At 38.4% G+C, this 135,747-nt stretch overlaps 3 protein-coding genes across 5 annotated transcripts; 2 read left to right on the top strand and 1 right to left on the bottom strand.

The window, feature by feature from the left end:
• Nucleotides 1-6,515: 6,515 nt before the first annotated feature.
• LOC134661726 (probable cytochrome P450 303a1) lies at nt 6,516-12,193 on the bottom strand. Its single transcript, XM_063517905.1, has 4 exons — nt 11,309-12,193; nt 10,180-10,357; nt 8,037-8,154; nt 6,516-6,863 (listed from the first exon to the last, which is right to left on the bottom strand). Exons 1-4 carry the CDS (start codon nt 12,189-12,191, stop codon nt 6,516-6,518), a joined length of 1,527 nt encoding a protein of 508 aa, XP_063373975.1. The 5' UTR covers nt 12,192-12,193.
• A 27,496-nt stretch (nt 12,194-39,689) lies between these two features.
• LOC134660916 (Krueppel-like factor luna) lies at nt 39,690-130,798 on the top strand. 3 transcript variants are annotated; one of them, XM_063516795.1, is made up of 8 exons: nt 39,690-39,838; nt 118,136-118,292; nt 119,274-119,387; nt 121,016-121,126; nt 122,439-122,561; nt 122,912-123,031; nt 129,275-129,418; nt 130,392-130,798. In XM_063516795.1, the coding sequence occupies exons 1-8, from the start codon at nt 39,737-39,739 to the stop codon at nt 130,565-130,567; spliced, it is 1,047 nt and encodes a 348-aa protein (XP_063372865.1). In that variant the 5' UTR covers nt 39,690-39,736; the 3' UTR covers nt 130,568-130,798. The 3 variants fall into 3 exon arrangements, with proteins under 3 accessions (XP_063372865.1, XP_063372866.1, XP_063372867.1); XM_063516796.1 differs by lacking the exon at nt 119,274-119,387; XM_063516797.1 differs by lacking the exon at nt 122,912-123,031.
• On the top strand, nt 48,391-49,183 carry LOC134661565 (uncharacterized). The gene is made up of 2 exons (XM_063517693.1): nt 48,391-48,493; nt 48,773-49,183. The coding sequence occupies exon 2, from the start codon at nt 48,782-48,784 to the stop codon at nt 49,178-49,180; it is 399 nt and encodes a 132-aa protein (XP_063373763.1). The 5' UTR covers nt 48,391-48,493; nt 48,773-48,781; the 3' UTR covers nt 49,181-49,183.
• Nucleotides 130,799-135,747: the final 4,949 nt, after the last annotated feature.

Below are 135,747 nucleotides of genomic sequence, written 5' to 3'. Positions count from 1 at the left end.
ACACGTATGGGTTTGATGAAATAAAAATTTTTGAGTTTCAGTTCGAAGTATGGGGAACCCCAAAAAATTATTGTTTTTTTTTCTATTTTTGTGTGAAAATCTTAATGCGGTTCACAGAATACATCTACTTACCAAGTTTCAACAGTATAGTTCTTATAGTATCGGAGAAAAGTGGCTGTGACATACGGACGGACAGACAGACGGACAGACAGACAGACATGACGAATCTATAAGGGTTCCGTTTTTTGCCATTTGGCTACGGAACCCTAAAAATACAGCCAATTTAAGTTTTTCACACAGAAATAGTTTTTACTCTATTTCGTTTGTTTTATAAACTGGAGCTATATAAACGAATTATAGACCTAGATATACCTTATGTCATTATAATGTGCAAAGTTTCATTACAATCCAACACGTAGTTTTAAAATGAGAACGAAACTCCGTTTGTATGGGAAGGTGAAATTCGGCCGAACTTGCTGCGGACTCTTGAAATTTTTAGGACAAATTAAAAATTATGTAAGTATGGTTTACTATGCTGCCAAAAGTGGTTACCTATATAGTTCGCTTGTTATTAACATATATTTTTACTGAATATCTTATACCTACCTTTAAACGAGCAATTCTTATATAAATATATTTTTCATGGATCTAGGAAACTGCTGTATAGATTTCGATGAAATTTGCTATATGGGGGTTTTCGGGGGCGATAAATTGATCTAGAGAAAACTATAACTAGACATCTCTGATAAATCGCGATTTTTTATGTTTTCCGAGCAAAGCTCAGTCTCCCAGATATTGCTTTTGAAGTATTTTTGTATTGCACCTGTTGGCGAAGCTATTAAATATGGGTCTGTGTGCATGTGAAAAGATTATCGTTATAAAATCGTATCGATAATAAAGTTTGCTTATTGTCCTTAATTGTATCACAAAAAACGGGTTACAAAACTTACACGATATGGCCCCGTCCCATGAGTCACTGGCGCTGTCAAAACGGACATATACATTCTCGGTGGCGTTTATGTCAGTGCCAAACTGGTGGTAGCAACACAGATGTTTGTGATGTTTTCGGGTTACAAAACTTACATGATATGATGTTAAGTCTCTCCCATCACACGCCACAGCAGACGGTGTTGTGTGTAAATCGCCTTAAAAGTCACTCCACTAGCGTCTTCCGAGCGTCCGTGTCTAGTCAACTCTATGGCTGCTGCGCGACGCAACATTGGCGCAACTGCGCAGCGACGCATTTTCCATAGCTGACTACATGGCGACGCTCAAAAGACGCTAGTGTGGGATGGCCATTAATATTTTGTAGTTTTATCTCATTTTGTATTTCCAAATATTAGATATTAAGTGAAAGAACAAAATACGTCACCAAAGCAAATCTCAATTAATTTTGTTTATTTATTATTTATTACTTTTATTTGTGAATATTTAAGTTTAAGTTTAATAAAATAACTAAGGCCAACGTGGCTAATTCCGTCATAGGGCCTATTCCGTCCACGAGCTTATACTTCTTTGATTAATCGTAGGAAAAAACCCATCCTCTTTTGATTGCTGAAACTATAAGCAATCGCTGCTTTGTCGATAACTTATCAAATTTGATTGTTGTTTGAAAAAAACGCTGGTGGACGGAATAGTCCCTATGACGGAATTAGCCACATTGACCTTATTGTTGACAACAGTGTAAATAAGCTGTAGGTATGAAAATTGGAGTCAATTGGTGCTGAAACTAGATTTAAGAAAGCACAAAGTTTTAAAATCCATAAAAAGTTTTTACATTGAGAGATTTTTACAAAGATGTTATCGGTTTACGTGCCATTCATTAAAAACATTATTTATTGTATTGAGTGTTTTTTATTGCCGAAATTGTTTTTTAAATTATTTTTATTTGTAAAAATCTCTTGAAATAAATGGAGCAGGCTATATGTAAAAGCGAAAGGTGTTCATTGGCATACTATTTGTTTGTCGCTCGACGCAACGTTGGCGCCACTGGGGCGGCCATTTTCCAGAGCGCTGTCTAGACGCCGACGCTCAGAAGACGTCAAACATGTCGCATAGCGTGAACCACTTCATTCGTTCCTTCGTATATTTCCCTCTCTATCGCTCGAATATACTAGGGATAGAGAGGCGTATAACAAAGTTTCGCGATACGCAAATTAAACTCGTAAACATACAATAATCAAGAATTGTCTGTATTTAATTAAATTTAGCAAAATGCCTTGTGTCAATAAAGAAAGTCGCTAAGCACGAAGAATTTTGTACACTCACCCGCCTGTTCCTATCTCTATCGCACGCGCGTAATTAGGTATATTGCTGTCCTGCTCATGTTTTTGGCGGTCAATGCCACTCAGCAAGCGGGATAGCAATCTAATTATACGCGTGCGATAGAGACAGGCGTGTCACTGTACGAAATTCTACGTGCTTACCATCCTTACTTTAACGTATAGTACTTAAGTTTTGTAAGTGTTGTTAATTATTGTAAAATATTTATATTAGACACAGGGTGATGTTTAAAGAGTATGACAATTGAATTGTTATTTGTCTGTCAATAAACCAAAGTTCTTATAGGCATTATGGAATATAAATAGTTATTATTGTAAGTGAATAAGAAAGAGGTATTGTTAAATATTGTTTTCAGTTCATTAAACGAACAAACATATTAATAAACATATAATATAAAAAGCGGCCAAGTGCGAGTCGGACTCGCCCATGAAGGGTTCCGTATTTAGGCGATTTATGACGTATAACAAAAAAACTACTTACTAGATCTCGTTCAAACCAATTTTCGGTGGAAGTTTAAATGGTAATGTACATCATATATTTTTTTTAGTTTTATCATTCTCTTATTTTAGAAGTTACAGGGGGGGGGGACACAAATTTTACCACTTTGGAAGTGTCTCTCGCGCAAACTATTCAGTTTAGAAAAAAATGATATTAGAAACCTCAATATCATTTTTGAAGACCTATCCATAGATACCCCACACGTATGGGTTTGATGAAAAAAAAATTTTTGGGTTTCAGTTCGAAGTATGGGGAACCCCAAAAATTTATTGTTTTTTTCTATTTTTGTGTGAAAATCTTAATGCGGTTCACAGAATACATCTACTTACCAAGTTTCTACAGTATAGTTCTTATAGTTTCGGAGAAAAGTGGCTGTGACATACGGACGGACAGACAGACGGACAGACGGACAGACGGACAGACAGACAGACAGACAGACAGACAGACATGACGAATCTATAAGGGTTCCGTTTTTTGCCATTTGGCTACGGAACCCTAAAAATAAGTAATTTTCCTCGTAAGGTAATTTTGTTTAGGACAAGTTAAAAACGTTAAACGATCTTCTGAATTATTTTTAATCTGTGACCGGATAACATTTATCTATATCTAAGTTGACTACATGTAACCTCGTTTCTATGGTGTTTATATGCTTACAAAGTCTAATGTACTACATGAAGTACCTACATAACAAAAATATCGATATATAAATGTTCTTCCACTATATTAACATATAGACCGCGAGCCACGAACAGGTTTCCATGACCAATCGCCTCCCAGGCGATAACTCCTATAGTGGTTAACGGCTACGTATGATGAATCCTCGTGGACGTCAGCTGCCGCTCCGTTGGTGGGTTGAGGAATGGCAGCAACCGAAACACGTAAAAAAAAAAAATATTTTCAGTCATCGCCTCCCGCTTGATACTTTGTCAGATGATAGTTTAGGTGCTATTGTTAATAAAAAACATCGTCAGCCGGTTGTATCGCGGTGGAATCACCGTCAGCTGGTCACATGAACATGTAAAAAAAAATTTTTTTTTCAGTCATCGCCTCCCGCTTGATACTTTGTCAGATGATAGTTTAGGTGCTATTGTTAATAAAAAAAATCGTCAGCCGGTTGTATCGCGGTGGAATCACCGTCAGCTGGTCACATGAACATGTAAAAAAAATTTTTTTTTTCAGTCATCGCCTCCCGCTTGATACTTTGTCAGATGATAGTTTAGGTGCTATTGTTAATAAAAATAATCGTCAGCCGGTTGTATCGCGGTGGAATCACCGTCAGCTGGTCACATGAACATGTAAAAAAAAAATTTTTTTTCAGTCATCGCCTCCCGCTTGATACTTTGTCAGATGATAGTTTAGGTGCTATTGTTAATAAAAAACATCGTCAGCCGGTTGTATCGCGGTGGAATCACCGTCAGCTGGTCATATGAACATATATTAGATTTTATTTATTTATTTGCTTGATATGTTCATGTGACCAGCTGACGATGATTCCACCGCGATACAACCAGCTGACGATTCTTTTTATTAATAATAGCACCTAAACTATCATCTGACAAAGTATCAAGCGGGAGGCGATGACTGAATTTTTTTTTTTTTTTTACATGTTCATGTGACCAGCTGACGGTGATTCCACCGCGATACAACCGGCTGACGATTTGTTTTATTAACAATAGCACCTAAACTATCATCTGACAAAGTATCAAGCGGGAGGCGATGACTGAAAATTTTTTTTTTTTTTTACATGTTCATGTGACCAGCTGACGGTGATTCCACCGCGATACAACCGGCTGACGATTTGTTTTATTAACAATAGCACCTAAACTATCATCTGACAAAGTATCAAGCGGGAGGCGATGACTGAAAAAAAAAATTTGTTTTACATGTTCATGTGACCAGCTGACGGTGATTCCACCGCGATACAACCGGCTGACGATTCTTTTTATTAATAATAGCACCTAAACTATCATCTGGCAAAGTATCAAACGGGAGGCGATGACTGAAACCAATTATTTTAAATTTTAGATTGTATTTATTTATTTGCTTTATAAATTCATGTGACCAGCTGACGGTGATTCCACCGCGATACAACCGGCTGACGATTTTTTTTATTAACAATATCACCTAAACTATCATCTGACAAAGTATCAAGCGGGAGGCGATGACTGAAAAAATATTTTTTTTTTACATGTTCATGTGACCAGCTGACGGTGATTCCACCGCGATACAACCGGCTGACGATTTGTTTTATTAACAATAGCACCTAAACTATCATCTGATAAAATATCAAGCGGGAGGCGATGACTGAAAAAAAAATTTTTTTTTACATGTTCATGTGACCAGCTGACGGTGATTCCACCGCGATACAACCGGCTGACGAGTTTTTTTATTAACAATAGCACCTAAACTATCATCTGACAAAGTATCAAGCGGGAGGCAATGACTGAAAAAAAAAAATTTTTTTTACATGTTCATGTGTACAGCTGACGGTGATTCCACCGCGATACAACCGGCTGACGATTGTTTTTATTAACAATAGCACCTAAACTTTCATCTGACTAAGTATCAAACGGGAGGCGATGACTGAAAAAAAATTTTTTTTTTACGTGTTTCGGTGGCTTCCATTCCTCAACCCACCAACGTAGCGGCAGCTGACGTCCACGAGGGTTCATCATATATGGCCGTTAACCAGTATACGAGTTTTCACCCGGGAGGCGATGACTGACGAAATTTGCGCCTGGCTCGTGGACCAATAACATTTTCCATAGGTACTTCGGTTATAGTACCAGTCCTTACCATGTTCTAATAATGAATAACAAATTTATTAAACTGTACTTACGTACTTTATGTACTCGTAGGACGTCAGATTTTTTTTAAAGCTGAGTATTTCTGACCTACAGTTAAATTGGTAGGTTTTAACAGTTTTGATGGAATCAAAAGTCACAACATTAGTTTATACCTACATAATTGATTGGTGTTTCATTATGCTTTTTAATAAATCTGTGCATTTATAAATTAGGTTATTTGATTTAACTTTTCTATGAGCGTTCAATAGCGTGGGCGGGTGCACGGAGCGGGCGCACGCACGCGGGTGCCGTTGTAGGTAAAATCCGTCGCACCCGTCCGCGCCATCAGCAACGCTCATACTATACCGCTCAGTGTTCCGTGCACCCGCACCAGCTAGAGGACGCCCTACCAACCTACCAGTTAATTATTTAAGTTACATTCCACAGAAATAAACGTAGGTGTTACAATTTAAATTCTATAATTTATAGGAAATAGAAAAAAAGACAAGTTTATTAACAGCATTTTAATAGCTAATTGGTAAGATCCGTGACTTAAAAATATTCTCTCAATTTACTTATAAGTACCTAGGTACTTATATTCTTTAAGTAACGATAGTCAATAATACTAAAATAACAGTAACAGTATTCGCCCATGTTATCTTAATAATTATTAGAACCAATTATAATATTTATGCTTCTTTAAACGTGAGTAATGCATGGTTATTTACTTTATTTTGGTTCCTCCCGACTACCCATACCAGAGTAGCAGTACTTATATTCTGTGGATTGCGACACCCCTGGTGGTTACAAAGCTTCTATATGGAGGTCGCAGGGCCTTGAAAAATTCAATTATTTATTTTTTTACAAAAGTATCCAAGTACAAACATCTGAGGGCAAACGTTAGCAATTTTTCTTTTGTATTGAATAACTGCTGTATTTAATAATATTTTATTCTTCTCTACACCACTTCTCCACTACGTGTGACCTAGGAACCGCTCTCGCATTATACGGAGCAGCGGCAGGAGTGGCGCCATCTATATGCTCCAGCGGCGGCATCTCGCCCTCTATCGGATGAAACGTGTAATTCTGCAGCAGCGTCGCCGTCAGCACGAAGATCTCGCACTTGGCCAGCACCTCTCCCATGCACCGGTGTTTGGATAAGCCGAACGGGAAATATTGTTCGGGCACGTTAATTTTCCCGTTGGTGATGAAACGGTCGGGGTGGAAGGAGTGGGGGTCGGGGAACAGAGATTCGTCCATTAAGATGTTCGTGAAGTTGCCGACTACCATTGTGTCCTGGAAAAGAATGAATGCGAATATAATTTTAGGTTTTTAAGACGAAAGAGACGACATTAATACTCTTAAACATAGAAACCATCCATAAGTCAGGATCAAATATTTGTGATAAATACACATAAATTCTCTTACCAGGATTCAAACTCGGACTAGGAGGCCGTTATTAACATTAGCATGGTGACACGTAATTACCTATTAAGTATAACAACTTACCCACGGTATGTTAGGTTCTGTACCAACGTACCCCACGTGCGGCTCATGAAATGGCGTACGTCCTCGTAAACTATCGCTTCTTGTACCTAACAAACTTACCCCAGGTATGTTGTAGCCGGCGAGCGCGGTGTCCCACAGCGTACGGTGAGGCACGCTGAACGTGCGACCCATGAAATAGTGTACGCTCTCGTAATCTATCGCTTCTTGTATCCAACAACTTACCCCAGGAATGTTGTAGCCGGCGAGCGCGGTGTCCCACAGCATACGGTGAGGCACGCTGTACGTGCGACCCATGAAATAGTGTACGCTCTCGTAATCTATCGCTTCTTGTATCCAACAACTTACCCCAGGAATGTTGTAGCCGGCGAGCACGGTGTCCCGCAGCGTACGGTGAGGCAAGCTGTACGTGCGACCCATGAAATAGTGTACGCTCTCGTAATCTATCGCTTCTTGTATCCAACAACTTACCCCAGGAATATTGTAGCCGGCGAGCGCGGTGTCCCGCAGCGTACGGTGAGGCACGCTGTACGTGCGACCCATGAAATAGTGTACGCTCTCGTAATCTATCGCTTCTTGTATCCAACAACTTACCCCAGGAATATTGTAGCCGGCGAGCACGGTGTCTCGTAGCGTACGGTGAGGCACTCTGAACGTGCGGCCCATGAAATGGCGTACGCTCTCGTAAACTATCGCTTCTTGTACCCAACAACTTACCCCCGGTATGTTGTAGCCGGCGAGCACGGTGTCTCGTAGCGTACGGTGAGGCACGCTAAACGTGCGGCCCATGAAATGACGTACGCTCTCGTAATCTATCGCTTCATATACCTAACTTATCCCAGGTATGTTGTAGCCGGCAAGCACGGTGTCCCGCAGCGTACGGTGAGGCACGCTGAACGTGCGGCCCATGAAACGGCGTACGCTCTCTGCATAAACTATCGCTTCTTGTACTCAACAACTTACCCCAGGTATGTTGTAGCCGGCGAGCACGGTGTCCCGCAGCGTACGGTGAGGCACGCTGAACGTGCGGCCCATGAAATGGCGTACGCTCTCGTAAACTATCGCTTCGCAGAACGGCATGCTGTAACAAATATTCGTATGTGAAATCTTATACCTTTAACCCTTTGAACGCTTTATGTCACAAACACAAACATCACTCAAACGCCAAGATCCCGGGCGCAAGCGAGCTAATGAAAACTATTGAAAACCCTACTCGTAAGTGTGAAGGTTACTTTGATTGCGTCCGCAATAATACCTATAGTGGTCCTTGGCGTTATAATTTTATCTCTGGGAATCCGCGCAGGACCGAGCAAAATGGCCTGCTCTTGTATTGGAGGCCAAGACTCATTTGGGGTCACAGCGTCAGCCAAGTAAGTAAGTAAGAAGAAAGGGAACGAGCGCTTCTCCATAAAAATGTAGTCGCCATTTTCCTTCCGGGGCATTGCCATTAAAGAAAATATTATTACGTAGGTAATTTGATGTGTATTAACCACAGCTATATTCCCCTTCGTTTTATTCGTTTCAGTTTTTTAAAACCGGCCTGGACAACATGATGATGATTATTAGCACGAGTTATAAAACAACTTTGCCCATATGTAAAACAAATAACTATTGTACTACACTGGCGTCTGTGAGATGTAGACCTGGCGAAGCCCCATAGCTCCGCTACTTTGAAAAGGTAATAAAAACTTGATGGACAAATATATTTATAAATATACAATTATCGAAACTGCTCACCAAATTTCACGAGAATATATGCGATATTTAAAAGAGAACTGCCCGAAATAAGTATTGCACAAGCTGAAACCTTATAACCAGATCCACTCCTTACACGTGCCTGGATGTTGGAAAATTCTATGAAAAAAATCGTCAGATTAGAGGAGATTATATTTGCAAGAGATCTGCCCGAACCAAAAACTTAAAATGTAACAGATGCTGTAACAATGTGTCATGGATTAAAATATTGTATACAAATCTCGGTAGCTTGATGACACACAGCAGCAGAAGTTGCTAAGCGGGCCAGGTGTTCAAAATGATCTTAACGCGACTTTGTTGTTAAGTGAATAAGAGCGTGTCAAGGTAATTTTGAACACCTCGCCCACTTAGCAACTTCTGCTGACTGTACATATAAGGAAGGTAAATGGGGAGAAGACCACAAGCTCACATCGCTTTTCACCCTTGCGTTTGTACACAATTACACACACTTCTACTCCTCTTACTTGTCGGTTAGAGCAGGGGTCCGTTTCTCAAAAGCTTGTACTAGTAATACAAGTGGATGTCAATTTTTGACAGCTTTTGTTAGAAAGGGACTTCCACTTGTATTACAAGTTACAATCTTTTGAGAAACGGGGTTCGTTTTTTTTTTCAGACAGTGTCTGAGCTACGTACGTATACAAATACGAGAGTTTTTGCCCTATGGCGGTCTTCCCAGCAATAAATTTTACTTGCCTGTCTTCTCCATATCACTACATAGTAGTAGTAGTAGTAAACTCTTTATTGTATCAAAAGAAATATTAAAAATAACATACAAGTAGTGAGAAGTACAAAAGCGAACTTATCCCTATGAGGGATCTCTTCCAGTTAACCTTTGAGTAGATGAGAGGAGAAAGTGAAAACAAACACATAACAAAGATATAAACATAGTATAAAACAAAGTCACTTCCCGCTGTCTATCTGTCCCTATGTATGCTTAGATCTTTAAAACAACGCAACTGATTTTGATGCGGTTTTATAATAGATAGAGTGGTTCAAGAGGAAGGTTTATGTATATTTTGTTAACCTGTGCAAAGCCGGGGCGGGTCGAAGGTTAATCTTAAAGTAAATGGACAAACGGCATGGCATACTTATTAGACTACCCGTCTTTTTCTAATAAAAGAGGGACGGGTGGTCTATCTCGCCGTGAGATGCTGTCCCGCCAATCATGTGCTAGCCCGGCTGGGATGTAAAAGCAGAATGTAACAGACTATTACAGTAATGCACATTTGTGCAACAGATTGTATTATGTGAATCGCTTTACAAGTGCCTCTATTTGCACCTCATGTAATTATTGTAAGATAATGTAAATGGAAAAATGTTATTGTAATAAAAAATTAAAAAAAATGCATACTTAGGCCGGTCGTCCAGATGCGGCGGTCGGCTGGTGCCGACGACGCGGTCAATCTCCTCCTGGGCCTTCCTCTGCACCTCCACGTCTCGCACCATGTAGCTGAAGCCGAAGCTCATGCTCTTGCTGGTCGTCTCCGTGCCGGCCATGAACATGTCCATGCAAATGGCCACCAGTTGACCTGAGAACGTCAGACTAAATATTAACCCTTGAATTTACAGAAAATACGGAAGGTAGGGAGTTCATAACTACCTTGGCGCTGAATACCTAGTAGCACAGTACACTAAGAACAGTAGTAAATCTAAGGCCGCTCGGCAAGTTATTTACCTACTCTTGCGTTGGCGCTTAGGGTTGTCACTTTTATTTTAAGTTATATATTATTTGCGTATTATGAGTAGCACTAGGTTTCTATTTATATAATATAATGAAATGTTCTATCAATTCATAAATGAGGTATAAATTAAGGCCGGTAAGAGCAGGCAAATGCGAGCGTACTCGAATGCGCGCGATCACAGTCGCGGTACGGCCCACACTGCCGCCACCGTATTCCCCCGTATACTATACGAATGTGTGTGTGGCAGCGCGTGCGTACACGGCGCACGCACACATTCAAGCCGGCAGCGGCACATTTCTATGAAGATTTACTACTGTTCTTAGTGTACTGTGCTAGTAGCAATGATTATGGTTAAGAAAAAATACAGAAATTTAGGGCTAAAGGTCATGTCCAGTATTATGAACGTTGCCGAATTAAGAGATTGTGTCACAAGGGAGCAAAACGACATATTTACGGCGAGGGAGTAATACCTACATTGAACCCCTCACTACGCTTGGGATTCTATTTTAGAATCACTACTACTACAGTAAAATTTACTCGAGTGGTGTTTATTCCAGGGATCGGAACCGGTTTTTTGTAAAAACTTAGAAATATGTAACCATATTTTTCGAATTATTTTATACCTACTTGAAATGTAGGACTCAGTTGTGTTTTTAGGTTACGACTTCGTATTATTAGATTGCTCAATTAGAAATGAAGTAATTAGCAAAGAACGAAAAAATACCGTTTCCGTTCCCATACAAAAAATACCGGTATCCGATCCCTGGTTTATTCAATACATGTTATAAAACTACTAACCTTCGGAATACGTGTTAGGAACCTCCTTGGACCTCAGAACTCTGATATAAACATCCATAAAGTCCTTATCCGGCTTCTCAGGATCAAAATCCTGCTTATGCCTTTCCAGTTCCTCTCTCAAAAACTTCCAAATCCTCTCGTGAGTTTTCACGAAGTTTTTATAACCAGACATTGAAGGAGCAAACACGCTAAGAATGGGAAAATGGCTGAAAACTGTCCCCACCATGTCGATGGTGCTAAAAAGATCAGATAACAGCTTCTGTAGGACTATCATCTGTGGATCAGTAGGTTCGTATCTCAATCCAGCAAGCATAGACCATAGGGTGTTCAAAATATACACGTTAAAGAAGTTATGCATATGTATAACCCCTCCTTCTTTATTACTTTTAATGAGCGCTCGAACATCCTTAACCATATGCGCTGCTTCGAAGCTGGCTATGTCTGCCATCCCTTTCCGTCCAAAGCCGTACTCTTTCAAATGTTTTAAGAGGAATTTCCTCTGTTCCTTCCAGAGTTCTCCGTCGGACAGAAGAACGCCTCTTCTCAAGCCCCAAGTTCTTGTCGTGTAGAAGATGGTGTTGGGTCTTCCATCGCAGTCTTCGTTGAACATCATTTCCTTGTGAGCATCTAATCCGTTGACCATTATTATTCTATCCACGCCTATTTTAAGTCCAAGCAGAGGACTGTCTTTGCAGTACATTTCAGATATCTGCTTGAATACTTTATAAAGATACCCTGTTCTTTGGCGCATCCGGTATATTTCTAACGCGCTTCCGAAGATCGGGATCCATTTTGGGCCAGGTGGGAAGTTTTTAGGTTTAACCGTATCCAGGTATAGGAACAAGCATATTGCTAATACGACGATTAGCACGGTTAACCACATCTGTAACACAAAAATATGAATATAGTTTAAAACGGTGAAAAAATATGGCTTCGGTTCTGGTGCAAGAAAACGGCCTTGCTTCTAAGGGCCACCCCACACTTAGCATCTCCCGTCTGCGTCGAGTCAACTCTATAGCTGCTGCTCGACGCAACGTTAACGCAACTGCGCAGCGACGCCATTTTCCATGGCGCTAACTAGACGCCGACGCTCAAAAGACGCTAGTCTGGGGTAACCCTAAGCAGGGTACGTCAGGTACGTGGGAGCAGTAAAAGCATCTTTAATTAATCAAAAGGCAAAATCTATATTTACTATTAACATAGAGAAATATAGTAAGACAAGAGTGCTCACTCCATACATCAGTTAGACTATTAATTTCAGCGTCTACATCTAGCATCGAGTAGCGGAACTATCAGTACTGCTACTTGACAATAGATGTAGCAGTACTGATAGTTCCGCTACTCGATGCTAGATGCTAATAGTCTTTTTGGTACTAAAACTGATGTATGGAGTGAGCAATCTATGTATTTTTTTCTCTATGCTATTAAGTACTTATTTACGTAGACTAAAATGAAATAACAACGATTGGAGCCATTGTTGTCTTAAATAAATAAAGATAAACAAATTGCCTCAGGACTTGGATATAAATATCTCGTAGACAGACAAAATAGATATTTATATTTATCCGATAAGTAAGTATCCTCAGAGAAGTATCCCACGCAAGAACCCAACGCACATCATTATTTTAGAGTGCATGGAATACACCCTTAATCCCTTATTTTTATTTGTGCTTTACAAACAGTCGTTGTCTCGGTCAAACTTGTTACGTAGGTATCATAATAACTCTCTCGTGATAATTATAATATTTAACACCTTGAGAGACTCGCTAAGTGGTTGGCTAAAGGGTCAGATTCAGAAGGTTCAGAAGGAAGGGCGGTTCCTCTCTCTGCAGCCCTGGGCTATACTTAACCGCGAAAATCGAATTTCGCTAATTGCGGGCATTTTTCTGTCACTCTAATTACGCCTGCATTGGAGTAAAAGAGAAAGATCCCCGCAATTTGTGAATTTCGGTTTTCGCGGTAGCCCCGCTGGTCCGCTGCCGGTGGTTAGGTTTTTTACAATGTGCTTATATGTACCTATATTTTGTGTTGTTTTTAGCTAACGTAAAGGGGCCCACTGATTAACAGTCCACCGGACGGTATCGGCCTATCAGTAAGAACAAAAACTTGACAGTTCCGAACAACTGACAGGCCGATACTACAGAATAAGTAATAGTATTATCATACAGAACGGACACGCACCGCCTCGCCCCGATTCGGATTTACCTCGCCCGCGACAGGCCGCGACATGAATGTGTGCGTAATAAGTCGCTTTACTGAGATTCCGTCAGGATTCCGTCAGAAACTCATTGACGCGTGTACAGACGTGCCGCGCACACATATAAACGCAAATCATTTTTGATGTTTGGCGTGTCCGCCATGTGCCGATACCGTCCGGCAGACTGTTAATCAGTGGGCCCCGTGGGCCCCTTTAGACGAGAAATAAATAAAGACAAAATAATATAGTAAGTAAGTCCATTTCACCATGCTTCAACCTCGGGCACACGGCACTACCCAAAGGGCACGCTAATATTAACTCAAGATCACTCTATAGGTATATTACTTAATAATCTAGATTTGTACAGAATTTTCTTGTTCATCCTATTGTTTCATACAAATCTTGTACCCAAGTGGTCAGGGCTCATACCAGGCGCCCGCTGGGGCGTGTATACACGTCATGCGGATATTATGCGATAGGTTACGTTACCCGTCGCGCCCCAATACACGCTTATACACGGTTATACTTGACGCGGGTTGGTGGACCTGGGATAGAAGGTATTTTGAACGCATTCACTGCCAGTGACCCGCTAGGCGAGTTCTCTGTTCGTAGGCGCTTTTCGCTACATATGGTTTTTCCCGTGTTATCACCAGCCGACCAATAAATGTGTTAAGAGGAAAGGGGACGACCGATTCTCCATACAAACGTAGTCCCATTTTCCTTTCTGGGTATTGAAATTTTCCATAACGTCCCGATTGGCACGCTGTTCAAAATCCCATACAATTACAAAAAAAATAAAACCGACTTCAAAAAGGATGAAATAAAATATTATCCTTTTTGATGTCTATGCGTTACCAACTGATATGTTTGAAGTCGGTGCCAAGCCACGTAGTAACAATACGAGTCAGAAATGGTATTTATAGCCATAAAGCTGATTATTTTTGACTGGTATTGTTACTACTTGGATTGGCACCGACTTCAAACAAATCAGTTGGTAACGCATAGACTTCAAAAAGGATAATATTTTATTTCATCCTTTTTGAAGTCGGTTTTATTTTTTTTGTAAAAAGTTTTTATTTTTCCATTTTTTTAGTTTCAATCGGTAGTTGAAAAATCAATCATCCCCTATTCTCCTACCCTTAAGGTTGGATTTTTTTTTCCAAATTTATATGGGACCAACTTCGGGGTATACCCTTTCCAATAAAAAAATAATTATCAAAATCGAGCTACTCTGTAAAAAGTTATGCGTCATACATAAAAAAAAATACGCGTCGACTTGAGAACCTCCTCCGTTTTTTTCGTCGGTTAAAAATAGACATAACGCAAACGCGAACGCTCGTCACGCTATCGAATGAAATTTGCAATAGGGGTTCAGAGCTAAATATTTAGCTCACTTTCGTACCTCTTTTTCAAGTTCCATCTTGCTACTGTAACCGGGCTGTGCATTTGTACCTATGTATAGATATACATATAGACGAGTTGTTTAGTATTTTATAATCTAATTGCAACATTCGCATAGTCAGAGTAAATCGCAAAGCATTTTTAAACTATAATAATAATAACGACTAATGGTATTCATAAACGGCTGCCAACTTAATCAGTTGATGATCGTCGTTTGTCCCTATCTGTTGTTATGCCATAGAGAGAGACAAACGACGATCATCACCTGCGGGCTCAGCACGGTTCCATTTTTATCCACTATCACTAAGCCCGTCACTTTCGCACTTACATACTTGTTAGAACGTGACAGGCATGGTGATAAATGATAAAAATGCGACCGTGCTACTAGGGCTGATTAACTTAGCAGACGTTTATAAATAAACGTTTATTTTACAAATTCTATAGAAACAAGCCGTATCAAAAAGAATCACTAGATTGTGTTGCTACAATGTACGATTTAAATGAAATTACTCGATTAACGGTCGTTTGTATAAGTAAATAAAACAACGCCATCTAGTTACTGTTTTACTAATATTTGGAATGACTACTAAGGTATTTTCAAGATACACGAAGAGACAAGTTCCATTAGCGAATATTGGTGACAGTGAACTACATATACCCACCTATACTTAGGCCCACTTGCACCATCCCACTAACCCGGGGTTATCTGGTTAAACCGTCAACCCAGTGTCAAATTGTACTGGTAACCATGGTAACTCCAAGTTTAACCGGTTGACCCCGGGTTAGTGAATGATACAAGTGGCCCTAACACTTAATTTACACTTAATTAGATAGTTCTACTTCTTCACAAAAATATTGGTAAAAAAATGTTTTACCACATCGGCTGGTATTCTATAAAACTGACGAGAAACTTGCACTTTATCCACAAGCGTTTGTTGTTTCCTCATGTTGGCTGATGGAATAGACTTTTAACCTTTTGGACGCCAATGACCGATACATCCGCACCGTAGGTTCAACGCCAAAGACCGATTAATCGGTCACAGACCACAGAGCAACATCGACTTACGCGCGTAGGTCGTGCATAAAGTTCAATTTCAGTTTTGACACTTCAATGATGTGGCGTCTGCGTGACAGCTTTTGTGTTTGACACGGCGTGGAAAAGATTAAGTGGTGAATTTGAAAAATAAATATTAGGTACAGCCACAGACAAGACATCCTCTAGACTGAGCATAGTAACGCTACCCCCTCTGCCACTTATACGGTAGTTTTACTCCATCTTCGAGTCAATCCCGTGCCGTGATTGGTCCGTGTCCAATCACGGCACGGGATTCGCTCACCTCGTCCCTCCGCACCCCCGTATTTTTGGCAGCATCGGTTAAATGAAATAATTGCTCTAAACTCAGTCTAGAGGATTCCTAGTCTATGGGTACAGCGTTCATTTGGATTTGATTAGGTACCTACAGTTAACATTTTCCCCGCGTTGGTGTGGTGTTTCACTTAGTAAACTTTATAGAAGATACCCCACAAAATTCCACTTTTCCAACAATTTTGAGATATTTCACGTGCTCAGGTATCAGTAAGAGCACGGGGCTTGCCTTCTTGTAAAACAAACAACTGAAATAACTATGACCCTGTTGTCATTTAAAACCTTAATATCTGGGAGACCGAGCTTTGCTCGGAAAACATATAAAATCTCAAAAATTAGCGTTTTCCCAAAGATAAGGCCTAGCTAGATCGATTTTTCGCCCCCGAAAACCCCCATATACCAAATTTCATCGAAATCGTTAGAGCCGTTTCCGAGATCATTGAAATACTTATATATATAAATAAATAAATATATAAATTTTTTGCTCGTTTAAAGGTATTAGATAGATTCAAAATGCCATATGTCACTACAATGCATATCTGAACGGAAAAACATTTTGTATAATGTTAATATTTAGAAAGGAAAATTACCACGTGTATCCTAGTCCTGCCCAATGTTCTTAATAAAGAACGCTTTCTGTTTTATATCATGACTGCCCAGTGGCCCATTCGCCAGTGGTGGTGGTGCTGACATGGCTGCCCAGTACATTAGGATGTACATTCAGTTTCGATGGAATATCAACTGTTATTAAAATCAAAGTAGGTAGCATTTCTTTTGACTCGTAAAATTTTCGAACAAATTAAATTCAACCCAATTGAAAATACAATAAGATTCAAACTTCCTTGGCTATAATTGTGTATGGCGAGCGGCACGAGGTTAAAGCATGGTATAATAATATACTCCGCCTGGTACTCTCTTCCGACCACGTGACTGACACAAGCCTACGTCATCATGCGACAGCGCTATACAGGGTGTCTCATTTAAATCGGTCAGTATGGGAAAATCTGAAACTTTATGACATACGACGATCTCTTCTTAGGAACCATATGTCATCGATTTTAGTAATAATATGCAATAGCGCTATATGATGTGGCAATGTTATTGTGACGTAGGCTTGAGTCACTCTGGGAAGAGAAGACCATGTTTTATTAGACTATGGGTTATAGTAAGTTTGCAATTACCTTGCGCGTGCGCCGGCTGGCTTTCACTGCGGGGAGTCCGGAAGCGACCGGGTCTTATGCTAGCCCCCGCCAGTACACAGTGCGCTTGCGCTTATATATATGGACAGAGAATACTATTGTATTGTATTGTATTGTATTGTAGTACGGGCGATTTTCCGCAACTCGACGTCCTGCACCTATTTTGCGTGATAGGGGCTAGTCCTGCCAGCCCAGCTCCTCGAGGAATCCTATCAAACCTTTGATGTTGAGTATAGGGTTGCCAGATCGAAAGGGGCTATTATCGGGAACAAATGAAAAATTTTCGGGATTTTGGGACTTAAGTCGGGAAAAAAACATTCAAATTAAAGTAATTGTTTTAAAAACAACGATATTTTACATTATTGGCACTACGTCAGCTGCTCTGCCCAATCTCGCCACGCACGTGCCGTGCACGCGCTGACGGGCTCAACGCGGGTCGCTCGCTCGCTCGACAACAGTTCGGAACTTGAAATTATTGTTTTATAACGTGAAGCTGTTTTTCGGGACAATTTTCACTCTGTCGGGAATCGGGAACACATGCTAAAAATCGGGAGAATCCCGCCAAATCCCGACCATCTGGCAACCCTAGTTGAGTAGGACCTCGGGGAAATCTCTCGGGGATCCGAGATGTTTTGCCCTGTATGGGGCAGAGAAGAGAATACGATCTTCTAATAGATTTATCTTTAATTAAAGCTTTAATATTGCCTTGGTAATCCGCGATATAATAAAGTGCTAGCCAATTAGTGTTAACCCGTTATAGTTAAATAAAACTATGTACAAACGGATTATATCGAGTATAACGAATTTAGAATACAACCAGACGTTTCGAACCCTTTAACAACGTTCGTGGTCAACGAGAGACTGAACGGTGACCACATAGCTGTGGATGCTTAACCCTTTACCAGGCTGACATTTCAAAAATGACAATCGAATGTCAGTCTTACTGATCGAAAATAGGACACATGTTTGAAGTGCCGTATGTGGGAAATATATCCCTTAGCCTGATATTGGGTTTTAGATAGAATTAGCAATTTTAAATCAATTAGTCATACCTTTAGGAGGTGAAAAGAGGGGTGGAAGTTTGTATGAGGAATCAATAAAAGACAGATTGGATAAAAAACAAGCAACGTACCCAAATTACTAATACCACACAGACGGAGCCGCGGGCAAAAGCTGGTTTTATTATTATAATATAAAACCAGCAATTACAAATGTTCGCAAGCTATTCCAACTTTCCTTCAACATCTCAAAAATGAGGCTGAAAATTAAGCTATTCCGTAATATGCCACGTACCAGCCACAAAGGCCTGTATAGCACGCCCGGTATTCGCGTAGCGGACAACTTTAGCTGGCACGTGCATAGGCACGCAGTGCGAGAGCCCGCCGCGTTTAATCTGTAGTCGTTAACTTGTTAGTACGTCGCAGACAACAAATTAAGCTATTCAGTAATATGCAACGTACCAGCCACAAAGGCCTGGTATACCACGCCCGGTATTCGCGTAGCGGGCAACTTTAGCTGGCACGTGCATAGGCACGCAGTGCGATAGCCCGCCGCGGTTAATCTATACTTGTTAGTACGTCGCAGACAACAAATTAAGCTATTCACTAACATGCTACGTACCAGTCGTAAACGCCTGGTATAGCACGCCCAGTATTCGCGTAGCGGGCAACTTTAGCTGTCACGAGCATAGAGAGATATAAAGTTATAATCGAAATTGAAATTATTTATCACTGGCACCAGTTTCGGCAGCTGGAGCTACCAGCAATCAACATTATTACGAGTAAGATATACATAATATATATAAGCAATAAAATTAGTTAGGAAACAAACTTAAGCAGGAGGCCAATTCGAACTTACATTTTAATGTCAAAATGCTGTCATTTTATTATCCTTCGCCCATGCGTCTCGCTCGCGCCAATAGATGTAGGAAAAAGTACAAGAAAATGCACGCACGAATGATAACAAAATGACATCATTTGGATATCAAAATGGAAGCTTGTATTGGCCTTTAATGAATTTTTACCCCTAACAATACAAAATTAAAATTTCCACTTATTAAAAGCAAACGGCAACTCAATATTAGGGCAGTCGGATCTCGTACTACATTACTGATACGATGAAGCTGGGAGCTCGTCTAACAAACCTGTAATATGTGATTATCATAACAACGGCAAGTGCAATGATAAAGGTGCAGGTGGTATTTCAATACACAAACGGGTCTACCGCGATATAATTTCATTGTTTTTACCTGAGTTTCAGCTGAGTTGCACCAGCTGTGGTCACGGAAAGACTCTTGTTGAAAGTGCAACTCAGCTGAAACGTCAATGAAATTATATAATAGGTACCTACATAATATATATAATATCGCAAAAAAACTGATTTATGGGCCATTGGCGCGCTGTTCAATATCCCATACAAAAATAGACATAACGCAAACGCGAACGCTCGTCACGCTATCGAATGAAATTTACAATAGGGGTTCAGAGTTCATCTAGATATTTGGGCTTTTTCTAAAATAAATATCGAAAACCGGATTCTTTCAAATCTGGACATTCTTGGGCTCATTCTACTCAGAATCGACAGCACTCTCCACCCTTCCATTAAAAAAAGATGTCCCAAAATGTCCATTCCATTACGTCACGTTTTATTATGAGAAATTAAAATTTCCACTTATTAAAAGCAAACGGCAACTCAATATTAGGGCAGTCGGATCTCGTACTACATTACTGATACGATGAAGCTGGGAGCTCGTCTAACAAACCTGTAATATGTGATTATCATAACAACGGCAAGTGCAAAGATAAAGGTGCATAATATAAGAAGGACCAAAAATGAAGTGGATTATGTATTATGTAATTATTTAAACACGTATTATCGTTGTTTCTTATTTATTAATAAAGAATACACGTTTTTGGTGCAAATCTAAATAGAAAAATCACATTCCTTTAATATGTCAATGTTTTAAATGTAGAAAATCAATATAATTAAACGGAGAAGGTTTTAATACCGAACATCTATCTATATATATAAATGCACGTGTCCTGACTGATTGACTGACTGACTGACTGACTGACTGACTCATCAACGCAGAGCCGAAACTACAAACGCTAGAAAGTTGCAATTTGGACACTAGGTTGCATTTATAAAATGTATAAGAGCTAAGAAGCGATTTTGAGAAATTCAACCCCTAAGGGGGTTAAAAAGGGGATGAAAGTTTGTATGGGGTACAAGTTTTATTTTAAGCTAAGAATTTGAAACTTTGTAAAAATGTATTCTATTAAAAAACAAGAAAACTAATTTCAGCGTTTTTGAAAATTCATCCCCCAAGGTGGTGAAAAAGGGGTTCAAAGTTTGTATGGTGATCAAATTTTTTTGTGAGTGTGGGACTTGAAACTTTGCATATGGGGATATTATTATAAGACAGGAAAAGTAATTTCAGCGTTTTTGAAAATTCATCCCCTAACAGGGTTAAAAAGGGGTTGAAAGTTTGAATCCATTACAAATGCTTTGAAACTTCTTAGAAAAGCATAAAAGCCGATTACAAAAAAAAAGTAATTGTAACGTTTTTGGAAATTCAACCCCTAAGGGGGTTAAAAAGGGGATGAAAGTTCGTCTTGGGGTGCAAATTTTATTTTGATCTAGGAACTTGAAACTTTGCAAAAAGGTATTAAATTAAAATACAAGGAAACTGATTTCATCGTTTTTGAAAATTCATCCCCCAAGGTGGTGAAAAAGGGGTTGAAAGTTTGTATGGAGATCAAATATTTTTGTGAGTGTGGGACTTGAAACTTTGTATATGGAGATATTATTATAAGACAGGAAAAGTAATTTCAGCGTTTTTGAAAATTCATCCCCTAACAGGGTTAAAAAGGGGTTGAAAGTTTGAATCCATTACAAATGCTTTGAAACTTCTTAGAATGGCATAATAGCCGAATCCAAAAAAAAGTAATTGCAACGTTTTTGGTAATTCAACCCCTAAGAGGGTTAAAAAGGGGATGAAAGTTCGTCTTGGGGTGCAAATTTTATTTTAATCTAGGAACTTGAAACTTTGCAAAAAGGTATTAAATTAAAATAAAAGAAAACTAATTTCAGCGTTTTTGAAAATTCATCCCTTAAGGTGGTGAAAAAGGGGTTGAAAGTTTGTATGGATATCAAACATTTTTTTCGAGCGCAGGACTTTAATCTTTGTATTAGGGGATATTATTAGAAGACAGGAAAAGCAATTTCAGCGTTTTGTAAAATTCATCCCCTAACAGGGTTAAAAAAGGGTTGAAAATTCGTATAGGGTTCAAATTTTATTTTAAGCTAAGAACTTGAAACTTCGTATAAAGATATATTTTTAAAATACAAGAAAACTAATTTCAGCGTCTTTGAAACTTCATCCCCTAAGGTGGTGAAAAAGGGGTTGAAAGTTTGTATGGATATCAAATATTTTTTCGAGCGCGGGACTTGAGTCTTTGTATTTGGGGATATTATTAGAAGACAGGAAAAGTAATTTCAGCGTTTTGTAAAATTCATCCCCTAACAGGGTTAAAAAAGGGTTGAAAATTCGTATAGGGTTCAAATTTTATTTTAAGCTAAGAACTTGAAACTTCGTAAAAAGATATATTTTTAAAATACAAGAAAACTAATTTCAGCGTTTTTGAAAATTCATCCCCTAAGGTGGTGAAAAAGGGGTTGAAAGTTTGTATGGATATCAAATATTTTTTCGAGCGCGGGACTTGAATCTTTGCATTTGGGGATATTATTAGAAGACAAGAAAAGTAATTTCAGCGTTTTGTAAAATTCATCCCCTAATAAGGTTAAAAAGGGGTTGAAAGTTCGTATAGGGTTCAAATTTTATTTTAAGCTAGGAACATGAAACTTTGTAAAAAGTTATTAAATTAAAATACAAGAAAACTAATTTCAGCGTTTTTGAAAATTCATCCTGTAAGGTGGTGAAAAAGGGGTTGAAAGTTTGTATTGATATCAAACATTTTTTCGGGCGCGGGACTTGAATCTTTGGATTTGGGGATATTATTAGAAGACAGGAAAAGTAATTTTAGCGTTTTGTAAAATTCATCCCCTAACAGGGTTAAAAAGGGGTTGAGAGTTTGTACGGGTTTCAAATTTTGTTTTAAACTAGGAACTTGAAACTTCGTAAAAAGCTATTAATTTAAAACTGCAAAAAACTAATTTCAGCGTTTTTGAAAATTCATATCTCAAGGTGGTGAAAAAGGGGTTGAAAGTTTGTATGGAGATCAGATATTTTTGTGAGAGCGGGGCTTGAATTTTTGTACAGAGGCATTTATTAGAATACAAGAAAAGTAATTTCAGCGTTTTTAAAAGTACATCCCGTAAAAGGGTTAAAAAGGGGTTGAAAGTTTTTATGGGGTTCAAATTTTATTTTAAGCTAGGAACTCGAGACTTCGTAAAAAGGTATTTTATTAAAAGAGAAGAAAACTTATTTCAGCGTTTTTGAAAATTCATCTCTCAAAGTGGTGAAAAAGGGTAAAAAGTTTGTATGGAGATCAAACATTTTTGTGAGTGCGGGGCTTGAATCTTTGTAAAATGGCATTTTATTAAAATACGAGAAAAGTAAATTCAGCGTTTTTAAAATTCATCTCTTAAAGGGTCGAAAGGGGGTTGAAACGTAAAGGGTTCAAATTTTATTTAAAGCTACAAACTTGAAACTTCTTAAAAAGGTATTTCATCAAAAGAGAAGAAAACTAATTTCAGAGTTTTTGATAATTCATCCCCATGGTGGTGAAAAAGGGGTTGAAGATTTGTATGGAGGTCAAACATTCATTTGAGTGCAGGACTTGAATCGTTGTAAACTTTGTATATGGGCATATTATTAAAATACAAGAAAAGTAATTTCAGCGTTTTTAAAAATGCATCCCCTAAAATGGTTAAAAAGGGGTTGAAAGTTTGTATAGGGTTCAAATTTTATTTAAAGCTAGGAACTTCAAACTTCGTAAATAGGTAGTTAAGTAGTAGATTTTATTAAATAGAGGACATGAAAATCCTCTGGTTGAGAGGAATTATATCGAGAACAATTTTATTCAGTTAGGGGCTTGAAGCTTCGTAGGTTGTGAAAGACAAGTATCATGCGTTGTAATATTAATAATTAACAAATGATTAACCGTCCTACTGCGATCTTTTGCTGCATAATGTTCTAAGCTAATGTAGAATATAATATATATAACCACCAATATACAAATCCACGCGTACGAAGTCGCGGGCAACAGCTAGTATTTCAATACACAAACGGGTCTACCGCGATATAATTTCATTGTTTTTACCTGAGTTTCAGCTGAGTTGCACCAGCTGTGGTCACGGAAAGACTCTTGTTGAAAGTGCAATTCAGCTGAAACATCAATGAAATTATATCGCGGTAGACCCGTTTGTGTAAATAAATATGTGTACAAAACGCGCGAGTTTAAAGTGTTATAGGTACCTACATAATATAATATCGCAAAAAACTGATTTATGGGCCATTTTATTTCAAGTTGCCTCCTACACTTTTTTTTTAATTTGGGATTTTTATGTTACTTTTACTCAGAATCACTAGCTCTTTTGATCCTAATAGAAGAAAAAAAGTGTCCCAAAAATTCCATACATTTTCGATCTTTCCATTCCGTGACCGCCATACATAGTCTATGAAAAATGGTAACGCAATAGAAATAAAAACCTTGGGGCACTTTTTTTCTCCTATTAGGATGGAAAGAGCTCGTTATTCTAATAATAAAATGAAATAAAAATAGTTTATTTGCCAATAGAAATACAAATGGTCTACTTAACCTATGACCGCCACACTAGGCTTGGCCTGTTTCGTGGACAGTTTACACAATTCCAATATTCTGAGTAGAAAAACATAGAAATAAAATTCACAAATTTAAAGTAAAGTGTAGGGAACAACTTTAAATAAAATGGCCCTTATAAATAATAAAAAATAAAAAATAAAAATAAATAAAAAAGCCTTTTATTTCTTGCATATTACAATGTCAAACATAAAAAATCTACAATACAATTTATTTAATTTTCTAATAGTCATTTTTTAGTAATGTTTGGTCACTTATGTACATATTGTTGTTTTTTTTTTTTTTTACTAGGTGAATTTAGCAAGAACCCCTTCTCAGGTGAAGGCCTCCTCCAGAGTAAGCCAGTCGGATCTATCCTGTGCTTTTTGTATCCAGTTTGTCCCTGCAACCTTTACCCCTTATATGTGACGTTATCTATGAAAAGGGACCTTATTGTCGATGGCGCTTACGCTATTATTATCGATGCTCCGATATAAATACAATGCCGCGCAATGCTGTGCGGCGTAAGCGCCATCGACAATAAGGTCCCTTTTCATGGATAATGCCCCATATTAAAGTCTGTTTGGCGCTGGCCTAGCCGATACCGCCTACTTCTGTTATCCATGAAGGTTCATTAGACTTTGAACTAGGGCACAACTGTAACTCATAAAAGTCATAATATGCAGAGATGCGATTTATTTGAAATACTTCTATTTAAAATGCAAATACAAAATGCAAAATACCTATTTTGTATTTTGCATTTAAATGCCTTTTAGTAAAAAACATTTTGTATTTTATTTGAAATACTTTTCGAGATGTATTTTGCATTTTTAATATTCATTTCAAAATGCAAAATACTTTGTGATTAAGTTTTGCCAACATTATCACTATTATCAGTCAAACAAAATGAAATGAACGAATGACGCTTGTATTGCCGAATTTGACCGATAGAGGCGCCAGCTAGCGCCTGGCGCCAGCGCCAGGTATTGTTAAAAAGCGGCCAAGTGCGAGTCGGACTCGCCCATGGAGGGTTCCGTATTTAAGGGATTTATGACGTATTAAAAAAAACTACTTACTAGATCTCGTTCAAACCAATTTTCGGTGGAAGTATGCATGGTAATGTACATCATATATTTTTTTAGTTTTATCATTCTCTTATGTTAGAAGTTACAGGGGGGTGCGCCACACATTTTACCACTTTGGAAGCGTCTCTCGCGCAAACTATTCAGTTTAGAAAAAAAAATTTTAGAAACCCCAATATCATTTTTGAAGACCTCCATAGATACCTCACACGTATAGGTTTGATGAAAAAAACATTTTTTGAGTTTCAGTTTTAAGTATGGGGAACCCCCAAAATTTATAGTTTATTTTTTATTTTTGTGTGAAAATCTTAATGTGGTTCACAGAATACATCTACTTACCAAGTTCCAACAGTACCTGTAGTTCTTATAGTTTCGGAAAAAATGGCTGTGACATACGGACGGACAGACAGACAGACAGACATGACGAATCCATAAGGGTTCCTTTTTTTGCCATTTGGCTACGGAACTCTAAAGAGCGTAATAAATAAAGATTGATGTTTATTTTGCTCACTTTTTAACAATACCCGTCCAGTTGTTATTAATAAAAGAAAAGTGTAATAATAATAAAATAAGAACTAGATGCACAATCAACCGAAATAAATGGCCACACAACTCACAAAATGGAGCCATGGCTCTCTTTTCGTTAGTCTAATTTTTTACATTATTTTAAGTTAGTGTTATTATTATTAATAACATAACAGAATTTATTGATACGCGTACTGATAAATATGACCAAAATGTCATGCATAAGGTGCCATGTTATTAGACGTTTTTGTTCGGCTCGGCATTGTGTCTATTTCTCATGACAAATACCTAAAATAAATAAAAATATCTGAGATTTGGTCAAAAGGTATTTTATTTTGAAAAAGTATTTTGAAAATACCTATTTTGCATTTAGCATTTGAAATACAAAACGCAAAACTATTTGGTATTTTGCATTTGAAATAGTAAATCTGAAAAGTATTTTGCATTTTGTATTTAAATGCTTTTTTAAAACCATTTTGTACATCTCTGATAATATGTATCACGCATTAAGAGCCACCCCACATTTGGCGTCTTTCGGGCGTCGGCGTCTGAGGGCCTACCGCGAATCACGTTCGACGTGTTGCCTCTCTGTCGCACTTGTGAATTCGTACGTAAGTGTGACAGGGAGGCAACACGTCGAAAGTGGTTCGCGGTAGGCCCTCTGGTCAGCGCTATGGCCGCTCGACGCAACGTTGACGCAACTGCGCAGCGACGTCATTTTCCATAACGCTGACCCTCCGCTGCTGACCAGACGCCGACGCCCGAAAGACGCCAAATGTGGGGTGGCCCTAAAAAGGCCGTATCTGCATATGCTAATTTTTTTTTCATAAGCCTCTGCTTTCAGAAGGTTTATAAGTACAACTATCTATCTAATCCTCATCTAATCTAATACCTTTAGTCTGTCAGCATCACGGCTCATATATAAGCCAGAACGCTTATGGTGACGTCATATCGTGGGATTCGACAGGTTAAACGAGCAATTCTTGTTTACCTATTTATTTATTTACTAGATGAAAACCCGGCTTCGCTCGGATAAAATAAATAAAAATACTTATTTTGAATAAAGTAATTATTTATTTTTAGACTAAACCGTCATCAAGGCGGCGATTACCAATCTCATCTCCGACAACTTTAAATCCGATTATTAAAACCTCGAAAATCGTTCCCCTTTTTTGGTTGAACTTAATAATTTGCCCGATGTCCCGATGTATCATAGCCAACATGTAAATATTTTCAAGAGGCCGATTTATAGCATGTTTATTTCGCAAATTATTTAAAATGCACCTTTTTGAAATTTCATAATAATGTTTGCCAAACAATGTATGTATTCAATTTCATACAGTTATAACTCTGAAAACTTACTATTCCGAATATTCCGATATATCTGTCACCGTTAAATTGTAAAAAGGGCGAGTGGGGGAGAGGGCTACCCCCCAGTCCAACCCCCATGGCGCGGAACCCCATGGTTATGGAGATATCCATGGTTAAAGTTTGTATGGAATTACTATGAAATAAGGGATTACCGGGATTACAGCAAAATTTGAAGGGGGAGGGGGTGAGGGGTGAGGGGGGGCGCGCTTCGCCCGAAGGCCCGCTTCGTCGCCCCTGAGGTCGCGAGCTGACGAGACGAGACCATAGCTCGCTTGTGGACGTCGCCGGCTCGCTACGCTGAAGCTGTTAAGCTGTTGGATCTGGGGGTAGCTCCGGCGCTGCGGAAGAGCAGCCCTTCCTCCCTCGCGTGACAAAGCACGCTCACTACACTCGGCTCCGCAGCTTCGGCTTACTGGTCGCCTTTGGCGACCAGCCTCAGCCGCTCGCCTCGCTCGTTCCCGCGCTCCGTCACGGCGGGCGAGGGCTGCCCTCCCTCCGCGCCTCCGTTTTTGGAATTTCTCTCTAGGGGTAGGACAGACAAGCCCACGTGGATAGTGGGGTGCTCTGATTCGGTTTTTAGTGACCTTGAGATTCTGGTGAACAAAGATTTTGGCGACCTTGAGATTCTGGGGATAAAAAATTTGGTGACCTTGAGATATTGGTGAACATAAATTTCGTGACCTTGAGATTTTGGTGACCTTGAGGATGGTGGTGTGGTATAAAAGGTAATATAAATTAACACAAAACAGCACCTTTCGACATCTGCTATGGCATTACTCCTTTATTTCATAGTAATTCCATACAAACTTTAACCATGGATATCTCCATAACCATGGGGTTCCGCGCCATGGGGGTTGGACTGGGGGGTAGGCCTTTGCACCCTCTACCCGCCCATATCCAACACTCCCTCCAAATCGACCGTCCATAAAGTAAAGATTAGCCTTGTTTTACTCATCGGCGCCGTGTCCTTTACTGATAAATTGATAATACTCAGAATATTTACGTTATTGGTTTTGTTTTACGCGTTATTATCATTTATATAGCGCAAGCGCAGTGTGTCACACAGACAGTGACAGTGACAGTCATTCTAAAAAAGTTTGTTCGAGACCACTGAGAACACACGATGACGCATGCAACATGCCGGACGTAGCCATGATAATCGGCAGGACAATCCCTAACTCGAACGCACCTGACTGTGAAATGTCAACCAAATCGAATATGGCCGACATTTTGCCATTCTTTGTCGAAATTTTTTCACTTTCAAATGCAAAATACGCGACAATCCGAATTTTGCGGATATAAGTTGTCGATTCAAAAGTGTTTTGTTTTTTTTTTCTTTTTTTTTAGCATAATTTCAATGGCGTTTATCGTCAGGCCGCTCGGAATTATTTATACTAATTTCGGGGATCTCGGAAACTTTAGATGAAATTTATACTATTATGGAGGTTTTCGGGGGTGAAAAATCGATCTAGCTAGGTCTTACCTTATTGCTCCGCGATTTCGTCGCGTCGCTACAAGTACCTACAAGTATATGCGGCCCACACCAATTTTGGTGTATAGCCGTAGTAGTTGCCGCGCACTGCTACGGAAAGGGGACGCCTGCTCGCGCTTGTCATAGCTGTCGTAATACACTCGGTTTAGACTCTCGCGCGAGCCACGAGACGAGCCGCGAGCCGAGCCACGAGACGCGAGTGTAAGCGGTGGGCTCGCGGCTCGTCTCGTGGCTCGCAAGCTCGTCGAGCTAATATAATTTAAACACTAACGGCACGGCATAAGGTTTATAACCGAATGACAAGCCGAACGCGAGTGTAAGCGGTGGACTCGCGTCTCGTGGCGCGGCTCGCGGCTCGTCTCGTGGCTCGCGCGAGAGTCTAATCCGCGCGTTTTGTTAGAGAGTGAATCTTCTGTACCTGGTACTATTATTTATTCTGTGGTTAAAGTGCATTTTTATCAGTTTGTTTCACCTGAATCTTTTTTATGACCAGTTTCAAATGGGTCAATACACTGTGCACTGATAACCTATCAGGTGCCTTAAACGCAAATGTCGTAAGCATGGTCTAAGTGAAAAAGAACATTTAATACCTTCTTACAATGGTGTAAGGTTTAAAATTGAAAATGTAACAGGAGAACCTCGATAACACTAACCTAATGGGAAATACCGAGTAGGTAAGTATGTATGTATATCATGTTTATTTTTGAGTCTTATAAGTGAGTTTTAACGGTCGGTTTATAAATTTAATCACTAAAAAATAACTTAATATAATATCTTTTTTAAAAAAAGGGAACCGCCTTCAAAAAACCAACCCACTGAAAAGTACAAAATAATTTTTATATGGCACCCCTTTACGTGTCCAGTCCCTATCCCGTCGTAAAGCAAAATTTTGTCAAAAAGTAATGAATACCTAATAATAAGAAAATTAATAATCATCCGGGTAATTACTTAGTTTTTGAAGTCGGTGCCAAACCAAAAATTTTGAGAACCGATATTTTAGACAACGAAGGACGCTGCACTTACTTGCATTATAAAGACATACTTAGTTTACTCATTAATTTAGTTCTTGTAGGTACTACGTACTCGTATTTTTTTTTCTGATTGGTAGTAAAGACTGTTTTTGTTGGTTTGGCACCGCCTTCAAAAACGAAGTAATTACCCGGATGATTATTAATTTTCTTATTATTAGGTATTCATTACTTTTTGACAAAATTTTGCTTTACGACGGAATAGGGATTGGACACGTAAAGGGGTGCCATATAAAAATTATTTTGTACTTTTCAGTGGGTTGGTTTTTTAAAGGCGGTTCCCTTTTTTTAAAAAAGATATTATATTAAGTTATTTTATTTTTGGTTATTTTAAATTTTTTAATTATTTTTTATTTATTTTATTTTTTACTTTTTAGTGGTAGGTAGGTACTTCATTTTTTTAGGTTTTGGGCTAAAATACTAGTTAGGCTCTCCATTTAGTTTTGGGCTAGTAACTACCTACTGTTGGTGATGGCCTAACTCGATGATAATCGCGACACAACATAATATGACGTTTTGGTGCTCAACGATATGTATGTATATTGCTCCCACTCCCACTCCCATTCCCAGTCCCAGTCCGAGTCCGACTCCCACTCCCACTATTTTATCTAAATCGGTTTCAGCAACATAAATTTGTTGGTAGGTATACCGATAGCATCGCCACCTACCAGGTCCAATTGGTTTTTCAAACCAGGGATGTTGCGAATATCCGCAACCGCGGAACTTTCGCATTATTTTCAACATCCGCATCCGCATCCGCATAAAATCGATGCGGATTTAATGCGGATGCGGATGTGGAACAGTTCGGTACAGGAACGTCTTAGCATCGGCGTAAGTGCTAGACTGCTAGGTAATTTAGTCATTAGCCAATAAAACCTATTAGAAATTATCAAGCGTGAGTGGGACTTAATGTACGGAACCCTTGGAACGCGAGTCCGACTCGCACTTGGCCGGTTTTTATAAATAAAAATTACTAAAATGTAATGTTTTTACGTTTTTTAAAAATCCGCATCCACATCCCCGGATGTCAAAACATCGGCATCCGCAACATCCCTGTTTCAAACCATCCATGTACTGTACACTAAAACCTTCTCCAGAATGTAACAAACACTTTTCTGAAAACCGCATCAAAATCGGTTCAGCCAAACGCGAGATAATCACGAACAAACATACACACATACATACGTACATACGGGTCAAACTGAGAACGTCCTTTTTTTAAAGGCAGTTAGAAAAAAGTTCATCGACCCACCTAGTGGAACTCTGCAACATAGGCACACGACGACAAGTCGGTTAACCAAAACAAAGTGTGCCTATGTTGCACCAAACCTGAGTTCCACTAGGTACATCCAGGGTTCAGCATCAGCTCTATCTTGGGTACTGCTCTCCCAAGTGCTCATCAAGATGTGATGCAAGACTAAAATAGCGTGGGCCTATGTTGTACCAAACCTGAGTTCCACTAGGTACAGCCAGGGTTCAGCATCAGCTCTATCTTGGGTACTGCTCTCCCAAGTGCTCATCAAGATGTGATGGACGACCAAAATAGCGTGAGCCTATGTTGCACCAAACCTGAGTTCCACTAGGTACATCCCGAGTTCCACTAGGTACATCCAGGGTTCAGCATCTGCTCTATCTTGGGTACTGCTCTCCCAAGTGCTCATCAAGGCGTGTCGGATGACCAAAACAGCGTGAGCCTATGTTGCACCAAACCTGAGTTCCACTAGGTACAGCCAGGGTTCAGCATCAGCTCAGATCTATGTATACTAAAACCTTCTCCGGAATGTAAGAAACACTTTCCTGAAAACCGCATCAAAATCGGTTCAGCCAAACGCGAGATAATCGCGAACAAATATACATACATACATACATACATACATACATACGGGTCAAACTGAGAAACTCCTTTTTTTTTGAAGGCGGTTAAAAACAAAGTCCCCCGCCGCGTCTGTTTGTTTGTGTGTTTGTATGTTCGCGATAAACTCAAAAACGACTGAACGGATTTTCATGGGGTTTCACCTATCGATAGAGTGATTCTTAAGGAAGGTTTGTGTATAATTTGTTAACCCGTGCAAAGCCGGGACGGGTCGCTAGTTCTTTTTATAAAATTACTCTAATACACCTTACCTTACCATAATAAATTAAGTACGTTCCCGTTTTAGGTACGAACATAGCCCAATCCTACGTGCATCGAGTTGAGATGAAATGCATCACTGCAAGTGCATCTCAGCGTAATGATGCATTCAGAAGGATGCACTAGATTCTAGAAAATCTGGAATATCCATTCAGAGTAAAAGATTAGGTACACTGCTGGTAATAACTACGAGTACATACTTTTAAGGAAGACTCACGCTAGACCGGACCGGGCCCGTGCCCAGGCGTACGACATGCCATTTTCTATGACAGCTAATCTGTAACGTGGTGCCAAATATCTCGAAGACTATGAACTTTGAAGTAAATATGGGATACTATATGGCTTATTATTAACCGGGCAACTAAAATATTAAACAGGATCTTTCATTGGGCATATAATAATATAATTTGGCTGTGCATTAATATTTTAGCGCCAAAACAAATATTTTACCCTCAAATATAAGCATCATGTTATTAAAAAAACTGGCAGCAAAATCAAGCCACCTAAAAAAATTATAGGGAACTTAAAGTGATAGGTTGGCGTCTAAAATTATAAATTGGCAACTAATATTGTAAAGCGATCATAAAACTTAGTTGTCATCTAGTTGTTCACACCTAAGTAATCAACTAATCATAACTGAGCATATCGTTTCAGCTAGGTAGTATTTTAACACGAAAGCAGTTAATTTTAATGAATATTGGTCACTTTTTACACAAAACACCTCAAATTAATTTACCAATAGGTACGCAATGGTCAGTATAATTATAGTCGAAATTTGTAATCATGAAACGCCTAATGGCCATTATACCATTCGATCTTTAAATTTTTAATTACTAATTTCAATAGTTACCACTGTGTTCTACTAGAGTCAACAGATAGGTGCGACGACGAGCGAAGCGAGGAGGAGCGTGTTAGGTTGACCGTGTAATGACCAAACAAAATATTTTAAAAGGACTTCATTTTTGAATTAATAGATAGCTGTTTTCTTTTTAAAATGTGCTTCATAAATGGTCTCCAATATATTAATTCAGTTGCCAAATAAATACTTGGTACCTGCTTAAAAATAATCAAAAGCTGTAACGGCATTAAAATACAACTCATATTGATATATTTAAAGGCTCCGTTTTTGTTGCCAAACTATTAATTTTAGTAGCCATTTCTATTTTTTTAAACTACCCAATTTCGATTAATTAGTTGACCGGTTATATATTGCCATACTATATTGCTTAAAGCCGTGGCTGTTAATATAAGCTACAAAAAACATTAGAAAACTAAGGGATTCCGATCGAAGGTCATTGGCGTGGGGGATCCCCTTAATGAGCTATCGATGAAGTCCCGTTGTAGGTACAGTTTAATAATCACTGTACATAGTATTAAAACAAAGTCGCTTCCCGCTGTCTTTCTGTCTATATGTATGCTTAGATCTTTAAAACTACGCAACGTGATAGTGTGATTCAAGAGGAAGGTTTTTGTATAATTTGTTAACCCGTGCGTAGACGGGGCGGGTCGCTAGTTAGTTAGTTAGTAGTATTTTTGACGCATAGTCAGATCCGCTATTTTTTATGCTGAGTGCATATATGTATGCACATGCACATTGCACTTTGCAATCTCTGTACCGACAATAACCTGTACGTAGTACGCAAGCAAGGTATGCGGACCGTTATATTCATCCCTCTCCCTCCAACACCGACCGCCTGAGGGAGATGGGGCTATTGTGTCCTCGCGATGCGCGCACGCACCGTGACTCCATTCATGCTACTAAAGAAACGTAAAAGCGAGTACTAAGTATGCCTCGTTTTTTTAGCATTAGAAAAAGGGTAAACAATCTTGACGTATATTTTCATTGAAAAACACTTTTGAAAAAGAAGTTAGGTACCTACAGCCAGGGATCGGGACCGGTTTTTTGCAAAAACTTCGAAATAATCATATTTTTCGAATTATATAATACTCTAAAAGTAGGACTCAGTTGTGTTTTTAGGTTACGACTTCGTATTATTAGATTGCCCAAATAGAAATGAAATAATTAGCAAAGAACGAAAAAAATACTGTTTTCGTTCCCATACAAAAAATACCGGTATCCGATCCCTGCCTACAGCAAATCTACTCATGGACGAATTTAAAGAAATGCAAAAAAGGTTTGGGTAATTTACACCTAAAGTAATATCTAAAATTCTAAATTAGTAATTAAACTGTTTTTGCGTTCCTCTAAATTTGACCACGTCAATATATATCCAGAGAGGAACATGGAGACTACGTTTGTAAGTAGAAACGGTCACGTGAAATGTCCCCTTATCTCTTAACGTCAAAATAAAGAGCATTACTCTCGATCTAAAACCAATCTTAACATCATCCGCTTAGGGTACAAATTTTAATAAACTTTCATCCACTTAAGTCTCTTTTACCGCCAGCGAGAATCGACCAGCGTAAGCAGAGCTCTGTAAATGTAATGGTTAGGTTAGAATATAGTCCAACGTATGTTGGTTGTTTTCTTTAACTCTGGGAATGGAAATCTGACTCCTTGGAAGGCGCAACTGTTCCTATTACGGTTTCCATTTTTTTCTCACGACTTTTTCTCGTTTAGAAATAAGATAACTACATTATACGATTTTTCCTCGATTTCTGAGTGGGTTTAGGATTAGCTAGGGATCTGTATACTCTGTACAGTCACCTGCAATAATAATATGTTACTCTACGAAGTTACAGTGTGCTGACAGCCTGACAGCCATATTCGAACTTTAAGATACTTAAGTACTTACGTCAAATATTAGATATCGAAACGATATGGATTGGATATGTCAGTGTCAAAAGTGACGTTCTTTTTCAAACAAAAACGTCACTTTTGACACTTGTTTGACACTGACATATCCGATCCATATATCGTTTCGATATCTAATATTTGACGTATCTAAAAGTTCGAATACATACCTATGTCTATGACACGCTCTTATAACGGGTCTGTTTTATTTATATCATAAATATAACTCTACAGATAAGATCGTGTCAGATATTGATATTTTAGCGGCTTTCGTTGTGTAACATTATTATTGCAGGTGACTGTACATGAGTCTTCATAGCAATGAAAACGAGATTACTTTATATCAAAAATGTCAAAGTACTATACAAAATAATACGTTTTCAGTGATCTTTAAGAAAGTATTTTAAGACGAAAGTGTAGGAACCGCACGAAATCGCCTTTTCATACAAACGTATTACTCATTTTCCTCTCTGGATATTACCATAAGTAATTGAAAATTATTTGATACAATTTGTTGTTCATCAACCACAGCTATGCCCCTACGTTTGATTTTTTATCGATTTATAATTATTATAAGAGTTAGGAGCATTTTAAAATTTGTACGCAAACTGTTTTTCGCTCCTAATTTTTACAATAACGAAAAAATTAAAAAAAAGTTAATTGCCGCCGCTTAGCTATGGTCAATGCACATCAAATTATGTAAAAATATATTTAATAGTGTCAATATCCAGTGTATTCCAGAGAGGAGAATATGGACTACGTTTGTATGGAGACGCGGCCGTTCCCTTTCCTCTTAAGACATACATACAGATCTTGGTACAGTACGGATGTCTACCGTCTCCAATTCTCCCTCAATAATTGCTCAAAGGTTAACTGGAAGAGATCCCTTAAAGGGATAAGTTCGCCTTTGTACTAATGACGAATGTTATTTTTCCTGTTTTGTTCTGATTTTTGTACAATAAAGTGTTTTACTACTACTACTACATACTTACTGTACCTATACGGTCCATTTTATTTAAAGTCTTGGAGGATATAATCAAACGGAGACGCCATGTCTGTAATTTTCTGTACAAAACAGTCTGCCGATTTTTGCGGGGGAGGGGAACGTCAAATGTATGCGTAACGTAAAAATAGCCATGTCAGATAAACGTCAGTCCATACATTGTGTATGACCGTTGGCCGCCTATTTTCGACAGAGGGGAAAGCCTGTTAATGGCTACTCCGTTTAGTTGTATCCTCCAAGTTTAAAGTGGTCCCATACTTAAAAAAAAAAATTGTGAATTTGTATGTTATTTCTACTATGAATCACGAGCACTTTCTATACTAATAGGAGAAAAAGTGTCCCAAGGTTACTATTTCCATTCCGTTACCATTTTTAGGGTTCCGTACCCAAAGGGTAAAAACGGGACCCTATTACTAAGACTCCGCTGTCCGTCCGTCCGTCCGTCCGTCCGTCTGTCACCAGGCTGTATCTCACGAACCGTGATAGCTAGACAGTTGAAATTTTCACAGATGATGTATTTCTGTTGCCGCTATAACAACAAATACTAAAAACAGAATAAAATAAAGATTTAAATGGGGCTTCCATACAAAAAACGTGATTTTTGACCGAAGTTAAGCAACGTCGGGCGGGGTCAGTACTTGGATGGGTGACCGCATTTTTGCTTGTTTTGCTCTATTTTTTGTTGATGGTGCGGAACCCTCCGTGCGCGAGTCCGACTCCCACTTGGCCGGTTTTTTTTTATAGACTTTGTACGGCGGTCACGGAATGGAAAGATCAAAAAAAGTATGGACATTTTGGGACACTTTTTTTCCCCTATTAGGATCAAAAGAGCTCGTGATTCTGAGTAGAAATAACATAGAAAATCCCAAATTGGAAAAAGTGTAGGGGACAACTTTATTAGATAAAATGGCCCACTGTATACTGTCCACAGGAGAGACGTCCATTTCCCTAAACCTTTTTGACCTACAATCCCCAAAGCTCACATGTCCTAATGCACTCCAATCTATTCTCGTCAAAATTCGACCTGCGCCGTAAATAGCAACTTTTCTCCCTAGGGGCATAACCTGTTATTTCTGCCCGGCCGCTAAACGCAATGAGCCTGACAACTGACCCCTCATCAGCGACCTGGGATCGCTTGCCACTAGATCTCATAATTCGATGTGACCCATAAAATCTGTCTACTTTGCTCTAAAATTTACTCTAAAATTCGAAATTAAAATTTTGTTTTTAAATTAATATTTTGTGGTAAAATCCAGGAACTTGCTAACTATGTAAACAAACCATATTAAAACTGTCAAAAAATATGAATTTACTAGTGACTTTTGTTTACATAGTTAACAAGTTCCATAGAATGACACTTTACCTATGTTGATTTATGTTATAATCATTCGACGCGAGACGAGAAGTAAAATACTACAATAAATAATATTTATTTCAGATTAATAATCCATATTCTTGTTAGTAATACAGATAAGTCAACAGTGTTGGTTAGTAAACAGTTAAAAAAAAACAGTACCTAAATTAAAATAAATTAAATTAATCTAATAAAATCATAAGCCTTAAAATGAAATGCGACATCTAATAGGTGTAAAAAGAGATTCTATGTTTAAAGCCTAAAATAGATGGTTACATATTGGGAACTAGAGCGTATCCTTATTTCTTATATCTATGAGTTCGACTACATATTATGTTGTAAGTTGTAGCACTGAAATCGGGCTGTGATATAGTTTTCATACAAAAAATTTTGTATATAAAACCGCCCTAGTGCAAGTCGGACTCGTGCACCAAGGGTTCCGTACCATTACGAAAAAAACGGCCACAAATTCACGTTTGCTCTATGTTGTCCCATAAATATTTATTTTTTATTTTACATTTATTTTATTTTATTTTTAGTATTTGTTGTTATAGCTTATAGCAGCAACAGAAATACATTATCTGTGAAAATTTCAACTGCACGGTTCATGAGATACAGCCTGGTGACAGTGGTGACAGACAGACGGACGGGCGGCGGAGTCTTAGTAATAGGGTCCCGTTTTTATTCTTTGGGTACGGAACCCTAAAAAGTTAAATTTCCAAAAAATACGTCGCCTCTGTTCCTAAATCCTAAAGATGGTGTTCCACATTCGAATTCGGGGCGTTCTGTCAAATTGACGTTTGTAAATGTTCAATCATAAATCTTTCTGCCTTTGGATGATCCTTACAAACTTACCTATACCGTCAAGGGTGTCACCACCGTCGCGCTAAGCATGCAACTTAGTATGTGTTATGATTAGTTCAAATTTTGGCCGCTGATTTACACAAGTTTGTCCATTCGTCCTGAGAAGTCCCCTAGAAAAAGGATAAAAAAAAAAGAGAAAGCGATATGTGTTCTCTCTGTTCTTCGTTAACCTATGCTTGAGGATGTTGCGGGTGGTGAGGGGAAACTCGAATCGCTGGGGATGCCAGGTTGAACGGGACGGGGGAAAATGCGGGGATTTTTGGGGGTTTTGATTTGCGGGGATTTGTTTTTATTATCTTAGTATTGTGAACGAATATGTTCTTACATTCTTGCTAAGGTAGTTATGCCGCCGACTGTCCATAATCAAATTATTTATGTTTCCTTTCTGTTTGCTATAACTTTAAATATAACCTTATGAATTAAATTAGTGATTAATAAAACCTAATTTATGTCTACATTATTTGTTGTGTTCACTCTGACTTGTCCGTAAATGTATTAGTGCGAGCGAGACGCCCGCGGGAATGACGGCTAACTGATATGATTCCAATAAGATTCAAATATCGGTATGATATCAGGTGCACGTTCGAATTGGCCTGTAAGTCACTATCATTAAAAATAAATACTGTCCGTTCCAAGTCCCAAGTCTACCTGGGAGCCTGCCCTATGATGGGACCCATTAAAAAGATAACGGAACGGATCGGATTCCTACATTTAAACTAAATTATTTAAACATTTATATATTTCTGTTATATCATATCATATCAAGGACATTTTATTTAAAGTTGTCCCCTACACTTTCTTTTAAATTATAGGTTTCTATGTTATTTCTACTCAGAATAACGAGCTCTTTCTATCCTAATAGGAGAAAAAAAGTGTCCCAAGGTTTTTATTCCCATTCCGTTACCATTTTTCATAGACTTTGTATGGCGGTTACGGAATGGAAAGTTCGAAAAATGTATGTAAATTTTGGGTCACTTTTTTTCTCCTATTAGGATTAAAAGAGCTCGTGATTCTGAGTAGAAATAACATAAAAATCCTATTTGAAAAAAAAAAGTTTAGGGGGCAACTTTAAATAAAATGGCCCATCAATGTAAAAGTATCAGCCACTGTGATCTCTGATGGTGTTGATGATGACTTTGCTTGGAGGATACAACTAAACGGAGTAGCCATTAACAGGCTTTCCCCTCTGTCGAAAATAGGCGGCCAACAGTCATACACAATGTATGGACTGACGTTTATCTGACATGGCTATTTTTACGTTACGCATACATTTGACGTTCCCCTCCCCCGCAAAAATCGGCAGACTGTTTTGTACAGAAAATTACAGACATGGCGTCTCCGTTTGATTATATCCTCCAAGTGACTTTGCCATCGTAGGTGAAAAGAGTAGGTATATTATATATCAACAAAAAAAAAGACAATTTGATGATACCACGCTGGCGCATTCCGCAAATGGTTGGCACTTTTAACCTTATTTAATAAATATAAATGCCAATGCCTGGCCCTTCCAGTCTTCAATTGGGTAGTTAGTTTAACCTACAATCAACGATTTGTAACACAATGCTAAAGACTCAACATTTTAAATTGGTTAGTGTCCTATACATTATACTACTCTTTGGTAGGTAGGTACCTAACCACATCTAGGTATTCGATTATTTATCTTTGTTAAATAATTACTGCTATCCAATTTCCAGTCAAATCCCAATTGCACCCACCGTAATTATTTGTTCAAGGGAATAAATAAATAAAAAAGTTGCGCGGATTTCTGCGCGCTGACGCTGGCAACACCGATATGAGTATACTTTACTATATAGTAGTCAGTCCAGCGCGGGCCGCACTCGCGAACGCACCCGTGTCTCGTTAACCCATGTCATCGCGATGGATGTATTACCTAGTGGGAACCTATTTCGTGAGCTCCAGGATGTCACCGACACAGGCTATTTCGAGTGGAAACTGTCCCTAGAAGACTACTGGCAGCAGGTAAGCGTGCCATGCCGTGCGACCGTGCGTAGAGTTACTACTACACCTATACATACTTATATGTCTGGAGTCAGTACGCCTGCGTGAGAAGGACGGTCGATTTTCAATTTTTTCTCCAGAAAATTGATTTCGACGTTTTAAATGGGTATAAATGCGTTTACAACGTTTCTGAGGCGTTTTTCCGCTGCTAAGCGCAGAGTGTTGTTTACTTTATTGGTTGCGAGAGAACTAAAAATACCGGACGAATGCTGCGAATGTTTACCCGCTGGTCGAGTGAGTCGAGTCCAAGTCGAATTCACCCGATGCGGGTTTTTAAGGGGTCAATTTCGATCGCATTTGGAAATCTGACTCATCCAATTGTCTTCTTATCTTTGTGTTACTGCTGTTGATGCGAAATAATTGTTTTTATTTTTTCCCACGTACCCACAATGATTATTGTTACAAACACACATAAAATGTTACTAAAAGTAGGTAGGTATTTAATATTAACAGTACAATGTTACGATTAAGTAGGTACCTAGGTACCCCTATTTATTGTTTATAGGTAATTATATGATATCTATTCCAGTTACGATCTATCTTTTATAAAAGATCATAGGTTACGATATGTCATTTTGTCCCGATTTGTCAAAAGCGAAGCCTCTTTGACCTAGTTTTTGAATGCGTTACATCCCCGGTTCAATATTTTGATTCGGGTTCAGAAAGACCGAATTTTAAGTTTTTATTATTGCCTGATTTTGTTTCGGAAGAGTTTGTTAAACTTTTTGGTAGTTATTTTGATGTTTCAACTTTCAGCTTCAAATTCATAATTAGATTTCCATTACGTTACCAAAACTTGAGAAAGCTTTCTTACCCGTTTTCGTCTTGGAATACGTTGTTCAATTGTTTTTGTTTTTAACTTTTCTTTTTGATCTGTTATTTGGATTCAATGGACCTCTATTTCACCCAAATGACCAAATTTGGAGTCTATTTTGTAAATGTTACCTGTTTTGGTCTTGAAATAAGTTGTTGTTTTTATACAACTTCCGTTACACGGCTATCGGGGAGATGACTCGTTTCGTGCATGTGTCATGGTAGCTATAGTCATTTGTATGTATATGTACCTGGATACATATAGCTAAACCAATCAAGTCACAATGACAGTATGGCACGGTAGCAATTTTACATTGTTACAAATCAGTCTTTTAAACTGGTTTTTATGCCGGGCGATGTGAAAAACATACTGGTTTTGTTGAAAATACCTACGTATCCGAAGTTTTTGTGTGACAGTCCTTTTTATCAAATTTTTTGGCGCCATACATGATCCAAGGGGCCATTTTATGTCAAATTGTACCTACACTTTTTTATTTGTAGGTATTTGGGACTATTTTTCTTCTATTAGGATCGAAAGAGCTCGTTGATTCTGAGTAGAAATTATCATAAAAATACCCAAATCTAAAAAGGGTCGTCTACAACTTTAAATAGGTATTAAAATGTCCCAAGATGCTTAACAGTAAAATTATATTCGTATTAAGCGCTAGGAGATAATTATCCCATCAAAAACATAAATGAGAGCCAAAAACATAAATGTGAAATGAGAGCCAAGTTCAACTTGTGACTTCGCCGGAAAAATAATTGAGATCTAGATATATATTGGTGCCAAGTTCTAGTTCACTTGGAATGTAATTAAAGATCAGGATTTTACTTGGCTAGTTTTTACGTACGCTACGTATAGGCTATATTATATGTATTTGTCTGTTACTTTTCAAAAATTAAGTTTGTTGGTATAAAAACTTCCATAAAATTATGACAATCATTTTATGTAACAGCTACTCCGTGTAAAAATGAACTGTAAATCTGTAGTTTTCTATGTTATTTCTACTCTGAATCACGAGCTCTTTCTATAGTAATAGGAGAAAAAAAGTGTCCCAAGGTTTTTATTTCCATTCCGTTGCCATTTTTCATAGACTTTGTACGGCGGTCACGGAATGGAAAGATCGAAAAATGTATGGACATTTTGGGACACTTTTTTCTCCTATTAGGATCATAAGAGCTCGTGATTCTGAGTAGAAATAACATAAAAAATTCCAAATTTGAAAAAAACGTGTAGGGGACAACTTTAAATAAAATAGCTCATAGACATACTTAAGCATATTCTCAAATGGTAGACTTAGGTCTCTAGGCAGACATCAAGGTCGGCAGGAGGTCGCATTCCTATACGGCTCCGTTCTAAAGCTGAACTGTAATTCATATCCACACCACTTATTAAGATAGGGACATTATACAGATGAGTTTAAAAATATTGATTGACAAATTGAGCCAAATATGATCACATGATTTCTGGACGACCCCTAAGTTGGGTGGCAATGCAATATTTACTTTTACACCCATCACGTCTTGCTTGAGGTTCTAGTGATAGTACCTACCACCCACGACAAACAATGGACCTATTTAGAGAAATTACTCTATGGTATAAATAAACAGCTATGTATTATAATGCACATTCAAGCAAAATAGGCGCATTTTTTTTAGTACATGGAAAACCAACAGCGCTACATATATCCAGAAATTACAATAGAATCACAGAGCCAATTATAGGTTCTCACTTATAGAAATACAATAAATTATAAAAAGTTTTTGCCCAACTTAGTTACACATACATGCTAGCATAAGAACAGATGATCTATATGTATATGATCTATGTTTACAAAAATAAATGAAGAGAAGAAATAAGAAAAAACCTTTTGTGAGTAATACACATTCAATAATGCACCGAGCCCTGACCTGCGCCAGAATTATTGTCACCCATGAAGTATCTAATTAATATGACGTAGAGTTGCAGAAACCAAGCCCACAAGAACCTATAACCTATATATTAACAATAAATGTATTTATGTAACCAATAATAATACATAGGCAAACCATTAGGTACTATCTTCAGCTGTCTGCGAACTCTCAAAAATACAAAATGTCTGACTCACACTAATTGGTACAAATTAACTTTAACTGGCCTAGTCATTATCTTTACATTGTTTAATCTATGGATAAGCCACGTTTTAAAATGTTTGGACAACTGCGGGCCTAGTTTCGTTCGTACAGATATATCGGAGCGGCCGAGGTGCTCAAAAATGTCTGAACAAGCACTGTAGCGCCTTGAAAATAGCTTGTTCAGATATTTGCGAGCACTTTGGCCGCTCCAATATATCTAGACCTAGATACAATACATTGCGGCCTAGATGGCGGCTAATAAAACTATGGAAACAGAGGGCCTACCGCGAACCACGTTCGACGTGTTACCTCCCTGTCACACTTACGTACGAATTTACAAGTGCGACAGAGAGGCAACACGTCGAACGCTCAGATTATATCGCGTAATCTGTGTAAGAATGTCCTATAATATTTATTTATATTTATTTATTTATAATGAATATAAAATACATCCCGACGTTTCGAGTCCTATATATTCGGGATATATTTACAAGTATAATCTGTTTCCACGGTTTTATTTTATAAGTAACTGCACTAAGACAAAATGATATTCCAATAACTATTATTTTGTCTGAATTGACACAAAACAGGAAAACACAAGTAGGTATCTAATAATATATCGGACAGTTTCCTGTAACTATGACGTGTATAGAGAAAGGAATTGTATGTTCGTCATGATTTTGTAGAACTAAGGCAATATTCAAGAAGTAAATACAATGATTGTTGATGATGATGATGAAGTAACGGCCTCCTAGCCGGTAGTGACCCTGCCTACGAAGCGGGGGTCCCGGATTCGAATCCTGGTAAGGGCATTTATTTATTTGTAAGATAGCCCCATATAAAGTGTATTCATCCTTATAAGTATACAACAACATTTTAAGTGATGAATATTGAGAAAAATGTGATAATGTCTTCGAGCAGTGTTTGTTTACATGATAGGACAAGTAAGGATGAATACACTTTACCTATTTATTTATATTTATTTAATGATAGCTGATGATATTAGCGATATTTTGACATGTTAATATGACGCAAGACCTAGGACAACCGTCGAATTTTGCTAATTAAAACATACTTATGAGATCACAGAAGTTTATATACACGGTCATTTTTGGACCGCTAGCCATATTGTGCGAGATTAGGTAGGTCATACTGAACAACTTTTTCTATGGGACCAACCCAGAAATCCCAAAAAAAAATTTGGCCTTCCCATAGAAAATGTCGACATCCACTCGACCAAAATGTATGAAACGGCCGAAATTTTTTTTGTGCTTTCGGAGTTGGTCCCATAGAAAAAGTTGTTGAGTGTAGCCTACCTAATCACCCCGCACAATATGGCTAACGGTCCAACTAGCCATATTGTGCGAGGTGATTAGGTAGGTCATACTGAACAACATTTTCTATGGGATCAACCCCGAAATCCCAAAAAAAAATTGGCCTTCCCTTAGAAAACGTCGACATCCACTCGACCAAAATGTATGAAACGGCCAAAAAAAATTTTGTGATTTCGGAGTTGGTCCCATAGAAAAAGTTGTTCAGTGTAGCCTACCTAATCACCTCGCACAATATGGCTAACGGTCCAAAAATTACCCTGTATTTTTTAGTCAGAAACTGTAACTGTAACAAAATCGACTAGCATTTGGTCTCAATACGAAGTTGGCTTCACGACCCCTTTTGATTTTGATAGAGGACAAAAAGTGTACCAAAATTATCTGTACACGTTTTATTTCATACCATCCATTCCGTTACCGTCATTACTAGTGTAAAAAAAGGTAACGGAATGGAAAAAAAACTTTATAATATAAGTAAGTGTCGCAAACCATGACTATTTAGTATGTAGCATTCCGGGTGCATATAAAGTCCAATGTAAAGAAAAATTTAAGCCTTATTTAAGTGGCCAATTACTATAGCACTATATAATCCCTATATATTCCTACACCTAGGAAACCTATATAAATTAATCAGGTCACAATGTCTCGCCTGCAAGCTCCGTGTGTACTTAATTATATACTGACGTCCGAATTAAATTACTAGCTAAACGAGGTTAAACTTGCCTACATGTTTGAACACTATTTCTGTACCTAAAACCCAAGTTTCGGAGTCCGCCGAGTTTCTTGCCGGTCCCATATTGGGATACCCTCCTCCAATTTAGGAGGGATTAAAATTTTCTCGGGCAGGTGTAGGGTTAGAGCCGGTGTAGCTATTTGACGTTCATAACGCATTGTAATATGCCTAATAATTGTCAAATAAACGATCATTACTTTAATTGCGTGATAATAATAATAATATTAGTATGATAATTATTAAATAGGAATGTCGACTGTTTTTAAAATAAATTATTCCATACCATGCATGAAATAGGTACATACATATAATTTTTTTTTGACATAATTTTTGTTGAGTAAGTAAATAAATGGCCATAGGCCATAGTTTTATTTTATTGTCGATTTTTTATCACCAGATGTCGATAAAATTTCAATTAAAATAATAAGTTACTTAAAGTAAAATGGGGCCAAGAATTTTATACCTTTTGCCACTAACAATATTCTTTCGACATCACATATTGCTTATCTTGAATGTCATTCGGCGTGCTCACACGATACACTAAAGTTATCAGAATTCAACAAAAACACCTTGTATAATCTTAACAACACATTATTTTACCGTTATCGCTTTCCATAACAAATATATTAATACAGTGGAACCTCGCTAAAGTCAAAGCGACCTAGACAGAAGACCGCGCGACCGTCAGAGTTGACAGAGCGTTTCTGTCTCCTGTTTGTCTCGCTAGCGAACTGTCGCTTATATGTTGCCTACCGTCAAGTGGTCGCGGCCTCCGGTCGTGGTCTTCTGTCTCGGTCGCTTGTCTCTGTCGCGGCACGAACTTCCACCTTAACTCGAACCTCGATGAGCCGAAATCCTCGTAAGCACGAAATAAAATGCTATTCCCTTCCCTTCAAGGCCATATTTAACCTTATTAAGACGAAGTAACCAACGATTGGTTGATGAGTTCGCATCACGGGCGCGATTGGTCGCAACTAGTTGCGTTAGACTGCACGATTGGCTCGAATTCGTGAGTGACACCGCTGAACTAGTACCATTTTTAGTGCCCGTAAGGCCCGTCCTGAGATATATGTCAATGGTTATTTTGTCGTTTTCCTTCAGATTCATGCTATCGAGGTTCCACTGTATTAAACTGTATTGTTTTCAAACAACTAATTCTCCTTAATATGAATCACACTACTAATTATAAATACTTTTAGCTTGCGTTCTAAATGAAACCTTAACACTTCAACTTAAAGTTGATATTGTGTGTTTACTGGGTTTGTTTACTCCGATTAAGACCGTAGGTTATCGGAGTAAGGTCGAAGTTTACTTGACCTAGTCACGGTGAATCACCAAGCAAGACTCATACGACCCAATTCGAACAATGCTTAGAAGATGTCACGACGATACGATACCCATCTGTCAGGGTCCAAAGTGACTTTAACTCTGAGATCGGTATCGTATCGCATAAGCATTGTTCGAATTGGCCCGATAGTTCCTTGTACGCGATTTTACACTGTATAGTTAAAGACGTACGTCCTAAAATGGTATAAAGAGCTATGGATGGAGACGTGTCCTTCTGGAATCGCTTCAATGTTTTATGCAGGAACATAAAATTATAGTAAGTAATTTAGGTTATACAGAATGGCCACTTACGAGTAGGTATAGGTACGGAGCATCAGAGCGTTTCTGGTATTTTTTGCCATTTTTATACATATATTGTGACCTTTTTTGCCACTTTTGTGTTATTTCTAGTCAGGATCGCGAGCCCGTTTCATCCTTAATAGGATAAAAGGTGTCCTATGTACAGTCAGCAGCAATAGTAAGCTAAGCGGGCGAGGTGTTCAAAATTACCTTGACGCGCTCTTATTCTTTTAACAATAAAATCACGTCAAGATCTTTTTGAACACCTCGCCCGCTTAGCAACAATTGCTGCCGACTGTACCTATACTAGGAAACGGATAGGCTGTGTCATACTACATTTACACCAAAGAGAATAGTGTATATTATTATATGGGTAGAGAGTTACTGTCATGGTAAATTATATACCTAGCCACAGTAAATTTACTGCCATCTTACGACAGAAGATTAAAACGTCTAGAACGTTTGACTTTGATCCTTGTTCTTTCACTGATATGTGTTAAATTTGTTAAATGTCAAGCGTTGCCATCAACACGAGCATAGGCCAAAGGTATGGCGCCATCTAAAGATATACGGTATCGTCTTGGGTCGTCCCATTCGTTTTTCGGCAAGTTTTTAAATTAGTCCTACTCTGCTTTCGTCACCCATTCTACATTCGTCACAATCGTCGGTGGCTTTCAATGTAGAATGCGTGACGAAAGCAGAATAGGACTAATTTAAGAACTTGACGAAAAACGAATGGGACGAATATGTCCCTTAGTTCGTAATTCGCTGACATAAGCACGCTGATTTACGAGTATGCACCCATATTTTTACTCCTGACTGTACCTATAATATCTTTATGTTAACTATGAAGTCTATGAAGTCTACATTCCTTCCAGACATACAGACATATTGTTTAATTTAGCTTTAAAATCCTTGATAATAATTCGCGTCTTACATAATAATATAAGATACTTTATCAAAATAATATATTAGGTACATATTTGATACTTAATGTAATATGTACTTAGCATCCAATTGTCCATTACTTGATTGTGAGCTTTATGCATTCATAGATAAAGTCTCAATTCATTTTTCGCACAATAATATAATTATCGCAAACAAATACAATGAGCTGTTATCATTAAGTACCCGTTAGGTATTTTACTACACCGTAAAATGAAATCAGCTGATTTCATAATTTCTTAGTATTAGGTGTGATTCATCGATATGAAATTTATGTTTCCCGTTATATTATACACTAGCGACTCGCCCCGGCTTCGCACGGGTTACACGAAACCTTAACAAATTATTCACCTACACCTTCCTCAAGAATCACTCTATCGATAGGTGAAAACCGCATGAAAATCCGTTCAGTACCTAGTTTTAGAGTTTATCGCGATCATACAGACAGACGCGGCGGGGGGTTTATAAGGTGTAGTGATAGAAACTTTCGATTGAGGTCCATATTTCACGTGCACATACTTTTCAAATATCTACCTAACTAACTTTCTTCTACTTTATAAACTTGAGAATAATTCGTGATCAGATTCTAGTATTCTTTACTATAAACTCGTATTTTTAAAATCCACAAAACTTGGGTCTTACCGATACACATCTTTATTGAAATGAAATCATATCTGTTTTCCACGAAGTCACTCGAAAGCACTCACGATGAATCCCATTATATAACTATAAAAGGCACTTGTGAATATCCAATTATAACAGAAAATCATGATGAACTTATCATTCAAAAATGAGAATGACTCCCAAAAGACATCAGCTCATCACAGCCATTGAGGCGATGATTAAATGACAGTTGTCCTAGACATTGACATTAATGACGCAACCACTGACATATCTGAGTAACTAACAATGCGAAAAGTAATATTGGTAAATTCTCGTATGGAATATTGTAAATATTTGTGAATTATGAAGTTTCAAGCTATTTTAAGGCAAGGATTAAGTTATGTTAACTGATAAAAGTGACGATAAATCTAGATAATTTCGGTCGAAAAGGTAATACATATTTTGACAGCTTTCTAATTTTTGACTGAGGTTTGTGAAAAAAGTTGTAGTCGTAACTAGTGACATGTTTAACCTTCATACTTGAATTAACTTAAACGAATATTGCACGATCAATATTTATTGCGATATTTATTTAAAGAGCAAGTATATACAGATGTAGTTAGTGCATAATCATTTGCCATTGTATTTTCACGGAAACGTACGAATGTGTCTAGTGTAAATATATATATTTGATTAAAGTATGGTCTGACGCTATATCCCTTCTTATAGGAATATAAAATGCGTATCGTCTCAATCCGCGGCGATGGCAACTGTCTCTTCCGCTCGATTGCCTACTGCGTCTACCACAACCAAGAGCGACACAGAGAAGTCCGCATGAAGGTCATAGACACCGTCTGCAAAAACTGGCACAGATACAAAGACTTCATAATAGGAGACCGTTCGTACGGCTGCGGGTTACAGACCGCCGAAGACTACTACCGTCTGATGGCCAGGGACGGCGAGTACGCAGGCCACGTCGAGTTACACTCAGCCAGCGAGATATATAGAGACTACACGTTCAAAGTGCACAGGAACGGGTGCGGCAGGACTATAGATTATGGACACGGCCCTGTTGAGAAGCATTTGCTGTTCTCCGGGTATTTAGACGCGGGGCATTATAGCGTTTTGGAATCTTAGTTGTTTTATGTGACATCGTAAGGTGGCGATGTTAAGTAATAAATCCTCGTGTACGTCAGCTGCCGCTCCGTTGGGTTGACGAACGGCAGCCACCCAAACACGTAACCGATTATCCGAACCCTCAATCTAAACGCTGACTTATAATATTTTATATGAACGTTTTTCTGGTGGTTTATAAGTAGTTTAACATGAACAGCGAGCTGCAAAATTGCATGGACATATTATAATAAATGGAATTCATTTAGAAAGAGGCCATGCATTTGTGTCTACGTAACGTACGTACGTCGAATTTTAATATATACTGTACTTGTTTTCATGACCGTTTTTATGCGAAAAGGTGTTTTGTTTGATTTCTCACAGTATCACAGCTGAGCACAGCCCAATTCGAACACTGACATCAGAATGACAGATAAATTATGTCATTCTAATGACATCATTCCATGAATCTAGTATTTTAACTGGATCAGGCATGAGGGGTGGGGGGCAATGACCGAACGGGATAGTCTTATGTATCTTACAGTAGGAGTAGCAGTGAAAGCGCTATTATTGTTGGTCCTTGTCACAGTCTCACATTTTTTTTAATTCTCCATATGGATTATGGTGGGCAACAAATAAATTCGACCAATCATAGTGTCGCGTTACCTATGTTTTATCCCTCACGGAGGCACGCGTATACCACATCTATTAGGGTCCTACTATCTATGTACAGATATCATTCTGATGACAGGGTACGTTCGAATTGGCCTCGTCAAAAAAATTATCCTGTCTCACTGGTTGAAAACTTCTCGAGATTGACGAAACTTGAACATTACTTTTCCTATGCGTCAACGATTGTCAAGGTTTCAAAACGTGTTTGGGAAATTAACATAAACCTGTTCAATATGTTAAATAAACATAATACTATGATAATCTTTACGTATCTTCTGCTTACTAAATAAGTGAAGTTTTTATTGACTTTAGAAAATAATCGCGTAAAATCGATACAGAAAACGACTGTCGGATTACTTATTTTGGTTAAAAATTGGTTAAAAATGCTAATTAATCAGTATAGAGGGCGCTAAGGGAAAAATAAAGAAAATGTCTTTATTAACACGAAATTCTACACAACTCAAAATCATAAAAAAGCGGCCAAGTGCGAGTCGGACTCGCCCATGAAGGGTTCCGTATTTAGGCGATTTATGACGTATAAAAAAAATCTACTTACTAGATCTCGTTCAAACCAATTTTCGGTGGAAGTTTACATGGTAATGTACATCATATATTTTTTTTAGTTTTATCATTCTCTTATTTTAGAAGTTACAGGGGGGGGGGGGACACACATTTTACCACTTTGGAAGTGTCTCTCGCGCAAACTATTCAGTTTAGAAAAAAATGATATTAGAAACCTCAATATAATTTTTGAATACCTATCCATAGATACCCCACACGTATGGGTTTGATGAAAAAAAAATTTTTGAGTTTCAGTTCGAAGTATGGGGAACCCCAAAAATTTATTGTTTTATTTCTATTTTTGTGTGAATACATCTACTTACCAAGTTTCAACAGTATAGTTCTTATAGTTTCGGAGAAAAGTGGCTGTGACATACGGACGGACAGACAGACGGACAGACAGACGGACAGACAGACGGACAGACAGACGGACAGACAGACGGACAGACAGACAGACATGACGAATCTATAAGGGTTCCGTTTTTTGCCATTTGGCTACGGAACCCTAAAAAGCAGTGTTATAATGATACCACATCGCTAGAATTTTATAGGTGAGTACCTAAATGGTGTATTCCCATTTGTCTCCGGAAAAAAATCGTCTATTCCCAGATGCATTCATATAAATCATTCCCATTTGTCCTCAGGTATGGCGGCGGAAACGTGGGGCGAGGACAAATGGGAATACAGTGCCGCCTTTAAAATTTGTTAGGCCCACTTTTACGTTATTTCAACCCATTTCAAACATCAGATTTGATTAAAATATTCGACCATAGTTCATCCAAGTCTGATAGCACGTCTATATTTACAATACCCGAAATAGATGAAACTACAAATCTGTACCGTCTGTATCTTCTACTGGGATAGACGGGCTACAATTTTAATTAGAGACCCCACGAATGTTCGGCAACTATTCAGTATTCGGCCTATTCCGCCACTTTGCCGAATATTCTATGGAGTTGGTAAGACTTGGTCATTCATGAGAAATCGGGATATCGGGATGGAAATGACAGCTAACTGATATGATTTCAATAGCATAGAAATATCGGTTTGATTTCAGGTACACGTTTGAATGGGGTTGGCAACTGTCAAAGGTTTGCATAGATGGCGCCATCATAGCTTGCCCCTTTTCTATAAGATTGGCTTAAAGGGCTGGCATCCGGGGCATTAAAAAACAAAAAAAATTACACAATTCTAGGGATTGACAGGGCAAGCTATGATGGGCATCTGTTAAATGCTTCGACCGACCAACCCCATTGGCCCGATCATTTAGATACACGGAAGAAAGAAAGAGCGCGCCGTTTAGATATCATTTTGATGTCAAAGTGTACCTACGTTCAAAATTGGTCTCCGTGACTTAAAAATTTGGGCACCTTACCCACTTCCCACGCTATATACGTGGTAGACATTCGAATTTCGAATAATAGTCGTTACGATTTCGTCATAACTCGGCATTGACCGGGTGACCTTGGGCAGGTTTAAGGCCCTGCCGGCCAGACGTTGATATTCGTCTATGAATAAAAAGTTTTTTTTAACGTTTTTTTTTATTTTTAATTCATGAATTTAGTGTTACATTTACGGAACTAATCAGATTATTTTATTAAAACATTTTTGATTTGCGTTTTTAAGCAGTCACACTACTTTAAAAAAAACCGGCCAAGTGCGAATCGGACTCGCGCACGGAAGGTTCCGCACCAGCAACAAAAAATAGAGCAAAACAAGCAAAAAAAACAAGCAAAAAAACGGTCACCCATCCAAGTCCTGACCCCGCCCGACGTTGCTCAACTTCGGTCAAAAATCACGTTTGTTGTATGGGAGCCCCACTTAAATCTTTATTTTATTCTGTTTTTAGTTTTTGTTGTTATAGCGGCAATAGAAATACATCATCTGTGAAAATTTCAACTGTCTAGCTATCACGGTTCGTGAGATACAGCCTGGTGACAGACGGACGGACGGACGGACAGCGGAGTCTTAGTAATAGGGTCCCGTTTTTACCCTTTGGGTACGGAACCCTAAAAAATGACCAAGTCCACCGGTGGCGAAGACCGGAATCGAACCGGCGTCGTCAACTTACGCGGCTAATGTCCCCGACCACTAGATCAACCGGCCACTTTTTAGTCTGAGCGCCAGTTGCACCTTCCCAAAAACCCGGGGTTAACCGGTTAAACCTGGAGTTACCATGGTTACCAGTAACCCCGGGTTAGTGGGATGGTGCAAGTGGGTATTCTTTGTAAAGTATAGTGATACTTTGACTTAACCTAGAACACAAACACGTTAGGTATTTGACGACCGGTCTGCCTACTATGAATGAAGCCGATGGCCTTGGGTTCGAATCCCTGTATGGGCATTTATTTGTGCGATGAGCACAGACATTTTGTTGCTGAGTTATGGGTATTTTGTATTTTTATGTAGGAAAATAGGGGTGATTGATTTTTCACTCACCGATTGTAACGTATGACCACGCATAACTTTTTACAGAGTAGTTCGATTTTTTTCATTCATGTGTCGCGCTCTTAAAAATGCGTTAAAACTAAAAAGCGGCCAAGTGCGAGTCTGACTCGCCCATGAAGGGTTCCGTATTTAGGCGATTTATGACGTATTAAAAAAAAAACTACTTGCTAGATCTCGTTCAAACCAATTTTTGGTGGAAGTTTACATGGTAATGTACATCATATATTTTTTTTAGTTTTATCATTCTCTTATTTTAGAAGTTACAGGGGGGGGGACACACATTTTACCACTTTGGAAGTGTATCTCGCGCAAACTATTCAGTTTAGAAAAAAATGATATTAGAAACCTCAATATCATTTTTGAAGACCTATCCATAGATACCCCACACGTATGGGTTTGATGAAAAAAAAAAATGTTGAGTTTCAGTTCGAAGTATGGGAAACCCCAAAAATTTATTGTTTTTTTTCTATTTTTGTCTGAAAATCTTAATGCGGTTCACAGAATACATCTACTTACCAAGTTTCAACAGTATAGTTCTTATAGTTTCGGAGAAAAGTGGCTGTGACATACGGACGGACAGACAGACGGACAGACGGACAGACGGACAGACGGACAGACGGACAGACAGACAGACAGACAGACAGACATGACGAATCTATAAGGGTTCCGTTTTTTGCCATTTGGCTACGGAACCCTAAAAATGGAAAAATAAAAACATTTTACAAAAAAAAACCGACTTAAAAAAGGATGAAATAAAATATTATCCTTTTTTAAATCTATGCGTTACCAACTGATATGTTTGAAGTCGGTGCCAAGCCAAGTAGTAACAATACCAGTCAAAAATAATCAGCTTTTATGGCTATAAATCCCATTTTTGACTGGTATTGTTACTTCTTGGCTTGGCACCGACTTCAAACATATCAGTTGGTAGCGCATAGACTTCAAAAAGGATAATATTTTATTTCATCCTTTTTGAAGTCGGTTTTTAGGGTTCCGTACCCAAAGGGTAAAAACGGGACCCTATTACTAAGACTCCGCTGTCCGTCCGTCCGTCCGTCTGTCACCAGGCTTTTTGTAAAAAGTTTTTATTTTTCTATGCAGCAGAGTGATGTTCTATTAGTTCGTTTTTTTAGCATTAGAAAAAAAGTAAATAATCTTGACGTGTCTTTTCATTGAAAAACACTTTTGAAAAGTCACGGCAAATATGAAAAATGATTTATTTAGGCATCAAAAATGCAGCTTATTACATAGTGGAAGGGTATTAATCACGTGTCATATGTAAATAAATCACGGCGATTTAGGGCAAATTTTTAGGGTTCCGTAGCCAAATGGCAAAAAACGGAACCCTTATAGATTCGTCATGTCTGTCTGTCTGTCCGTCTGTCTGTCCGTCCGTATGTCACAGCCACTTTTTTCCGAAACTATAAGAACTATACTGTTGAAACTTGGTAAGTAGATGTATTCTGTGAACCGCATTAAGATTTTCACACAAAAATAGAAAAAAAAACAATAAATTTTTGGGGTTCCCCATACTTCGAACTGAAACTCAAAATTTTTTTTTTCATCAAACCCATACGTGTGGGGTATCTATGGATAGGTCTTCAAAAATGATATTGAGGTTTCTAATATCATTTTTTTCTAAACTGAATAGTTTGCGCGAGAGACACTTCCAAAGTGGTAAAATGTGTCCCCCCCCCCCGTAACTTCTAAAATAAGAGAATGATAAAACTAAAAAAAATATATGATGTACATTACCATGTAAACTTCCACCGAAAATTGGTTTGAACGAGATCTAGTAAGTAGTTTTTTTTTTTATACGTCATAAATCGCCTAAATACGGAACCCTTCATGGGCGAGTCCGACTCGCACTTGGCCGCTTTTTTATTTGTAGTTTAAGTTTATTTATAGTTTAGTCATAATCTATTTCGTTGGATAAAATCCTATGTGGAAAATAGGACTCAGGCTGTTGTTTTATCCGGATACACATCACAATACAAACCTATAACCTCCGGAGTACCACAGGGCTCTCATTTGGGCCCATTACTTTTTATGTTATATATAAACGATATCACAGACTATGTAAAATTCTCGAACGTATTACTTTATGCTGATGATACTAAAATATTTAGAATAATCAAAAATACTTCCGACTGTGACCTTTTGCAACAGGATTTACTAAATCTTGAAAGATACTGCTTCGATAATAATATTTTCCTGAATAATGATAAATGTAGTATAATAACTTTCTCAAGAAAAAAGAAAAATATAGATTATTGTTATACACTCTGCGATGAAGTTTTAAACAGAGTAACTGAAATCAGAGACCTTGGTGTAACAATGGATGCTAAATTGTCATTCATCCCTCATATAGAAAACATATTAAAAAAGTCTTTTAAACAGTTAGGGTTTATTTTACGTGTAGGAAAACCATTCAAAAACGCATTAACTTATAAAATACTATACAACAGCTATGTCCGTAGCCGTCTTGAATTTGCATGTGCCGTTTGGAAGCCTTTTCATTCTATAAATATTGATAGAATTGAAAAGCTCCAAAAGAAATTTATAAAGTCACTTGATTTTAGAACCGGTAATAAGTATATTAATTACGCCGACTCTTTACAGCGCCATAAATTCCAGTCACTCAGCAACCGGCGTGATTGTGCAGATACTGTTTTACTATACAAAATACTAAATTCAAAATTAGAAATCCCTTCCTTACTTGAAATGGTTTATCTCAAGGTCCTTCGTGTCCGTATACGTCAGTGTCGCAGAAAGGAATTGTTCTCTATCTGGGGGCACGGTAGTGCCCCCGCCAAGACGAGCAAAGCGAAGCGCAAGGGCACTACCTACCTTTTCTCGAAGCGCTTCGTCGTTTTTTTTGAACCCTCTTAACTTGGGTTTGGATTATACCAGATAAACAAAACTCTCGGGATATGATGTCAATAGTGGACTTATTAAGCATAAAAAATTTCAGTTGCATAGCTCTTATACTTTGGATTTTATTAATGTCTAAAAAACCCCGATTTCGTCACTGACTCATTCACTCACTGTTGATCATCAAAACCTCTAGGGTACTTCCTGAAGTCCTAGGAAGCTGAAATTTGGTATGTGAGATAGTATTAGTCCACAAACAACAAAAAAATTCAAAAACTTGAAATTATTAGCCCCTATGGGGGTGAATAAGGGGGTGGAATTTTGTATGGGAAATCGATAACCGCAGAACCGATTTAGTTGAAATTTGGTATGTAGATAGTTATTGTTATGGAAAAGGATATAAAATAGTTTCAACCCCAAAATCACCCCGTAATGGTGAAAAGGGGTGGAAAAGGCGTTAGGGGAAAAAGGGGGTTGAAGTTTGTATGGGGAATCAGTAAAAAGCAGATTGTATATAAAAGATGCCCCCCAGGTACGTATTTCAGGATTTTTAATAGTAAATCACCCGCAACCCTTTAAATCAGAATATTGTCATAAGCAACTTACAAAAACATGTGAAATCCCACCAAAAACATTTTCATGTAAAATGTTGCCAAGACGAAACCATAAGGCTCGCACTGACAAAAAGTTATCAGATATCTTGTAGAGCCAAGCTTCTAACTCTACAGGCCCTACCTTCACAGACTCTACACCTTAGGCAAAATATGTGGCTTGGCCGTTTCATTATTACAAGAACTATTTTATAATAAAAAATAATGAATAGTGAATACATATTTCACCTTACGCCCATGTGACGAAGCGGTAATACACACAACACACACATACACAATGCACAATGCGGACATAATGTGTAACTTCTCAAATATTTTTTGTTAAAGTTATACTTGTAGTGTAAATGTATGTGCACTTATATTATATAGTACCTATTTAGCACAGTTACAATTTAAGGAAACTGTAGGTCTTGTGGGAGTTAACTATTTATGTACAGATTTTTGTATATGACCGTTTGTTTCTCAATAAATAAAATAAAATAAATAAAGTAAATAATTAATAGTTTAAAATAATTACTGATTTTTAAAAGCGTTTTTCATTTAATAGACACGTCTAGATCGCGTAGTCTTTATCTAATGCTAAAAAAACGAACTATATTCTGTGTTTCTATCTATGTAATATATCATGTTTTACTCAGTCTTAAAATCGATGAGCCCAAGGATCTAAGGATGAATGGAAGTAATAATTTGTGTCCCAGACCTCAGAATATATCCACTTAATTTGACCTCCGGGGTCTATTATGCGTGACATTGGATCTCATCCAGTTAGTTCACATCGGTTATGTAATGATTATATTTATTGTATGAATTGTATCCTTTGAATTCTGTTGTTATCTTACAGGAACTTCAAAAATAGCATTGTACAGTCAGTCGCTAAGCGGGCGAGGTGTTCAAAATTACCTTGCACTCTTATTCTATTACAATAAAGTCGTGTCAAGATCATTTTGAACACCTGGCCCGTTTAGCAACTTCTGCTGCTGATTGTAGGTGAAGTAAATACCTACAATGTGCTTATGTAAGTTTGCTCCCAACTGGGTAATTTTGCTCCAACAGTTTTTGTTTAATGAAAACTATATAACTTCTATAGTTTAACTAAACTATATATGTAACTTCGTCTCCATTAAAATTTACTGACTGGTAGAGAATGCCTACTGGGATTAAGTCCGCCATTTGTACTTTCTTGTACAGTTTATTTAAACGTTATTTATACAATATCTGATATATTACCTAGGTATTGATTTACATTTACTACTAAACTAAATTAACTAATTACTTAGCTCAAATCTAAAATAGGCCCAAGGCATTGTACCAAGAATGCTGGCGGCATTTTCTCGCTGTATCGCAATGCCGTTGTGCGAGGAAGCCGCCAGCTTTTTGTCACCAGTTACGTCAACTAAGCGCTTCGCGATTTCTGCAAAAAACTTGTGCGCGCAACGTTATTTTAAATAAATAAATAAAACGATTCTTACTTTAATTTTTTTTACAGGTAAGGCCCTTGCAGAACAGCGACAGTAGATGTCAATTAGCGGTAATATGCATATGCGAATGTTTTATATGTTTTCTTTCTATTCTAATTTAATAAAAACTACTTTGGCTGTAGCCGCGAGCGTCAGAAGTTTGGCGGTCGAAGGGTTAAACCTTAGAGGATATGACCAAACGGAGACGCCTTGTCTGTAATTTTCTGTACAAAACAGTCTGCCGATTTTTGCGGGGGAGGGGCACGTCAAATGTATGCGTAACGTAAAAATAGCCAAGTCAGTTAAACATCAGTCAGTCCATACATTGTGTATGACCATTGGCCGCCTATTTTCGACAGGGAACGCCTGTTATTGGCTACTCCGTTTGGTTATATCCTCTAAGGGTTAAACGCACGCTTCTAAGGAACTTTAAAAATATCAGTTTGCAAACCTGTCAAACCTGTTCGCGTAAGAGTTATGAAGTCATTTCTATACATCGCGAATAATACCTGTCCGTTGCCGAAAATGGACGGCGCAGGCGCACGTTGTTTTATTTTTAATATTTCTGCCATTGAGACCCTCGTCTGGACGTAGCGTTAGGGGGTGTCCATTAATTACGTTAGTAAGGAATTATTGAGGATTTATCTAGCTAAATCTTAAAATAAAATCGTCAACACACCGTCGAACCGAATGCCGGTGCGGTTCGATAAGAAAAAAACGCTGTTTATTGGTTGTTTAAGGATATTTTTGACCAGTAATTTAAAGCGACTTCAAACTTCATCTACGTGGGATAATGATGACGATTGATAAAAACTATCCTATGCTGTTCCTCGGGCCTCAAACTAATTCCAAAAACCCTCCAAATTCGAGCTATAATTGTCAACATTCTACGTTCCCCCATATGTCACACGTCTAAACATAGTAAACGATCAAAAGAAAAAAAAACTTATCAAAGTTGGGGAAAACATAAAAAATACCATTGGAATTTTTGAGTTAGCCTGTATTAAAACCGCCTTCTTCAATATTATCTCAACAGAAATTGAACTTTATTATTATGTTTTTAAAGTTAGTATTCCATTGATGATGTTGATACTTAGACCATTCTCGTTGTGAGAGCTACTTACACTGAGCCCTTTAGAGGCTTTAGATCGAGACGAGCCAATTTAAATCTTATCTCATATGTAATAAGGTTGGTTTTAGATCGATTCACGCGTGGCTCCTGATATAATTAATTCAGAAAAGTAGAGGGTTAATTTGATTTTATGATCAAGTATTTATAATGGAGAATATTTGATATACGTATCAGTTAAAGGACAAGTGTTTGTTAATCATCTCTATGCGGGTAACCGTGGACCTACGTCACGTCATAAATATCGATACGGACATTACGGACATACCCCTAGTGTAAATTTCATTCGATAGCCTGACGAGCGTTCGCGACTGTTTAAAAAAAAAGTAGGTTCTCAGTTTGAGTCTTATGTTTGTAAGTATGAATGTATGTTAGTCCGCGATTATCTCGCGTTTGGCTGAACCAATTTTGATGCGGTTTTCAAAGAAGTGTTTGTTACATTCTGGGGAAGGTTTTAGTATACATAGAATTGAGGTGATGCTGAACCCTGGCTGTACCTAGTGGAACTCAGATTTGGTGCAACACAGGCACACGCTGGTTTGGTCAACCGACGCGTCTTGATGAGCACTTGGAACTCTTGGAAGAGCAGTACTTACACAATAAATACTGAGTTTTAGTTATTCGATCTGTCAGTATTAAAATACGTTTTTGGTTGAACAAATGTCACTTTTGACACTGACAGATCATGATCATATCGGACACAGATCGAATAACTAAAACTCGAATTGGCCTCTTAACCTTTTGTGACTCAATCCAAACAATTGAAGGGATGTTTACAAAAACAACATAACTGCTTAGAGCGGTTGACACTTTTTTAAGAACATTGTTAATCGTTTCAGGTGTCAACCAGTGTAGTCAGTTATGTTGTTTTTGTAAACATCCCTTCAATTTTATTCTCTATTGCTTTTATCTTACGTTCTAAAATATGAAGCACTTGGGAGTTGAGCTCTTCTGGACCCACTAGAGAGTGCATTCGGTGGAATGCCTCGTATTCATAGCTCTGTATGATTATAGTACGTTAGACTGTTTGAAATAGTATCGGAAATATCGCGGGAATATACATGCAGGTATACGCCTAGTATTTCTGAATCAGTCCATACAGATTAGTACATTGTGTTTTAAGGGCGGTAAACAAGAATTTACGAACGATTTTGGCACACACAGATGTCTTTCATCAGTTCATCAAACTTGAGAGGAAAAAAAAATCGTAATTTTTTTTATGGAGCAAAAGTTGAACTCAGGATTAGAATCCGAATCCTTAAGTTCCTAGAGAAAAGCCTCAAGATTGTTAGGTACATAAATTATTGTAAAGTTTTCAAAAACTCAGTTCTATGAGCCAACTGCACTCAGTGCCAGCGCGAGCCACGCGCTACGAGCGTAGCCGATTAGAACATAGGAAAACCCGTATGTAGCGAAAAGCGCCTACGAACAGAGAACCCGCCTAGCGGGTCGCAGTGAATGAGTTAATAAACACATTTTGCCAGAGCTCGTTTCTAGCGTTTCTAGCACCTCTCTTACGCCAATGTGCTTCAATATTCCCATTTTTACTTGCATTCTTACATTTAGCAGCTCTCATCCATAAACCACCACAAACCTGGGAACGTTATAACCCTTTGCCTTTACCATAAAGTTGCATTTCGCATGTCCAAGCGCATGTGGCTTGTAAATATCACTTTACGCCTCTGAATTTCCACACCGCAGCTATACATCAATCAATTTGACACCCTATTCCCGCCGACATAGTGTTCAATATTCATTATCCGTGGAATCCATTTAGTTTTGTGGACATTAACACTATTATGTATGTATGCAATGCAAAGATAATAAAAACTAACCTAATATGCCGTTCCCCGAGTTTAATTTTTTCCAAGGGGTTTTTTTTAGTTTTCAGTAAAATTAAATACATCAAACATCATACACAATGCGACTGATATATATTATGTATTGATTGATTTGTTTTGATTCTCGGAGACGTTCGTATATTTGTCATGCTACTTCAGTCAACCTCAGTACTTTTTGTACCGAGACTGACTGAAATAGCAAGACACGTTCGTACGTTTCCGCGAAAATACGATGGAAAATAATTATACACTACATCTGTAGGTACTATAACATTTTAGCAGCAAAGTATATCACCGTGCAATTTATAAAAGAACTCAAATGGCAGTGACGTCAGAATCTGCGATAACATTATCTCTGTGATAAGGACACCGAATTTATTACTGCAACAAAGTATTTGTAAACACATTTGTTGGCTTCGTGTTTGGCCTAGTTTTTTAGCCATTTTTAGGGTTCCGTACCCAAAGGGTAAAAACGGGACCCTATTACTAAGACTCCGCTGTCCGTCCGTCCGTCCGTCCGTCCGTCTGTCACCAGGCTGTATCTCACGAACCGTGATAGCTAGACAGTTGAATTTTTCACAGATGATGTATTTCTGTTGCCGCTATGACAACAAATACTAAAAACAGAATAAAATAAAGATATAAGTGGGGCTCCCATACAACAAACGTGATTTTTGACCGAAGTTAAGCAACGTCGGGCGGGGTCAGTACTTGGATGGGTGACCGTTTTTTTGCTTGTTTTGCTCTATTTTTTGTTGATGGTGCGGAACCCTCCGTGCGCGAGTCCGACTCGCACTTGGCCGCTTTTTTTAAATCTCCGGCGCAAAAAGAGGGGTATACGTTTGACATTTGATGGCCCGATTTGATGCGGTTTTTTACGAGAAAGCGAGTTTCCATAGCTAATCTTCTTGCTGCCCTTATCCCTCTTTATCTCTCTTCCATTCTCCTCTATCTTTCGTCACCTCAGCACGAGTTACTCCTTTCATTCTCATATCCTCTTTCATACAATCCATCCATCGTTTTTTGGGTCTACCATCCGTTTTCCGTCCATTAAGATTCATCCTCCTTTGCCTATATGGCATTCATCCCTCATCACATGCCCATGCCATGTTAAGCTAGTAAGCTAGTAAGCGCGGGGTGAATAAATCCTTTGATATACCTATAGAAGTGTCCTTATACGTGGGCGAACTCGTTGCGAATGCGCACGCCGTGGGCCCGCCGCGCCGCGCCGCGCCGCTTCGCTTCGCGTTCGCGAGCTGAGGGCCTACCGCGAACCACGTTCGAGGTGTTGCCTCTCTGTCGCACTTGTAAATTCCTACGTAAGTGTGACAGGGAGGTAACACGTCGAACGTGGTTCGCGGTAGGCCCTCTGTTCGCTAATCGTAAGACGCCGGCGACGCAGCGTTACAGATACAGTAGAATCCGCTTATAATGACATCGAAGGGAAGTGACAAACACGTCATACTAAGCGGATGTCATATAAAGCATAGTGGATTAATTTCTTATTATTGTAAATTTTTCCGAATTAATCTCGAGTTCCTTTGTAAGAAATGAGTTTTAATAACCTGGAACCAATTGTCAACTTGTCATCGAGAGTCTAAACTAAATCAACTTAAACGCCACGCATGCACCAAACGTCCTCGCAGGGAAATATGTGGGGACGGCCACAAAAACCAGCGAACGTGTCATTAATGTCATTATTTACCGGACATAATTTCATGAAAAGAGGATTTTTAAGTCATAGTAAGCGGTTTCATCGGCTATAAGCGAAGTCATCTTATTCGACTTTGTCACTAAGAATTTTATATGAAAACCAAACTTCGCACAGTAATTACGTCAGTAAGTGGTTGGTCAGTATAGGCGGAGTCATAATAAACGGATTCCACTGTAAATGTTTATAAATGCGCTAACTTCTCATTAAATCTACTTCACTACTCGTGGTTAGTTGTTTACATAGAGTGAAGTGTTCCGTGCTTCCTCGAACCTTTCGAGGATTAGGCCTCGTACACACCAGCACATTACAAATGCTCGCGTAAGAGGGAAGAATAGCTACTGACGAAACGGAAGAAAACGGTTTCCACTCACTAAATCTTGACAAATCACTTTGATTATGATGTCGATTGCTTCAGCATAATATATTCTAGGTTTATAGGTATCGCTTAAAAAAATACATAGTTTTTATAAAACAAATGGCTTAATTCAACCAAGTTTTAATTTAAAAAGTTTTCGAGGTGCCTATAAGTTTGGATCTGTACAAATTTTGAAAAAAGGTAAACCTATAAACCTAGTTTGTCATTGTTTAAATTACTACATAGTATTTATAAAACAAAGTCGCTTCCCTCTGTCTGTCTGTATGTATGCTTAGATCTTTAAAACTACGCAACGGATTTAGATGCGGTTTTTTTAATAGATTAGAGTGATTCAAGAGGAAGGTTTATGTATAATTTGTCAACCCGTGCGAAGCCGGGGCGGGTCGCTAGTAACATACTAAATCACTTCCAATGTGTTTGGGTTAATGTTCTTCATGACTATTCCAAATTTCGAATCGATAGTTTAAGTAGTTCTCGAGATATTTAGCGATGTGACAGACGGACGGACGGACAGAGTCGCACGATAAGGGTTCCTTTTGTAAGTACCTTTTTGGTACGGAACTCCAAAGGCTTGTTTTACATTATCAAAATAATCACATTTAAAAAAAAATACGTTCCCATATAAAGTGATTAGTTTTCAATGCCCTTGGGTGTATGTTTATCGCTCCAAAACTCGGATGCGAGTCGGGTAAGACGGGAAACGGCGGAGATCCCGTCTTTGCTCTATTTCCTCTCACATGGCACTATTCATCTTGCCTACGAGACCAGTATTGGGTATACCTACCCAAAAGAAAAAGGTATAAAGGGGCCCACTGATTAACAGTCCGCCGGACGGTATCGGCCTGTCAGTTGTTCGGAACTGTCAACTTTTTGTCCTAACTGACAGGCCGTTATCGTCCGGCGGACTGTTATCAGTGGGCCCCTTTAGGTACAGTCAGTATCAAATATAGTGACGGCCAAAGTAGTCAAATATAGCTGTACACCTACACGTTCTTATTCTTATCTCTGTGTTACGATATAAAGTGGGGATCAATATATAGAAATGGCAAATACTTAATGTAAACCATGAATCTACACAGAACAGGATAGATTTATGTCAGTTATGTGTCTTTCAGTAGGAGTAGCAGCGAAAGCGCTATTATTGTTTGTCCTTGTCACAGTCTGACATATTTTTTTTCACCTCAGCAGCTCGAACAAGGGTACTTTGCTACTTAAAAACAGTGAGCAAAATCGCATTTTGCTCACTAAGTGGGACAAAATGAGCAAAATGCGATTTTGCTCACTCAGTGAGCAAAATCGCATTTTGCTCACTGTTTTTAAGTAGCAAAGTACCCTTGTTCGAGCTGCTGAGGTGAAAATTTAATTGTTGGTATATCTTAAGAAAACATGAGTGAATAGAGGTAAGTGATGAAGAAGGAATCCATTTTTCGGGTTCTCTAATATGTTCTCACTGCTGAGGTGAAAAATGTTGTGTACTACACGAGATCAAAGTTATTTACATCTCGTGCGCTTTTGAGTCCCTTACTACGCTCAAGATTCTAAATTAGATTCACTCGCTACGCTCGTGAATCTATTATAGAATCTTTCGCTTGCACGGGACTCAAAATAAGCACTCGAAGAAATATCAAACTTTGATCTCTTGTTGTACAAATAACTATTTATTCCCCACCGTAAATTAGAATGGTGATTGGTCGAATTTATTTGTTGCCCACCATAACAAATAGATTCGACCAAATTGCGACGCTATGATTGGTCGAATTTATATGTTTTGTCCCTCACGGAATTGGCGTGGGCACTACTTTTTATGAAAGCGACTGCCACCTGAGCTTCCAACCCAGAGGGTACACTAGGCCCTTATTGGGATTAGTCCGGTTTCCTCACGATGTTTTCCTTCACCGAAAAGCGACTGGTAGATATCAAATGATATTTCGCACAGTATCAGTTCCAAAAATGGTATACCTACTTAAATAAAAGATTTAATATAAATATGTATGTACCTTTCGTGCGAGTTTGTTTATGATCTTACAGACATCTTATTTCAGGCAGCATATAATTTTGATTTTTGATTGATTTACTTTACGTATCTAAATATTCGTTCATCTTCATTGATTATGTTATGAGATTTGTATTTTCAACACTGATCGATTTGACTTACACATAACGCATCTGTCTCTTTCCAACCGAGTAGGTGCGAGTGAAACGGGCCGTTCGCTTCACGCCGTATTATCTATCCTCAGTAAGTTCCCTCGTCCTTCCGTGCGTTTTAAAAACAAACCATCCGATAACGCGCACAACCGAAAATAAACCTTAAACACAATGTAATACAGTCTCAAATCGAATAAAAACAGTTTTCTTATTCGAAGCACGTCCTATACCATTGATTGTGGCTATACAAACATTTGCAAAGTTATGTTTGCGGTTGGCGAGATTCGGAACTGACACGGATTGATACTGAAATTGTAATAGTGGCGCCACGTTCGACTGCTTTTTTAGTTTGTCAAGCAAGGAATGCTGTGACGTCATTCGTTTTGCATCTATTGTTGTTAGATATGACTGGCTGCCATATTTATCCAGTGTTTTTGGACATGAGTTCATTTTCAGTGACTGTTACGAACAGTAGCCTAATATTTGGCCGAAAAGTTTGCTTAACTGTCCTGTTGGTTCGTGGTACAATTTATTGATTTTTACAAGATTTTATGTAGATTTGCTTGCCGCGGTCTCTATTTGGATTTTTTTTATTTAAATCTTGGATAGCAACGAGAACAACATCTTTTTGGAAAAGAGCTGATACTCTTTAAACGGCTGGATCGGTTTTATCAAAGTTAGCTAAGTAACAGTCGTACTTTACTCGCGAAACGCTCCTAACAAAACGATAAGTGAACGTCACGCCACGGTCACTGAGAGCCTATCTTGAAGTATGGAAAAAAAAGGAAATTGCGTTTTTTTCGGTGAAATATTGCGTTGATCCATATAGTTTCCATACAATCTTTTTTTGGATAAAATGTAAGCAATCGAATGGTACCCTTACTTTTTTCCAATCTAAAAGTGAACAAAAAATTTGTAACTTTCAGGTCCAGTATTTTTGTATTATTTCCATATATTAGTTTAATATCCACATTATTGTGATAAATTGCTCATTTGCTATCTTAATTACTAGATTTTGTTATAATATTCATCCACCACCACCCTATGTCACCATCTCTATTGGAGGTGACTGTACTACCAGTACGGCTACCATCAGTTTAGCACTGACATAAACGCCGTCGAGAACGTAATTCTAATTTACCTCGCTCGTACTCACATATTAGTGCAAACGAGATGTATAGAAAGTAAATTACGTTCCCGATAGCGTAAATGTCAGTTTTGACACTGTCAGTGACTCATGGTACGGGCTCAGGGAACTCGTACAGGCCGTCATTTCGGTACTTACTTGACACGCAACTCACCAATTAAATTATTGACCCCAAATTAACATCTGGAAACTGCACCTGCTCAAAGAATGCGTGTTAATAAGATAATGGCCACGATTACACATTGTTTTTAGGGTTCCGTACCTCAAAAGAAAAACGGAACCCTTATAGGATCACTCGTGCGTCTGTGTGTCTGTCCGACCATCTCCCCCCCCCCTCCCCCCCTTTATCTCCGAAACTAGGTACGGGGTCTAAAATTTTGAAAAAAAATACACAAGTTTGTTTACCTAAGTAGATGACAGGAAAACCTATTAGAAATGTGCAGTCAAGCGTGAGTCGTACTTAATGTACGGAACCCTTGGAACCCTTGGAACGCGAGTCCGACTCGCACTTGGCCGGTTTTATTTAGAGGACTACTTACTCAATATCTCTGAAAGTATAGTTCTGTTTAACACATTCATTGCCACCCAGCCAAACAAGACATCTGCGTCAGGCCACAAAAATTTCGTAATATAAAGCTGTAGTACCACGATCCCGACTATCGGGTCGTCCGGCCTGGGAACGAAATCATAAAATACCCTCAGGTTTTCGGCACTGAATGTGTTAAAGTTTTACTCGTCAAATCCCTCGGCTATATCGGGTATTTTATACTAAAATTATACTGGTATGGTATGTATTTGTATTTCTCTGTTTTAGCTACCCGAAGGTTGTCTGGAAGAGATCGCTCTTTAGCAATCTCTTCCAAGCGTGCGTTTCTCCTTAACCTTTTGGACGCCAATTACCGATATATCCGCACCGTAGGTTCAACGCCAAAGACCGATTAATCGGTCACATATCACAGAGCAACATAGACCTACGTGCATATGCATAAAGTTCAATTTCAGTTTTGACACTTCGGTGACGTGGCGTCAGCGTGACAGCTTTTGTGTTTGACACGGCGTCGAAAAGGTTAAAGCGTTTACAAAAAAAAACTACAATTTTGCATTAGCTTAAGAGGCCACTTTTACTTTTCACCATACTTTTCACCAAACTCATATTATAGGAATGTTGCAAGGACTCATTAATGCCTCTAATTTGGCCCTGAGGTCACCTACGTGATGTCAAGTCTTGACGTGGTCAATTGGGCGACCCCAGGGTCTGAGTCACTGATTGAGGCGTGCCGTTGACCCCTGAACCAGACCCTTTAGGTCTGGTGATCTGGTCTAGAATTCTAGAACGCTTTTGTTCCTGCACTATGCAACAAAGCCATGAGAGAAAAAAATACATAGAGTACTCCATACGTCAGTTTTGGTACCAAAAAGACTATTATTTTCATAGTCGACATCTAGCATCGAGTAGCGGAGTTATCAGTACTGCTACTTGGCAATAGATGTTGCACCGACCCAAAAGTCTAATGCTCAACAATTTTCACCTAATAATATAACCGGGTTACCCGGAACCCTATTTTCAACTCCTTCTGCTTTCATAGTAGTCGTAAATTGTTGTTCAATACAATTTTCGCGAGTCGCGACTCACGAGACATCTAGTATCAAGTAGCGGTACTGATAATTCCGCTATTTGATGCTAGAAGTCGACTACGATAGTCTGTTTGGTACCAAAACTGATGTATGGAGGATCTATTTTTACTATATTTCTCTATGACCAAACTGACAAAAATTGAAAGAAGGAAAATGCACTGTCCGCCAGTAGCCTATTTTATAAAGCTACAAGTTACAATTTACAAGCGGAAGTCTCTTTCTAAACCTATGTGATGTGTTAGAACGAGACTTCCGCTTGTAAATTGTAACTTGTAGCTTTATAAAATAGGCCACAGGTCGCCTACATCGCTTGTAAATCAATATCCTTAGTCATCAGGACACCTTGCATTCTGACTCATGCACTCAGTGATAACTCGATCAGGCACTGCACTACGAATGACAAGACATTTATTTGTTATTTATTTATTTATTAGTGATGTACCGACTATTGATTTGACCGACTAGCCGACTAGCCGACTAATCGGCGCTCGGATGGCCGATTAGTCGGCCGACTAGTCGGCTAGTCGGCCAGATCATTAGTTTGGACTAAGTTCGGTTCAAATGCACTAAAAACAATCCTTTTACCCTTTCGTCGCGCTATTTATCATATAGTAACGCTAAAAGATTTAATAAAAAAATCCTAAGGTTATATTTCATACGGCGACCGCACAATCGGACATAAATAAGCGACCACAAGGTCAATAATTTCGAACAAAAGTTTCACCCTAAATAAAAATTTGGGTAAAATAGGTAAAACGCTTATGAAAATATGTGCTGTTTATTTTTTTTTGCCCTGTTTTTCTGTCACTTATGAAGTGCCGACTAATCGGCCATTTTTGCCGACTAGTCGCCGACTAATCGCCGACTACAAATGAGGCCGAATAGTCGGCTTTCCCGACTAGTCGGCGACTAGTCGGTACATCCCTATTATTTATATAAATTTTATTGCAGAGTAAAAAATTATACTCGTAGTTAAAAAAGGCTGAGTTATTGCCACACGGCATTCTGTAACGTCAGTTGAATTATTTAGTGCTTAGATATTTTTCTTGAATGTACCATCAACTGTAAAAGTGCATGGCGACTTTATCAATGAATTCATTCATAGTTTCTCCATACAATTTGGCAGCTCACTGTACACTCAGCAGTCTTCCAAAATTGTTTAAGTAAGTATAAAACTTTGGACATGCGCCAGCATCATACATTTTTAGACACTGTTTAGTTCTTTAATGGGTATGAAGTGGGTATTAAGGATGAGCCACGTTAGACCGGGCCGTGTCCGGGCCGGAGCTTCGTTTTCTCTGGAAAATATCACGTGATCACCTGTCATATGTCATAGAAAAGTAAGCGCCAAAGCTTCGACCCGGACACGGCCCGGTTTAACGTGAGTTATCCTTTAAGTGCCTGATTATGATTATGCAATTCTGCTGAGTTCTTTTTTCCCTAAAAATTAAGTATATGTACATGTTTTAGGTCCTATTCCTCGGACAGATACTTAAGTCAGGTATTTTAGTGCCGTGTTTCCAGGCACACGGGTCATCTAGGTAAACATAAAATACCTAATATGTATACCTTTTAAACTCAAATGCCTTATACGTATTGTATACGAGTAGGTATCGAGACTTATATGCTCACCATATTCACCATGAGTTTTACGCGGCCTTAAACGCAGTGTATCTCGCTTGCACCAATGTCAGTAGATGCATTGTGAGTTATTTTACGCAGTCACAGCGAATATGTCAGTGTCAAACTCGTGGTAAGGATACAGTGTGGCTACCATCAGTTTGGAACTGACATAAACGCGATCGAGAACGTAACTTACTTTCTATGCATCTCGCTCGTACTCGCATATTAGTGCGAGCGAGATGTAAAGAAAGTAAATTACGTAGACGTTAGCGTATATGCCAGTTACACTGTCAGTGACTCAAGGTACGGGTACAGGTACACGAGACAGGTTAAAACAGTCTCCCCTCGAACCCGCGTATTGACCGCGTATGTTAATTGACATGTAAGTTAATACGCACGCAACTCCCTTGCGAATTACACGTGCTACTTACGTGTACTAGTAATATCATAATACGACGCATAGTACAGTCGACGTCAAAAATATGTTTTCACTTTTGCACCTTACTCCTTTGTAATAAGGCGAAAAATGTAAACATATCTTTGACGTCGACTGTAGCCGATTAGCAAAATTACAACGTGTATTTTTTAAAGAATATTAAAGAATACAACGTTATTAAAATATTTAGTTAGGTACAGTACAGTTACTGATAAAATATACACAAACAAAATATTTAACACAGAAAACAATTAGTGAGGTGACTGAGGTGAGTGACATGACAATGACAGGTCGGCCATCTTGGATAAATCGACAAACGTACCTATTGTGGCTACCACCAATTTGGCACTGAGATAAACGTCTTTATACACTCGAGAGCTGTGAAAATGGGTCCACTGATATGCGACTACGACCGCGTTCTTCTTCTGAAGAAGTTCTTGATAACGTATAAGTATGTCAGTGACTCGTGGTACGGGCTCTAGTACCTACATAAAAAAACTTCCCGACGAATACAGAACCAACCAAAATTAAATAGGTAGGTAATGAAGAAGGGTTCTCAAATTGCAAAATGGACCCATTTTGACAGCTTTCGAGTATATAAAGACGAAGAATTTCACGGCACAATGATGCGCCCTTCCTCGTGGCAGTGTGCCTCGGAAATCGATTCTTGACCCCTTTTGGGGGCCGCCCGCCCTCAGCCCAAGTTATAGGCTTTATTTGAGGGCGTCCAATATGGGACAATTCTTAATACCGGTATTGAAATCCGATAGCGTTACTCGATCAATACCGGTATTGGTAGTGACCCTTTTAAAAGTATTTTTGTTCTGTTTACCTATTATACATAAGTACCTTTTTTTAATGTTTTGTTTCATAAAATGCACAAAATTATTGTTTTAAAATAGTTTTAATGCAAAAAAATGATCTTAGATGGAAATAGTCACAACAATCGCAGTTTTAGTCGTAATTTTATATTATGTATAGAAACACAAAAAATTTCAACATCATCAGTTTTTGACGAATAAAGTCGGTCTGGTGTGGTGAAATAGTAGTGTGTGTTACAAGGGATCAAAATGATATATTTCCGTCATAGGCCTACATTGAATCCTGAATGAGGCGATGGATTCTACAATAGAATCCCGAACGTAGTGAGAGCCCAAGACGAAATAATTTTGATACCGTGTGACACATACTGCTTTTCACATCAACTATGAGGAAAATAAAATAAAAATCTTAGTATTGACACAACCTGATGCTTAAACAGATTATTTAAGCTAAAAAATAATGTGCAAGTAAATGTAAAAATAGTGTACTAGAACAGAAGTGTTACTTTGCTCCCTCCTAGCAGGGAGGAATGGTGCCACTTTGATCCTTCCTAGCAGGGAAGAAAAAGCTCTTTTCTGAATAGGAGGTGTGAAAAATTACATGTCAATATACTCCTAAGCCATGGGTATACAGACCTTTTACAACTTGGGCCACAGCTGAAACTGTCGCCTTCCGACCAATTACGCCACTTCGCTTAGACGAAACCCGAGATTTAACAAACGGCCTACCTTATTCACGAACCTCACTACCTCAACTTTGTGTTCCTCACTAATGTATGTTGAGCTCCAGATACCATCGCCCACACTGACGCAAAATTTAGAGTCCCAAAGAATTGTAGGATATATCTTCAAATAATATAAAAAACACAAATAATGATGTGCTGGTAGCCTAGCGGTAAGAGCGTGCGACTTTCAGCCCGGAGGTCGCGGGTTCGAACCCCGGCTCGTATCAGTTTTCGGAATTCATGTACGAAATATCATTTGATATTTACTAGTCGCTTTTCGGTAAAGGAAAATATCGTGAGGAAACCGGATTAATTCATGAGCCGTGGCAAAAAGCCGTGACAAAGCAAAGGTAAATGAAGATAATAAATAATTAGATACCTTATAATAGACTAATAGACCTAAGAAAATAAAATCTAAACACTATTCAGACGACATAAAGGAATTATACTTACTGGTGGGCCTAAAGCAACACGGACAACACGGTATGGACTTTCTGAATAACCAATTTAATAGCACTTCGTCGGTATTTACCGTCTTTTGGACCGTTATCTGATGCTCCTGTCTTGTTACTTTGTAAAGATACTAATTTTAGCAGAAATAAATGAGATAAGTAAAGTTCATCTTATCTTTTTATGGATCGAATTTAAGGTCAATGTGGTGAAGACCGGTATTTGTAAACGTAACGTCACTATAAGATAGTCAGTAAAGAGGAGATCTACTCGCAGGGATCTACTTCTAATTCTTCTTCCAGTTCCATATCCTCTCCTGCCAGAGGTCGGCTATCATGAGGGCTATACGAACTTTAGACACAGCTGCGCGGAATAAAGAGCGTGTGCTCTGCTTGAGCCATGTTCGGAGATTTTTGAGCCATGAGTTACGTCTTCGTCCGGATCTGGGGGCACGGCCGTGCCCCCGCCAAGACTAGACAAAGGGCAAAAGGCAGTGCATATCTTTTCTCGGCACGTTTCGTCGTATTTTCGAATCCTCGTAGTTTCGGCTTGGATAACTCTAGAGACCTGAATGAACTACGAGTATTCCCTTGGATCTTTCCTTGGATAATGAGTTGTAGGAGTTCCATAGGAGTTCGAGGGCTGTAGAAGGCGCCTATTATCAGGAAGGCGGAAAATCGTGTAGAATGTGTGCCTTAGTGCACAAAATTAACGACCTCATGTAGTCACGACCCTCAGTCATGAGGAATCGAGGAAGAAGAAGAAACCTTTAAGTCTCTGAGCGAAGCGAATCGTACCTGTTTCAGCTTGAGCAAAATGCTTTCGTATGAACGGCTATTCTCTGCAAGTCGCAATTCTTAGAAACTGTGCGGAAAGAGAAGTGTGGTGGATATGGTGGAATGTATGGAGCCAATAAATTCCACGACTCTTCTCTTTCCGTACAGACTTTAACCGATTTTCGTGAATTTTGTGGGCAGTTTTACAAAATTTTGTGTGGGAAAATTTTCATAATGGTGAAGCCTGAAATAGTTATTTGTACAACAAGAGATCAAAGTTTGATATTTCTTCGAGTGCTTATGTTGAGTCCCGTGTAAGCGAAAGATTCTATATTAGATTCACGAGCGTAGCGAGTGAATCTAATTTAGAATCTTGAGCGTAGTAAGGGACTCAAAAGCGCACGAGATGTAAATAACTTTGATCTCGTGTAGTTCACAAAACTTTTCACCTTAGCAGTGAGAACATATTAGAGAACCCGAAAAATGTATTCCTTCTTCATCACTTACCTCTATTCACTCATGTTTTCTTAAGATATACCAACAATTAAGTTTTCACCTCAGCAGCTCGAACAAGGGTACTTTGCTACTTAAAAACAGTGAGCAAAATCGCATTTTTCTCACTGAGTGAGCAAACTCGCATTTTGCTCATTTTGTCTCACTCAGTGAGCAAAATGCGATTTTGCTCACTGTTTTTAAGTAGCAAAGTACCCTTGTTCGAGCTGCTGAGGTGAAAATATCATTTCAATGTCAAATGTACGTTCGAATTGGCCTCATGGATATTAACAGGGACAAAAGCTCTCACATTACACACAAAATGTTGTATCTAACGTAACATCCTAAAATGTCCATAATTTCATATATGTATCACAAGCACACACATATAGACATCACAGCTATGTGAGGAGCGTGTGGTATGTTAACTTCATAATTGCTTAGGTACTTAGCGTGCATGAGATAACCGTATCTACATGTCTATATAGTATATCGTTATGTTCAAACTATGCTAGTGCTTATTTGCTTTAAGCACAAAAGGAAAGTGGACGCCGCTTCGCCAAACAAACATAGTTCCCATTTCCCTCCACAACCCATTTTTACACAAAATTTTAAGAGGTACCTTAACATTTTCAGTGCCAAGCACCCTATTTCCTATACAAATTGAACCTAACGTGTTCTTGGTAGTAAATTTGTTAAATCGCTAAAATCGACCATTAAAAGTTTCTATATTTTTAGGCCGTTGAGCATATCTTCAACAACGTATAAAAAAAAAGAAAAAACTGTAATGAAATCGAAACCTGATGTCCTATTATTATCCTTAATCCTTATATATAATAACAGGAAGTAAAAACCACGCCAGAAAAATGTCTATTACTTATATCCCAAGAGGCATAAGTTGTGACAACTAGACGTCAGATAATCGGAACGAAATCGATCCGGGCGCCATAATGCGTGACTCGTAAATATCTGGAGCGTAATTGATATCTTTCGTGCCTTGGCCAACAACCTCACCTAATGGACAGTCCTGGAGCGGTAAATAAATATAGTTATTCAGCTTTTGCCTTAAGTGACTGTTTAGATTTTAGGCACATTAAAAAAGCTAAAAATGCGAGGTTCGTAAATATCTGGAGCGCAACGTAATTGCTATCTTCCGTCCCTAGCTTGACCAACAATGTATATACCCATAGACAAAGTGCTAAAATGGAAATAAATATTGTTAAGTATCCAGCTTTTGCCTTAATAGTGAATATTTAGATTTAGGCAAATTTTAAAGGCTAAAAATGCGTGATTCGTAAATATCGGGAGCGTTAATTAATAAAAATACGGTGAAAATTTATTTCTTCGACTGTATTTTCCAATTAAGCACAACCAAAATAGATTTAGAAAGCGCTATTATTGTTTGTCCTTGTCACAGTCTCACATTTTTTTTTATTTCCCACCATAAATTAGTATGGATTATGGTGGGCAACAAATAAATTCGACCAATCATATTGTCGCATTGCCTATGTTTTGTCCCTCACGGAGGCACGCGTATACCACTTCTATATTAGGATCCTACCTTCTATGCTAACTATGTAAACAAAAGTCACTAGTAAATTCATGTTTTTTGACAGTTTCAATATGGCGGTTTGTTTACATAGTTAACGAGTTCCATAGAATGATACTTTATATAATACAGTCAAAACCGTTTACGACGACATCGTTTAGAACAACATACCGGTTATATTGACCAAAATCAAAGGTCCCGGCTGAATTCTATTAGACCGCCTTATAAAAAACACCGCTTTTTACGACATCGCTTATTACAACATATCTCTTTAAGCGACTACATTTAACTGATATTTTCGGAGAATTATATCTGTTAGAACGACCAGTCGTATTGTAAACATTTGAATAGGTGAGGGCAGTATCCCCTTCCCACATCTGGCACACTAAAGTCATTAAGATCGCAAAAGTAAACAAAAACAACTCGAGTTTAGGGTCTATTGTATTTCTCAGAAACAAAATAGGTATAACACGTGTATGCAGTATAATCGAAACCCAAAGCCCACTTTCTCATTTCTTTTCAGTCAGTTTGTTACTTATCCGAACCATTGACGTATAATAGGGACTGGCTTTACGGGCAATAATAATCAGGCATGACAGGGGCCAGTACAGCGGTGTGAAATCGCTACAACGCGATTGGTTGACGAGTTCGCATTACGCGCGGTATTGGTCGCAACTAGTCGCGTTAGACTGCACGATTGGCTGGAATTCGTGGGTAGCACCGCTGGACTAGTACGATGTTTAGTGCCCCATTAGCCCGTCCTTAGATATTATACGTCAATGATTGTTGAGTTATTCGTGAAACTTTTAACATGTCGCAAAGTAAAAGAAAACAAAAATCATAATTATGTACGTAATGTCTTTTTATTATAATTTTCAGGTGAAATAAATTAAATGTAGTTTTATTTTATAGATGAGTATATATATTAATCACACATTTAATAATAAGTATTAGGTACGTCATCGGCTGTTACGACTATCGGTTTTTACGACCAAATATGAGTAGTCCCTTCGATGTCGTTATAAAAGGTTTTGACTGTATCAGTGTTTTTTAAGCATTGCGTTATTTTACCTGTAGGGCTAAGATGGCCGTCTCTTTATCATTTGTCACCATGGCTGTCACGTTCTAACAACTATGTAAGTGCGTAAGTGACGCATGGCATATGACAGGTGATAAAAATTCCCATGATAGCTGGTCTAAAGGATTTAAACGGTTACATTTTGAAATTCGAACGTTGATTTCGAACCGAACGTGTATTGTTTTACCGGCCGGCGCTGTTACGGCAATCTCTACCTTATCGGTTTGGCGGTTGGGTGACGTAAGACTCAGGAATGCCGTGGCTCGGGTTGTGGAGGTGGCGTTTACACGATGCGGGGACGACACGATTACGTAGCCTACTGCTATACCTCTCGCCAGGCGTGTGTAACTCCGCGATTTCGTCGCTTTGCTACAGGTAGCTAAAAGTATGTACTTTTGGCTTGGCTTTTGGCTTTTAAGTATGTATGTAAAATTGGGGTCGGAACGGATGTCCGTTCCGGCCCCAATTTTGGGGAAAGCCATAAGCCGCGCGTGGCGCTATCGCCACCTAGCGGCCATATCTGTGCTGATCGTAACAGACGCGTGAGTCTTCTGTACTTAGTACTATTATTTATTCTGTGCTCTCGCGTCGAATGATAGTCCCTATGACAGTGTTGACAACGCTATCGAGAACGTAATTTACTTTCTATACATCTCGCTTGCACTAATAGAGCGAGTACGTCAAGTAAAATGTATGTAGGTAAGTAACAGTTTTTCGGAGTTTAGTTTTCTAATTTACATATCTAGAAATGTAATATTATTAAGGAATAAAAATATGATAAAAACGTTTCCGAGAAAATACTATGGAAAACAATTATGCACTGTACGTGTACACTGCTGATCCTACGCAATCATGTGTCCAATTGTCCATAAAATAATTTTAAATTTTGTTCAACGTTTTCTATCAAGAATTTGCACAAATTGTCATCATGGCTAGACATTGCGGATTACGTACGACACGACAAACGACAAAAGTCGTGTCGTGTAAAGGGTCACACAACGTACGCTAACTGTCGGCCATTGAAAACAAGTCGGCAATGTGAAAATGTATGCACTGTTGCGTGCTGTCACACTGCACTGTTTCGATCTGATGCACTGTGTGTATGTATGTAGTAACCTTGAACAAAAATTACAGTTCTTATTTTGAATTTTTACTTAGTTTATAATCAAGAGCCATTAATGGTGTGATCCTATTAAGAAACTCACTTCGTTCGTTTCTTAAACCGACACTCGTATTTTGATGCGTTTCATTATGTAGCAGTCACATAAACAATAGTGTTTGCATCTCGATCGTACTCTCATATTAGTGCGTGAAAGTAAGTTACGCGGACGTTAGGGAATATGTCAGTTTGACTCCTAAGGCAGTCGTGGTAAGGCTACTCATAAAAACAATGTCATTATAACGTACTAGTGATGGGTAGGACATCAATTTAAAATGAGTTTGTATGAGTACCTCATTTTCTAAAATGAGGTGTTACAATGTCTTACTTCAAATGAGGTGAGGTACTAGCATATTTTCAGCGTCGACTATTCCATTAATTCCAACAGCGACAATTTTTTAAAATGTATATACATATTTATGTATTCATCACTTCCTTTATAAATAAATAAATAGTAATATTTAATAGGAGTGCAATTCTGGAGGTTAAGAATAGAACTTTTAGGAGAAAGATAATTTTAGAATCAAACTAAGAACAAAGTACCTACATACCACATAGCAACTTAATTTGCTGCTTTTATGAAACTTGTTCTAATTTAGCACTTTTTTATTGTTAGATTGTTTAGTCCTCCTCCTTGCTACTTGATATAATTTTAAGTATGATAATCACTAGCGACCCGCAACGGATTTTGATGCGGATTTTTTAAATAGATAGAGTGATTCAAGAGGAAGGTTTATGTATAATTTGTTAACCCGTGCGAAGCCGGGGCGGATCGCTAGTTATTATATAGAAGTGACTAACTTACCACCTCAGATAATTTAACAGTAATATCATCATTCATCAATAAACAAAGCACAAATTCGCGCCGGCCCGGCCGCCGCCACCGGCTACATTTACACTTAATTTTTTCATGCAAAAGTTACCAAGGAACATCCGTGGGTATATTTAATTGTGAAAACAATGTCCCATATTTTGTTATTTTGGTATAATTATAAGAATTATCACTAAGTATTGGTTAGAGAACTAAAATTAGCTAGGTGAACGAAACTAGTTGAACAAAATAAATATGTCAAAATCATAACTTGTCACTTGTCAGTTCGAAGTCGTTTACAAAGAATGTTAATAAAAAGTATTGCAAATTCAAATCGTTATAATTTACATCTACATATTTATTTTACCTATGCAAATTATACTTAATTTTTATTTAATATCTTGAAACTTATTGAAATGATCATATGTTGTTATACGCTACATTCCAATAATATTTTAGTCACTAAAGGATTACTGTTTCTAAGCAAGCTTCGTAGATGCCTGTCTGGTATACAGAACGCGTACCGCGAACTAAGTTCGTCATGTGGCGTCCCTGTCACACTTACCTACGAATTTACAAGTGCGACAGAGAAGCAACACATCGAACTTCCTTTAGTGACTGTTTCTCGCGCCATTTTGACAAGTCAGTCAGGATCAAAAAGGCGTAAGATGTATGAAAGCTTGCAGCGCTTACGCTTGTTGTCTTTCGTGTTTAATTGTTAACGTACTTTCGGTGAGGACGCGAAGCGATATTGAAGTACGTCGCGTGTCTGTCTCACTCCCTCTTTGGGTATTTCTAATTCATTGTTTCATTTTGAAAGGATTTTTGAGGGGTTCATGTCACAGAGAGGCGGTGAGTGGTACAAACTCAACGCATTTCTCGGTGGACCTTTTGTCGTTGCAATAAGGTTTGTAGTTCGGCAGTTGACAGTTTGGACCATTACTCGTTTCTTCATTTGAGACATTTAAGACTTTTAAGTGTCGGTGAGCAGGCGAACACCTAGCGCCTCGCGCGATCCAGTGACTCTCTTGCGAGTTGTGAGGAGTTTATGAGTTTTGAGGGTCGCGAGACTCGCGAGTGAATTTGAACGGATAAGAGTTTTTTGAAATTTGAAGTGTGGGAATGATTTGTGTGGCAAGAGGTGTTTGTGATGCGCGCGAGTAAATGGGTAAAATGAATAGAGGAGTGAAGTAAGACATTTTTGCGGTACGAAGTACTGCGACAAATTAACAAAATGAGTGGTACAAATGAGGTGCCTCACGAGTGAGCGACTCAACACTATTAAACGTACGAGTACAGGATTTACTCTCGAACATCAAACATTTATTTTATCTTATCTTCTTTATTCAGTAAATAGGTCACAGCGGCAATTTACATGCCAAATTTTTACGAACAATAAAAATAACCAGAAATTATAAAATAGTTACAAATGAAATATATTAGACGCCTACTTTGTAAGCGCCACTTGCACTATCCCACTAACCCTAAGCGGTTAAACCGTTAATCCAGTGTCCAATTGTACTGGTAACCCTGGTAACTCCAGGTTTAACCGGTTAACCCCGGGCTAGTGAGATGCCGCAACTCAGGTGCAAGTGGCTCTAAGAGATGTATCCAGTTTCTAAATGTCGAATTACACAAAAAAACCGGCCAAGTGCGAGTCGGACTCGCGCACGGAGGGTTCCGCACCATCAACAAAAAATAGAGCAAAACAATAAAAAAAAAACAAGCAAAAAAACGGTCACCCATCCAAGTACTGACCCCGCCCGTCGTTGCTTAACTTCGGTCAAAAATCACGTTTGTTGTATGGGAGCCCCACTTAAATCTTTATTTTATTCTGTTTTTATAGCGGCAACAGAAATACATCATCTGTGAAAATTTCAACTGTTTAGCTATCACGGTTCGTGAGATACAGCCTGGTGACAGACGGACGGACGGACAGCGGAGTCTTAGTAATAGGGTCCCGTTTTTACCCTTAGGGTACTGAACCCTAAAATCCATTAAAAAAATATACAAACAACAGACAAATACTAAAATAGTGCACTTTCACCTCGTCCGTAGTTAATAGAGTTATATTACATAGTGGACGCCCAGGACGCCCGACACGTTACAAGTAAAACCTTTTACCCCGGCACGACGCCCGCGGGACGCCCCTTAAGGGGATAGTGGACGCCTTCTGCATACAAACGTAGTCCCCATTTTCCTTCAATGACATGACATGACATGACTGCAATATAATAAAGAATAAGAATAAAGAATGCTGCCTTAGGGGTCATCCATTAATTACGTCACACGAATTTCTAGATTTTTTGACCCCTCCCCCCCTCCTTGTCACACTTGGTGACATTTGGCAAACCCCTCCCCCCTAGTGTGACGTCACATTTTTTTCTACGAAATCGCCAAATCGAATTAAGTAAGTACCTAAGTATTATTAATATTTTATCAAAATATTTTTGACGATATAAATATTAGTAATTTTATAACCCAAAACTGCTCAGGAAGAAAATTAAACGAATGAAAACGATTATCAAAAACTTGATATATATGTACAGCGAATAAAATAATATAAATAAATTTTCGGTTACTGATGAAGTTAAAGTGACGTCACAAAGTTTGTGTCTCCCCCCTCCCCCATCTCACAATATGTCACATTTTCTTGATCCCCTCCCTCCCCCTAAACGTGTGATGTAATTAATGGATGACCTCTTATGAAAAATATTTCGGTAGGGTCACTACTGTCACTAGTCACTATCGACTAGACTACATATCCTCTACCTCTACCCGCCGGACGATATCGACCTGTCAGTTGTTCGGATTTTTAAAGTGAAAACTTCTTTAGCGGCGCTGTGCACTTTTTGTGATGGGGAAAAAATTTTAAACTCGCGAGAGGTGTCACGTGACCGTAAGACGTAAGACGGACACGTGACCTGATCGAAAAACTGTCACTTCAATGTCATTGAGTTTTTATTTATTTATTTAAATGCCATCTAGTGAGTTTCGCTCTAACTGGTATTAATATAACTCGAGTAGTAACAGTGATGTGCTTAGGGGTTTCAAGTATGCGACTAAATAACGCTAGATGGCGTTAACCTCAATTATACATAGTGCTGCAGACATTTTGCAATAGTGATTGAGTTTTCACTTCTGCCAGCACTCCCGGGGTGCAACCCGTTGTTTTTTTTTGACACTGAACTTTTAAGCCGAGCCGCGCAGGATTCTTATGCTTAATATCGGTAATGGCTCCTCTACACGATGGGCCAACGCCGGCCACTCCATGGGACGCAGCCATGCGGTAGAATGAGATAGCAATATCACTTGCTCCCTCTAACGCATAATATAAATGCGTCCCTTGGAGTGGCCGGCGTTGGCCATCGTGTAGAGGAGCCATAATGTGCTTTCGCCCTGAAGGCGAAGCAATTTATACAAACTTAAAACTAAACAGTGACTTAGGGTTCTAGCCTTTCACCTATAGCAGGGCTCATGCTGTCAATTTTTGCTTTTAACTGACAGGCCGATATCGTCCGGCGGACTGGTAATCAGTGGGCCCCTTTATGAGTGAGAGTGAGAGAAGAACCGGGACCCACGGGGCCTTAACGGGCACTAAGTACGAAGTTTTCATAGCTTATTGGATAAAGCTAAAATGTCCGCTTAGGTGCGGCCTGGGGTGCGGTTTAGCCTACATTAGCCTAGGGCTAACGATGACCACGTGGCGTTCGGGTTTAACTTACTAAAGGCCAATTGGAACGTACCTACACGTTTTATTTATTTATCCATACTAATATTATAAATGCGAAAGTGTGTCTGTTTGTCTGTTACCTCTTCACGCTTAAACCGCTGAACCGATTTCTTAGTTGAAATTTGGTATGGAGAGAGTTTGAGTCACGCGGAAGCACATAGGGTAGTTTTTGTCACAAAAATCACCCTTTAAGGGGGTGGAAGTTTGTATGGGGAATCGATAAAAACAGTCTATTGAATAAAAATAAGCTTCCCTTAACCCTTAACCCTTAACTCTTTCCACGTATCCCGGTCTTGACTCGTCTTCCACCAGTTCTTGTCAAAGGTGTCAAGGCAGACGTGTCTCACTCCGCGATTTCGTCGCTTTGCTACAGGCAGCTAAAAGTACATCTGTTCGGCCCCAATTTTGGGGAAAGCCATAAGCCGCGCGTGGCGCTGTCGCCACCTAGCGGCCATATCTGTGCTGATCGTAACAGACGCGTTTTGTTAGAGAGTGAGTCTTCTGTACTTAGTACTATTATTTATTCTATGGTCAAGGTCATCCCGCCAACCCCGTAGAGGTTTGCCGCGACCCCGGCTTTGATGTGGGACCCAATTGGTTGTTATTTTAACCCACAAATCATCCATATGGCAAACGTGACCCGCCCACGCCCAGTCCCACTACAGCTTGGCGGCTGTTTCAGCTACGTCCGCTATTTGAGTTTTGGAGTTACAGTGTTTTAGATGCGTACCTACAAAATGATACCAAACTTAGTAGCTAATCTCCAGGTATTTTGCTTACGGAAAGCACCATTAAGTGAAGCAGAACTGCTGGGGCCCAATTCTCGAACGGTGTTAGTTTAATATTATTATAATAATAGTGTGTTGCCATGGTAACCCATATGACTTGATCGTTTGGGGACTAATAATATTAGTCTAATACCGTTCGAGAATGGGCCCCATGGTGACCATAACGATAGTTCCCTACAACATAAGAATAAGAATAAATTTATTAAGAATAACTGAGTATGAAAACATGTATCACTTCCAACGATTATAAATAAGAGAAATAACAAAGATAAATTCTGCTGAACGATATATTCCGCGAAATAATTCTACATTTGTTTTCTAACTGAACTGAACAAATAGAATAACATTTTGAAATACGTAAAACAATCGTATACCTACCTATACTCGTACGATAACAATAGAAAAAACGGAGTTCCTTAATGTTACGCGTTCAATATGCTAAGTGTACGGGTTCAGTGGCTAGAGCGGAGCGTGTAGCGGGGCGTGTAGCGGAGCGCGCAACGTGGCGCCGAGGATGGTCCCTATGACATTGACAGTTCATTTTTAGGGTTCCGTAACCAAAGGATATAAACGGGACCCAATTATACTTAAGACTCCACTGTCCATCTGTCTGTCTGTCACCAGCCCTAGTAGCACGGTAGCATTTTTATCGTTTATCACCATGCCTGTCACGTTCTAACAAGTATGTAAGTGCGAAAGTGACGGGCATAGTGACAGTCGATAAAACCGGCCAAGTGCGAGTCGGACTCGCGCACGGAGGGTTCCGCACCATCAACAAAAAAAATAGAGCTAAACAAGCAAAAAAAAAAAAAACAAAAAACCGGTCACCCATCCAAGTACTGACCCCGCCCGACGTTGCTTAACTTCGGTCAAAAATCACGTTTGTTGTATGGGAGCCCCACTTAAATCTTTATTTTATTCTGTTTTTAGTATTTGTTGTTATAGCGGCAACAGAAATACAATATCATCTGTGAAAATTTCAACTGTCTAGCTATCACGGTTCGTGAGATACAGCCTGGTGACAGACGGACGGACGGACGGACGGACGGACGGACGGACGGACGGACGGACGGACGGACAGACGGATGGACGGACGGATGGACGGACGGACGGACGGACGGACGGACAGCGGAGCCTTAGTAATAGGGTCCCGTTTTTACCCTTTGGGTACGGAACCCTAAAAATGGAACCGTGTTGAGCCCGCAGGCTATTAATACCATGGCCGTTCATACATGTTTTATGATGTTTCCCGCTCGTCGCTTGCGTCCAGTCCGCGCCCTAAGACACAATCCAGTGAACATGCTCACTCGTTCAACTAACAGAGTATTATGTTTCACCCTTCTGTTATAGGGGAGCGAGAGAATTGTCACAACAAGTACATAGTAATTTTATACCGTGTCGGAAATGGAACCACCAATTTCGGTGGACCGGGGCACCGAAACCGCCATTATTTTCGTACAATTAACCAATTTTAATTATAGTTGATGAATTTACTCTTTGCGCTCCAATGAAGCATTTATGCAATCAATTTGTAATAAAATAAAAACCTTTTGTAATGAACAAGAGACGTTATCCAATATCCATGTGTAAAATGTCTCGTAATGTTTGCAGTTGGTATGTAGATAGTACATTGCTACTCGGTAAATTTTCATAAATTAATGGGGTCGCGGTCAAAATAAAGTGTAACTTAAAAAACGTCTTAATTAATGATTACACGGATAAATTCTAAATATACCTATCTGGTTTAATTTATACCTACCCTATACCCGAAAAATTAAAAAAATCAAGCCTTCTTGAGCTAACTGTGGGGCAATAATATTTTATATTATGATATTTTATTTACTGCATAATTATTATACTTTACATTACTGTAACATATGTTTAATTATTGTATGTTTTCATTGTTTTAGGTACGTTGGGGTCTTACGGAGCGACAAAGAAATCATTTCAAGAAGTTTGTAATAATTCATAAGTTTGTATTACATTTGACATATGACAATGCAATATTTTGTTACCATCGAGCTGATCTGATGATGGCAACAAGGTGGCCATAGGAAATATACGATTGTGTTACGTAATTTTCTTGCAGATAGATTTGACCTTAGGTATACATAATTTATGTCATGCAAAGCGAATTTAATGCGACTGTTCAAATTTTATTTACATTATTATTTTGTTATTATTATGCAAAAGCGTAGGTACCGTAGTTGCAATATATGTTACACATATAATCACCAGCCTTTGATACCTACAATATGTATCCTTACCTCGAGTTGGACTCTGACATATTCGCTAAGAGCAACTGCGTAAGCAATGCATCTCGCTCGCACTGACATTGTTGCAAGCGAGACTGCATTTGAGCTTAGCTCAATATTCATTCTCAATATAGGGACGTTGCGCCTTGGAGGGCCTGCCATCTTGTGGCCTAAATCGGAAACATAAACACGTACATGTATTCCCAAAGGAAGTGCTGCCATCTTCCATTCTCGTACGTTTTCTTGTACATAGTAAGTTCTGCCATCTTGTGGCTAAACATTTAAAGTAAAATCTTTACATTTACGCCTCGCGCCAAAAATCTGACGACGGCTCCTGTGCTGCCCCCTATAGTTCATGCACGCTCCCTATAACTTCCTTCCTCTCGATACCAACTAAATAGAATTGTAACGGTTCAAAATACTGTGGTAATATTGACCCCGTTATGATACTCCTATCGACATCTAGTGGCGGAATAGCTGTCGTCACGGATTAATTTTAACGCCATCTGTTGGCATCCAGAGATACTCGATCAAGTGAAAGTCAACTATAATTCTATATTGTTTATGGTTATTATTTTAACTTTAGATATCTTTAGAGTTTAAATATTTAGGTTTAATAGTTCGAAAATATTGACACGCAATATAATTAGTCTTTTAATTTGTTGTTTTCTAATATTGTTTGGGACATCGATTGCTACATGGCAAAATTTCTCGACTCCGCGTCATAGACGCAAGCTTTAAAAAAGAATGAAAGGAAATCGATTGTCGAACGCGATCCTCTCATCACTTGAGATCCGGCGGCATGTGAGCGAACAGCGTCGTGGTCTGGAGTCAATTCGTCCTGGGAGGCATCCCTTAAAACATGCACCCACACTTCGTGTAGCAAGGTAAGTAGCAACTCGAAAGTTTAGTGTTACAATAATATAATTCAGTCTCTGCAACGTTATTGATTTTCCATTCCTTTGTTACAGCACACACAAGCATGGCGTCGTGTACCGTGGTTCCTTGAAGGGCCAAATTAAAACTTATTTTTATACACACAGACAGTTTCAATGAAAATCCGGGTAAGAATTCGCATATTTATTGTAGAAAGTGTAGTTTTCCTTTTTTTCGTCTTTGTTCATATGTGGCAAATGACCACGTGGCAGATTGTAAGTTTTCCTCTAAATTCTTGAAGTAAGATGGTACTTTTAATTATTCCTGGGTTTATTTCTGTAGGATATGGCAGGAAATGCACATGCATAGTCAAGGTGTGACGTGTTTCTTATAATAATTCTTTTCTTTAGCTTTGATGCCGGTCCATCCGTCCCTCTACCTATCTACCCATCCACCCATCGGTCCACTCCGTTACTTGGGCACGCTTACTCTTTCTCCGGGCACGTGTCAATGCTGGATGCCGCTGTAGCCTTGGGCTCGTGGTCCATGCTGCTCACCGCGACCTTGGCGTGACTGGGGGAGTCAGCCAACTGGACGCGCGCCGACGGTTTCGACGCGTGTCACCGCGACTTTTGGCTGCATCCTCGGCACGCCACTGGAACAGCATGGCTACGGCTCCACTGCCTTCTGCTACAGACACGTGACTCAGGTGTGGTCCAATCTAATCTCTCAGTTAATTTTAAAACTTTAGCAAACACGACAGTGGCCTCTCTATAGACTTTGAATGCTCGGTGCACACTTCAGTGATTAGAAATTGATAAACTTTAATGTAGACTGCGTAACCAGTCTACTGTAATAGCATTAAGCTTAGATACATAATAATAGCGTAAGGTTATCCTTTGTACTACCTTCTTATACTAACTGATAGTTTTTTTAGAATACATAACTGTCTCAAGCTCAAAGAAATAGTTTACTTTATCTCATTCTAGCTTAACCTTTTTTTTGTACGCTGTACAGCGTGCTGGCGCCCATACCTAGTTATAAATACGTTTAGTAAGTATATTTCTTAAGGAATTTCACAGACGGGTTGTGTGACAGCATAGCGTCGAACCTACGATCCCTGAGAAACACCACCGATAGTCTGCAGCTCAACAAAAGTGACAAAACCTGTTACAATTTTGGCGCCCAACGTGGGGCTACGCTTTCGCTTTTATATTGCTGTCGCAGTCTGTGGATTCTGAAAGAAATCCTTTTTTTTTGCTATTTTTTTGAGCTCACTAATGCACTGTGCACACCTTCAATTTTAGCTTAAGACGCCATGGTTTGTTCTGCTTGCTTGCCTACAACTTATTTAATACTTTGACCTTTGACTATGTATGTCAACATAATATATTGAAAGCTGATAAAGCTATTTTCTAATACTACAACTTTATAAATTGTGATACTTTTTGCTAAAAACAAGAAACTGTATTTTTTCTTTAAATTTTGATTATGAAACTCTCTAAACATTGACTACTCTGTACCAATCTGTACCTAAATTTTATCTCAATGATTTAATAATAACTCTGTATGTAAGACAGACTTATTGCTCAAAGATGCACTAATTTTTTCATGTAAAAAGAGACCACTGTTAAGTAAAACTTAAAAACATTATTTTTTCAAAATGCACCAAGCGACAACACTAAAATTAATCTGCCTCCTTTTCCCTCAAATTTGTTGGTCGCTGGTAAATTTCAGGTCTGCAGAAGTCGTTACCTCTCATCGTTGTCTCGCAGCCGTCTCTGGTCTTCTCTGCACAGGTCATCTCCACTCGAAGGTCAAAGTTAGTTCGCTCTGTCTCACTTTAACTATTCTTATATTTATTTATTTATTGCTTTATAGGCCTTGCAATTTAGGGCTAAAGCGTTCTATTTTTATTACCAATACTTACTGAAAGTGAAGCTACTTTCTATGTTCTAACATAAGAACTCTGTACCAAGCCATTTGCTAGTACCTACTGTAGTCATTTATGCAAATACCTACTTAATTAAATTTTTTTGTTAGGAAACTTAGTTCTTAAAGTAATTTCCATTACCGCCTTACTTTTTCTTGATACTCTTAACTTACTTACTAATAGTTAGGTTAATGAAACCTAATTTTTTTTTCCTACTAGAAGTAATATTTATAAAGAAAATGTTACTCATCTCTATTGTGTTCTAACATGAACATAACCGTACTCGATACCTACTCTTAGCTTTAGATATTATTTTTATCTTACTTTAATAGGTATGTTATAATTTTACCATATTTTTCTAAGCCGTTGGTATACTGTAAACAAGACAACTTAAATATTAATTATAGGTGTAGTTATTCTCTTAAGAAACTTATCTCTTTTATTTTAAGCGATATTCAACAAAGGAATATTGCATAGGTATTTCTCTCTGTTCTAAAATGAACGCTGTACTATTGCCTCTCTGCAAAGTACAAATACCTACTTACTCTTGTAAATACTGTTTACTTAGAATACTGTTAGGTTAGGTCTCACTAAACTTTGTAACTTTGCTATCTAAATGTTCCATGAACATGGTTGTAAACAAAACAACAATGCAGGTTATCTAGTTCACTACATGTTTGAATAGTTTGGCATGGAGCCCACTGTTTACAAAACATATCTAGGACTTGACTTTTTTTATTCCCCATAACTCAATAAAGTGTTTTGTTATGTTGGATTTCACTTTGAATTCTTCTATAGGGAGAATACTCCTGGCTAGTAACTATTGCTTTTTGACATCGATGTTTCGTTGTTGAAGAGATTCGGATATGACTTCGTCTTTTGATGCTTAAGGCGTCAGCTGATTTCCTGGATTCTTGTCTTGAATTGAAGGTCAGTTGTTCATTTAATAAAGTGATGTGATAAAGTGCTTTGTGAAGTGAAAATGGTGGTTATGAGTGCAGTGATGTGTTTATCCATGTTCCCCTGAACATTGGAGGAAATTTCGGTCCCATCTGGAGCGAAATTTTTCATTAAGCACTTGTATATAGCCTCCATTTCCGTTTCTTTTGGCGCTTATGACCTTTTGGAATGGGAAGCCTATACGTCAAGCTATATGCGTTCCGTTTCACGTAAAAACCTAATTGCATCTGTGATCAAGGGTTAATTTTGTGTCTTATATTGTGAAAATAATTTCATGGTGTGTTCTTACACATTTTGACACTAGAAAAGGGGAGACTGAGGCAATTTGGTGCTCAGCTCTTTTAAAACTCTAATTTTTTTGTGATGACTTTAAACTTTAATTAGAAATTGAAGATTTCTGAGTAGGTACGTTCTGCTTGTTGTGCACTGTTTTCTCTCTCTATGAACAGTGTACGGGGATATTGTTTCCACTTCTGGGACAAATTCTGAGGGACAAATACTTACGTAACTTTATTTCTTGATAAAATACTTGACTCTGAATACTTCTCTTTGTATCTCTGATAGGGGACGGAAGTCTTCGGTGTGTTTCTACACATTTGATGCAAAAGGGGAGATAGGGGAAAAATGTATCACCGGTTTCGACACTTAGAATAATTTTGTAGTTTATTTTAATTAGGAACGGGTTTGACTGCTAAGTCGCGGTCTACTTTATTTCATGCATTGGATTCTCGCTTGCGGTCCGTGCATGGGGAGTTCGTGTTATTCTGATGCACATCTCCATGAAGTCGACAAGGGTCGAAATTTTGTTTTCTTCCTGTCTGTACGCCCCACTGTGGTGTTCCTGCAGTCAACTCTTAGCTTTTAGTGGTTGTGGTGTAGGCAAAGCTCGGACGTGCACCCCGCTTAGAATTTTCTTCGCTCGCTGCACCGCCGAAATTTACTCTCCCAATCTTCTCATTAGTCAATAGTTTCTTGCATGTTAGGTATAAACATATTTTAACTTGATAGTTAGCGTTGCATATGCCTCATGGCATGGTGAATATAGTTAGTAGGGCATTAAAAAAAAAATGTAAGTTAAACATTTTTTTTTATCTAAGTTAGGTGGTAATGTAACGGTTCAAAATACTGTGGTAATATTGACCCCGTTATGATACTCCTATCGACATCTAGTGGCGGAATAGCTGTCGTCACGGATTAATTTTAACGCCATCTGTTGGCATCCAGAGATACTCGATCAAGTGAAAGTCAACTATAATTCTATATTGTTTATGGTTATTATTTTAACTTTAGATATCTTTAGAGTTTAAATATTTAGGTTTAATAGTTCGAAAATATTGACACGCAATATAATTAGTCTTTTAATTTGTTGTTTTCTAATATTGTTTGGGACATCGATTGCTACATGGCAAAATTTCTCGACTCCGCGTCATAGACGCAAGCTTTAAAAAAGAATGAAAGGAAATCGATTGTCGAACGCGATCCTCTCATCACTTGAGATCCGGCGGCATGTGAGCGAACAGCGTCGTGGTCTGGAGTCAATTCGTCCTGGGAGGCATCCCTTAAAACATGCACCCACACTTCGTGTAGCAAGGTAAGTAGCAACTCGAAAGTTTAGTGTTACAATAATATAATTCAGTCTCTGCAACGTTATTGATTTTCCATTCCTTTGTTACAGCACACACAAGCATGGCGTCGTGTACCGTGGTTCCTTGAAGGGCCAAATTAAAACTTATTTTTATACACACAGACAGTTTCAATGAAAATCCGGGTAAGAATTCGCATATTTATTGTAGAAAGTGTAGTTTTCCTTTTTTCCGTCTTTGTTCATATGTGGCAAATGACCACGTGGCAGATTGTAAGTTTTCCTCTAAATTCTTGAAGTAAGATGGTACTTTTAATTATTCCTGGGTTTATTTCTGTAGGATATGGCAGGAAATGCACATGCATAGTCAAGGTGTGACGTGTTTCTTATAATAATTCTTTTCTTTAGCTTTGATGCCGGTCCATCCGTCCCTCTACCTATCTACCCATCCACCCATCGGTCCACTCCGTTACTTGGGCACGCTTACTCTTTCTCCGGGCACGTGTCAATGCTGGATGCCGCTGTAGCCTTGGGCTCGTGGTCCATGCTGCTCACCGCGACCTTGGCGTGACTGGGGGAGTCAGCCAACTGGACGCGCGCCGACGGTTTCGACGCGTGTCACCGCGACTTTTGGCTGCATCCTCGGCACGCCACTGGAACAGCATGGCTACGGCTCCACTGCCTTCTGCTACAGACACGTGACTCAGGTGTGGTCCAATCTAATCTCTCAGTTAATTTTAAAACTTTAGCAAACACGACAGTGGCCTCTCTATAGACTTTGAATGCTCGGTGCACACTTCAGTGATTAGAAATTGATAAACTTTAATGTAGACTGCGTAACCAGTCTACTGTAATAGCATTAAGCTTAGATACATAATAATAGCGTAAGGTTATCCTTTGTACTACCTTCTTATACTAACTGATAGTTTTTTTAGAATACATAACTGTCTCAAGCTCAAAGAAATAGTTTACTTTATCTCATTCTAGCTTAACCTTTTTTTTGTACGCTGTACAGCGTGCTGGCGCCCATACCTAGTTATAAATACGTTTAGTAAGTATATTTCTTAAGGAATTTCACAGACGGGTTGTGTGACAGCATAGCGTCGAACCTACGATCCCTGAGAAACACCACCGATAGTCTGCAGCTCAACAAAAGTGACAAAACCTGTTACAGAATCATGTCGGGTTTTACATATAGGTACCACAGAATAAGTAATAGTATTATCATACAGAACGGCCACGCACCGCCCGCCCCGACTCGCATTACCTCGCCCCGTGACATGAATCTGGCGGACTTCTGGCGTACACTCAGTAAAGCGACTTACCCACACATACACAATGACGTATGTACAGATGTGCCGTGCACACATATAACAGCAAATAATTTTTAATGTATGGCGAGTCCGCCCTGTGCCTATACATAGGTACATTACATAATATCATACAATGCTAAAATCATATCCCTTTCCGTACTCGGTTAAAATTAACTCCAACCTTACACATTTCGACATTCCATTACGCTAATTATCGTATGCTTAATTCACTATACAAGCCCAATCAACCTTATTACTCTTGAGTTAAGGTCTCATTTCGTTAACGCTTCTTGGGATGAATCTGTAACAGAGCCACTATTGTAAATTCAAGATGCCTTAGACATGTAAAGCGCTCATTGATTTGAAGTATTTAGGTCACATACTGATTACACAAATATATTATACTGTTTCCCTAAAGGTAAGGCCTGAGTGGACGCTCGAGTTGGGCGTGCAGCGGGGCGGGGCGTGCGGCGTGCATGTTAAACAAATGCAAGCGTATAGGAGCGGCCTTAGTGCACGCTGCTCATATCACTTGTGAGTCCGACGCCACGCTGCACGCCCCGCCGAACGCTCCGCTTCGAGTGTCCACTCATGCCTTACACAAGTGAATATGAAAGTAAACTTAACTCCGTTTGTTCAGCGACCCAAAATGAGACTTGGCCTCCGACACATGACTAGTGATGTGCCGTTCTCGAGAAAGTGCGAGAACATGAGAATGTTGCGGGCATGTTCTCGAGAACATTCTCTCGGGCGGAAATTTCCGAGAAAGTGTCCGAAATGTATAAAATATTTGTTTTTTTTTCATTGACATTTTAATATATTTACTATTTATAGCTTTATGTGAAACATTTGATCTCCACCGAATATTCTAGGAGGAAATTCTCAATGCTCTCGAGAATTTTCCCAGAATGTTCTCGGGAATGTTCTCCGGAGAACTTTCTCTGCGGCTATCTGGGTCATGTTAAAGGAGTTTTTATGTTAATAAAACACAGTGCGATATAAAAAAAAGTATTATAATGATTTTTGTATTGCACATACATATACTCTTAAAAATTTGAATCATTTTCAATGATTATTACCTATATACAAAATCAACAATTAGAAATATAAACTAAAATCGTATCGCTTTCATTATCTACACAGTGTTCTTCAATGACCTCTTCGGAAGCTGCTGAATGATTATGGACAGTTTCTTTAAGTTTTTTTGGTTCCAAATCCCGTTTTACCTCAGTGGGGCTATTTTTACAGTTCAAAACTATGTGCCGCGCGAATCTTGTTGCATTTTTGTTCATATTAAATTACATCACAAAACAAACACACATATTTAACTCGGTTATTGTCTGTTAACGTTCTAAAATATTCAAAAACGTTACTTTTCTTCATTTTTAGTAACAAACTCGAGTACCATTTTACATAAAATGACAACTGTTCGGCGTATGAGCTGTGATGACACTTAGTCAAATGTGGCTAAACTAAATCCTAAGTAGACGTGTGCGCCGCGCCGGCGCGCCGCCGCCGCCGGCCTTTTTTGCCACGCCGCTGCCGCCGATAAATGATCGGCGTGAAATCGGCGTGACCTTGAATGTTGTTAATTAGCTATTCCGAGTTGGTATTTGGATTACAATATGAATTTTTTTGTATAATATATGTTAGAGTTGTCAAATATACATCAATTATTAATTAAATGAAACAGAATAGCCAAGTTGCATAAACAATTTGACATACCAAGTAAAGTGTCACCGCAAAATCGCGAAGGAAATGATATCCCAATTTGCAAGAAAACAGTAAAAAACCGACATTTAAGTGCGTGTAAATAACCAGGAAGCAGCCATCAACCCGCAGAAGCTTCTGCCAGCTGCAGAACACAAAACTACAGGCATAGACTAAGAATCCTCTAGACGGAGTTTAGAGCAATTATTTCATGAAACCGATGCTGCCAAAAATTCTGGGGTGCGGGGGACGAGGTGAGCGAGTCCCCTTGCCGTGTTTGGTCCGTTCAAAGACACGGACGTCACACAAAGACACTTTGACTCGAAGATGGAGTAAAACTACCGTATATTTGTGGCAGAGGGGGGTAGCGCTACTATGCTCAGTCTAGAGGATGTCTTGTCTGTGACTACCGGTAAGCCCAGTCACCTTCCTTTAGGTCAGTATAGTGTATAGTACAGGTACAGCAATTACAGTCCACCACGATTGGCTTTACGCCACATTTTCTGGTATTGTTGATAAACAATTTGACACACCAAGTAAAGTAACTGAGTAATCCTAAGTATTCAAGAAAGATGAGGGGGCGATAATTATGAAGTAGGATTTGATCCTGTTAATTGGGAATTCACATTACCTCACATACGAAGGCAGAATGCTCTATCATAGAAAGACTTACAATTAACTAGGCAACGAAAACAGGGCTCATGTAGTGGAGTCAAGCAAAAATCTGAGAACATTGGTGTGCGAAAATTCACGAGACCCTGACTAAAAATGTCGAGAAGAAAGAGTCAGAGTGACAACACTATAGATTCACTGTCAATCTGGCGAACAGCGCAAATGCTTGCCCAGCGGTAATGTGCAAGCTGTAAATGGGTAAAGCAACATTATCATGTCACTCGATGCTATTTCTTGTAACAAACTGTGCTACCTACTATTGTCGCCTTCCTGACGGGATTAACAAGAAGAAATACATCGACGACTCTTCTGAAGAAATTTGAAGATGAAAGTTCTAGAGAGGTCTTAAGATCAACAATTCCAAAACCAAAGTAAGGCGATTACGAAAAAGCGAGAATCTTGGGTTGATAACCAGTGCTGGTGGTTGCACGCCGAGATACGCCGCAAAGCTGGCATGGCTAAGAGTGCTATGGCTAAGGCTAACCTCGACAAGATCTGGAAGAAGAGAGGTATTCGAATTCGACGTGCAACTAAAGTACGCTTGCGCTTGATACGAGCTCTCGTCTTTTCAATATTCCAGTATGGTGCCGAAACGTGGAGCCTCAAAAAGTGTGAAGGATAATTTAGGAATGAATGGCAAACGTGCTCGAGTTGGAGCATTGTGAGATGGTAGAGAACGCTATGAAGAGGTCGGCTTGCGGCAGTCTGACCTCGCGAAATGGAGACAAAGTAAATGTGGTCGTAATCCTCAGCAATGTGAAAACGAAAAAGAAGATACGTCTCAGTGAACCTGGTGCTACCTGCTTGTACGACAAGAAAACCAATAAATAAAAGCCATAGCAGTCCACTATGTCTAGCAAACTTCAAGGATATTTGGAGTTCTGTTTTGTTAAAGTACCTACGTCATTTTTAATACGATAAGGCAATGAAATCATGAGAATATTGAGAGTTACCGATCGAATCGATAGTCATTGGGACCAGGTAACCCCTTAATGCAAGCCAGTTACTAGAGAAATTTAAGTTATTATAGCTATGCTATATTAATTTACAAACCCAATTTTACTCAGTCTATTCAAAACAATACATTGTAGTTCATTACCCAGCAACCTGGATTGATACAATTTTCAAGAAAAACAACAAATTAATGATTTTTCTTAAGAAACCTGAAAGTCAAGGTCACGCCGATTTCACGCCGAAAACACGCCGCCGCCGCCGATTTTTTGGCATACGCCGCCGCCGATCATTTTTTAATCGGCGCACACGTCTAATCCTAAGGGAACAAATGAGGTGTAGGAGTGGGGTCATCGCTGAAGAATCTTTATCTATACCGCAAACCCCACGTGTGGTTTAAAGATTTCTTTGTTTAAAAATTACCTGAAGAAGTAATTCGAGAGTCTCAAGCATTGTTGAAAATATGTCATGGTAATTAACGAACAGTAGTTGTCTTATCTCTTCTTACCTGGTGTAAAGGGTAATCCCTACTTAGAGTTAAAAGTTATAATGCTAAAAACTATTTAATTCTAAAGTAAACTCCTGTATTTGCTAAAACAAGGTTTTAAGTAAAAAATATATTTGTACTAAAAACAACATGGAGATCGTAGGAGATAAAATTGATAATTGATTAAATAACAAAGGAATGTATAAAAGTTTGCGAGCAGCATCAATTAATTAATTTTATAATAAATTAATTCTATTTATAATATTGAGTAGTTTCATTTCTGTAATTACTGTTTAATTGCGGTATGTACTAATGTAAAATAACAAGCAAATCGATAATTTCAAAAATTATCTCCTATTTTATTCGAAATTTTCGCCAGAACGTTCTCATCAAGAAAGTCCCAAGAACATTCTGGAGAATATTCTCGGGACTTTCTTGAGAACGTAGAGAAAGTAGTCTTTGAAATCTATTATTGTTTAACGGTCTTGCCGACACCTATTAGCCGCTTAAAGAAAAATATAAAATACAATAAAAACCCAAACTTTGCATTTATTTAATACACTTTCTCAGAAATTTCCGTTTAAGAGAATGTTCTCGAGAAAGTGGGGAAATTCTCACGAGAAGGAATTTCCGAGAGCGAGAACATTCTCACCGGCACATCTCTACACATGACAGCGCCTTACTACAAAATTTCATCTAAATCAGTTCAGTTAAGCGTGAAGAGGTATACTACAATTCATAGTTGTTATAACGGGTGTGGCCTGTAATAGGAGCAAACAATTAAACTGTAGGCTGTACTCAACCTGACCAACATTTGTTGAGCAACTTTTATAGTATGAATTATCTGAGATTATTTTTTCGGGCTCGGGCCCTAGTCTATTAAACAAAAGGTATTGTTTCCTTTATGCAGTGCACCTGTTTACTGCTAATAGACCCTATACTTAAGTAACGGGAACAAACCCGTTTAAAAAGCAAATTTATCATTCTATTTATATGGTTCAAATTCATGAAACAACCCATTTGGAGATAACACGTTTTGTTATCTCCAAAGAAAAGACCACCCTGATTGTTCACAGAATGAGCTGTCACATAAATTTGAACCTTAATACTATCACGATAGTTGCTTTTTAAACGACATGGTTACTTTGGCACGTGCTGAAGACCGCTCTTAAAAGAAACAAAGGCTTTTGTTTAACAGATTAGTGCTCGAGCCCGAAAAAATCATCTGAGATAATTCATACTATAACTTGTGTTTTGATTTTTAGTACCTACACTTTAAAGTTTATTCTAAGACGCAATGTATTGCGAATTTTGTTATGTTTACGGCGTGACAAGTAACGTCAATCACGATGATAACGGCGTACATTGAAGGTAATATTTAATTTTTATGAAAAATAGGAAAACTTCATGATTTTTAAAAGTTGTTGAACAAATGTTGGTCAGGATGTGGAGTACAGCCAGACGCACGAGTGATCTTATAAGGGTTCCGTTTTTTTCCTTTTGAGGTACGGAACCCTAAAAATGAGCGACATCATTCGACGCACAAGGTATAATGCACATGGTGAGTAATTGAGTAGGTTACGTATGTAACCGTGACTCACAGCAACTTCGATCAACACGGGCTTCCGACAGGTCGGAAGGGATAGGCCCAAGCGATATCTTGACATTCAAATCATTCTGCCATTTTTCGCGGGGGGAAACGTGCACACAGTCGCACTTCTCACACACTTACGTACAAAATCCAATCTGTAATGACGACACAAATACATAGAAAATGACACCCTACACAGACAAATCTTGCATACCTCGATCTGTTATTGTGTACGGACGAATCACAAGTGTCACAACACGCACACTAACACATTTTCGTCAAAGAATTTTATTGTTTTCTGAGAGATGAGAAGTCGGATTTGTCGCTCGACCGATCCGCAATTTGTACTGGGCGAGCAAAATCGATAAATCCAGCAATTACATGAGACTAAAATATAATAATTGTGTTTAAATGTTATTAAACGTATGACATGTAAAAAAAATATTACATGTGAAATGTAACACCTTCTTTTTGTAAATTTGATGTCCCCGACCTCTTTTTACAACAAAAAACCGAGCAATTAGACATTTTTTCTGCTGCTGTGTTCACTCGCGCGTCTGGACTCAGTCTAGTTAAAAATCCGAGCGCAACTAGTTTTATTACCCGCGCTAGATCAGTTGATCTTGTACCTAGGCAAAGGGGAAATAGTGCGGATGCCGCATCCCTTCCGTGTTGATCGAAGCACAGCAAGTAAAAAACACTTAACTGCATGAGGGCCTACCGCGAACACTTCAGGTATAACTCTTTTACCCGAATTAAGGCGTAATTCGATTGACAGAGATAGTTGTAGTTGCTCGAAATTTGACCATCTTTGGACCTTAAGACTTCGCAATAAGGTTTAAAATTGTCATTCAATTGCATAATGTTGCATTGCAACGTGTGAAACTGAGTATGTGTCACATCGAGGTTAAAAATCGCCGTTTTTATTTTACATCTTATACTTTTAAACGAGCAATTCTTGTATATTTATTTATATATATAGATCCTCAATATATAATATATATATATATATATATATTGAGGATCTCTGAAACGGCTCTAACGATTTAGATGAAATTTGCTGTATGGGGGATCGGGGGCGAAAAATTGATCTAGCTAAGTCTTATCTTTGGGAAAACGCGCATTTTTGAGTTTTCATGTTTTCCGAGCAAAGCTCGGTCTTCCAGATATTTTATTTAACGTTGTTAAATGTAAGTAAGTTGTTATTTTTTTGGCTTCCCTCTTGTTTCTATTTTCGCTTCTATACAGGTTTCTATGTAATCGTGTGATATCCCAACTTTTCTCGTCTATTTTTAAAATGTCTATATTGGAAAAAAAAACACCTATTTTCGAAGGCTTCTAAACGCTTTCTACGTCGTTTCGGCGTTTCGTCATGGCCCAGAATAGATGGTAGTTAAATAAGAGGGGACTCACGAAAAATTGTTGACTGATTACTATTACGTTTTGGCTTTTATTTGAGTTTTCCCTATGTGTTCGCAATAATCCCCTCCTCCCTTAGGGCTGATTTAGACGGCGCGCGAACTCGCATGCGATTTTAGCAATGCGGACTGTAATGTTGGTTACGTCCAATTTAACCGACCGATCAAACCCCGCAATGTAATGAAACTCTCATGCGAGTTTTCGCATCGTCTAAATGAGCCCTTACGCTCTTCGTCTGTCAGCTGTTTACAAAATAAACTTTTAAATTATTTTACGAAACATTTACCTCAAATAACGTAGGTAGAGTCTGTTCGGAAAGAGAAGAGGCGTGGAATGTATTAGGCCCCATACATTCCACGACTCTTCTCTTTCCGCACAGACTCTACGCATTATTCACCTTATCACCTACAAAATAAGGTGCAGAATATTCTGTAAACTCTCTCATAAAATATGGGCCGGATAAATTACCTATTAACATTAATCCAACGTGAACAAAACCTGCATTTTCAATCATGTGTGGTTGCGATGTTTAACTCCGTTTAAATATTTAATAGGGTCAGATTTTGTCGGGTACAAAATAAGTAAATAAATTCAATTTTTATTTCAGTATGGATCATGCATTTTTGTTGGCTATACCAGGCGGTCTAGCATGAGTTGCGTTCTCGCGCGTGACGACGTGACTCGATACATATTGCGCGACTTGAAGTATGGTTTAATGGTCCCTGTGACAGTTCCGTAAAGTTTTTTTTTTCGGTGGGATTAATAAAAAAATGATGCATGTATTTTTTACCGTATTTTTATTAACTAAAATACATTTGTAAAGAAATTAATGTGCCAAACTTCCAAATAATGTCTACAAATATTTTACGTGACAGCTACTGCATTTAAAATTAACTGTCATAGCGTCCATCATTCGCCGCGAGAGGTATAGTAACATCAGATTCATACAAATAAATTATAATTTCTGAAATATCGCCATTATTGTACCTATGTAATATTTAACCAGCAAAATCTCAAGCGACCACAATGGATTTTCATACAACTTTGCCAGCCTTGTCTGCACCGAAGAGTTTTAGGCTATCAGTTTAATATTTTATTGAAAAGTTCCTTATGTAGGTACATGAGGCTTAAGAAACCTTCTCCTAGGGAAAGCCACGTTTTTAAATTCGATACCAGTTAAAATGTTTCAATTAAACGTTCCCGTTAACTTTTTAAATTGGGCGCAGTCCGATTTAGAAACAAATATGGGAAAGGAAATTCCAATTTTACACGCGCATGTCAAGAGAAACTGAACGGAGTTTGCGAACAATAAGTTAACTTAGTAAACGTATTTTCACCACACCAACTGGTAAAGTCTGTCTTGATTGTTCAAAAACTGATGAGCAAAGATGCATTTTATTCACATGTGAGGCAAAGTAATCAAATGCCAATTTTGAGTTGTTTTCTGGTAGAATTGACTTTTAAATGATGATTTTGAATGATAAATATTTAATAACATTCATTAGGATTTGATTAGGTTTGACTTTGTTTGATATCTTACAGTTAATATTTTCTTCGGGTTGGTGTGGTGAAAATGTTTGTGTTTCACTCGGGGGAAAACTTTGTTTAACCCTCGTGCTTTAAAACCCTCGCAACGCTCAATATTCCATTTTTAGATTTTGGAATATTTCGCTTGCTCGGTGTCAATAATAGCACAAGCGGTTAAACAACAACTTTGCCCACTTGTAAAACAAATAACTATTAAGGTGCAGTGGGTTCAGCAAACATTTTTTATGGTTCAGTACCCAAAGGGTAATAACTGGACCCTATTACTATAACTCCGCTGTCCGTCTGTCTGTCTGTCACCAGGCTGTATTCGCCTATGGCTCATAAAAGACATCTCGGGACTCGTAAAATAATAACACACTTTCCACACTTTCATTGAAATGTACTTTTACAGTACACACGTTGTTTGATACACGTGCGAATAGGTAATTCGCAACTCGTGTCGATTCCCTTCGGTCGTGTTTTAATTTATCGCCACTCGTTTCGAATTTCCTCTTTTTCGCACTTGTATCGAAAATAACTATTTTGAATTTAGAATTAATATCAAACGTGGAGTGATCGGTAGGGACACTGGTAGAATATTCGTTTAGTTTACTGCTAGAACCTGATATATTAATTAAAACCAAAGTCTTCTTTAACAAGTCAATTAGTTACATTTACATTGTAAACCCATTTGCGGTGCATTTCAGCGCTTCGGTTGTAGCACTGACGGTACAGCGAGAAATTCAGTAAAATGCTGCAAATTATGTTAAGGTATGAAAATCGGTACGATTGATCTTTGGAACATTTGAAACAATTTGACCCGAAGCACCAACAAATAAAAAAAAAAACGAGAGGAGTTATGACGTCATCTTTTATTTGTATGGAATAAAAAAAATATATTTAGAAACCTATCGTGTGTAGTATTAAACGAAAGGGCTTTCTGAGCCGATTCCAAAAATATATCACATCACTACATTTTAGTTATTTTTTTTAAATTATAATATAATAATTTTCAAAACATACCAAGTTTGGGCTTCTCGAGATACAAAACCGTTCAATATTTTTTTGTAAAATATGCCTCAAATTATACCTAATATCCTCATATCTAACCCTAATAAAGCAATTTTGAAAATATTTACTTTTTTTTTAATTTTTCAATTTTACAACCTCCGCTAAACGTATGTATCGTGTTACCGGGCGTCGGTAACATAGTGAGGTGAGTTTTCACTTCTTTCGGCACTCCCGGAGTGCAACCCGTTGTTTTGTATTTTTATTTGTTGGTGCTTCGGGTCAAATTGTTTCAAATGTCCTAAAGATCAATCGTACCGATTTTCAGACCTTTAACACCATTTGCAGAGTTTTTTGGGGAACCGCTATAGCTATTGCCCGTTTGACCCGTTTCTATCCTCGTGCCGCCCACCGTACAAAATTATTGCCAAGGAAGTTTGAATCTTGTTATATTTTCAATTGGGTTGAATTTCATTTGTTCAAAAAATTTACGAGACAAATGAAACGCTACCTACGTCGTTTGTAATTAAGGTTGATATTCCATCGAAACTGAGTGTACATCCTGATGTACATTGGGCGGTACGAGGCTATTGTGTTTTACTTGGCAAAGAATATATTATTTATGGTTACTACAGGAACAAACAGTAATTATAAGAAAAACTTGCCGTGAAATGTAAATTAGACACCTTTATTGACAGAGCAATAGCAAAGGTCTCCGTTCCAGCTTGGACAAAAATGCTTCGGCAATAGGTATTACTTGACTTTAATCTATATTCACTCTGTCACATTCTCGCACATCTACTTTTGTTTTAGCGGAAACAGGACAGGCGCTATGAAAGCGGAACCAATTAACGATAACGAATTTTCATTCGGGGATCCTCTCGAGAACGATATAGGAATAAAAACCACACATACCCAATATTTAACCAGGTCACCCTACTGACGTGCAAATGTCGACTTTATTTCTTATATGATTGGGTTTAGATTTGACTGTAAAATGTAAGTGAGAATGAAAGTTTTTTTTTTTTTTGTTTAACATGATGCCTGTCGATTCTGGGTGACCTTTTTTACGTTGGATTTGACACGGATACTGACATTTCGACTATGCGTGACAATATCGATAAATAAATATTAAGGGACATCTTACACAGATCAACCTAGCCCCAAATTAAGCAAAGCTTGTACTAATATGGGTGGTAGGCGATGATATACATACCTACTTATATAGATAAATACATACTTATATACATAGAAAACACCCATGACACAGGAAAAAATATTTGTGTTCATCACACAAATAAATTCCCTTACCGGGATTCGAACCCAGGACCATCGGCTTCACAGGCAGAGTCACCCACTAGGCCAGACCGGTCGTCATGTTTTTAGGGTTCCGTAGCCAAATGGAAAAAAATGGAACCCTTGTGGATTCGTCATGTCTGTCTGTCTGTCCGTCCGTATGTCACAGCCACTTTTTTCCGAAACTATAAGAACTATACTGTTGAAACTTGGTATGTAGATGTATTCTGTGAACCGCATTAAGATTTTCACACAAAAATAGAAAAAAAAAAACAATAAATTTTGGGGGTTCCCCATACTTAAAACTAAAATTCAAAAATTTTTGTTTTCATCAAACCCATACGTGTGGGGTATCTATAGATAGGTCTTCAAAAATGATATTGAGGTTTCTAATATCATTTTTTTCTAAACTGAATAGTTTGCACGAGAGACACTTCCAAAGTGGTCAAATGTGTCCCCCCCCCTGTAACTTCTAAAATAAGGGAATGATAAAACTAAAAAAAATATTTATTGTACATTACCATGCAAACTTCCACCGAAAATTGGTTTGAACGAGATCTAGTAAGTACGTCATAAATCTCCTAAATACGGAACCCTTCATGGGCGAGTCCGACTCACACTTGGCCGCCTTTTTAAATTTGTTATTTTAAGTAAGTTTAAACCAAAAAGTAATCGATGCTTTCAATCAAAGATAAAATAAAATTAGAGGCAAATTTCATACTTTATAGCTTTATGCTTTTATCTTATGTTTTTTCTGTCGAGCGAAATTCAAGAAATCAGAATTCGAATTTCAAATCGATGTAGTTTTCAAGAGACAGGCCATGTTAGGTAAAAAAGAGCACCATTTCCTATACAATATTAACACACATCGTTCTTGGCGGTGAATGTGTGAACACATAGTGTCAGCGCGAGCTACGCGCTACGAGTCGATAATACTGAAAAACTCGTAGCTAAAACCGCCTACTAACAGAACCCGCCTAGCGGTTCGCTGGCAGTGAACGTGTTAAGAATGACTCACCGGGCCGGAGCTTCCGGCGCTTCGTTTTCTACGGAAAGCACCACGCGATCAGCCGTAATAGAAAATGACATGTCGGACGACTCGGCCCGGGCACGGCCCGGTCTAGCGTGAGTCATCCTTCAATCGCCGAGCAAAGTTACGCATCTGGGCAGAGATATGTACACAACTCGTGGGACGCCATCCGCGAATTAGTGCCATGTATTGTATGAATGCCGCGTATTTTCGTTCTGTAACCGCGTCCTACTGCGCCTAGGGCTGTCTCTCGCTTCAGGTTTTGCGATGTTTGTATGTATTTATGTTCGTGTCAATTCTTGCAAGCTAAATTAGACCCATTTCAAATTACTCGGTTGAGCTGATTTCTGACATATGAACAGTGAAGTCAAGTGTAAAAATATGAGTGCACTACTCAAGTACAGTCAAGTAAAAATATGAGTGCACTACTCATACTCAAAAATATGGCCCATAGCTCTTATGTTAGCGCATTAAGAACTATGGGACATATTTTTGAGTAAGTTGTATGCTAAGTACTGTATGTATATTTTTACGCTTGACTGTACATATTGGGTGACAATGCAATATTATGGTACTATCGAGCTGATCTGATGATGGGGAAAGGAGGTGGCCATAGGAACTCTGTGATAAAACAACGCAACCTAATTGTGTTAGGATTTGTAACAATTGTCTCGATAACTATTAGTTACCTGTCGAAAGAAAAGTACAGTCAGCATTGATATAGAATAAAGAACTGGATACCCAATCAGCCGCAAAAAATGGCCCCACAAAAGTAACGTTGAAACAGATCACGCGTTACTTTTTCGTTTAGTCTTGTTTGAAACGCTCAAATGTGAAGTTGTCAACAATTACGAAATGTGCCGTTAAAATATGTAAAAATAACAATGATAAAACAAGGAAAAAGGATGGAATGTATTTCTTTCGGTTAGTTCTTTGGATAGCATTACATAATTTATGTAATCTGGTGGTAATTTTATGGTTTTGAATAAATTAATTTGTTAGTACCAAAGAAGGGATGTCAAGGAACAAAAATCTAATGAGTCGATGTGAGGTCAATATTTATTTTTATTTTTATATGGAATTCGTAAGGAATAATATTATGTTTAAATTCAAGATTTCCAAGAAAACCTATGCGACGTGCAAAGTGGACTGCTATTTAATTATAGCAAGAGATAGGGGTGATGCAGTTTTAAACAAAGCAAAACGGCACTTGTGTGATCGGCCCATTTCCCTGTTTCCGACAACCAATAAGGGCTTATATCGACTAACTGTAAATGCTAAACCTGTCTGAACACAGTGACAACCACAGGATTTTTTTGGGTTATTTCCACCAACTCGCTTTGGTGGTAACAGTAGTTACCAGTGGTAAAAGGTGGGAAAAAAAATCCTAGTAGTTACCACTGATATCAACTTGGTGGTAACTAGTGGGAACAACCCGATTTTTTTTATAAAGTATGGACTTTATAAAAAAAAATCCAATCAGTACCTAAATGTCCCCGTGCACCCGTGCGATGAGTAAATGTAGATCTAAAATACACAGTTATTTTATTTGATAAGTTGAATTTATTTCAAGGAAATTAGTATTTAAAGACGTATACTTACTTATTAAAAATTTAATTTGTTTGAATTTGAACCACGAATTAATTTTATTTAAATTCCCGATTAAATTAAATTTGTTTTATTTATTACTTCAATTGGTTTTTCTGTACAGTAATACCTATTCAAGTGTACCAAAGAGACTCCATTCGTTCATTATTCTCGTTTGACGTTGCTTGACGTAAATACGTTACGTTTAATGCCATCGGACTAAATTTTTTAACAGTGTTGGTACTTATGTATGCAAATTTGACACTTAATGCTTACGACATTAAGCTCTTTTCTGTACGAAACATTTATCTTGACTCAAAATTTACGTAAGCGTTTTTATCATCAATGCAAATGGTGCGAAACGTCATTGGGATCCACATATCTTGACGTTTTTGTTCTGCTTTGTGTGTCTATTTCTTTTATATTAAGTCAGTGACAGTCAGCGATAAAAGCTTATAAGTAGCAAAAAATTTATTTTGGCAAAAAAAGTATAATTTTTATTTATATTTATTTTACTTATTGAGATCTTTTAAGCGTAAAAGGGAAAAAAGTGTTGTTTGTGAATCGCGCGTGTTTGGCGCATCCTATGACGGTAACCTACAGCAAATAGGGCTGGCGCACGCTGGAAACAAAATATTTCAAAGCAAGGTACGGTCATGGAATTTAATTTCAGTGCCATTTCGGACCTTGTTACGGTGACAAGTTATGCGAGCCCTAGCGACTTTCATATTGGTTCTGTGACAAGGTAAGAATTAATACTGAAATAAAAAAAATTGACTGTACCTGCGCCAAGGAGTTCTATCATTATTTATGTTTTTTTTATGTTATAAAATTAATATGTACTTTCGGTTTTATTGTCTATGGTACTAGCAAATAACGCAAAATTTGGACCCATTCACACTTATAAAAAAATAGGTATGAAATTTTAAAAGGTAAGTTTTTAATAAACAAACATAAACATCGTTGATTTCAGATCATTGATCCATAACGTTGTTAGTATAAAAATCTTAAAAAATGTTAATTACTAAAGAAAACAATAACAACAACAAAAAACTAAGAGCTAGGTATAAAAAAACTAAGATCTAGATATTTTACTAGCCGTCACCTTTTTTAAAGAAATATCCTTGCTAGTGACAGCCCTAGCGTCAGCGGAGCATTGACTCACAGCCAGGAATAGCCGCCGTGATGCAACGTTTTATTTAGCGCTATAAAAACTGCGGCCTTCCTAAACGGCACATCCCGATAACACACAGACATACAGACATACATACATACTACATATACAGGCTAAATTTTACCAACGGACTTTTTGAATTTCAAAATTAAAAAAAAAATACTCTTTAAAAACTGCGGCCTTCCTATACGGCACATTCCGATAACATACAAACATACATACTTACACATAAGTATACAGGATGAATTTTACGAAGAGACTTTTTGGTATTCAAATTTCAATAATTTTACTCTAAAAACTGCGGTGTTCCTAAAGGGCACAGCCAGATAACATAAAAACATACATACATACCTACATGTAAGTAAGTACCTATACAATTTGACCTTTTGAATTTCAAAATTCAAAAGTTTCAATCTAAGTATAAAAACTGCGGCGTTCCTAAAGTGCACATCGCGATACCATACAAACACATACCTACACATAAGTATACAGGATGAATACCAAGGGACTTTTTGAATTTCAAAATAATAAAAAAATACTCTATAAAAACTACGGCCTTCCTAAACGGCACATCACGATAATTTACAAACATATATATACACATAAGTAGGTAATACGTATACAGGGTAAATTTTACCAAGGGACTTTTTTATTTAAGAAATATTTTGTAAGTAGGCCGCTCTGCCCTGCTAATAGTAAGTGCAGTACTTGCATGAAAATCATCGTTTAAATAAAGAACTTATTCAAAGAGAACAAGATATACAATTGCATGACTTTTCAACTGCGATTACTGCATATGTTGTTAGCACGGCAGCGCTTTCCGCACAGACTCATAACTACATTTTATCTACCGACATCAAATAAAGTATAGGTAATATTTTACTGGCCCTAGTAAATTCACAGAAAAGGTACCCACCTTCACCTCAAAAACCTCAAAGGTAAGGAAAGGTATTCACCTTCTCCTCTGATATAGCCATTTTTAGGGTTCCGTACCTAAAGGGTTAAGAGCCAACAGGAGTGGTCATTTCTCCATACAAACGTACTCGACTCTTTCCTCCGTGGGTTTTGAAGCTAGAGCAATGATTTTTTCAACACAGATTAATATTGTCAATATCTGTGTCGGACCGTTTTGCTTTTTTTGATATTTTTGTTTTTTAAGGCGCTAGAGCCCTTCAAAAATGGCCAAAATGGCCTAATTGACTATGCCGCAATGAGAGGCGTGCTATTCAAAACTGACATCAATTAGTCAAAAAAGCAAAACGGTCCGACACAGATAATGTCATAATCATTTAGATTTCCAAATTTGGTTACGATTGGTTAAGTTTTGGAGGAGGAAACAGTCGAGTACGAAACCTCGATTTTTGATATTTTTACGCAGGATTTTTCGCCTTGTCCTTATCGCACTAGTTTTAGGAGCCGCTTTCGTTAGCGAGACGGGTATATTTACCTAAAATATTTAAATCTTAGCTCCTGTTGGCTCTTAAAACGGGACCCTATTACTAAGACTCCACTGTCCGTCTTTCTGTCTGTCACTAGGCTGTATCTCAAGAACGATGATAGCTAGGCAGTTGACATTTTCACAGATGATGTATTGCTGTTGCCGCTATAAAAACAAATACTAAAAACAGAATAAAATAAATATGTAAGTGGGGCTCCCATACAATAAACGTGATTTTGTTGCTCGATATTACGGAATGGTACGGAACCCTCCGTGCGCGAGTCCGACTCGCAAATAGCCGGTTGTCTTAGTTTTTAATTTATGCTTAATAATATTGACGGAAGGTGCACAGTAATAGGCGGGTCAGCACAGTTCATAATGTATGAGAGCTCTACATGAATTCTCACACTAGAGATTTTTTGAGATGTGATAACCTATGTTGCAAATACTATATTTAAAAAAAAATCTCCACAAAATATGTCACATGGTTTTAATAAATCCAAACTATTATTAAAATAGAAAAAATATATCAAAACATGAATCCGACACTCGAGAGTTTTTAATATGCAGTTCTCAAACATATACTCATTATGTATTTATATTTTCTCCCAGCTTGACACCAAAACCAGCTCCCAATAATTTTCTTTATTAAAAATATTTTTTTATATAAAAATAACAACTATGTGTACATAACAATTACATGTTAATTAAGCTCTGTATATTTACTATATCCTACAAAAAAATCTCTCACGTAAATTAATCCATTTAATTACTATTAATCATTTTTGTTTTGAAAATGTTTTCGTTGCTTCGAGAAAATGGACAGTGGGTTTGTTTTTCACTTTCTCAAATCTCTTTCTCACGTTAGTGTAACAACAAAAAATCTCCCACGTATATGTAATATTGTATGGAATAAAACCATTATTAAATCATCCAAGCTATTTAAATTACCCTAAATGGCGGGTACTGATTCACTGTAGAGAACGTTTTATCGACTTCCATATCTCCGTCTCACTTCAATGTTTGCGGCAGACGATAGTTCCGCTTCAACAGCCGAGAGTTCGCGATCCGGTCGACCGTTAATTCTCCCATGACTATCTTACCCAGTTTCATCGGTATGCGTTGCGCGCTTACTTAACACACCTCAGGCCAAGCTCCTATAAAACGCGCAATGCATGCATGCATTGCGGTATCTCCTATACGTCACATATGTCAGCTATGAGGCTATGACATGGCTATGACAGACTGTGGCAGTTAGTTCCAAACAAGTATACAGACTTGTCTACCCACCATAAAGTTTAGCGTAAAGAGAATATATCACTCCTTAGTGAAAAACCATACGGTTTGTGCGAAGTTGAGCGTTATGTCAATGCTAATAAAGATGATGGTTTGACTTACGGAAATGAATAATATAATATCATTTTATTTTGTATTTCCAATTCCCGTTTCATTTACACCCAATATTAAATCTTTTTCCGTAATAAAATGCGTATATAATTGCACAAAAGAAAAACCTTATAGTACAAGAGGCGGACTTAATGCCATAAGGCATTCTCTACCAGTTAACGATGGCTTGTCCTCCGGCCCATTTGATCGATGACCTCCTTTGATTATTTATTTTTAATGGACGCCAAAATCCAGACAGGAACTTCGATTTTGACATTTACCACAGTAATGCAGTCGGTAGCAATGTCGCGCTTCAAAATTGCTGCAGTCGACTGCATTGCTGTAGAAAACGTGAAAAAGGTCATTCAAAGGGTAATAGGGTTATATACACCGCGGGATTTAATAACCCGAAAGATTTAAACCAACGATTTTAGAGCCTAATTAGAGTATATAAAGTTATATAACACATAGTCCAAAAACCCTTAATTTAAGAGATATTAATTATTTAAAACAAATCACAAGTAAAAAAATCTCAATTCTAACGCACCCTTATGCGTGACGTAGCCACCAACTAATTTTACACGCAGACGCACTAACTACATGGTTATTAGCCAGTTTCACTTAATTAAGTTTGATATCCTACAAAAAGGTTTCACTACCGAAATTTTGTTCTGTTCTCAATCACGAGAGTACAAACTATTTACCTTTACGATAACTGGCTGATAGTTTGACGAAAATGACGAAATTGATGTCAATAAAATGACATATTTCATATGTCACACAAGATATGCGCAAGATAACATCTTTAAATTTGATTGACTGTAATAAATAAAATTCATTTAGCGGATATTCACTTTGTGTACGGATTTGGAAACCCGAAGAGCTATGTGCTTCCGGCACGACGGACCCACTTCAGCCTAGAAGTTCGTAAATTGGCTAGACGAACAATACCCTGAGAGGTGGATTGGCCGTGGAAGCAACGTCCTAACCTGGCCCGCCCGGTCACCCGACTTAACGCCATTGGTTTTTTTCTATGGGGAACTCTGAAAGATAAGGAAGGAATACTCAACACCAGTGAACTCTGGAGAAGAATTATTAATAAAAATTCGAACGGCTTCCGAAGAAATAAAGAACACTTTTGTAAACCTAAATAATGAAATCCGTTTAAAATTAAATCTTTGTGCTGAAAACGGTGGTACACACTTCGAAAACCTAATTCATTAAATTAATAAAAAAGCGTAATTGTTTAACATAGTTGTTTATTTTACTTTACTCAGTATAAATCAACACATCGAGAATTTAAAATACGTACTGATAAGCATGATCGATATTTTAACAAAAGGTCATTCAAGTAATCATCCCTTTCCAGCTGTAGTATGAGTTAAAACAATAAGAGGCATGATTTCTTTCGGATATAATCATGGTTAATGGCTTTGGTTACCTCACTCAAAGGAAAATGATTTTATCGCAAAGTTTCAACAATAATAACTGCACTATACCTACTGTTGTAGTAATTAATAAAGTTTTGATACAATTTGTGGTATTTTGAGGTGCCAATCAATTGAAATAATTTCAACGTAAACATGATCCTAGACATAACTTGACACTTCTTGTCATGGAACACATGTCACTGCATTCGCCGTGCATCGTATGATATCGGAGTGATTCATGAAATGTCATGCTCGCTCTCTGTTTCTCTACTTGAGATTAATTAAACTCGCTCACTCTCTGAATAAAGGTTTGTTCACAAAGAAGCGGTAAATTAATATGATTTAATTTGTACTGAAATAGTAGTTTAATTAAAATACATATATAATTGGACCCATGTTGATATAACATTATTTACTCGTACTGTCGTCAAAAATACGTGATTTAAATCTTTCGGGTTATTAAATCCCGCGGTGTATAAAATGAAATGATGCATTAATAAAACTTTAGTTAATTAACAATATTATATTAAATCATTAACAACTTTGACAGCACGATCTCTTCGCAGGTAGGTGCTCTACAAGGAGTTTATATTACAACATTATTTCCAAGAAATAATCTCTCATTGTTACGAAAATGTTGGTAGGGTGGCTTTAGGTTACTTTTCGTTCATATCGTCTTGGATATGGGTGAACATGGTGTTAATACACTCAGTATCAATCAACCTGTAAAGATATTGTAGCCTGGCCTTTTCTCGAAAAGTCTTCTAGAAAAATTTACGCTCATGTCGTCTCGGATATGAGTATATTTGGTATCAGTGCATTCAGTATAATATCCTGAACACAAATATATGAGATGACAAGCGCGAAAGTGGTGAGGGTAGTTGCTATGACGCAAATTTTTTACCATTTTTCTTTTAAACATACCATGTGGGGTACCAAATGAAAGGGCCTTGTGAGTACACTGTAACACTTTTACTACTTAATCCAACAAATTATTTGAAAACGTTCAAAAATTTCACAATGAGTTGAATTCCAACTGCTCTAAATTGACTAAGATAACTTGATCCCAAGTTTCCTTGCAATTATACGTAATCGAGGGCCAGGCTCATACTAGTTCTCATGTCGCGATGCGCTAACGGTAACAAAAACTAAGCGTTACGAATTGCTGACATTTGCTTCTTTTAGTTTCACTCTACTCAAGCATCGGATGACAGGATCGTTGAAAAGGGACAAACATATCCTTTGACGTTACGTTACTCTTCTCGTGAATTGTCAAATTTTAAAATTCGAAATTAGCTTTGGAATTTGTCCGGGTGGCTATTCGAAGTATAACTGGGTGGACGGTACTTACTAACCAAATAAGCTTGAGATCCAGTATCATAGATAGTTGTAAGACTTCAAGGGTCTATTTATATCTGACTGTGCATCCTGTATTCTAAACGTTTTGTGAATAGATATAAAAATTGACACCTATCATTTTTCACATAAACACAGACACTTTATGCATTGAATTATTAAACCTTAACGCAATGCCATAAGTCATAAGGTATATTTTCCTAATATACCTTGATGCTAATTCGAACTTTGTTATAAAAGATGTCATTTTATATCATTCGCGCGTGCATTTCACTCGTACTAGATGAAATATGTATTGGTGCGAGCGAGACGGTTGGGCGAATGATAACAAAATGATATCTTTTTGACATCTTAAACAAAGTTTGACTTGGCCTCTGTGGAAGCCTGGAAATACAGCATACTTCATTGACTTTTTATGCTGGAAATTGATTTAATAATTGCGAGAAAAATAAGTATGTTATTCTTCAATAACTTGTACAGTTACTGTCAAAAAACTAGAAGTGTCCATTAATTGTGTAGAACATTATTTGCTGTTTGTTTCCAATATCATGCTGCTATTCTGCGAATATAGCAGTTCCTCAGGCAGATAAATTAAACATGATCGAAACAAATACTATTAACCACAATAGTAAACTTTTCTCTCAGTGTGGGATATTCTCGGTCATGAAAAACTTACAAAGTTATTGTTTTTTTCATTAAATCTATAATTAATATTATTGTCGGGAGAAATTCTGACCGTGTAGTCGTGTAAGCTTCATAGCCCATTCTTCAAAAAATCTCTAGTGTGAAATTACTGTTTAGGTAGTATAAAATATAAAATAAAAAAAATGTTATTTCTCAAAAACGGGAACAGATATCAAGTTGTTAATTCGCAGCCGGGTATTCAATATGATATATAATTCACCCGTGTAGAAACATTTGACTGTGCAATTAATGTAACTTTAACTTTATATTGACTCCACTATAAGCAATTAAGATTGAACTAAAATCAGAACATATCCATGTCAAGTGAGCGTTCAAAAACTCAAGAGTTGGCCTATTTATTGGTAGGTATTTATAGATTTCAATCGCAATGGCAAGTTACACTCTGTATACGAGTATGTGATGTGTGTGTATAGTTTCGCCATAGAGCGGAATTCAGATTATACAAAGATGTTATTGATATGCTATTCTCGCGCATCTCGCTCGCACCAATAAGTAAAACCCACTTCTGTGGACGATACAATAAAAGAGACTCTGGTAGAGTCTGTGCGGAAAAAGAGTCTTGGAATATAAGGGAACCAAATAATACATTCTATGACTCTTTTCTTTCCGCACAGACTCTACCTTCTCATCAAATTCTCATGTTTTTACAAGTTTTTATTTAACTTGCCTTGTTAGTAAGTACATACCTATGTATGTTATTTTGTTAGTGTGGGTTAAATCTTGGAAGCTAAATTTGACCCACTTCCCGATTTCCGATCGACATGCCTAGTGTATGCTCAGATATTATTGAGCGTTTTGGCCGCTCCGATATTAAAAACCGCTGTAACGATCTCACCAACTCTTCCGACACTCCACCCGCCATTTTATTTTCTCGTAAAACGCAAAGCGCTCAAATAAAGTGTACTAAATTGTTTACAACGGCCTATTCATGGTACATTAATCCGAATACGACCTTAATCCCATTAAATTACGACCGAAATTCACTTGATAGCACTTGCATCCCGTTCCATGCGTTAAACATTATGACGTCATGCTCGCGATCTCTTTCTGACCTTTGATTTTTGTTTGGGCGTGACAGAGACGGGTAGTTTTCCCGTGGATTCTAAAATTGGAAGGATTTAATTAGTGTTAGTATTGGGTTTGTTTAAAACGAAGTGCTTTCGTAGGGTTACCACTTACCTGAGTTTTGGTGCCTTCCTGATTTCTAAGGAATTTTGATTATTTTTCAAGCACAAGACAAGTAAAGTATTTACCCAGATATTTCATTTTAATCTGACAATCTTACACTAATTAATCTAGCCGACATAATAAGACATAACCCTACACAAAACTGAGAAAATCTCTGTAACACTTATCTCTTTCTAAATAATATACAAATGTCAAATGATATATATATTTGAGTCATGCTCATGACCTAACGCAAAAAATGTCTCTAAAATTAACCTCAACGCGACTAAGTACGTATCCTTTGCATCTTGTGTATATTTTTAGACAACCACGAATTTTATATTACGCAATTTTGACGCAATTTTCACATAATTTCAATGGCTAATGGCACAGAATAAATAATAGTACTAAGTACAGAAGACTCACTCTCTAACAAAACGCGTCTGTTACGATCAGCACAAATATGGCCGCTAGGTGGCGACAGTGCCACGCGCGGCTTATGGCTTTCCCCAAAATTGGGGCCGAACGGATGTACTCTTAGCTACCTGTAGCAAAGCGACGAAATCGCGGAGTGAGACACGCCTGTTAATGGTAACCCTATGTCAGTTGAAGATTTGGTCTGGCGCTACTTTCGAGTTCATATAAAAAATGTTTTCTCAAAGAATCTAATTTATAACATTATTTAAGTAAAGCCTGACCAGTAATATATGATCATTGTCAAGAGGGCGATGTTGTTTTCATGTCAGTTGACAGTTCAGTATAATATGAAAAGAATAGTTCCAGTGAAATTCCGCAACATGGCGCGTGATCATATATATTCCTGGTTAATTTTGTACGGCGTGTTGAACGCTTAGTTTCTAGTTTTTACTTTGAAAAACAATTGAATTTTACACGACTCTCAAAATTTTCAGCTGCTAGTGGTAACCCTATTTAGTAGAGAGTTACCACAGACAAGACATCCTCTAGACTGAGCATAGTAACGCTATCCCCTCTGCCACAAATATACGGTAATTTTATTCCATCTTCGAATCAAAGTGTCAGAATCCTGTGCCGTGATTGGTCCGTGTCTTTGAACGGACCAATCACGGCACGGGATTCGCTCACCTCGTGCCAGCATCGGTTTCATGAAATAATTGCTCTAAACTCCGTCTAGAGGATTCCTAGTCTATGAGAGTTATATACACACGGCGCTTAGGACCCTTACTCATTGTTTCCAGTGTCTGATGTTACGGTGTGTAGACATGCAGGACATGACCGTTTTCATGGGGCCTCGTACACTCGCCATCAGATATATCTGAGCGGACGAAGTGGACAAATATATCTGAACACGCACTCTAACGCCTTGAAAATAGAGGCGTGTTCAGATAGTTGTGAGCACCTTGGCCGCTCCGATATATATCTGATGGCGACTGTCTGTTATGTACCCCTAGGGTACGTTTCATTGGATAGCGTGACGTGACGTACGCGTTTGCGTTAAGAGTCCGCATCAGCAAGCTCGATTCTCCATACAAACGTAGTTACGCTCCCATTTTAAAACGACTAGTTAGATTGGTCTGAAACTTTGTACTTACAATAGGATTAGGTATATTTAGATCTGTAATTAGTTTATGTAGCTTCAGATACCATTATTAAAAAAATACAGCAAATTTAAGTTATTAAAAGTAGTTTTTGCTGTATTTCAGTTGTTTGTTTATTTGTTTGTTTGTTTTATAAACTGGAGCTATTAAAACTAATTACAGACCTAGATATACCTCATGTCATTGTATTTGTAAAGTTTCACTACAATCCAACACTTGCCAACACGTATAGTAGTTTTAAAATGAGAACGAAACTCCCTTTGTATGGGAAGGTGAAATTCTGCCGCTTGCTGGCTCTTAAATGTCATTTTGTATAGGATGGCGTTGGAAACTCATAATCCTTGTACAAAATGACAAACGCTATCGAGAACGTAATTTACTTTCTATACATCTCGATCACACTAATATGCGAGTACGAGCGAGATGCATAGGAAGTAAATTACGTTCTAGATGGCGTTTATGTCAGTGACAAACTAGTGGTAGCCACCACTGGTAGCCATCACACTGTTCGAGCGAGATGTCGCAGTCGCTACCGTAAAAGTCAAATGTCAACTCGTGGTACCTACACTACCTACGGCTACAGATATTTGAAAAGTGAAATAGTAATTAAACAAAATGAGAGCGTGTCATGCACAAAAAAACGGAAATGGCGAACAATGGATGAACTGTACCAAGTACCGGTGGTCGCAAATCGATGTCACGGCTACAGGATCATGGCATTTGTTTTAAACTGCCGTTATACGCGGTGTTTTAATTAAATTTCGTTAATTTTGGGGTATGGCTAAGCATCAAAATTTAACAGTTTTCACCAGATCCCATACATAAAGTCAATAGGGAATATTACGCGAAACTCTGCGTAGGCGTCTATCCGTCTGTCTATCACCAGGCTGTAACTCATGATCCGTGATAGCTATTAGACAGTTTACATTTTCACACATGATTTCTGTTGCCGCTATAATAAAAAAATACTAAAAACAAAATAATATATTTGAGTGGGGGGGGGGGCTCCCATACAACCAACGTGATTCTATTTGTCGTTATTTGTGTAATCGTACGGGGAAACCTTCGTGCGCGAGTCCGACTCGCACTTGGCCGGTTTTTTTTAATCAATATCCATTGAAGCAATCGCTACGGCCATAGTACAATTCTACGTAAGGTTTGTTTTCTAAACCACTTTTCTCTGCGCACGCGCTTTCCCTCCCACGGGTTTTCCACTCATATTGTTTACCTGCTCATAAATATGTGGACATGTACGTGATTCTATTATTAATGTCATTTTACTCGCATAATGGTAAAAATATTTAACTTTAATTAGAATTATTTTTATAGGGTCGAAGTGTTTAACAAATGGCGTCAGCATAGCATAGCCTGTCATCCCTAGAATTTAGTAAAAAAAAATTTTTTGCTCTTTGGAGAAAGGGGCAAGCTATGATGGCGCCATCTATGCAAACCTTTGCCAGTTGGGCGTTTTCTAAAATAAATATCGAAAACCTGATTCTTTCAAATCTGGACATTCTTGGGCTCATTCTCCTCAGAATCGACAGCATTCTCCATTCTTCCATTAAAAAAAGATGTCCCAAAATGTCCATTCCATTACGTCACATTTTATTATGAGAAAATTTTCACTTGTATGGACGTGACGTAGTGGAATGTACAATTTTTTGGGACAAGTTTTTTTATCATCAGGATTGAATATGCTAGTGATTCTGGGTTGACTAGATTTGTGAGAATCGGGTTTACAATATTTATTTTAGAAAACGCCCAGTTGTCAACCCTATTGATGCCTTTGTGCTACCGAAATATGTCAGTTTTACTATTATTTATAATTATGCATAGGTATAAGTGGGTTAGAGTAAGCTGAAAACCGATTTTGTACAGGCACCTGCAATAATATGTTACACAACAAAGGTCGCAAAAATATCTGACACGATCTTATTTGTAGAGCCTTAGAGCGTGTCACATTTTTGCAGCCTTCGAAGAGTAACATATTATTGCAGCCGACTGTACACATCACTACATAGTATAAAACAAAGTCGCTTTGCGCTGTCTGTCTGCCTGTATGTATGCTTAGATCTTTAAAACTACGCAACGGATTTTGATGCGGTTTTAATTTTGTTAACCCGTGCGAAGCCCGGGTCGCTAGTAATATGTAAGTGTAAGTAAGATAACGCAACCTCGTTGAGTTTAGTCCATCCCCTAAAGAGTCTAAAGGCTAACATAATGAAACTCCTATTTATCTGGGGGCACGGAAGTGCCCCCGCCAAGTCGAGCTCTACATTTATATATTGCTGTATAATTCTATTGCGAATGTATTTTAAATGCCCGCCTTGCGAATGTTTTGCTCTGCTTTAGCCGTGCGAGATGATAGTTTGCTTTAAAATTTAACTAGCGACCTGCCCCGGCATCGCACGGGTTAACAACTTATATACAAACCTTCCTCAAGAATCACTCTATCGATAGGTGAAAATCGCATGAAAATCCGTATAGTAGTTTTTGAGTTTATCGCGAACATACAAACACACAAACAGATGCGGCGGGGGACTTTGTTTTATAAGGACCAAGTAGGCTAGGAGGCCATCAAAATAATGAATAAAAAATTGCGCTATAATATTTTTGAAAGAAAAAAAATGCTCTAAAACATTACTCCCATTTTCGCAGTTGCGTAAACAGTGCATTTCCTCTCAAACTAAAACAAAAACAACTTTTATCCAACTTTACCCGAACTCACCCACCAGAACTTAACAAAACAATAGTGGTTTTTGATAGTTCAACGTACGCCTTCAAGGTTTTTAATACCTATAGGGCATACACCTAACGGTACACGCAATACATTATAATAACCTTACTACGTTAACATAAGGTTCCATTCCCATTGACGAGACTGTATTGGTAACTTTGCGCTGAAACAAAGTTATTTGTGCGGTCGCAGGGAGTTTTATGTAATGGGGTTAAGGTCGAGAGTAGTTAAGGTCGAGTGTGTTCGGTGAGTCTCGCTATACGGTGCGGTGTCCTGTGGCCGGGATTTAGTTTTAATCCGCAGTGGCAAAGACAATGTTGGTTAAACAGTTTGAAAAGGATATTGTTGTGTAATACAAATACATGGATTAGTCTGTCACTCTAACAAGCCGTTGATTGACCGAGTGTTAGCGAAGGTCTCCGTTTCAACTTGGGCAAAAATGCTTTTGTAATGTCCGGATGTTATTCTCTGCAGGTCGCATTTCTCAACCGATTCTAGTTAATTTTTATAAGCAGGTTTCTGTAGTTTCGTTTTTTTTTTAAAGTATGGTATCCCTAGGAAATGAACAAAAAGCAGCAATGTACATCGAACAACGATGAAATGCAAACAAAACAGTTCCACAGATAAGATATAAATACCACGCGATTTTCGAACAATTCAAACGTAGTGTTGCTAGCCCGCGATTTTTTCTACTGACAAGATTTGCTTGACCAAGTATAACTGACTTATAAAAACCCTGAACAAACCATCCTACGTTTCAGACATGCTACGAAATGGAGAGGTACCTCCGCGAGGAGCCTCGCGGCAAACGCCGCTCCGAAGAGGAGTGGGCGAGGTCCCCCGTCTCCCCCCCTTCGCCCCCTCCGCTGTTCGTGGCCGCGGTGAAGAGCGAGCCGCCCAGCGACACAGAGGAGAAAGGTACGTAGGCCTCGCGGATTTAGGCCTCGCGATTTTACTCCCAATCAGTGTTGGCATTAAAGAATAAGGGACAATTTTACACAAATCGAGATAACCCCACTGTAAGCTCAATACTAAGACTTGTGTTATGGGTACTAGAAGACAATATAATATATTTATGTAGTTATAGATAGAGCGCTTTTTTGCAAGTCACTTATCTTCAGTAGTCATATTATTTGTATTAGGATCGCAAAATGTAGGCGCTTTCATTAGTTCATTAGTGTGTTTTTATTTACAGATACAAATTAAAATGATTGTTTGATCGACAATCCGTACTTTTAGTACAAAATCGGCTTATCATTTTAGTATCTGAGATATAAAAACACAGCTTATGCCATTTAGGCCTAGCCTTTTGTAGGGTTTGGTATATAAGTAAATACCGGTCAGTATTTCGTCGATATTTTGTAGGTACGCCAAGTTTAACTTTAATGCAGAGTCTAGTAGCCCTTGCCTTACATTATTTGCTTTATTTTAGGCCTCGATACAACAAGCAATACGTAAAGCAACCATGAGTACGGGCGGAGACGCGTACTGAGCTCTTGAAGGCATCTCCTATTTAACCTATTTAACACTGAGGTGAAGTGAATCTCAAGAGAAAGAAAGGCATTCATAACCATAACGCGATTATCAAAACCCGTAGGTGCGATAAACTTGAGAGGAAATGAGTAGCATGTAGTTCAATTTTATGACTAATGATAATATTACAAACAATACATTATGACTTAAAACTTTATGGGAAACAAAGGGATTAGGATAGTGATTAGGATTAGGTATTAGGGACTTAGTGGGAGGGCTCTCATTTTAATACTGACGATAAAAACAAAATTACCAATGCCATTTTTAAATGGTTGCTAGCGCTGAAAAGAAGCGAATAAGGGAAGGGAAGCCAGATAATCTTAATAAAGGCCTATACTAGGTAACTAAATGTCAATCCGGCTTTAGGTCCGCCACCCCTCGAGGAGATCCGAGGTTGGACTCTGGCCTCCCCGCTGCCACCACTTCTCTTCCCACTTCCCGAGAAATGCGAGCCACTAAGTGACACGGAGGACTCGAAAGGTAACCCTCCATCTGTTTTAGGCCTCGTCAATACGGTCATGGTCAAATAATAGTGGCACTTATTAGAGAAAGACAAAAATACAGATTTTCTGCAAAGGAACAAGAATCAACCATATTTGAATTTCCACTAAATAAATATTCAGATAATAAAATGTTGACATCTATCCATCTTAAAGAAGCAAAAATCTTGTTAGTGATGACAAAAAATTACAGTTTCTTGGATAAACAATAAATAAAAAGGAAACAATAATTATACCTCATTTGCCAAAAAGTACTTCAATAAACTAGCAAGGACACAAAAATACCTAAAGTCTAAAAAGTATTGTTGACGTTTTGTCCACGTTCACACACGTGCAATGCAAATAGGTCAATTCGTATAGAACTCTCAACACAAAGTGGCCCATTTTCGTTGCGCGTGATTGTATTTTGACCTTGACTGTATGCAGATGCTGGGATATCCACCGAATTTGGCCTGAGACTAAATTGGCTTGCGGGATTGGTATATACGTTCGAAATTGGTTATTTAGAGATCTTTGATGTTGAGCTGCTAAACAACTGTCAGCTTTTTACATACCAGGATCATAAAATTATCCAGATAATTACTTTTGCGCAATGCACTTTAAGGAAACGACTTTCCTATGCTGCGATTCGCGTACTGGGATATAACCGCGAAAATGGAAGTTCGCAAATAACAAATATGTAATCGATTGAAAAAGTTATAATCGATTCTTTATTATCTTGTCACTAGGGTTTTGAGACTTTTGAGAAATGTCTATTTGTATTGTATTCTAAACGTCGATAATATTCCAGGTAGGGACCTTTAAATTCAGGACGTGGTATACAAAATTGTTGGTCGTAACGGAAATCAGGCACTTCACATACGGGGCGGGGCTTATATGACTCGTAAAGCACTTTTTTACTTGGAGCGGTTTCATTTAGGCATTCCGCCTTTTTTTTTTTTTTTACGTTGGGGAAATGCGTTTACGCATGCCACCTGGTCCGGGGGAACCAGGGGGTATGACGGACTAACCAGTGGAGGACTACCGTCTAAAACCACCAACGAGTGCCGACTCCGCTTTAGATGGGGTGCCGCAGGGTCGCTATCAGCATTCGACCGCCTAGCCGGGGAACTATATCTGGCAGTAAGTTTGGGGCTGGCGCTGACGGCGGCGTCGAGACTGTCCGGATTAAAAGGATCACCGGATTAACGAGGTCCCAGACTAGCGAGGCCCTACTGTGTTTTAAAATATGCAACGTAGACTCTTATTGTAAGTACTGAGTGATAGATACATACGATACGATTTCTCTTTAGATCGCTGTCTCTTATTGTACTTATCTTCTTAGTCATGTTTATTAAACAGGTTATGAGAATAACGGAGATTGTTAGGTAATAGGTTGCGTGGTTGAAAATATCTCATTGACTTATTTATTTGCGTTTTAATGTTATGGGAATATTGTTTTGTAATAACACTGCTAATGCGTAGAGGCTGTAATCTGTAATGCTATCGGTAAATATATTTTTTATGCTAATTTGCTTTACTTTTATACCCGGTCTTCAATTAAAAGTACTACATGACTTCCCATAGAGAAATGTCAGCACTCGTTCTAAAGCATTACGTTCTTTACAGGCACAATACAACCTGACTGGGCGGTGGCATCACCGTCACCTACACCACCAGCGCTGTTCACCGTCACTGCCATCAAGGACGAACCTCCCAGCGATTCGGACGAGCCTAGAGGTAAGCGTCGGTCTTCGGCCTCGACAGTCCTTCGGCCTTGTAGGATGCAAAGTGACTAAACGCGCACCTAGTGGTGGGCGTGTTAAATAAGTGCTAACGTATGCGAGCGGACTTCGTAACGCTGCACTGGTCGCTCGCCCACTGAGACCACAAGTAGTCTATACCGCAGAGCGAATTTTAGGAGGATTTCACTGGTTTCCCCTCTACAAAAGCATATTTTTCGGCTGTTTGAGTTTTCAATGCTTCATAAATTTTCTGATAATTTATGGATCGCCAAGCGAATTGTATGCTACGATGCTTTTCTAGAGTTCTAGGCCTCATCACGCCATAGGCTTAGGCAGAGCATTCGCTATAATTATTTAGTGCGTAGCGTTCCCATTGGTTGGCACCAAATTTTCGTGTTTCTATTGGTAGGTTTTTACTTGCACATTACGCTCCTAGCTCAGCTGTAGTGGATAAATATGTAGATGTAGTTGTAAAGTCCGTAAGCCCCGGGGACAAAAAAAAGTCATGAAGTTAAACGAATCTTTAAGCGTCGTTCCAATACCCGGCCATTTAGAAAAATATTGTAGGTTGAATTAGGTCTCATTGCGCTGAACTCGTAGGCTGCTTGGTGATATTTAAGTGAAGAAGAAGCCTTTGAACACCACGCCTATCGTGCGCGGCGTGAACATTGTCGGAGTGCACGAAGATTGATATTGGGCTGTAGCCGCGCACGTCTGTTGACGACTTTAGCAGTCCATGGGTTAATGAAAGTCAAAAGTACCTACGCATGTCTAGATAGATCTGAGTGTCCTAAGGTCAAGTTGCAATTTTAGGTACAATCCTAACCGTAGTTGACAGTAGAATGTATTACGGGAAAATCCCAATTAGGGGCTTTTCATAAATTACGTCATTTTAAATTAGGGGGGGGGGGGCTGGACATCGGATGATGGTAGCATGACGTAGGAGGAAACGGGGTCATTCGAAGCATGATATTTGGATGATTTTAGGGTGGGAGGGGTCATAAATCGTCAAAAATAGATGACGTAATTGATGAACAGCCCCTTACACTAGGGAAGCATACGAAAACCTTTTTGTTAAAATTATTAAAATTATACCTATTGAATTCTAATAATCTTATTAAAATGGAATGGATATTGCCCATATCGTATAGATCTAGTATAGCTCCTTTACCCTTAATAAGCGAAAACTCTAGTACGGAAACGATGGCACTTATCTACGTGACTACTACAGTGTCTATCTTCAATCGTGCGGTAAAAATAATGCTTATTTGGTCACATGGATAACGTCATCCATCACACGCCCGCAGGTTCGATATCCCGGAAAAGCAGTTGGGGCAAAAAAGACTGGACGTTATCTGCGTCGCCGCCGCGGCCCGCGCTGTTCACCGCAAGCGTCAAGGAGGAGCCTAGTGACTCGGACGAGGCCAAAGGTACGCTGATCAACCTTAGGCCTCGCTGTTCTGTATAGGTTATAAAACACAGTCGTCTTCTCTAGTTCATTTTGGTGACGTCGTACTATCCGCGTCGCTGCCGCGGCCCATGCTGTTCATTAGACGGGGCCAAAGGTACGCTGATATAGCTTTAGGCCTGGTTAAAGCCTGGCCTGGCTATGATAAGCAGAGTCAGTAGAACGCATAGGCCGTCTTGGCGCGTCACCCTAGTAAGTCTCATAAAATCGTGGACACTTTTATTAAATTCTTTGTAGACTTTGAATCTCGGCCTGTCAAGTCTCTCGGCCTCGTGTATCACCGTACGATAAGTGTCCGATGTTCGGCGACAGGTTCGCTCCGGAAAACCGGATGGGCGGATTGGACGATATCGCCGTCGCCGATTCGGCCCGCTCTGTTCACGGCGCCCGCTGCGAAGGACGAGCCAATCAGCGACTCGGATGAAGCTAGAGGTCAGTTAGAGGCTAGGTGTGTGAGCGAGACAACGTGTGTATAGCGATGTCCCGCTCGCGCGCTCGAGCGACGAGCCGGGTCCAATGTGAAGACTGCGTTAGGCCTAGTTGGTTCGTATCTGTCTGTTCGTCTAGACTGTCTAGAAGAACCGTGTCTTGCGATTCGATAAGCAATTGATCTTCATTGTTTTCTATTGGTGTGTGTGATGTGACATCTTATGATTTCAAGTTTTATTTTCTGTTGGTTTTAATAGTATTTTTTTCCGCTTTGAGCTTATTTTTTCCAAAAGGGAAATTTAAATCTCCTATATATTCTGTTGGTCCTATTCATGGAATCTCGCTAACGTATAATCGACTTATAAGTCCATAGTCGTCAAAGACGGGATAAAGCGTCCGTGTCTTTCTGGTTGTCAAGGAGATACGTCCGCATTATACCTTAATCCCGACAACCGCGTCAACCGTCCTGCCTGTTTGATGTTTTCTATGTGCCTTGATGTTTATTGTCCACTTATTTTTATGGGTTCACTTTGGCTTTGTGTTTTTTCTTCTGTGTTTTATTAGATGAGAGTTTGTAACTTTGTATCGTTTAATGGATAGAAAAGCCAAGTTTTCAAAAGCAATTAATATTGGTTTGTTTTATGCTATTTTAATTTGTACACTTATTTTTTGTCAATCGTGCGTGTGCTTCAAAATGTTCTTTGTGTTGATAATTTTATTAGTTTTCTTTTCAACCTTTTGTTTACAAAATTGTGCAACATTATCGTTAAATATTAGGCCTAGTGCATCCGTTAGTTGGTTCCTAAGCCCTCATGCCGAAGTAAACCGAACCTAATAGACCTGGATCTAAAGAACGCCAATACATGAACGGACAAGTACAACCGAAATGCACGATAACTGAATGACATCATTTACATGGCATTTTGATGTCAGTACGTTCTAATTGGCCTGTTTGTACAGTCAGCAGCAGAAGTTTCTAAGCGGGCAAGGTGTTCCTTGACCTTGACACGCTCTTATTCTCTTAACAATAAAGTCGCGTCAAGATAATTTTGAACACCTCGTCCGCTTAGCAACTTCTGCTGCTGACTGTACCTCTTCTGCAATGCAACTAATAATTCCTCGTTTTTAACACTAACTTCGAAAAAACCTCAATCCAAGAACATGGCCGATTCTAGGAACTGGGTGAATCAACTTTTTCTTGTCACTCGTTGCCATGGTTACGTTCTCTTGGGTCATTCTTTAAAACCCGATTTTTAGGCATTTAAATTCACCAAACATGCTTTTTTGTGATACTTATAAACCCTTTCCATTGAGGGTCGTCTACCCAGGGTGTCAGAAGGAGGTGGTGTACAATGTCTTCTAACAAACTATGCTACTATTGTCTCTTGGCTGACCGGACAGAATAACAACAAGAAATAGTTGATCCACCCAACTAATTATTTTCAACCGATCAAAGCGTTGATATGATTCTATCATTTCATTCGCGCAATCCACGTAGATTTTACCAAAACTGGGCCTCAAATGGCACAGTATAAACCTATATGTCAAAATTAGCCACAAACTACCCTCTTAAAATATACTCTATACCTTCGTAATAGAGTCCACTTTATACACGATTGTATCTAGGCCGTTTTCAAACGTACAGCTTATAGTAAATATTTCAATTTACGATAGGTGACTACCTATCGTAAATTGAAACGAAACGAAAAAAAAACTGGAGCACTGACTGACTAGTCAGTGCTCCAGTTTTTTTTTCGTCTATCGAATTATGATGATTAGCGAATGTCAGTCAATATGTAATGCGTTTGCTAATAGAGTACGGGTGGAATTCACGTGAAGTGAAATACCGGTGGTAAAACTGATTGGTGGTATCGGAATGGAGTATTTGTGGTTGGTAATGTTTTGGAACTTATATCGACCGGATATATGGACCGTGATTACCTTTTGTATTGTTTTCGCCCCAGGGAACCTCTACCTTAAACACTATAATAAGTGTGCTTGTACCTGTGATGTACAGTCAGCAGCAGCGCAGTTGCTAAGCGGGCGTGGTGTTCAAAATGATCTTGACGCGACTTTACTGTTAAGGGATTAAGAGCGCGTCAAGGTAATTTTGAACACCTCGCCATCTTTGCGACTTCTGCTGCTGACTGTACATGTGAATTGCAATACTTAAATAAATACAAATACAAAAAGTCAAACCTAAATTAACTATAGCATGAAGTGATCAATTCTAAAATGGCATTTCATCAAATAATCAATATGATCTGGAGACGACATTCATAAACCAACTTCAGTCAGCAGTTAATTATATATGTTATAGTTAGGTATTATCTTATTAAACCTGTAATTACATTTTGTAGCTATCGGGCGTATTATAATTACTAATTAACTAATTACACAATTATCGATGTATGTGCCCGCCTATTGAACTGAATTAATGGCCCGATTCGACTATGTCATTTCATAGCTCGTGGTATAGCAAATATTGTCATAGAAGGCTATAACGTCATTTGAATTTATGTTAAAGGATCTGGCTATAAAAATGCAATATGTAGTGCGACATAAAATAGTAAACTTAAATAAAATTGAACTAATAAAAACCTTAGCAAATTTGTTGCGTTGCCATGTTTAAGCATTTAAGTCAAAAATGTGACGGCTATGTAGGAAGTGGTGCCCTCAATAATAGGGGGCTATTACTGCAGTGTTCTGCCGCCAGAGTGCAGCACTAGCACCCATCGTAAACCATAGAGTAACTTATATATACTGTGCCTTAAACTGTTTTTTGACAAGTTTTCACAGACAATAAAATATGACATTGATACATCAAGGCGCTTTGTTTACAAAGGGCCTACCGGGAAACGTGAAATCGAATCTCAGCTATCTGCCTCTTTATCGCTCGAATACGCAAGAGTGACAGAGAGGTAATAACAAAATTTTGAGTCTCTCGTTTGCGGTTGCGGTAGACCCTTATGGCTCCTCTTCACGATGGACCAGCGCCGGCCACTCCAAGGGACGCATTTATTTATTAGCAAGTGATATTGCTATCTCATTCTACCGCATGGCGTGGCCGGCGCTGGCCCATCGTGTAGAGGAGCCATTAGGTTGTGACGGATTGTGGAAGTGGCGCCCCTTACGCAGTTTCGCATAATATTCGCTGTTGTTTACAATTTCTTGTCGGACTATAATTAGAATTACGCACGTGCGATTGAGTTTGAACATGTGGGTGGGAATTCTTTACTTACTTTACTTAGCATGTTGCATCAACAAGCACAATGAACTTGTCAAACTTTTCAAGGATATGGCGGGTCAACGTACGAATCCTTGGTTAATAAGCCCAGTTGTTTGAAACTTGAGTCTTGTAGGTTTCGCTTTGTAATAACTTTGAACATGAAATAACTAGGCATCGGAGTTTTTGTCGCATGGTAAGACTAATAGCAAGCTATGGAGTCGACATTTGCCATAAATGTAAACTCTTATTCATACTCATACTCATGATTAATTTTATTTAATATGAGAACAGATTACTAAATAGTTACTACGTATATGAGTTTAATTTATTAAACCTCATTTGTTGCAATAGAGCCGAAAGTGAATGGAACTGTCACCTAAGAAAATAACCTTCCACAATTAAAAAAGTTATGAATTAATTCTATCACTACTGTCATTGATTAGTTGTTTACTTGAAAGATATTTTACGTTTCAACATGTGTCCGTGTATACTTTCATACTTATTTAAACGAGAAATTGGAAAGATTAATCAGATGTGCGATTTGGTCGAATCAATTTTATCAGCGGTCAGTACCTACATAACATTAGGTCTTTCGCAGCGATGTAGTTTGTATAGTTGTATGCTAAAATAGTTGAAGTTATGAATTCATAATCTAACAGAAAAATATTTTTTTATATAATTTGACTAAGATAATATACACGACTGACCGCTCTAAAGGCATTTTAAGATAAATTAAATAAATGAGTATGAGTATGAATAAGAGTTTACATTTATGGCAAATGTCGACTCCATAGCTTGCTATTAGTCTTACCATGCGACAAAAACTTCGATGCCTAGAAATAACAGACTTCTTAAAAGTTTCAAATGCCATCAGACATCGGATTATTGAGGGCAAAATTTAATGACAGGTAGGGAGATACTATATCGATAAACTACACAGTATCGATGTTATGTTCCCGTATTAGTGATCATCGCTCCAAGTTTAGTGTGTAAAAATATCATTTATAAAAGTAATATAATAGCTTATATTCGAAACTTGGCGCTCTTAACTGAGCGGCCATTTAAAAATAAATGATTTAAGGCTTTATGTAACGTTTGGCTTCCTTTCAAAAGTAATATTATAATGTACTTACGCACTTACAAATAATAAACTTGGAGCTATACTAGTAATACTAAAATATCGACAATTGAGAAACTTCTTAGTTGGTTAAAACCCGGCCGTCATAACACGAACTCCCAATTTACGAGTCGAATTAGTCCCCACGTTATGATCAGTCAGTGCGATAATATGTAATATGAGATAGTTACGCATAATTTAATAAGTATTAGTATATCAAGTATTAATTAATAATTATGCACTGCAATAAGGTAATTACTATTTACGGTGATAATTAATTATACTATACAGCTCATGTTTTGGTTATATTTACGGATCCAGGCAAAGATCCTTAGTGTTGGACCAAGTTAACTCTGCATGGTATTTGCAATGACAAATGTCACAGTGTGGTATTGTCATCATTAATGTCAAAACATCTGGGAGCATTGCTCTGAAAACATATAAAAACTCAAAAATGCGCGTTTTCCCAGAGATAAGACCTAGCTAGATCGATTTTTCCGCCACCCCCAAAACCCCCATATAGCAAATTTCATCGAAATTGCTAGAGCAGTTTCCGAGATCCCCGAAATATATATATAAATAAATAAATACCTATACAAGAATTGCTCGTTCAAAGGTATTAGATTACTCTGAAAATATATATGCGTTTTATTTGTTAAATTTATTCGTTCGTTTATATATCTTAGCGTAAGAATAAATGGCTGTAGCATTGTGAAAGCTGGCAAATCATATCCTTAACGGGCCCACAGATTACCAGTTCGCCGGACGTTATGGCCTGTCAGTTAGACGCAAAAGGTGACAGTTCAATCAACACTGGCAATCTGTGGGCCCCTTTAAACGAATCGTCGGGTGAACCAAAACTCACTACTTACTACCACAAGTTAAGATCCGAGCCATATTGAAACGTATTACCTACTAAAATAAGTACTAAACAAGATCGACTTTTCGAATTTAAACTGTTGTGAGACATACTAACATAAAACAAGTGAGTCTAAACCGTAAAATTATTCAAGATCGACTTTTGTTCAATTATTTTTATTTAGTGAGTTTTGGTTGTCAACTGACGAAGTTATTTCCTGTACCCTTTCATTCGATAGCGTGACGAGCGTTCGCGTTTGCGGTAAGTGTCATTTTGTATGAGATTTTGAGTTTGCAAGACGTCCCGCTTGGCGCGCTGTTCTAAATCCCGTACAAAAATAGACAACGCAAATGCGAACGCTCGTCACGCTGTTGAATAAAATTTACACTAGGGGTTCTGTAATTCTATGTGCCAACTAAAAGTTTATAAACATATAAATAAATGAGGACTACAAACAGTATGTATATTATTGGTTGCATGCATCGATGTTGTATTTATGACTACTATTGTAGGTTCGGCGTAAAAAAAGTTAAAAGGGGATGACGTCACGAGACCGCTTTTCCGTACGACCGTAACCCCTATTTCCTCTCTGGATAGTAATAATTATGGAAAATATGTTTATGCATTTTGATGTAGTTTAACCACAGCTAATAATAGCATAATAATAAAAAAAAACGAAAAAAGACAAACGATGAAGCAAGCATATACATATATCATATTAATTAGGTACCTAACTATAAATTTTGTAAAAATATTTCCATAATGTGAATCAATATCCAGGGATAAAAATGTCTACTATTAGATATAGAAACGATATGAATCGGATATGTCAGTGTCAAGCAAGTGTCAAAAAGTGACGTTTCTTCAAACAAAAACTTCACTTTTGACACACATATCCGATCCATATCGTTTAGATATCTAATATTTGACGTATCTTAAAGTTCGAATATGGCTGTACTTTTTTCGTCCTCTATTCTCTAAACTAAATACTTGGTGAACTTGGTTCCTTACCATACTCATGTTTAACCCCCCATTTTCCAGAGCCGAGCCCACCCCGCCGACACGCGCCCCGCCACCACTCGCACGCCGACCCGCGCCGCCGCGTCCACCGCTGCGAGTTCCCCGCCTGCGACAAGGTGTACACGAAGAGTTCACATCTGAAGGCCCACAAACGGACACATACAGGTACACAACGGCCCAATAATGGACACAAATGATCATTAAATCAAACTTTAGGACTTAAATTTATCCGCGATAGCTGAAGTCGCCGATTCGAATCCGCCACTGAAGGGCTTACTCGCTTTTTAGGGTTCCGTAGCCAAATGGCAAAAAACGGAACCCTTATAGATTCGTCATGTCTGTCTGTCTGTCTGTCCGTCTGTCCGTCTGTCCGTCTGTCTGTCCGTCTGTATGTCACAGCCACTTTTCTCCGAAACTATAAGAACTATACTGTTGAAACTTGGTAAGTAGATGTATTCTGTGAACCGCATTAAGATTTTCACACAAAAATAGAAAAAAAACAATAAATTTTTGGGGTTCCCCATACTTCGAACTGAAACTCAAAAATTTTTTTTTCATCAGACCCATACGTGTGGGGTATCTATGGATAGGTCTTCAAAAATGATATTGAGGTTTCTAATATCATTTTTTTCTAAACTGAATAGTTTGCGCGAAAGACACTTCCAAAGTGGTAAAATGTGTGTCCCCCCCCCCGTAACTTCTAAAATAAGAGAATGATAAAACTAAAAAAAATATATGATGTACATTACCATGTAAACTTCCACCGAAAATTGGTTTGAACGAGATCTAGTAAGTAGTTTTTTTTTATACGTCATAAATCGCCTAAATACGGAACCCTTCATGGGCGAGTCCGACTCGCACTTGGCCGCTTTTTCTATGCTACACGACATGTATATCAGTTTTTAAGATACTAGCGACCCGCCCCGGCTTCGCCCGGGTTAACAAAATATACATAATAGATAGAGTGATTCAATAGGAAATATTGAATCACTCTATCTATTAAAAAAACCGCATTAAAATCCGTTGCGTAGGATAGACAGACAGCCGGAAGCGACTTTGTTTTATACTATGTAGTGATTATTTTAATGAAAATTACTTATTGAAATAAAGATTTAACCAAGAACCGTACTAATTCCAGGTGAAAAACCCTACAAGTGCTCATGGGACGGCTGCGAATGGCGCTTCGCGCGCTCCGACGAGCTGACCCGGCACTACCGCAAGCACACGGGCGCCAAACCCTTTCGGTGCCGCCACTGCGAGCGCTGCTTCAGCCGCTCCGACCACCTCGCGCTGCACGCCAAGCGACACGCGTAGCCCGTCAACAACAAGCCAATCAGGACGCAGGACACGCAGGTAGCTCCACGCTGATTGGCCGAGCGGGCAAGCCGAGCCGAGCGCGGAATTGATCGCGGGCCGAACCAAAGATTGCTACGCTGTTAGTCACTCAGATTATGCTTTAAATTTTTTTCGTTTTTGTAATCTCTTTCGGCTTGGTTGCCGGTTAGCTTATGCCGCCAAGCGGCGAGTGCCATCATTGGGCGGGGGTGCGAGATCTTTTGTCAACTACCTAAATAAGGGTTTGTATAAAGGCGTCCGCTGGCGCGTGTGCACGGTGAAATAAATAGTATGGGCAACGCTAACTAGCGCGGACGCGTGCGACGGATTTTATCTAGCCAGCTAGCGGACGCCCTAAGGCCTACTTTACACGGAGCAAAGGATGACTAGTTGTCAAATGCGACACAAACGTAAGGGCTGATTTAGACGGCACGCGAACTCGCATGCGATTTTAGTTACATTGCTGACTGTTGGTTACTAATTCAACCGACCAATCAAAACCCGCAATGTTCTTGCATCGTCTAACGAGCCTTAACGCGTTGGCGCGCGTATTTAAATGACTCTCACACGACGCAACTGGAAAATGTATACGGCAGCTTGTCATCTTTGGGTTGCCCAGTGTACGGCATCAGGCATTAGATGGATATTTTTATTAAGTAACAAAGTGTAAGATTATAAAATCATAGAAAAATAAAAGTCATGTAAAATTGCATTTAAGTCCAACGAGACAAAAATTAAGTCGTATATGGTTTCTGTAATTTAAAAATATGGTAGTGGTTGAATAAAGATGTTAGTACGAATAATGCCCGAACTCCTTGAGACTGATTATAATTTTTTATGCCTTTTGAATTTCCTGTCATACAAAAAAATACAAAACGCTTTCTTCCATATAAATTTACGCTTTAGATCATATTATTGAAACTATTAACATCTTTATTTTAATACGCCGTATATAATTGATAACCAATTTCTTCTTGAAATTTGAACCCAATGACAAAAAAAGCAAAGCATTCGCACAAATTCCCCGCCCGTATGTTTTCACTACGTGACATATTATTTATTGGTAAAGCTACCTTCGCGCGCCAAAATGTATGTATGTATGAAAGTAATCATACATTTTGGCTGGGAGGTAGATTGGGTAAGTACCCACCGAGGCCCGTCACTTTAGTTAGGGTTAGGGGGCGAATCTGCGTGTCAGAGCGAGATAGCTGTCGTGGCAGACAAAGATGTCTGGCAGCTTGTGTTAAGGCGAAGGTACCATAGTGTATTAAGAAGAGTAAGTTATAATCTTCGAGAAGGTCGCGAGATGATTTTTATAACCATGAGGTATTCAATGGTACGTGTAAAACAAAATGGATACCTTGAGTTCTTGTTACGTATATCTGTTCTGCTAAACGTACCATTTGATTATCCAATGGGGTTGGAAACTGTCAAATGTTTGCATAGATGGCGCCAGCATAGGTTTTACCTGTCTCTAGTTTGGTTCCATGAGATTTGCCTTATAGGATTAACATTCAGGCCACAAAATTCCCAATAGTATTTCACACTTTTATTAATACTGACAGGTAACATCTATGCTGGCGCCATCTGTAAAAAACTTAGACCGGATAACCCCATTTTCAATGCTATTCCTTCAACTGAAGATTATTTTAGCTAATACCTAATTTAAGTACACTCGATTTAAATACTTTTTTTAGAATAATACCTACACGAAAGATAAAAGAAATATTTTGGATTTTCTTGAACCAAATTAGCTGTGAATTTTAGCGACCTTCGGCTTGTAAAAGAAATTTCCATGAATGCACAACACGTAGATTCGCCCTAGTTATACGTCTCGTTACCTGATGTATTTAATCGGTACAGTCACTCGTCCGAAAATGAACCTTATGCTTCATATTAAAAGTCGCAAATCGACTGTCTAGCTAGATCCATGTATGTTGTACGAAATTGTGACGTATTCGTTAGATTTAAGATATTTTTAATGTCGAGGGAGATTTTTTATAGATAAAGCGTATGGTATAATTATTTATATTTTACTGTTCTTATGGTTGACGTTTGCTTGAGGTTTTTATGTAGGTATAATGTGATGATACCCGTATGGAATGCAATGTTAATCTTTTTTATACTTCAGGATAGTTTCAAATTGCAAAAATCTGTTAGGTTAGGCTAAAGATTGGGAGTGTCTTAGTTTTATAATGTTACTGCATTTACGAGAAAAACTAAAGTAACATGGGTATTTGTAATTTGAAACTGATTTCGACGAGTGACTGCATTCGAAGCAAAGTATGTTTATTTTTTATTACGTTTATTATTAAGATATAAATAGTTGTTTACGTTAAGCTGTTCCGTAATCTACTCTTTCATTCCGTTCTTTGTCCCGCTTAGTACGGACCACGTCTGTCGTTTTAAAAACAAAAATGTTTTAAGGCAGACTATTGAGTATTATTTTTAATGGGCGGATGACGGATTGCAATATACGTCTTATTTAAACCAAATTGAATTACCTACGTATATCGTTTGACATGATTTTGACGTATATTGCATCCGTCATCCGCCCATTAATTATTTTAATTTGTATCAATATTGTGTCTTACTTCTCGTTTTTACTATAAAACAGATTGCTGCTATAACGATTTTGTTATACGTCCTAAACGATAGCGCATTCTGTTCTTTAATGAATTCGAGATAGCGAACGAAAAATACTCAAAAGCGATTAAAATAGGTAACTATACGTTTCCAGATCATTGAACTTAAGTTATTACTACGTATAGAACCAGCACAGAAAACCAGTATTTTGCGCCATGAGTTGTTTTGGCATCAAACCATAGAAGCGGAGCGTGCATCTCGCGACCTGAACGCGTAAGCGCCATGAATTTTACGGCGCTTACGTCGTTTTAGACGCGCGGTACAGGTTGCGATTGCGGTGCAATGTTACGGTGTGACCTTTTTTATAGCGTTTGAGCGTGAGAGGAGTTTTTAAACGACAGATTATTTATTATTGGTCCATGACAGACGGGCTAGTAATACGGGTTGGATTTTTCCGCCGCCTCAGGTTGATTCTAGACGGCTTTAGGGTCCCTCGGACCCAGTAGATAGGTACGCTTATATATTCGTTTTTATTGTAAATTAAATTTATTGGCTTCGTCTCGTTTTAAAGCCTGTTAGCTTTATGACAATTTATAACTCGTTTTTCGCTTTGATGTTAATCGTTGAGTTACAAGATGACCAATAGTTTTCTATTTTATACTTATTTAACGCGTTCGCAGTGGTACATTCAGGGAATTAAATTTCCTACCCATTTCGTACCTTGTCACAGTGACAATAGTATGTGGTCCCTAGAGAGTTTCATATTGATTGTCACTGTGACAAGGTACGAAATGGATCGGAACTTAAATTGTTTGACTGTACCTATGACTCCTAAGGTAGGTACAGAAATTATACCTTAAGTCTTTATTCAATACCGAATACTGATTTAAAAAAAAAACAGTCGATGCAATAAAGTCAGGACGCTTACCACGAGGAATTACGTACATTGACCCGCCTGTCTCTATCGCACGCGTTTAGTTATATTGCAGTCCCGCTCGCACAGTGTCATTGACCGCCGTCGTCATGGGCGAGACAGCAATCTAATTACATGCGGGTCAGTGGACATTATAAAGTGTCGTCGCATCAAATAATTCAGTACATTGACCTTTATAATAACATCCTTGTCACTCGCGCGCGATAGGTGTATTGTTGTCGCTCGCGATCGGCGTATAAGTTCAATGTATGAAATTATTCTTATTTGGTGACGGCACTTTAATAAAACAACCGTAAGACATACACCCCAAGAATGAGAGTCTAAAATATTAATTAACACCAGCCATATTAATGAAAACACCATTTGTTTGAATATTTCGTTTCCACCATGGGCAAATAGTTTCGTTTATTTAAATTCACAAGTGGCATTCAAAAGTTATTTTACATCGAGGGTTTCCAAATGTTGGTGATAGACCATTTGTCCCCGCTTCGCGTGACCGCCGTCATACATGAGACGGGGACAAATAGGAATAATTAGTATGAAGCGCCTGTTCCCATCTGTGCCCGGCGGGGACAAATGGGAATACACTGGCAGGAATAGTAGGCCCGCGGACCGTAGTTTGGAAACCCCCGTTTTACCCAATTGATAAATCCTAAGGAACGTTCCATTTTTGCCGCCAGCGCTCTTAATATTGTCACAAATAAAGTATGGATGCTGAGCACGAAGAATTTCGTACATTGACCCGCCATTTCCTATCTCTATCGCACGCGCATTATTATATTGCTTACCCACTCGCCTGACGGGACAGACGTATACCTAATTACGCCCGTCCGATAGAGATAGGAACAGGCGGGGCAATGTACCAAATTCTTCGTGCTTACCGTCCTTACTTTATAACATTTTGTTCTAAAATTGTATGTATGCGAATCGTAGTCATTAAAGATATCCCACTCAACGAAGATTGTGATTGACTTTTAAAAAACTAGGGAGTAAGTATGTCTAGAAATAGTCCTAAATATTCAGCTACTTTGTCATGAGTCTTCGTTGGATGGTCTAAAATGTGTGTTGCCAAATGTTTCGGCAGACATGTCGATACTAGACTATACATACATACAGGGTGTTAAGGCCACGCTCAAATAAAGGTAGTAAATTAAAAATTAATAAAGTATGCTTGGGCCATTGATCTATTATTACTACGTATAGAACCGGCACAGAGAACCAATATTAAATCGTTGTTTTGAAGCGGAGCGTGAATCTCGCAACCTAAACGCGTAAGCGCCATGAATTTTACGGCACTTACGACGTTTTGGTCGCGTGGTACAGGTTGAAATTGCGACAATTTAATTGTTTGGTATGGGTTCTCTATAGTAATAATAACTCAATGGCTCGGGCGTAAGTTCTAGTGTTAAAATATGACGCGACAATTGTCACTTACTGAACACTTGTCAGGTAAAGTGGCAATTGTCAGTCGCAAAAATATCTGTCACATTTAGACACCAGAACTTATAGAGGATACACACACAGACCGTGCAATGTGTGTAACCTCGATTTTTATAAAATATCATAAAACCTCATTCGTGTGATAGGCCATGGTGGAATGAGAAAAGTAAGTCATTTTTGAGTCGAAATTGACTTTAAT

This window comes from Cydia amplana, chromosome Z (assembly GCF_948474715.1).
Source record: "Cydia amplana chromosome Z, ilCydAmpl1.1, whole genome shotgun sequence".
In the NCBI taxonomy this organism is placed as follows: domain Eukaryota; kingdom Metazoa; phylum Arthropoda; class Insecta; order Lepidoptera; family Tortricidae; genus Cydia; species Cydia amplana.
The sequence above is the reverse complement of the archived record's forward strand: the minus strand, read 5'-3'. Positions and strand labels throughout refer to the sequence as shown.

What these genes read in the sequence shown, in the direction of transcription:
- LOC134661726 (XM_063517905.1), bottom strand. Translation starts at nt 12,191, where the DNA reads ATGTGGTTAACCGTGCTAATCGTCGTATTAGCAATATGCTTGTTCCTA. An exon ending in CATCTGGACGACCGGCCTAA is followed by an intron (nt 8,155 to 10,179) that starts GTATGCATTTTT and finishes TATTTGTTACAG; the next exon opens with CATGCCGTTCTGCGAAGCGA. An exon ending in CCGGCTACAACATACCTGGG is followed by an intron (nt 6,864 to 8,036) that starts GTAAGTTGTTGA and finishes ATTCTTTTCCAG; the next exon opens with GACACAATGGTAGTCGGCAA.
- LOC134660916 (XM_063516795.1), top strand. Translation starts at nt 39,737, where the DNA reads ATGGATGTATTACCTAGTGGGAACCTATTTCGTGAGCTCCAGGATGTC. An exon ending in TGACACGGAGGACTCGAAAG is followed by an intron (nt 119,388 to 121,015) that starts GTAACCCTCCAT and finishes CGTTCTTTACAG; the next exon opens with GCACAATACAACCTGACTGG. An exon ending in CGATTCGGACGAGCCTAGAG is followed by an intron (nt 121,127 to 122,438) that starts GTAAGCGTCGGT and finishes ACACGCCCGCAG; the next exon opens with GTTCGATATCCCGGAAAAGC.
- LOC134661565 (XM_063517693.1), top strand. Translation starts at nt 48,782, where the DNA reads ATGCGTATCGTCTCAATCCGCGGCGATGGCAACTGTCTCTTCCGCTCG.